This window comes from Seriola dumerili, unplaced genomic scaffold (genome assembly GCF_002260705.1).
Source record: "Seriola dumerili isolate Sdu_G_001 unplaced genomic scaffold, Sdu_1.0 BDQW01000322.1, whole genome shotgun sequence".
NCBI classification, from domain to species: domain Eukaryota; kingdom Metazoa; phylum Chordata; class Actinopteri; order Carangiformes; family Carangidae; genus Seriola; species Seriola dumerili.
Window position 1 is genome coordinate 3222080 of NW_019174577.1, and position 123162 is coordinate 3345241.

General features: G+C 39.0%; 11 protein-coding genes across 20 annotated transcripts; 7 read left to right on the forward strand and 4 right to left on the reverse strand.

Moving 5' to 3' along the window:
* Nucleotides 1-16259: 16259 nt before the first annotated feature.
* Nucleotides 16260-39147, forward strand: tpm4 (tropomyosin 4). 5 transcript variants are annotated; one of them, XM_022759484.1, is made up of 9 exons: nt 16260-16590; nt 18455-18580; nt 34768-34901; nt 35126-35243; nt 35349-35419; nt 35533-35608; nt 36721-36783; nt 37278-37347; nt 38994-39147. In XM_022759484.1, exons 1-9 carry the CDS (start codon nt 16477-16479, stop codon nt 39074-39076), a joined length of 855 nt encoding a protein of 284 aa, XP_022615205.1. In that variant the 5' UTR covers nt 16260-16476; the 3' UTR covers nt 39077-39147. The 5 variants fall into 5 exon arrangements, with proteins under 5 accessions (XP_022615205.1, XP_022615204.1, XP_022615208.1 ...); XM_022759483.1 differs by lacking the exon at nt 38994-39147 and adding an exon at nt 38148-38382; XM_022759487.1 differs by lacking the exons at nt 16260-16590; nt 18455-18580; nt 38994-39147 and adding exons at nt 21009-21152; nt 38148-38382.
* Nucleotides 39148-40172: 1025 nt separating this feature from the next.
* On the reverse strand, nt 40173-41922 carry LOC111232126 (40S ribosomal protein S27-like). 2 transcript variants are annotated; one of them, XM_022759488.1, is made up of 4 exons: nt 41788-41922; nt 41217-41325; nt 41004-41114; nt 40173-40894 (listed from the first exon to the last, which is right to left on the reverse strand). In XM_022759488.1, exons 1-4 carry the CDS (start codon nt 41791-41793, stop codon nt 40866-40868), a joined length of 255 nt encoding a protein of 84 aa, XP_022615209.1. In that variant the 5' UTR covers nt 41794-41922; the 3' UTR covers nt 40173-40865. The 2 variants fall into 2 exon arrangements, with proteins under 2 accessions (XP_022615209.1, XP_022615211.1); XM_022759490.1 differs by lacking the exon at nt 41788-41922 and adding an exon at nt 41456-41555.
* Nucleotides 41923-43028: 1106 nt separating this feature from the next.
* Nucleotides 43029-49342, forward strand: rab8a (RAB8A, member RAS oncogene family). The gene is made up of 8 exons (XM_022759502.1): nt 43029-43209; nt 43740-43800; nt 44992-45052; nt 45500-45577; nt 45792-45881; nt 46013-46078; nt 46580-46630; nt 46775-49342. The coding sequence occupies exons 1-8, from the start codon at nt 43086-43088 to the stop codon at nt 46862-46864; spliced, it is 621 nt and encodes a 206-aa protein (XP_022615223.1). The 5' UTR covers nt 43029-43085; the 3' UTR covers nt 46865-49342.
* Nucleotides 49343-52193: 2851 nt separating this feature from the next.
* LOC111232174 (hematopoietic SH2 domain-containing protein homolog) lies at nt 52194-56569 on the forward strand. 2 transcript variants are annotated; one of them, XM_022759568.1, is made up of 5 exons: nt 52194-52382; nt 53192-53281; nt 53382-53547; nt 53905-54168; nt 54666-56569. In XM_022759568.1, the coding sequence occupies exons 1-5, from the start codon at nt 52255-52257 to the stop codon at nt 55092-55094; spliced, it is 1077 nt and encodes a 358-aa protein (XP_022615289.1). In that variant the 5' UTR covers nt 52194-52254; the 3' UTR covers nt 55095-56569. The 2 variants fall into 2 exon arrangements, with proteins under 2 accessions (XP_022615289.1, XP_022615290.1); XM_022759569.1 differs by having other exon boundaries at nt 52378-52382; nt 53200-53281.
* Nucleotides 56570-57659: 1090 nt separating this feature from the next.
* Nucleotides 57660-65151, forward strand: tax1bp3 (Tax1 binding protein 3). Its single transcript, XM_022759597.1, has 4 exons — nt 57660-57825; nt 60275-60394; nt 62161-62238; nt 62421-65151. The coding sequence occupies exons 1-4, from the start codon at nt 57787-57789 to the stop codon at nt 62592-62594; spliced, it is 411 nt and encodes a 136-aa protein (XP_022615318.1). The 5' UTR covers nt 57660-57786; the 3' UTR covers nt 62595-65151.
* An 8557-nt stretch (nt 65152-73708) lies between these two features.
* On the forward strand, nt 73709-79832 carry LOC111232123 (excitatory amino acid transporter 1-like). The gene is made up of 11 exons (XM_022759482.1): nt 73709-73724; nt 74642-74908; nt 75051-75188; nt 75504-75711; nt 76295-76337; nt 76577-76705; nt 76840-77024; nt 77293-77526; nt 78022-78216; nt 79089-79223; nt 79526-79832. The coding sequence occupies exons 2-11, from the start codon at nt 74686-74688 to the stop codon at nt 79722-79724; spliced, it is 1689 nt and encodes a 562-aa protein (XP_022615203.1). The 5' UTR covers nt 73709-73724; nt 74642-74685; the 3' UTR covers nt 79725-79832.
* Nucleotides 79833-82487: 2655 nt separating this feature from the next.
* LOC111232188 (C-C motif chemokine 17-like) lies at nt 82488-86152 on the reverse strand. The gene is made up of 5 exons (XM_022759587.1): nt 85995-86152; nt 84780-84909; nt 83888-84035; nt 83599-83665; nt 82488-83477 (listed from the first exon to the last, which is right to left on the reverse strand). Exons 1-4 carry the CDS (start codon nt 86056-86058, stop codon nt 83627-83629), a joined length of 381 nt encoding a protein of 126 aa, XP_022615308.1. The 5' UTR covers nt 86059-86152; the 3' UTR covers nt 82488-83477; nt 83599-83626.
* Nucleotides 86153-93020: 6868 nt separating this feature from the next.
* On the reverse strand, nt 93021-95418 carry pole4 (DNA polymerase epsilon 4, accessory subunit). 2 transcript variants are annotated; one of them, XM_022759497.1, is made up of 5 exons: nt 95336-95418; nt 94669-94931; nt 94166-94250; nt 93819-93860; nt 93021-93240 (listed from the first exon to the last, which is right to left on the reverse strand). In XM_022759497.1, the coding sequence occupies exons 2-5, from the start codon at nt 94915-94917 to the stop codon at nt 93227-93229; spliced, it is 390 nt and encodes a 129-aa protein (XP_022615218.1). In that variant the 5' UTR covers nt 94918-94931; nt 95336-95418; the 3' UTR covers nt 93021-93226. The 2 variants fall into 2 exon arrangements, with proteins under 2 accessions (XP_022615218.1, XP_022615217.1); XM_022759496.1 differs by lacking the exon at nt 95336-95418 and having other exon boundaries at nt 94669-95033.
* LOC111232129 (serine/threonine-protein kinase NIM1-like) lies at nt 95398-103520 on the forward strand. 3 transcript variants are annotated; one of them, XM_022759494.1, is made up of 5 exons: nt 95398-95448; nt 96733-96787; nt 98740-99042; nt 99618-99886; nt 100583-103520. In XM_022759494.1, exons 2-5 carry the CDS (start codon nt 96766-96768, stop codon nt 101333-101335), a joined length of 1347 nt encoding a protein of 448 aa, XP_022615215.1. In that variant the 5' UTR covers nt 95398-95448; nt 96733-96765; the 3' UTR covers nt 101336-103520. The 3 variants fall into 3 exon arrangements, with proteins under 3 accessions (XP_022615215.1, XP_022615214.1, XP_022615216.1); XM_022759493.1 differs by lacking the exon at nt 95398-95448 and adding an exon at nt 98346-98561 and having other exon boundaries at nt 96561-96787; XM_022759495.1 differs by lacking the exon at nt 95398-95448 and adding an exon at nt 98346-98421 and having other exon boundaries at nt 96561-96787.
* Nucleotides 103521-107588: 4068 nt separating this feature from the next.
* On the reverse strand, nt 107589-109904 carry LOC111232189 (C-C motif chemokine 25-like). Its single transcript, XM_022759588.1, has 3 exons — nt 109779-109904; nt 107950-108067; nt 107589-107701 (listed from the first exon to the last, which is right to left on the reverse strand). The coding sequence occupies exons 1-3, from the start codon at nt 109840-109842 to the stop codon at nt 107590-107592; spliced, it is 294 nt and encodes a 97-aa protein (XP_022615309.1). The 5' UTR covers nt 109843-109904; the 3' UTR covers nt 107589.
* A 3642-nt stretch (nt 109905-113546) lies between these two features.
* Nucleotides 113547-120789, forward strand: gclm (glutamate-cysteine ligase modifier subunit). The gene is made up of 7 exons (XM_022759552.1): nt 113547-113922; nt 115899-115961; nt 117359-117443; nt 118046-118102; nt 118205-118407; nt 118599-118713; nt 119469-120789. The coding sequence occupies exons 1-7, from the start codon at nt 113785-113787 to the stop codon at nt 119636-119638; spliced, it is 831 nt and encodes a 276-aa protein (XP_022615273.1). The 5' UTR covers nt 113547-113784; the 3' UTR covers nt 119639-120789.
* Nucleotides 120790-123162: the final 2373 nt, after the last annotated feature.

Sequence of the window (123162 nt, forward strand, 5' to 3'; positions counted from 1 at the left end):
AGTGAGAGCTTGATGAGATGATTGACTACAGGTGTGGAGAGGAGCCAGGAGAGTGAAGCCACGCCCACACACACACACACATACACACAGACACAACAGGGGAAACCCAGGGGAAAAGAGGGAAATGCACAGAAACAAGGGAGAGAAAAAAAATCTAGAGTAGATAGAAGATAATGTCAGTGAGAGTCTGTATAAACTTCTGTGCCAGTCCATTCTGTGGATACTGAGATATTTCACTGGCTAAGTGAAACTTTTATGGCAATTAATCCGATAATTGAAACCTTACCGTCTTGACCAAAGTAGTGGACCAACAGGCCGACATCTTGCCTTCTCCTGAGTCAAGCTGCAAGGTTAGTGAAAAAACAAAAAATGCATTAGGATGTCATAGGTAATAAATGTCAAACTGTGAAGTATAATTAACTTTCTCTATACCCTCACAAAGGAAAAGGCCTCCCACGCGTCTTATTATAGACCGTTGTGTGGTCGAGAAAGTTCTAAAATGGTTGGAAATATGAGAAGGAAACAATCATCTGTCCGAGTCACACTGGGTTAGAGGTGTTTCTAAACAAAGGGTGACAGTTTTAGATAATTTTAAGGAACAATAACCTATAAATAGGAAATGTGGCACCATTTGACCTGGAAATGAGATGAATTAAAACAAAGGTTTTGCTACTGAAAATAAAAGCCACTAGATGACTAAAAGCCATCTATGTATGTACTTCTGCATGGATAAAATCAACACGTTAGAGACAGTTTGATGAAAATGAAATTGTACTGAGAATATTACATAAATTCTCTTTATCTCTTTCAGTGTGTTTCCATTTCACTGTTAAACAATCCCTGCTGTATTACATAAGAAATGGACGGCAGTATATATTTCCTTCATGGGATAATGTGTTACAGCAGTTCAGTGGCCCCATGATGTTTTTCAGATAGTTACAGTCATGCTATATGGCAGGGAGAAAGTTGAAGCTGGGCCAACAGTATCGCCAAAGCAAACTGTTGCTGTCACAGGAGCCTCACTATTCACACAACTGCACCAAATCCTTACAGGATCTCCCACAAAATCATAAAAATCATAAATAACTCAGATGAATTGGCTAATAAAAAAAAAAAAAACATTTTCTGGGTAAAAATAAAAATGAAACAGCTGTGCCAAGATCTTAACAGAGTAAGAATCTAGGGCATAATGTGTGTTAACAACCACCAATCTGACTTATTTTACTTGAAAATGCTTTCTTAACACTTAGACAGTGTTTTCTAGAAGCCAGCTGGTGCTGCAAGTTTAGGGGCCAATAGTTTGATTAATGTCTTATTCACCAGAACAACACTGACGTGCAGAGTAGCTCCTAGTCTTCCGTGGGTCCATAGCATGAAACATACTAGTGTGAAGATATACAAAAATCTGCTTTCATTTATGTGGTTAGCTCAGTGACTTCTGTTTTATGTCTTGGGGGTCTCTTGGTTTTTTTTCTTTGAAGTTTTACAACTATGTCCATTCACTCTGATCCTCTCTGGTTTGAAGGGGCCTCACCTATGATGGATATGACCTGACTGTTGTTAAGATGATAACATAACATCTATTACAGCTTTAATCGTGACTTAGCTGGGTCACGTCCAGCTGTATAAAACTAATAGGTGTCACACTTGGCGAGCTGCAGACAGGTCCCTGGCCTGAAACGCTACACCGCTAACTTACTCCCACAGGTCAGAGTTTCACAGCCTGGTCTAGAGCTTAACCTCCCCCATCCTTTCAATCATCCACTGACCGCCTCCTCCAGAAACCTCCTGCTTCACACCGATTGGCCAAGAAGGGATCACCCGGATCCGAACCATGACATCACACACTCAGACACGCCCGTGAGTACAGGCTCGCAAAAATATGCACACACACGTACATTCACACTCTTAATAAAATGAAGTGCAACTTAACACCATTTCCATTTTAAGAGGTTTTGCATGTGATCCCATCTACGAAATGCATAAAAAATAAAATGGAAATTTAAAACGTCAAAGTAGCAATCGTACATTGAACACCTGCACAACTTTTACAATTACAAAAGACCCCTAGCGGAACCTTTACTTTTCCTATAATTACCCTTTTTTTTCAAGTGTGGAGAGGTTACTCTAGGACATTGACTTGAAACAGTGAGGTGACTGAAACATAAGTTGTTTCTCGTGAAATGTGATTTGACCCTAGCATTTAAATTCTGGCTCAAACACTGGATTACTTGTGCACATTTGAAATAGCTATAGTACCAGAATCTGGACACAGAGGAAGCATTTAGAAGTAAAATCTATGCTCATTTCCCATGCATTTACCACATGCTTGGATCTAAGTTCTTGTTACCTTAACTGCAAACTATGTATGTAAAGAAAAAGAAATAATTTTCAGGCTACGATACTGTAACTGATCCTGTCAGCTCTGGGGGAAAAAAATCCACATTTAGACCCTCTGCTCTGCATTCAAGATTAATTTTTGTTTCAGGTTTTACAGGATGAGAAGTTCTCATGAGGTTTTCTCACTGCTCGACAGAAATGTTTTGATGGGGGGGGGTTCTGGTTGCCTTTGAGGCTAATTCAAACCAACACTACACATGACATCCAATCTGACCCTACAAATGTCTGGTATTTAGTGCCAGACAAAGGATCATGGGATAATTAGTGCGACTGCAGACCCTTAGCAGATTTCTTTGGTTCTCTGAGGGTTCATAGGCTATGGGAATTATCAAATCACATCTTTCTGCTGACATAGCCAACTGTGAACCATTTCACAGACCTGACCCACTTCACAAAGAGCCACAGCTTACCCTTTCTTCATGCCTGGGCACAGCACAATATCCAGTCTGTGTCACACTCCATAATGAGTGCATTGTATTCAAGGCGTTGACATAGATCTGAGCCGAGCAAATAGGCAAGCTGCCATCCATCTCTGTTTATTGATGCATCTGATGCCTGATGCCCGATAGCTGAGAATGAGACATTCAGCACTTGGAGGACTAATTGTATCTTTTTTCCATCAAACTAATCAATTTGTTCTAAATACATGACAGTGCTTAATGGTCCCTTGTACAGTTATTGTTATTAACATACAAGAATACAGTTTTTGAAAAGCACGCTGTCTCAATAAATCAACAATCAACATGGCTGCACACTGTAGTTCCATAAATTAAGCTGTTAAATGTAATCATGCTTTGCACATTTAATTTATGGTGACAGTTATGTTATTATAAACAAGGTTCTTGAAAGATACAGCCTTATGTATGTTAAGTCAGTATGATGAATCTCAAAGATTTTTTGTACCAATTAAATGACTGTTTATTGTTTGTTGCAGTTAACATAAGAGACCTGGAAGTAATTTGAAGGCAAGTTTATCATATTGGTAACAGTAAAACTGACTCAGGTGTTGTCTCTCAGTTCAGGAGAAAACTGCAGTTGAGTTAAAGCATCAAAGTTTTACTACAGAAATCAGTCCACTTGCAATGCAATGCCTCCCCCTACAGGAAGATCCTGAAAATGAAGCTTAAATACCATGTAGCTGCATGGAATGTGTTTTTTTTCTTCATGCATAGCTTGTGTTTATTTTTCTGCAGTTTGTTCTTTCTTTTTTAAAGATTTTCATTCATGTAGTTATTTGTGAAATTGTGATGGTTGCATGCTGTTTAGAAAGTCTTCATACCTTGATTTTCGTAATATTATTCAATTACTGTTACATTTTGCAGCAAAAGTAATCCAGTGTCCCAGCATAAGTTAATCATGATGACACAAGTGGAAACAGTGACAAGCAATAAGGACAGAATAATAAGACAGTACACTCTGGTTAACACTGAGTGCAAATATCTGTAGTTATGTTTGTTTACTGATATTCTGTAACACCCACCAATGCTGAATACAGCAGTATATCAAACATCTCACTATCTAGCTAAGCTGTGAGGACTCGCAATAGATTTTAAGGGCCTATCTCACAGCCCAACCTTATATAAATCTGACTCTTTGCCATCTAAGGCCCAAGGTCATGGCGTTAAAGTACCCAAAACAGTCAGACAAGGTCTTTTGGACAGCAGATTACAGAACAACTACAGGGACTATCAGTAAATATGGGAACAGTCTCTGCCCATTAAACTAACATCAGGATAAACTGTATTTAATATGGCTCTGAAGTAAAACAAAATACTGATACAAAAAAAACATCCAATAACCTTGACACATTGGGGATGCAGTAAAGTTGGTGTCATGTTGAAATATTTGACTTTATGAAACAGTTTCAAAAAGGAGAAGATCATGTCTCCAACCAAGAGATTTTTCAAAGCATTTCAGGAAATGTTTCCACATTAAAACATCATGAGTTTTGTGGTACACAAAAAACAGTAAATAGCAGTAGTAGTAATATTGATGTGTGTACTTCAGTTATTTACCAAAGAGAAAACTTAGTTTGCTATTATGCAATAGATCATCTGCCTACATGATCTGGAACAAATGGCTGCTCAGTGTCAATGATACTTTGATCAGTGGACTGCGTCAGTAAAGAGAGTTTTATCTCCACTGATCTGGGCCAGTTGTAGTGAGGATTTATTTACTATACACTGGCACACAGAATGAACCCTAAGTATTGCCTTTGTGATAAAATAATAAATATGTCTGACTCTAACAAATGAATTCTGAAAAGGCAGAAAGCAACACATAGTGCACCAATTTTCACATTGATTGTTTCCTTTCTTCATTTAATTATTTGTTCATTTATTTATTTTTAACACCCAGTTTATGCAATCAGAACTGCTTTAAAGATGCTCTGATCATTAAATGTTCTGCTCTCAGCACTTTTTAAAACTCTGGTCAAAGCAGCAGTGAGTGAAATAGACAAAACAGACCTTGACAAACAACTTGTTGTTTGGAAAGTGTTGTAGTCAAATCTTATAAACACTGAAAGGTAAAATGAAACAAAAGTTTGCTTAAAATTCTGAATGTCGAACATTGTGATCCCAGTTTATGGCGCCACCAAGAGGAGAATATTCCCAAAATGCAACCATACGATGGGAGTAACACACGTCTATTCAGAGAAACATTCGTGCACAGACAACTTTCAGTTCCATTGACCATCTGAGTTTCCATGTCAAAATATCTTAAGTAAAAAAAGTCTGTTAATTGTGTCCAATACTCTATTCAGCATGAGGAAGGTTGGTGGCACTGGGATGTTGCTGTGAATTAATGATTCTCTGAGCAAACATTTTTGTTACTTTCATGTTTGCGGAGTGTGTCAATGATAAATAAATTGCTGATATTTGCAACTAAATTTTTTGAGCTTAACTATGGTAAACGTGATCATCTTAGTCAAATAAAGTATTTCGTTTTTCTCATTAGTGAGTCTTCATTTGCTTTTTTAAAAGGTGTATTCAACAGTGTGTAGGGGTATGAGTTTCGCTTGGGCTGGTGCGGGATTTAAATTCAAGACAAGCCCTCAATTTGTCCTGACTGGCTCAAAGGACCGTGGAAAATATAAGAAGACACTTGAATTAAATGATGTATTTGCATAAATTAAATAGGAAGAAAGAGAATCAGATGTGGATGTCAGGAAACAGGGAAGCAAGGCTCAACTAAACAGGACTGTCACAAACTGAAACACAATAAGGGTTACACCATTTAATGACAGAAATGCCTAACATAAACCAGACGGCTAAAACCCACAGTTTTTAAGTCAACTAAGTTTGAACACACTGTATCATACAAGGCAGCTTTATTCCCACTTGAATTCCAGTTTCAAGAAAAAGATGCAAAACAGTCAGGGCCTTCTTGGTGCACCTCTACTTGATAGTTGTGATGTTCTGCAAGTCCAGAAGAGGGAGCTGCTCACAAACTTAATGAAAGTGATTACACTTTCTTAGCAGTGAAGCAGTGAGGAGAGGAAAGGGACACCCCCACAAATGAAAGCCAGCAGAACTTCCTCCCAGGGACAGAGGGAGAATGGGTGCGACTCAGCAGAGGTAGAAACATAAATGGTTCCTGGCTCTGTTGCTGCTATGAAAAGATTCAGAGCTGATGAAATAAGGTACATGTCGTAAAACAGACTTGACTGAAACAGTTTGGGATGCTCTGAGATGGCGACTGGGAAAATGGATACATCGTGAGAGCCAATACATATGCGGCTCATAAAAGAATGCATGTGCGCATGTGTGTGTATGTGTGTCTCCTCATTTGTTTATACTGCTGATGACAAATGACCTCCTTCCATCAGTCTCTAAATGAAGCCATATGTTCAACAGTTTGTGGGCAAACACACACACACACACACACACACACACACACACACACACACACACAAGGTCTGCAGCGCCACTATCATGTAATTCATATGCAAGCGTAATATGCATTTCATTTAAAATGCTCGGCTGATATTTCAAACTGTTCTAAAGGGTGTAAAAATACAGCGACCAGTGGAGAGACATAAGAATATGTTACACAGGAACTAAATAAGAAAGAAGCAAATAAAAAAATAATTTACGTGAGCATGATAATTATTTGAGGAATATAAAAGAGGGCTTGGTCTCCTCTACAGGAAGGTAATGGTGCAGTAGAAAAGAAGTTTGGGAGTTACTCTTCTGGCCTGACGTGGGTGGGAAGTTCAGTCCCACATTGGGAAAGCCAGAGGGAAGACATTTCAGGCGAGGCTGGGTGGAGTGATGTCCAGGTTGCCGCAGGGCAGGAAGGGGCAGCCAGCAGTTACAAATCGAGCCCATACAGCGCTGGAGAGGAAGGCTGGCTGTAGTCTGCACGTTTGGGGGAGTCCCTTGCGCCAGTATCAGGATTGTAGATTTAAATGTGAGCAGCCAGTGGAGGGAGCACAGGAGGGGGGTGAGAAGAGAGAATTTGGGGAGGTTAAAGTCGAGGTAGGCTGCAGTGTCAAAGGATGAGTTGCTGGGGTTGGTGAGAGTGAAGTTCAGCCAAGAGGGAGTTACAGTAAAGACTAGAGTCTGGATAAGGAGCTTGACTCACAACATGGAAGTGTAACAGCTGTTAGATTTGATCCAGTTCATGTGAGATTTAGCAGCAGCAAATGATTCTCACCCAGTCTTCATGTGCCCTCCCCGCGTTTTTGTCTCGTTTTTGTTTTGTTTCTAATCCAGAAAGGGTGCTCATCATTCATACAGTGACCTTTGACCTCTAATGACTGTTTTGGCAGCGGCAACACATCTTGGTTCACTCAGCTGGGCTATGCTGGCAGCTATCAGCAGCATATCAGCAGAATGGCTGTGGGATAACATCATGCATTCCTCCTGCATGGCTGCTTAAGTGTAGCACCTAGATAACATAAGCAATACAGCTCTGTTTAAAAGGTAACAGCTTTGCCCTTGGATAATTCACCATTTAGAGAGACATGAGGTCTATTTTGATACTGTGTACTTAAACTCAAAAAAGGAAAGTACATTTTCAGAAGCATATGTACATATGTACAATCTTACATTGTTTGCAGCATGTAATTTACTTTTAAAGCTGCACTGATCCGTGTTTTTATATGAACAATGGGTCCCATGTCTATGTGTGATGTGCAAGGAGTCGCTTGCAGTAGCAAACCCACAGAGAATTATTACCCAACTCTGCAGTTCCCCTCAGCTCTATAGCGCTTTATAGCCTGTTTTAGCTAATTGTTTTGGTTTTATGGCGCACAGCTTTACTGCTTTGCTGCGGCCCCATCGACCTTGTTTCCAGCAGTAGCAGGCAGCTGTTTTCAGCAAAAAGCTCTGATAAAATCCCACTCTGTTCTACTTCCCCATTAGCAACCAGCAGACAGATAATGTTAGTGATTAGCGTACAAAGAATGAATTTGGTTAAAGCCAAAACAGAGCTAAAAAAGACCAATACCAGACTAACATTCATCAGGTAACCAGAAACATGACTCCAAATGAATGCTAATATATCTTCTTGTCTGCTGGATGTGTAAATAATATGCAGCCGTTCGCTAACATATTTGCCATATCAACTTTACAACATGTAGTGGCAACATGCAGAAGTTTGTGTTTGATCAAACCAGCTCACTTTCTAAGAGAATATTTTTTGTTCCTCTGAATAAATTCATGGATTCCAGCTTATTTGTTGGCACACTAATGTGTGAAGTAGCCATGAGTTAAATTTTGTCAGATGATGATCCAGTGAGCGTTATCAACTCATATAGAGTCAGTGACCTGATCATTTCTTCATGGTGTGAAACAGGAATTCATCATACATACTGCATTAATTCATGCAGTAAATCATCATGACTCGTTCATTAGTTTTGCATCACTTCAACATGTGTATTGTGTTACCAAATAACGAACTTATTGCAGCTTTAAACCAGCAAAGTGAACAGAAAGTGAAGCTGCAGAGACACATAAAGCTCTGCAAATATTTATGTAATGGAAGTAATTCCTGTTCAGAATAAACTTATCATTTCAAAATTAATAATTTTACTGTCCATCAAAGCCGGCCCCAGGGTCAGAGCTCCCTCTCCTCTGTCACCAGAAAAGGCCTACTGTGTACTTCCCCTCCTCTCTTTCCTCTCACCCTGTCAGCAGCTCTCTCATGAATGACTGTGATGAGGTGATAAACGCTCTGAATAACTGGTAGAAGACATGCTCTCATTACAGCCATTCAACCACAGGGATCTTTATTTATACATCGTCTGTGTGCAATGTTAGAGGAGGCAAATGTTAGGCCAGATAACAGGGCATGATGAGGCAGCGCCAAAGCAGAGACACACACACACACACACACACACACACACACACACACACACACACACACACACACACACACACACACACACACACACACCCAGTATTTGTTGATGGCAGAGAGAATAAAGGGAACCAAGGGTTGAGTTAACATGTTGTCATGGCCTCATTGGGGTAGTGCCAGGAGCTGGAGTCACACAGTATAATATTTGTAAGGGAAAGGCATATGCATGCACGCGCGCACGCACTCACGCACATGCACACACACACACCCACCCACACACACACACCCACCCACACACACACACACACACACACACACACACACACAGCCTCCATCTGGTTTATCAGAAAATGCTTCCTCCATGTACAGGGTTAAAACATCTCTAGCTCTAAAAGATTCAGAGATGTTACTGAAGAGGTCATGAGAGCTATTGCTGTAAACCCTCCTGACGTCACACAGGAATGTCTGTACATTGTTACATCTTTTGGTAACATCTATCAACGACAATTAAATCAACAATGCAATCATTTAATAATAATAATTATATAATAATAATAATTTACAGGGACAACAACCTTCACTGAAGTGAGGAATTTGTGATCCTCTTGACAATACACAAGAATTTCCCATAATGACTTAGTCTGTGGATGCATCTTTTGTTTACAATTGCTTAAGATAATTTTCCCATGAGGAGGAAATGCATGGGGTCTATTTCCCACACTTCTTCTTAATATGACTCTGACAGCAGAGAGACAATGTGAATGTTTTTCATCTCTGTGCAGTGGGTCACTGGCTCTGCCATAAAGATGCAGTCATGACCAGGACTAATGTGTGCCGTCGCTAATGCTCTGATAGTGAAATGTTATGAAAATGTGAGTCATTGCTAACCATGTCGCATTAAAATGGCCGCACTCTTAACGCATAATAGGTCTACAAAAAGAAGGGAATGCTCAAGGAGACTTTCCTCCTTCTAAGCTTTCGTTTCTGATTAAAAGCATTTGAATTTTGCTGTTGTTCACTTTTCATAAAGTCTTTCCACACTCACAGGCTTCCACCCTGCTTTTCCCTGTCTCTCTCTGTAGCTTTAAATGTGACTATATCTTAGTGTATTCCCTAGTGAGAAGAGTTTTGGGGAGTTTTTTACCTTAAAAGGCCATGTGGAGTGGAGAACCGGTTTCCTGTGGGAGGGCTTTCCTCTCTCTGACTCTGGAGCTGGAGGCCGGGCCCATCCTCATCCTCTCTCACCCTGACTGCTTTGGTCACTCCCACTTACACACACATACACGCCTTCCTCTTTCCACTCCCAGAAAAGTGGCGAAATCCAACCTTAGCCAGATGTGTGTGTGTGTGTGTGTGTGTGTGTGTGTGTGTGTACACAAGTGTGTGTTCATGCGTGTTTGTGTGCGATCCACGCTGACCTCCTTACTTAACAGGAGGTGAACACACGGTCGCACAGGAAAACAGGGTAATGGGAGAGACAAAAAATAAAGACAGTAGGCGAGAGAAGGAAGTGGGAAAGAAAGGAAAGGGGTGTCAGGAATTAAAGTGTGGGAGGAGACAGGAAGAAAATGAGAGGCATTAAGAACAGGGAAGAAGTGTTGAGTTGTGATAATGAACACAACTTCATGGGATCATTTGAGGCTGAAGTCACAGAATGCCTCAGGTCCGAGCATCCTGTCTGTCAACATTCAGCGTTGTCAGTTAGCCTCCCAGTCAGTCAGATAGTAACTGAGTCAGAGAGATGTTGTCCTTATAAGGTCTGTGCTGAAGACCAGGCAGCACTGATGAAGTGTGGGCCAGAGCTACAGCTGCTGGTGTGTCACCACGTCGGGGTGAAGTCATAACTATCACATACTGTACCAGTCGGGCTTTCTCTATCTCCTCTCCTTTGTCTATGTAAACCCTGCCTCTCTTTCATAAGTATTAGTGTGCTGTCATTGTGCCCCTGTTTCTGAATTGAATGCAGTTAAGTTCATTTTGGGAAAGCATAAAAGTTTTATTATTGGCTTTTTTATATTTTTTCACCACCTTTCTTTGTCCCTGTATGGCTGCCGTATGTGACATGAGGTTTTTGTTTATTTTTTATGTGAGTGCACGAAACCAAATTCCTGTCAACTTCATTAAAATGGTAGAAAGGTATTGAATCCTAAATGCTGACAACACTGAGGTAATGTCTTCTGTAATATTTGTAGGTTGGATCAATATGAACAGGAGGTCACATTGTACGATTACACACGTTTTAGCCCAGTTGTGTTTTTAAGGCTGATTCTGACTGCCCATGATGTAATGGTCACATAAAGTCAGCAGCAAAGGTTTTTGAGAGGCTGAATCTACATGTTCTTGAAATCCCTCAATCAGGGAAACTTGACTGATCAGCTGAGGATTACTGCTAATAGATGTTTTGATCATTTTATTACTTTATTATTTGTTTTTACCTGGTGAAATAAACAGAGGATAAAGAAAATTAAGCTGATTCGTTTGTATTGTGAGGAACCAATTACCAATGAAAATTACAAATTAATTTGCTCATGCGTCTCTGTGTCATCTGTCTCACTCTCTTTCTCTGTCTCTGTCTTTGTTCTGTTCCACAGGTATTTGATGTGTCATTCATACATTAGTCTGGGAAGTTCTCACTTGTCTTACACAGAGGAAGCTGCTGCTTAATGAGAAATTCACCGATGGTGGGTCATATTTGCAAAAACACATTAATTAATCAACATCGATGAATGAATAGACTCGACATTTCACAAACATGACCGAAATAAAGTTAGACATGTGGCATGGAGCAAAACACGTCACACTCTCTGACCTCACCCCTTTGTATGTGAGTAATCAGATTCCTGTTTGTGCACACTGATTTAATTCTCTCTATCTGAACCCGACCTGCAGGTTTAAGCGTCCAGGAGGCCCGACAACAATTCTTCGACTTATTGTGCTATGATTACAGACTCAATGAGCTGCATAAGTATTTTTGCAAAGGTCATGGAAATAATTGGGACCAGTCAAAAACCTGCTAGACTTGTCCCTTTGACCGAGCTTCATTACACATTTAAGCAACACATTCTCGAGGGCCTCTGGTTCATCGTACATGTACATTTTGATGCACATTTTCCGCTTTTATGAAGACATTGTGAAACAGTCAAATGTGTGACATCACATGATGTAGCTGTGTGTGTGCATGTTCAGGATTTTACCCTCATCAGAATTACCAACAGTGACGTTCTTCACTTTCCCCCGAAGCCAAGTGAAGTTCAGACATGCAAACTCACTGCTGATTGGTTAGCTGTGATACAAACATCTGTGAAATGCCTGTGGAGAAGGTGTGTGTGTGTGTGTGTGTGTTTGTGTGTGTTTGAGGATGTATGAGGGAATGTGGGGTGGGGGGTCATGACGTCACCTCGGGCAGCACAGAAGCTTGTAGTCATACAGGAAACATGTGCTTCTGCTTGTACAGACAAAATGTTACAGCGGAGATGTGCCTCACTGTGTGTATGTGTGTGTGTGTGAGACTGTGTGTATGTGTGTCACCAAAGTCCAGGTGGTGTCCTGTCTAAGTGAGTCATGAGGTATGTTTCCATCCCAAGGCCGCAGGAGTTCGCACATACATGCACACAAAGAAGACTTCATGTTCTACATTCAAGGCACCAGTCCACAGAGTCCTCCCTCTCTGCTCCTTCTTCTTCTTCTCCAGTGTGCCCTGTTCTCCATTATATATCAAAAACATACACTGTCACTGGCAACTCAACTTGCATTTGCAAAATATCTTCATGTTTAGTCTAGGCCCCTCCGCAGCATTTCTGTGGCTGAGCAGCAGTAAGAGAAAGCATACTTGGAACATCGGGGGAGGATATTGAAAACACTCAATTACACTCTTGAATTACTTGCTGAGAGGCTGGGTGGAAGATGGCAACGTTCATACAGTGAGAGTGTCCAGGAAACTTACAGCTGCAGCTCCACAGAGCCAAGCAGAGGGCTGCTGCTGGTGCGGTTCACATTGGAGGGGATGTCTTCAGTGGACTCCATATCTATTGGAGACACCCATGCTGTCAGGTCTCCCCACATCTTTTTGTTACATTAAGTGTGACTGTGTTTATTTAAAATTTCCCAGGAAAGGATTTTACTGTGGAACTTTTCTTCATCCAAATTATGGATTTAATGGCACATGGCATCAAATGTTATGAAGCCCAAATTTGCAATTTGTGCATTTGCTACGCAGGAATAAACTGACTAGAACTGTTTGTGCATAACTCAGGCAGATAGAAGACAGGCAGTAAAGAGTCTAATGTAAAATCCAGCTGGCTTCATCCAAATCCTTAAATCTGGTTCAGTATCCCAATGTCAAGAAACGCTGAATAAACCATCCTACAGTAACCACTGGCTTTTAGTGTCTTGGAAGCTGCACTTCACCAGTCTAACTAATCTGGTAAGTCAAAAATCAGTGTAAGGATCAACACAACAATACGCAGAAACTTTAGCTATCAAATACTGCTGATGTATGCAACAGGGAGTTTCACTGTGTCAAAGACATTTTACAACATTTGTACTCATTCGCCTAAGCTTGACATGAAGTTGAACCAACAACAACAGTTCATCTAGTCCGGATTGTTATCATAAGGGATCACATCACCTTGAAGCCATTGCTCCTGTTTTCATTGTGACACAGGTTGAAGCCACAACAGCTACCAACAGTCAAGCAACAACAATACAAAGCCCTTCCTTCCCACTTAACTACATTGTTGTTCAAGCTGCAGTCACAGTTGAAAAGCTGCCAGGCACCAAGTAACAGTTGATTATGGACCAAGTTTGTTCTGTACAGATCACTTGTCTGACCAAAAAATAGTAGCTGTGACATTTTTGTCTTCATCCTGTGTTTTTTTTTTTGTTTGTTTTTTTCCCCCTGGCTCTCTCTTCCTGTTCCACAGAAGGAGGGGCGTTTCAGTTGTGGATCAGTTTTGCAGCTCCTCCACATCAACACTGTGGACAGCTGTTGCTCACATCAGCAGCCGAAAACAGCAGAACTGTGTAGCTTCAGCAGGGTTACTGCACATTGTACTTATTTAACAGCTTACCCCTGATAAAACCTGATTTGAGAAATTTGTGGAGCCATTAAATTCACCCTGACTTTTTTTTTTTTTTAAGTTTTGAAGGCAAAGGGAGCAGATGCTTTGAATCAAAGCCTTGTATTTTATGATGTATTGACACAAGGAGGTGGATTGGTTAAAACGTCTGGATTCCACTGCTCAGAAATGATCTTTGTAAATAATGCTATGTTATGAAAAACAGCCTTTACATCAACAGTAACTCCAGTAATATTTGCCAGCAATGTGGATTTATGGTCGGTGTTTAGTATCAAACGACACAGTCCTTTTTGTAAATTCCCAATAGCACATTCCTGCCTGAAATCACAGCTCCAGTGGTTATGTAACAGGTAGAAGATGCAGCTGAGTTTGAGCAGTAACACTCTAAGTATTATGGCCTGGATACATCAGTACAAATGCCCCTGAAAAAGCAACAAAGGACTAACTGTTACACAAGAGAAGAGATCAGGTGTAACGGGAGCTGACGTTGTCAAATGTCCCTGACACAGTGAAGCTCCCTGTTGCATACATCAGCAGTATTTGATAGTTGAAGTTGCTGCGTATTGTTGTGTTGATCCTTACACAGACTTTTGATTCACCAGATTAGTAAAACTGGTGAAGTGCAGCTGCTGCAGCTGTTATGGAGCAAATTTAAACTAGCTACTTGTTTACTAAGTGGAGCTTTTCATCACTAAATTAAAAAGGGGTTGCTCTATACAAACAAGTTATTGAGATTATAAGATATAAGGACATTTTTAATTGCTTATTAATGTAAAGTCTTAAAATTAAAACTTTTCCATGACTGAAGCCATAGTTTATATAATCACATCTGTGTTTTACCATTTATCTGCTTATACACCAGCCTCCGCTTATGGGTGCCCACAGGAGGAGTTAATATTTTACACAAATTCATTAATAGACACTTATACCTTCTTACAACTATGTGTGTTATAAACCATTCGTTAAATGTTTATATTTTGCTTATGAATGCTAAATGTGGAGACTTAAAGTAAAGAAAAAAAGAACGTGTGGAATATGGTCGATATATGTGACTAGATACTTGATCAAAATGTAAACTAAGAAGATTTTAAATAACATTTCACAAAAATACACAACATAGCTCAAATTACAAAAGGCTGTGCTAATAATGCAGGTCAGGTGACATGCTAAAGTGAAGCATTGGTGAGGTTAGCATGATAGGACATTTCCCACTCCTTCTAAAAGAAAAACGACTCTGAAACACATCTTTTTCTCCCATGTTTTTATATTTATATACATCAGAGTTTATCATATAGGCCTATAATATGGCAACCTAAAACTGTTATATTTGGAAGTTATGTAACAACTTACGGTGCTAGTGACTGCACAGTTGATTGCTTTTCATTGAACAGAACTACACTCTTTAAAAACTATATCTCTAAGACAGTTTTCAACCTGATTTAGCGAGTCATTCGGAAAGGAAACTAAGACGTCAAAGTCTAATATCAGGCGCACAGAGATCCAATTTGACATGATGCTTCATGATTTCTCGCAAACATCTGTCACATTTATCTTTCTGCTGCCCCTGACAATCATACTTGAAACAACTATGCAGAAACTGTGTCAATTACATCATGTAGCCATATAACCAAAACAGCTTAGTGACGGCATGATAGAGGCAACACATGTACCATCACACTACCTCGTCGAGTGCTACAGCTGAGTGATACAAACAAAGTATTACTTATTTCATGTAATCCCTATGATTATTTTGGTTTGCATGTTTTCCATAGTAGCTAGTTTTGTGTTTGTCTTTGAAACCACAGCATGGCCTCTGTTTGGTTTTCACTTTGCAATAACCAATTAAGTCTCCTTGACGTAACATTGAACTTGGGCAGCGCAATACAATCAGCTTCAATGCTAATATTTTGACAGTGTGATAACAACATGGGAACTCTTTCTCTTTCTTTCTCCACCCTTATTTATCTCTCAGACTCTCCCTCCCTCTACTTTGCTTTTCACTCTCTCTCTCTCTCTCTCTCTCTCTCTCTCTTTCTCGTCATCTAATACACACTCTCTTAATGGTGTGAGGTGCTGCATGCCAGTGGGACCCTTTACCCACAGACAGGAGGTTAAATGTGGAAACAGGTCCTGCGCTCCTCTCTCTCTTGTCTGATCTCCATCTTTCTGTGAAAACACAGCAACCCAAATAAGGAGATTAGTGAGTGAGTGGAGCAGCCAGACCATTCCTCTGAAAGAGCTTGGATGGGTGGTTTGATAGGGTGGAGTGTGTGTTTGAGAGAGTGATAGTCAGGGAGTCAGGATGGAGTGGACGCAGAGTGGTGTGAGTGGAGGGATGAAAGGACAGGGAGGGAGAGGATGGAGGGAAAGGATGGATAGAAGGAGGGAGGGTGAGAATATGGGAGGAGGCGGGGGGGGGGGGGATCAGAGACTGGAGGCAGGTTCTGTTGCAGTTTAAATAACTACCCATATAGGGCTCAACTCTCCATCTCTGTTCACAGCTCTCTCTGTCTCACTCCCTCTGTCTCTCCCTTTCTGTCTCTCTCTATCTTTCTCTGTTTCTCTGCAGCTTCACTGAACTCCGGCTCTCACCAGCACTCTCCTGCATCTCAGTGCAACAAGACACAAGGCTTGGGGCTTTTGAAACTGCCTTTTATCATCTCAGAGAGGAAAATACAACCCAGCAGTCACCATGGAGGCCATCAAGAAGAAGATGCAGATGCTGAAACTGGACAAGGAGAATGCCATCGACCGAGCAGAGCAGGCGGAGACGGACAAGAAGGCAGCAGAGGATAAATGCAAACAGGTGAGAACGAAAGAGCAGGACAGAAAGAGACGGATGAGTCTGTATAGTGTCAGTGCACAACTTCTGCTTGTGATCAGGCATGAATAAGCCTACTGTCAATGTCAAATAATAACTTAAAATGTTTAGGTTAAGATATTGGGCAAACAAACACAACACAAACAACTAAAAAACAGTTTGATACCTCTTGGCGAAAGGGTTCATGATGACTTGGAGGACTAGATCTATTGCAAAATGAAGAATTTTCTATGTAAAAGAAAATATGCAGACCCAGTGTAAGACAAGTCCGTATACTTTCCCTTTAAGGCTTTTCTCCTTATCCATTTCTTACCACAGCGATACCATACCAGACATACCTTCAAGGAAACAGTGTGTAAACACTTTTCACATTTATTTATACTACATTCCTCACAGCTCATTTACTGTTTTACTTGAGTGCTATCACAGATTAGAAGTTCTTTTTTTAAATATAATTGCCATTACCATTTTACCAGACCAGAGTCTGGGTGGTAAATTTAACAAATGTTTGTGACAGTATGTGAAACCCAAACACACACACCCACCTCTCCTTAAAAGGCCAGGCCACACAAGGATAAGCCCTCGAAAAAATTCGCTCCATTTTGCTTTAAATAATCATTCAGTTACAGCTAAAATTCATCATCTAATAGGAAAAACAAATTCAACCATCCCACCAACTTTTCTTCAGTCTAGCTTATTGCTGTACAAAAATGGTGAAGATGCCACCTGAGTCACCACACCACCCACAAAGCGCAAATAACAAATACTGAAAGAGATCAACAGGAGCTGGATCATGGGAACCATAGGTCAGTGGTAAAGCTATTTACAGTGAGCGGAGTAAGAGAAAATGTCACACCCTCATATGGTGATACTGGCCAGTTCAGGTGATGAGACCACCCAGGGTCTGTATTTGGTCTTTGGGGGAAGAAAAAAGCGGTGACATCCCTGCCTCCAGGACAAGTTTAAAGAGAGTTAATGGAGCATCTGTCTGAGCGGACGTCTGTCATAAAGCCTATTTGACTGGTGTGTCCATCACACAGGAGACAACACACACGATAAACATGCAAATGGATACATGTAGCTACACAAATGGGAGATTAAACACACACACACACACACACACACACACACACACAACACACACACACACACACACACACACACATATACACATACACACACATTAGGCCCATGGACCCAGGCGCCTGCGTGTTCGGACTGATAACAGCTGTATTTTTAGACACCAGGAGAGAATGACAGTGTGGAATTCAGTAGGATTATCTGAAGTGCTTCATGGGCTCAGAGGGGAACACTGATTAGGGGGAACACTTAACCCTGTGAGTGTGTATGCGTGAATGTGTGTGTGTGTTCGTGAGAGAGAGAGAGGTTTAGCCTCTGCATACCTGGGTTCTTGTCATGAGAGACTGATAGTAAACCATTAGCATTTAAACGTCCCCAAACATCATAAACAGAATTAGACTCCCAAATCAGCCACAGCTGCTTTATCAGTAGCCTGAATTTAAACACCTTGGCTTCAATGATATCGCATTGGACTGAACCATTGTTTAAGTGCACACTACAAACACACTACAAACACACTGAAAACAGGAAAAATACGAAAGATTTGATTTATAATTTTTTTCATATTCGCAGGAGATTCAGCCTGTTTTAGCTAAAAGAAAATGTAAATTATAATCGTCAAAACAGTGTAAATGAATAGAATAGACTAGATTGGGGGAATAAGTGGGGAAAAGAGCCGGGTAGAGAAGTATAACAGAAAATTTGGATGAGCAGACACTTAGCAGAGGCAGTGTGTAGTGTTGTTGACTAACCGTGTTTCATGTTGTAGCTGGAGGAGGAGCTGATGGACCTCCAGAAGAAGATGAAGCAGACGGAGGATGAACTGGACAAATTCTCTGAGGGCCTGAAAGACGCTCAGGAGAAACTGGAACTGTCTGAGAAGAAAGCTGCAGACGTGAGTGAAGGGTCACGCACTGGTACTGTACATATGCACACACGGGGCTGGGGGGTGTGAGGGGGTGGGGGGGGTGTCACTTCACTTGACTGAAATTGTGACATGAAACTGTCAGTAATATAATAATGTACAGTCATGTAATAATGAGAGTTTGGATACAACAGAGAAGCTGCTGCTCTGGTAGTTAATTACTTACTTTTTCCAACTTTGACACACACACACACACACACACACACACACACACACACACACACACACACACAGCGCGTTAGCCATAGCACTACTGAAAACTAGGGCCCATTATTCCACAGCTGGACAATTTCTAAGCCAGCACCAGCTGTGGGTTTGCTTTGATCCACTGTGAATGGTTTGGAGCACTTCAGAGACTGTTACATTCCTGTGCAGCCACTCCTGAAAGATGAGCACACGGATAAACAGTAACCATCATCATCATCATCATCATTATCATCCCTGTTAATTACACTGTCTTCATGCTTTTAGTCCAAATTCCAGTTCGGGTTTTATCTTTTATATATCAGCATATCAGCTCTAAAGGATCAGTAACGTCTTATATTTATGTAAATGCACAGTATGACGCTTCTAACAGTTTTACATTTTACATCTCGTACAGATGCTGGTGCCTAGTGTTGGAATCTAAGTACATTTACTTTAATATTGTACTTCAGTAGTACAATTTTGAGGTACTTGTACTTTACTTGAGTGTTTTCATTTTATGCTACTATCCTGCTACATTTCAGAAGGAAATTTTGAACTTTTTACTCCACTACATTTATCTGAAAGTAATAGTTGGTAGATTTTTTTTTTACACAAAAAAGATGCACAATGTTATAGAGTAAACTAAGCAGCACCAGTAATGATAATCCAATAATATAATGTATAGTAATGTAACACTCAAAGGGGCCATTCTTCTGGCTAATCAGTGCTTTTACTTTTGATACTTAAAGTATATTTAGTTTACAATACTTTTGTACTTTAACTCTAAGTTCTACACTGATTTCGCATTGCACTCATAATACGTTGTCAGATCCACGATGGACAGTTTGAAAAAAAAGAAAAAAAAGAATCATAATCGGTGCAGCTGAACCAGGGATATCATCTTGCCAAAATTACTCACAATGCAACTCGACTGCTNCCAAACACACACACCCACCTCTCCTTAAAAGGCCAGGCCACACAAGGATAAGCCCTCGAAAAAATTCGCTCCATTTTGCTTTAAATAATCATTCAGTTACAGCTAAAATTCATCATCTAATAGGAAAAACAAATTCAACCATCCCACCAACTTTTCTTCAGTCTAGCTTATTGCTGTACAAAAATGGTGAAGATGCCACCTGAGTCACCACACCACCCACAAAGCGCAAATAACAAATACTGAAAGAGATCAACAGGAGCTGGATCATGGGAACCATAGGTCAGTGGTAAAGCTATTTACAGTGAGCGGAGTAAGAGAAAATGTCACACCCTCATATGGTGATACTGGCCAGTTCAGGTGATGAGACCACCCAGGGTCTGTATTTGGTCTTTGGGGGAAGAAAAAAGCGGTGACATCCCTGCCTCCAGGACAAGTTTAAAGAGAGTTAATGGAGCATCTGTCTGAGCGGACGTCTGTCATAAAGCCTATTTGACTGGTGTGTCCATCACACAGGAGACAACACACACGATAAACATGCAAATGGATACATGTAGCTACACAAATGGGAGATTAAACACACACACACACACACACACACACACACACACATATACACATACACACACATTAGGCCCATGGACCCAGGCGCCTGCGTGTTCGGACTGATAACAGCTGTATTTTTAGACACCAGGAGAGAATGACAGTGTGGAATTCAGTAGGATTATCTGAAGTGCTTCATGGGCTCAGAGGGGAACACTGATTAGGGGGAACACTTAACCCTGTGAGTGTGTATGCGTGAATGTGTGTGTGTGTTCGTGAGAGAGAGAGAGGTTTAGCCTCTGCATACCTGGGTTCTTGTCATGAGAGACTGATAGTAAACCATTAGCATTTAAACGTCCCCAAACATCATAAACAGAATTAGACTCCCAAATCAGCCACAGCTGCTTTATCAGTAGCCTGAATTTAAACACCTTGGCTTCAATGATATCGCATTGGACTGAACCATTGTTTAAGTGCACACTACAAACACACTACAAACACACTGAAAACAGGAAAAATACGAAAGATTTGATTTATAATTTTTTTCATATTCGCAGGAGATTCAGCCTGTTTTAGCTAAAAGAAAATGTAAATTATAATCGTCAAAACAGTGTAAATGAATAGAATAGACTAGATTGGGGGAATAAGTGGGGAAAAGAGCCGGGTAGAGAAGTATAACAGAAAATTTGGATGAGCAGACACTTAGCAGAGGCAGTGTGTAGTGTTGTTGACTAACCGTGTTTCATGTTGTAGCTGGAGGAGGAGCTGATGGACCTCCAGAAGAAGATGAAGCAGACGGAGGATGAACTGGACAAATTCTCTGAGGGCCTGAAAGACGCTCAGGAGAAACTGGAACTGTCTGAGAAGAAAGCTGCAGACGTGAGTGAAGGGTCACGCACTGGTACTGTACATATGCACACACGGGGCTGGGGGGGGTGGGGGTTAGGGGGGGTGGGGGGGGTGTCACTTCACTTGACTAGATTGTGACATGAAACTGTCATAACATATAAATAATGTACAGTCAGTTGTAATAATGAGAGTTTGGATACAACAGAGAAAGCTGCTGCTCTGGTAGTTTAATTACTAATATTTCTTTTTCCAACTTTGACACACACACACATACACACACACATCACACACACACCACACGACCACACACAATCACACACACCACCCAACACACTGGGCGAACACACACACACACACACGTTACCATAGCACTACTGAAAACTAGGGCCCATTATTCCACAGCTGGACAATTTCTAAGCCAGCACCAGCTGTGGGTTTGCTTTGATCCACTGTGAATGGTTTGGAGCACTTCAGAGACTGTTACATTCCTGTGCAGCCACTCCTGAAAGATGAGCACACGGATAAACAGTAACCATCATCATCATCATCATCATTATCATCCCTGTTAATTACACTGTCTTCATGCTTTTAGTCCAAATTCCAGTTCGGGTTTTATCTTTTATATATCAGCATATCAGCTCTAAAGGATCAGTAACGTCTTATATTTATGTAAATGCACAGTATGACGCTTCTAACAGTTTTACATTTTACATCTCGTACAGATGCTGGTGCCTAGTGTTGGAATCTAAGTACATTTACTTTAATATTGTACTTCAGTAGTACAATTTTGAGGTACTTGTACTTTACTTGAGTGTTTTCATTTTATGCTACTATCCTGCTACATTTCAGAAGGAAATTTTGAACTTTTTACTCCACTACATTTATCTGAAAGTAATAGTTGGTAGATTTTTTTTTTACACAAAAAAGATGCACAATGTTATAGAGTAAACTAAGCAGCACCAGTAATGATAATCCAATAATATAATGTATAGTAATGTAACACTCAAAGGGGCCATTCTTCTGGCTAATCAGTGCTTTTACTTTTGATACTTAAAGTATATTTAGTTTACAATACTTTTGTACTTTAACTCTAAGTTCTACACTGATTTCGCATTGCACTCATAATACGTTGTCAGATCCACGATGGACAGTTTGAAAAAAAAGAAAAAAAAGAATCATAATCGGTGCAGCTGAACCAGGGATATCATCTTGCCAAAATTACTCACAATGCAACTCGACTGCTGACAGCTCAGTTGAAGATACACGTGTGTTTAAGTTATGGACTCCTTGTAACTCCTGACCTTGTTGTCCTCAGCCCCAACTCACGCTGACTCAAGTGACATCACTTGAAGCAGGGTATCAGATTTGGCCTGCTCTGTTTGGAGCAGCAAATGGCTTTTTCACACATTCCTGTGAGCCTGAAAACAGACTCTTTAACTTTAAACTCTGTGGAGTTCAGGACCTTTACTTGTATAAGACTATTTTTACACTGCAGCATTACTACTTTTACTTTTCTTCCACCAATCTTCTCTACATCAGACAAAAACTAATCCTCAAGTTTGTGAGAATATTTGTGTGTACACATATAATTAATTTCAGTAAATGTAGCGGAACATTAGAAAAGGCAGTTCTTCTGAGACTAATCAGCTGCAATCTGGGAAGAAAAGATCATATTTTAGATTGCTGGCAACACCGCAAACCACAGCATTGTATATCTGTCAGTGGTGGCTCGTCTAGCATTTGAGCATGTGTGCACAGCCGTGTGTGATTACTCATGTGTGTGTGTATGTGTTTGTGTGCGTGTGGCCGAGAGAGAGAGAAAGAGAGAGTTAATCAGTGAAATTAAGCTTTAATAGCATTAGATAAAATCCAGTAAGTCATTCCAATGAGATTACTAAGAAAGCAGAGAGAGAGAGAGGAATCATAAAAAAAAAAAAGGGTAAAAAAAAACTCTCTCAGCTTCCACCAAGATGTGGTATTGTTTGAGTCTTGTGGAGGATATCCCCGGGAAATGCAGTGTTGTACTACACACAAAGAGAAGGGAAGTGTCTGACATACAGACACAGAGTCGAAGGCTGAGACACGCTGGATTATCCTCACACTGTGATTAAATAAACTCTGAGAATAGTTCTGAGAAACCTCACATGCAAAGTGGGTCAAGTGGGCCCCTGGAAAAAAGCAGTAGTTGAAGTTGTGAGGTTTGGGACTGACTGGGTGCAGCTTCCACTCCTGGGTGTGCTGGACAATGTGAAAAAGTTTAGTTAAGAATAGACGTTCACTACAACCTATTTACAGTCCCTCGCTTTGACACCAACATTTCCAGCCAGTAGACCTGTTCTGATGCACGTCCATGAATTCCCCTCCACATGTCACTTATTAGAGGCAGCAGTCAAGTCATTACACAACTGAATTCACACAGAGAGCAGAGATTGGAAACCTGGAGGGGGCTGGGAAAGCAGAACAGTGAGCCAAAGACCCCAACAAGCAAGTAGTTATGATTCACAAAAAAAACAGCCCCTACATGGACTATTGCTGATATTTAGGTCATCACAGTTCACTGCCAGCTCAAATAGTCAGACAAAGCGTCTGTCTGTGGGTCACAATATTTGCACACAGGATATAAAGGATAAAAGTGGCCCCATGCAGTCTTAATGCAGGTGTTGATAACAACTTTCACCACAGCAACAGTTACTGTTTTCTGGGGAAAGCTGGACTGTGGTGGCTGGCCGGGCAGGGAAAGCAGAGAGCAGGCGGGCCGGGGGGGGCGGGTGGGGGGGGAGGGGGGGGGGGGGGGGGGCGCTCTGGTATGTGAGGAATGCAGCCAAGGCAAACAGAAAGCCCCACACTCCTGTGTCTAATGAAATCAATGCTTCCAGCTTTTCCGGTGCAAGGGGCAAATCACAGACTCAATCAACAGATGAACAGCCGGACTGAATTTGAGTTGAACCTGAGCTGAGCTGAGCTGAGATCTCCTGGCTTTGCTCGCCCATCCACCCAACATGTTTGCTCTCAGGGCCGATCATAGGAAACAATGAGGGTAAACACGGGCAGGGCTGGCAGAGAGACATGAAAGATGGAGCATAAATCTGATTTACACACACACAATGGACATTATCTATGGGCAGGCATAGATGATGTTTATTTGCTTACTCCCCCAAGACAAACTCTGACACAGTTCCTCAAAAAAACTAAGATTTATGATAGATATTGCACACATAAAGATTCATTACAGCAGGTTTCCCAAGAGGTAAATAGACATAGTGTCTCACTCTATGGCCATGTGGTTAGTTTGCTGCATGCTGAGATATGTACAACGTTTCATTCATTCACTGTTCAAATGTCACTCACATCTCACCGCTCAACACAATGGCCTGAAAAAACAAGTTCCATTAAAATATGCATTATTACAATGCTTGAAATAACAATAACAGCAGAAGTAAACTGACCGGGAGAATTTTCAAAAGGATTATTTGTTCTACCCATTAGGAGATAATGAATATAATAATAACAATAATAATAATAAACTTATAAAAGCATCCCTCACAGACAGAAAAACTAACTTTTTATGTGTATAATGATCCATAAGAGAGCTCGATTGGTTTTTAACATTTCACTGAATGTAGGCATCATATCTCGAGTCTCGAGTCCCCATGTGTTTGAATCCAAGTCCAAATCCAAATCCCGAGTCAGTCTGTGTCATCAAAGTTGTGTTTGAGTAAAGTTCCAAGGCAGGCTCCAGTGCTGCACTCTGGCAAAGTCAAAGAGCTGACATACAAATAAAAAAGGTCTACATTAAACACAAATGACATAGCTGTCACCATTTCAAAGGGAGTTTATCGTGAGACAACAGCCAAACACATGCACTTAAAAGCATGCACACAGCAGAAAACAAACAAAAAAAGTCTGAGGCTCCAACTTCCGAGTCAAAATGCAGTCACTGCTCGAGTCTGAGTCCAAGTCTGAGTCATCGGTGCTCAAGTCCAAGTTGAGTCCTAATTTTCAGAACTCGAGTCTCACTCCTGGACTTGAGTAGCCTGACTGATGCTGCATTCTTGTTGCCATAATATTGGTAGTTTAGATTTTAAAAAATCAGATATCACTATATCGTCATTTTGTTTACATAAAAACATGTTTGTCGAGGTTCCCTTAGATATGGTGATTAAAGAAGAGTGACCAATATACTGCATGAGCTGAGAGACACTGTACACTGTACACTTTCTAAATGAGTCTTTGATATTTCTGTACTGCAAATTGACTGAAGTTCTCTGATACCGATATACACTTCTCACTGATTCTCAAACTTTTTAGCCTGTGCCCTTTATAATCATGTCAACTATCATGTTAACCACTGGTTGGTTTAACCAAGAAGTGAAGTTCCCTTATGAGTTTCTTTTATTTTTGACCATTTTGAGTCATAAAGAAATACATATCTCCAGTATTTAGCTTGGAAAAATATTTTTTTTAAAAAAGAACAAATCTTGTCTTACAGCAACACACAACAGGTCAGATTTATTTTGCAACCCCTTGGAAAGTCCTGCCCCCAAGTTTTGGAACATGAAACAGTCTCAGTGAAATGTTGGAGAAAATATAGTCATATTGTCATGCAAGGTGGACACTTAAACTGAAGATGGACACTTTGACACTGCACCTTTCCAATGAATGAGCATAAGTCATCCTGGCCTTCCTTTTTTCCCTGCAAGTCTCGTAGCACTGATCACGTCAGTCACAGGGATCAGCTTTTACACACACACACACACACACACACACACACACACACACACACACACACACACACACACACACAATGGCCCCGCCCCCTCTGACCTCATCGTCCCGATCATCTCTCTCCTCCTCCCTCGCCACAGTCTGGCGCTCTCCGCTCTCCTCACCGCGCAGCTTCACCAAACCTCCTCCTCAAACTCAAAGCGTCCGGACCAAAACTGCCACATTCCTGGGGACAACTTTCCACACTGCTCATGAACTTTACATTCCTACTGACCAGAAGAAACAATTGGAGAACACCTGGACACTCTTACTTCCTGGTTATATAACTTTTGTTGCACTTGAACGAATCCTTTACATTCCAAAGACTTTGGCCCCGGACGGACATCGATTTTACTTTCTTTCTAAATCAACGATCACAGTCGTTTTTCTTACCATAACATTATTCTGAATTGACCAAACAAGCAGGAGGCAGCAGCCTACGTTTTTGTTGCTCAACCCCAAAGTAGTCTTAACTGTGTGTGTATTTTTTCTACGTGTAGTCTTAAATTAAGTTACAAAACAGTCCAGAATGGCAAGTATGAACTCTCTGGATGCTGTGAAGAGGAAGATTCAGTGTTTGCAGCAGCAGGCCGACGACGCAGAGGAACGGGCTCAGGTCCTACAGAGAGACCTGGACATTGAACGGGAGCTCCGAGAGAAAGTGAGACAAATCAAATCCTCTCTTCTTTTTTTTCTCTTGGCTCTTTCCCTCTGTCATAACCGCCTTCTCGTTTTCAGCTTGTTGTTTCTCATTAAATGACATTAACGTCTTCATATCTTCATATTCACCGTGAAAAGTCTATGTAGCTCATGTCATTGATTCATTCGCGGGCGTGATTGTGCCACAATGCAAGGCGTTGGTCTCTAATGAAAAAAAGTTTGGATTCCTGCAGGTCTTTGCGCATGCTCAGTGTTGTCTGAGTTACAGGCCGCTGTAAAACTACTGTGAATAATGTGGACCACGTAGACAGCATTGAACCTATTGTGCAAAATTGAATTTAACTATTAGACTAAATGACCAAATTACTTCTTATGAATACAAATAATGTTATTACATTTTGATGAGGCTATAATTGTAACTATCTATCAGCTTTTAGAATTGCCGACATTTAGATTAATGGATTAATATTTTCTATCATCCAGTCAAATTCACTTTTCACACTCTTAATGGCTTGCTCACAGGCACTTCAGCAGGGTGGATGTGTGCCAGCAGCAGCTGCATGCTTGAAGGTCTAACCACCAGGCCACCGTGCCTCCACAGATGATAGGAAAATAGAGGGCAGAGCTAAAAGTATGCCTACTCTGTTATTAGGGATTCAAAGGACTGTACACTAAAAAAAAGTGCCCTACTCAACTAGAGCTGAAACAATTAGTCACTGAATTGATTAGTGGGTCAACAGAAAATTTATAGGCAACAATTTGCTGAATATCTTCGGGTCTTGGGCTTTTGGTTTGAAAAAACGAGACACATGAAGACGTCACTGTGGGCTCTGGGAACTTGTGATGGGCATTTTTTTTTGCTATATACTGGCATCTTATAAATCAAACTGGTAATCAGTGGATTAATCAATAATGAATGGATGAATAACCATTAGCCGCAGCCCTATTATGTGTTTACATTTCGGCACATAGTATCAGCAGAAGTTGCACAACCGGGGCTGTAATTAGCACAAGTCATTGCTGAAGTTCCACAAATGTGTGGTTTCACAAACTACACGCATGGAAGTGTTGGAAGTGACTCATCTGTTTCTTCTGAGCACTCGCCCAGCTCGGTCACCTGTCTGTCTCTTGACTCTACTACCCACATCCGAGTTTTACAGCCTTACACACAGAAAAGGTTGAGACTGTTGGAAAAAAAATGCTGAGCAGCAGAGATAGGTAACAGTCTTGACTTGTTTCACATGTTGCTTTATGGCATAAGGTGCCATGTCCTTTGCATAGGAGCTGGTTAATGACAGGACAAGTAGGGAGATTCAAGGAGCGTGGGAGGGAAGGTGTGGCTGTAAAGATATGGCAGCTGAGATGATGAAAGGAGCAGGCCTGCTGCAGGACTAACCCCTTTTGTTACAGACTGCCTATTAGGTAACAGGGCACCTTTTTAATTTGACAACTGGGCGTTCGCTCAGCTTGTGGGTAATCATTCTGATGTCAGCTCATACATTGACATCAGTGACATTAGTAATCATTATTTTAAAAGATTTATGCTCTATAACTTTGATGTTATAGTTATCTGTTTGTGACTGAATGACTGGGACATTTGAAGTACAGTGACTCTTAAAGTGGAAACAGTAAATGAGACAGTTAGTTATACACCTCATATTACTTTCAGATGGTAAATGAGATTACTGTGTCATTTCCTGTCACTTATAAGGTGGCAGACATGAGTATAGTAACTGCTGAAGAGTTACAAGTAGTGACACTCACATGAGTTTGTAGTCAAAAATTATTTCAGCAATTGATTTAGCAGACAACACCACTGTTTTTTATATATTAATTCACAAACGGTAACACTTTACTTTGACTCCCCTCATTTATCATTATAAGCTGTATATACCAAATTGTTTGTAATGTAGTTATACAGAGTTATAAGGCCATTGTAAAGGACATTATATGTCTGTATCCTGTATCGAGCACAGGAGGAGTTAAAGTCGTTGACAACTCCATCTATAAGCATTTATAAAGGCCTTATAGCTGTGTACAATTACACTAGTATGTGTTATTAACTTATTAAGTGTGTGTGTGCTGCTTGTTAATGCAAAATATAATGGTTTAAAACTGTCCTTCATCTGCAGAATGGAAATGTTACATTAAGCTCTTCCATTTCATCCCTGTCAGCTTTAACGTGTAAAAGCAGTTTAAGCTGTCACACATCTCACTCCATGTGCACTCAAAGTCAAACAGAGCAGTGCGTTTGTGTGGCAGGGTTGCTGTTTTCCCATATGGGAACAATTTGCCCAACCTGGAGTTATTCCTTGGCACAAAAACTCTTTCATAGGATCATGGGGAGATCAAAACAGGAATCTCGCTGAGTGTGTTAAGGTAATGAATCATTGTTTGAAAATGCGGAAGTAACAGAAAAAAAAAACAGTTGGCCACATCTCTCACTAAAAACTAAAAGTAATTACTTTGTGTTATTTCTAATGTGGTTTAGATGCCTCTTGAGACATTACTCAACCGCTCAATAATGCTTTAAGGCTCTGTCAGATTACACAGACATGACATAGGCTTGAAACACTGGTTTGACCTGCTTAGATGTGTTTTATTTACGGTAATTATTCTCAATGAGCTGTTCAGTTTTCATAGTACTCACAGCAGCCACACACTTATATTGTATGGTGGTTGAAGGTTCAGCGCTGAGTCAGGCCAAAGATCATTTGTACTTCATTCACGGCCCTGAGAGCTGTGTGATGAACCAAATTAGCTGCTTTTTAAATTTGAGATAATACTTTTAATTCTGTGATCAACATGCTTCAATTATTATGATAATTTGAGACTAAATGAAGACTTGATTAATTAAAAAAAAACAGTCAAGTTATTAAAAACAGCAATAAAAGATGAAAAATGGCACAGAATCAGAAGCTTAAACGTTCATGTTGCCATCAGAAAACATAATAGTTTCCATGGTGATATTTAGTGTTACCACATAGAATGCAGAAAAACAGTTTGTGCTGTACCGAGCCATGTCTAAAAGTGGATTAAAAAGGGAAGTGGGACTCTAACCTCCTCCGAGGTATTAGCTTTGGGAAGACTGTCCCTCCCAGGATGTCGTCTGCCAACTCTGGTCCGGCACTTCCTGTGCTTCTACTCCAAACACTTCCTGTCCCTGAGCTCCTGCCCTGATCAACAGGAAGATTAGTGTGTGGCGGACTTTGTGTTTCTACAGTAGTTAATGGTGATTCGAGTAAGTAGTGAAGTGAAAGTCTAAAACTAAAAAAAAAACATAAATCTCCACATCAGCTCCCTATAAGTTAGTCTTCTAATGCAAAACTGAATCTGAAAGGCACAATGAAGTTGTTTTCTACATACTTGAAAACTGTTGCAGTTGCAGTTAGTAATTTATAAGTAGCGCTTACCAAGTTGTCAAAATCAACTGAAGTTATCATCTGTTTGCTGATTTGTGTCCTTAGTGGGCCTGAAAGTTTTCTGCGCTAACAGTCGAACAGTTGGGTGGAAAGAATTACTTCCTGGTGTCACTGTTTTCTTTGGACTGTCTCCCTGAGAATAGCTCAACTTTCCAGATATAACTGCCACATGTGGATACTTTTTGGCAGTCGTTGGCATTCTGGGGAACACTTCCATGTTACTGGCTTGTGGCTTAGCTGATTATGCAGGCCAAGGTTGCGGGTTGTAGCTCAAGCGAGGAGTAGAATATATTTGTACAGTCTGTGCTAGCACAGCTAAATTAGCTATAACGTCATTAAGGAGCATTTAGAGAGTGGAAATGAGCAGCTTTCATATAGCATGGAGCAGTGTGTAAACCATTTCAAATCCAATACATTTGTTTATGGATGCATACAAGCTTCAGTGAGACACTTTTAGGATCTCTGCATCTGTTAGCAAGTCAGTGCTAGTACCGGATAGTGGAAATGGAATTCGTTTAGCCTGAAAGAACCGTATAAACTTTTATTGAGAGGATGTTTACTTGACCTGTGGGTAGTTAAATCTCCTGCCCTCTATTTGTCCAGAGACCACACAATTTAACACTTTTTCTGTTTTCCAAAAATATCATTAAGATTCATGTTTATTCCAACAAAACCAAGAACTGTCTGAATCCTGAAAATTTTAGTTCCTGACATAATTTGTGGATTGCTATCATTTGTCATTTGACAAATCGGTTTCAATCAACTCCTTGTCAGGGTTAGACACTTCAGTATTACTACGGCAGTGCTCGAACTAAAGCCTCAAACAAGATCAAGATCGATGTGAAAGTCAGAATACTGTAGAAAAATGCAGACGAACTACATTGTGCACAGAGAGAACTCATTGTGATGCTTGTCTGGAAGTTTAATGACCTTCTTTTACATATCATACCTCATGACAGGCTAGCTTATACTGTATGCAGGCGTCTTTGCATGCCAGATCTATATGGGAAAAGATTATACACTCTCACAGACACACATTCACATTGAGAGTAGCGAGCAGCAGTGTCAGGAATAACTTCCCCTGAACCCCAACAGCATTGTGCAGCTCATTAGCCCACTGCCCTGGAATCAGCCAGTAATTAGATTCCTCTTTCACTTGTCCTTGATCTTGTCTCTAATACATGTAATACACTCAGGTATTTCTTAAGTCAGTCCCAGTAGAGCTGTGCTGTATCTTCAAGTCACATTGTAGACTGTTTACTGTGTGGAGGCAAATGAACATTAGATAGTCCAGCAGTGACAGAGAGGTCAGTTAAAAAGCATGCTAGAGTGAGTCCTGTATTCCACCATATTGTAGTGTCACCTATTGATGCAGCTGAGAATGGCCCATGTTAAAGGAAAAGCTCGACATTTTTGGGAATACACTTACTTGCTTTCCTGCTGAGAGTTAGATGAGAAGACTGATATACACCCTCTTGTCTGTACAGTAAATATGAAGCTACAGCCAGCAGCCAGTTAGCTTATCTTAGCATAAAGCCAGGAAACACAGGGGAAACAGCTAGCATGTATCTGTCCAAAGTGACCTCTAAAGCTCCCTAATTAGATCTAACAATCTAGATTGTTTAATGCATACAAAATGTGTGGTTTCTACAAGTGACAATAAAAATTTTATATTAGGTTATACCACACCTTTTCCATTTTACACTTTTACACACACTGATTTTTGCACATATTAAACAAGCAAGACATCATATGTTAATCAGTGAGCCTTAGAGGTGCTGCTGTTTCACCATGTTTCCAGCCTTTTTGCTAAGATAAGCTAACAAGCTGCTGGCTGTAGCTTCATATTTACGGCACAGCCATGAGAGCGGTCTGAGTCTCATCTAACTATCCCTTTAGCAATCTTATTGCCATTGTGGCTAAATGCCCTTTAGCAAGGCACTAACTGGTCTAGGGGAACTGTTAAGTAGCCATCAATTATTGGAATACCATTCACCTCTTAGAAAGCTCTGGTGTTACATATTAAACCAGCTTGATAACAGAGCAGCTCCAGTATCTTTTACTCATATGTGTCTGTGTGGATGTGTGCTCGCTGCCACAATCTCACTGATACTCCAACACAAACCTTCTCCATAGTTTGTTTTACCATATAAGGCGGTGCACGTCCCTGGCAGCTGGGGAATGCAAAGTGGGTGCTAAAGGAAGGGGCATGGCCAGAGAGACAGAGAGAGAATACCGACTCTGAAAGAAAGAACAATCAAAGGGAGGAAATGAAAGGATGTTAGGCTGCTGACTTCCTGTCACCTTTTTCAAGATCCTCATTTCTAAAGTCACGCTATTATCTATTCTTGTTGTAAAGTCACTCGACTTAGTAATTCTCATTCCTTGTGGCTTTTACCTTAACATTACAGTTCTGTTAATTATTTTCTGGTGCAAGAGCTCAGAATACTTTTCAAACAGCATTTCTATCCTTTTAGCATTGGTGAAATGATTTTCTGAAGCTGCTGAGGGGGAAGTATTTTCAGCAGTATCTTCAGGATTTACAGGAAAAGTTCTAGTCTTCTTCAGTCATGGCTCAGTGAATTAGAGGCATGAGAGTATGTACTGTACACACCCAAGTTTTTTTTTTAACTTGACACAAGGCTGTCTCTGTCGATAAGGGAATTCCCCCCCCCGTGATTGTGAAAATCTGATGCCAGATAAAGCACCAGGTTGCACACATTTGATTATGAGCGTAGATATACTACCACCATAGTGGTATATAAGCTCAGTCTTTAGCTTTTGTGTTTGCGCGTTGCTTAACAACAAACATTTTACTGGGCAGGAAACTAGCTGGTTGCTAACTGGTAATTATGTGAGTGTGTGTGTGTGGCAGAGATTGACAGAATGAGAGTGTCTGTTTGCATGTTTGCAGAGTTTGTGTGTCTGCGTCTGGAAGTGCATTACAGCATCTGATGTGCCAGTGTAGCTGACCTAAAGCTCATGAATGGCATGTTTGTTTGTGCGCGGACGGTATTCTTCACAGCACATTGCTTCACTCAGGCCTCAGGAAGTAACTATATCTGTTATTTCAGGCTCCAGTTTAATTCTGTCCAACATTTCTCACCAGCCAGATGTGGTGTTGACTGATGCAGACCTGTGTAGAGGACATCACTGATGAGATTTCAAGCTGTTTCGACCGATTTATGACATTTTATTCATTCCGTGTTGGGCCAGGTTTTCCTCTGTCAAGCGCTGGTTGTTTTAAGACAGACACGTCAATGCTAGCTCAACAGACATTTCCTGTCTCATATCAGCGGTCTCCCCTGGCAGCTCTGGGTGCAGCGGGGCAGGACCTGGGAGAGGGCGAAAAAGAACCGAGGGAGGGGGGAGGGGGGGGAGAGGTGGAAACACTGACTGGCTAGTCAGCAGTCTAAGATGACATGGGGGATGACATAGAGAAAATGTTGAAAATTAAAACGAGGCCAGTGCCAGCTACCAACAAGCAGGAAACCATGCCTTCATTTCCTGAAATATTGAGTTTATGACAGAATGGAAGAGTGGACTGGATGGAGGTCTATTTATTCTCAGCACCAACAGACTAAATAACTATTTTCCAACGAGCTTTCTGAGCTCTCTGCTTCTCTGTTACATTTCCTCCTCGATGCCAGTCCTTTCTGTTTTTTTGACTTTGTAATATTTAGCAAATTGACTCATCTACCTGTAAATTTACTGTTGATCTGACTTCTGGACCGAATGGCTAGCTAATGAGTCACTGACCTACTAACGGCTGCCTCGCAACTGTGCACAGAATAATGTCTGTTTGAAGAAATCCTCAGCCACTTCATTTTAGGAATAGGGAGTAAACTTGCGTGAGTACTCTGGGTTTGAATGAATGGTTCAGTAATGCAACACTTTGTTCAAACGTGCAGTTATGTAGTGCTCTCTGGTTGTAAACTTAAGTCTCTTTGTTGTAACCTTTGTATGAAAACAGAGTTGGGCTGGTTTTCAGTTTGAATGCGGCTCCCTAGGAGGTGGTGGTTGGATGAACTCCCCGGCCAGCGGGGAGGAAATGCCTGTATAGTTGTCTGTTTGCTTTCTTTTTCCTCTCTCTGCCTTTGTTTACCAAGGGCAGACGAGAAGAACCCCATTTGTCCTCCCTACTTGCCCCAGTTCTGCATTCACAGCCCCCGGAAATTGAGTTTTTGCAAGCATTTCATTGAAATCTGAAGTCCTGCGATCTTCAGACATTAAGAAGGATTACACTCTGCAGCCAGACTCGGCAGTTAGTCCTTGAGTTTCATCAGGGACTGTTTATTACAGGTAGGCTCTGCCTCTATAGAAGATCCTCCAAGGACCTCCAGCTGTCTCTGTTTCAGCTATTGATTTGTGAAACATGAGCAACCCCAGAGAGAGCATGGAATTGAATATATTTTAGTTCACTTGCAGTCAGGCTTCCTGTAGAGTCCTGTAGAGGGATCGCATTGAATGTTTTTTAGCTGCCTCTTTTCCAAAAAGGCCGTTTATATCTTCTGGTAACTGTTTGCAGATATTTAAAACAAGTCTACAGGTTGTTGTTCATCTTCTCTATCCAGCTGTCCGTACCTCAGTTCATATTTTCTGTCTGGCTTTGGACTCCCCCCACTACCCTCTTTGTGCCTTTTCCTCCTCTTCCTATTTTAAGGAGGGCAACAAGGAGATGAGAAGATAAGTTTGGATGATTTAAAGTTGAATGAATGAATGACTAAAATTCTCTCTCCTCCCCCTTTCTCTCTCTCTCTCTCTCTCTCTCTCTCTCTCTCTCTCTCTCTCTCGCCCAGGCGGAGGGTGATGTAGCAGCTCTGAACCGTAGGATCCAGCTGGTGGAGGAGGAGTTGGACCGAGCCCAGGAGAGGCTGGCTACGGCACTGCAAAAACTGGAGGAGGCTGAGAAGGCTGCAGATGAGAGCGAGAGGTCAGTATAAATCATATTAGACCATTATCCACCTTGATATACTTTGCACGTTTCATGTAGGGTGGATTGGAATTTTGATTATTGCAATTTTCTATGTGTGAGATCATGTTTTACCTAATTTATTGCAATCGCCTGTCTCTGACAAAATACATAATCTGAAAGCTTATTTGTATATATGTTTGGAATCATTGATCTCTGACCTTCTCTGCGTCTTTTTCATTCAGAGGGATGAAAGTGATCGAGAACCGAGCGATGAAGGACGAGGAGAAGATGGAGATTCAGGAGATGCAGCTGAAGGAGGCCAAACACATCGCAGAGGAGGCTGACCGTAAATATGAGGAGGTGAGCAAGAAAAAACTCACATCCCTAAATTAGGATGAACTCCACATTTTTAGTCCAAAAAGTCCAAAAATGTTTCCCCTAAAGATTTAATGTTTTTCGCCCCAGGTGGCTCGTAAGCTGGTGATCCTGGAGGGAGAGCTGGAGAGAGCTGAGGAGAGGGCCGAGCTCTCAGAATGGTAAAACTAATGAACACCCGAATACATAAATACATATACGCACAGATATACACATGTCCTCACCCGTTTCTCTTCCATTAAAACCAAGCATATGTCTATGTTCATCTCCGCAGTAAAGCCAGTGACCTTGAGGAGGAGCTGAAAAATGTGACCAACAATCTTAAGTCCTTAGAAGCCCAGTCTGAGAAGGTGAGAGTGTCATGTGAATGATGTGAATTTCCTAACCCAAATACATTGTCAGATATAACATTTCTTTTATGGCCTCCCTCCTGGAGTTTTCCTACACAGGAAAATGCAGCGGACTTTAGCAAACTTTCATTTTCTATCCAGTAATGTGCAAGATAAACGTTATTTCAGGTCCATGTGGAAGGCTAGCCGCATATTATGAGGAAAAACCTTTTGTTTACCAAGTTAGGATGCATTCACGACTCCGACAATATTTCAGCCTGCCAAAAGCCAATGCATCAGTGGTAAAACTGTACTGTTGAGACAAAGCTTACTAACACTGGGGCTGCTTTCATTCTTCCTCACAAACACACACAAACAACCTAAATATATACAACAGTATATTCTGAACACCAGGTCTGGCACCCAACATGTACTCATTTCCGCTTCCCTGTAGCCTATCATTTGGGCTGTTCTCATGGCTCAGTGGACAGTAATTTGAGTGACTGTGGAGGGATACCACATCACCAAAGTATTGTTTCAATCTACCTTCATCACAGTTGTGTATCATCAGGCCGTACTTACAAACCTAACCTTTTATTTTCTCCTCAGGTTGTTTAGATGAAAACTTGAATGTATCGAGAGTGCAAGATTGGACCTCCGTCACTGTTTAAATACATGTTTGCAAAGTACATGACAAATTAGCCACTGAGGCTGTTTTTTTTAATATATATTTGGAGTTAATTGCCACATAATGTGTTTTAGCATATGTGAAGCAGCAGCCGGCAGAGACCTGCAGTACATTCCTCCCCGGGCACAGAGAGGCAACATGACAGCATGCCAGGCTTCACCACATGACTGCTCCCCTTTAGCGAGTCTGCCTTCGCTTTGTTCAGTCAGGCCTGCCATGGCTGGCATCACTGCTCAACTTGTTCCCCGGCCAGGCCAACACCTCACCGCTTTTGTGCACCAGCCTCCCTTTTTACATATCATTCCTGAAAGGGAGTGGCTCTGCAGCTCACTTATAATTATAATTATTGGATGATAGTATGTGATAGGTGGAAGCATGTGTGGGTGTGTATTTATATTTCTGCCACTAATTAGATAACATTATTTATCTGTGTTTCTGTCAACAGTACTCAGAAAAAGAGGACAAGTACGAGGAGGAGATCAAAGTTCTGACTGACAAACTGAAGGAGGTGAGATCCTGGTTCTAGTGATCCCAGGAAAGATTTCATAAAGAAAGCTTGTACTGCATGTATTGTATGTTTTTAGAGTGAAACAAATAAGCAATACCACACATAACTGAAGCCAAACCTCGCCATGGTCCTTTGTTGCATGTCATCTCCCATCTCATCCTCTATCCTTACATTTCCTGTCTTTGTTTACTGTATACATTTTTACAGCAGAAATGCCAGAAAATAATCAACTTCTGTCAAGTCCACTTTTTGTAACACACATCAGATTGTTCATTTTCGTCATTAAACGGATGATTTTAGCTGCTTATTATTCATTTTATCAGCTTAATATGTCCATGAATTCAAAACCTAAATGTAAAATGTCATTTTTTTGATTACTTTGGAAAGTACGGAGAGCCTCTGGAAAACCTACGCTGTATCAGTCGCACATGTTGCATTCATTGGTTGGAGCTTGTTATGTACCGTGTTACATCCTGTGTCTGTTTTCCTGTCAGGCTGAAACCCGTGCAGAGTTTGCAGAGAGGACAGTGGCCAAACTGGAAAAATCCATTGATGACCTGGAAGGTACGAGACTAACACTATTCACATTAAAAAATGTTGGGGATTTGCTCCACTTTGCATCAAAATGTACAACTTGACATTGAGACAGATATTAAGGCAGTCAGCAGCATCGCTTGTCTTTGAGAACAGTTTAAAGCCAGTCATCTGGGCCCAAGGTTACATTCAGTGTCAATAAATTAGGAGGATTCATTGTTGATGAACCAGAAGCAGAGAGTTTAGCATAGTTTCCTGTAGGCCACAGCCTAACTAATCATAATAGGGCCAACATCTTATTGCACAAATGCACAATGATATGGTTCAGCTTGACATAGATCCCAGAAGGAGTGTCCTATTTCAGCATCACTGGAAATATTGTCTGTAGAAAGGAAAGGGTTCCCTGCCAAACCTATGGAAAGTCCTTACCTAAGACAAGCTAATAAAAGACCCTTGTTTCTGAAGGACAACTACTCCATGTCAGCCATGTTGAAGAGAGGACAGAATGCGCTCAGAAGTTTTTAGGTCTGCATTATTTAGTTGTTGGCCCACAAGCAGCTGAGTTTATGGAATTATTGGAGCAGTTTTATGAGACATTTAGAGTTCACCCAGCAAAAGAACCGCAAGCATAATTAGATGTGCATCATTCTTTCTTCCAAGCAATTTCTGCATCTTTAAAAAGCCTGACCTATTTTTTTTTTTTTGTCTTCTGCTTCCTCCCTCTGCTCTTTGCCTCCATCTGTCTCTCATTCTCGTGCTGCTTTTGGCTTGTTTGTGTCGCTGCTGTCCTTGACACCTGCCTGTACTTCCTGTCGACCTCTGACCTCCAGATGAATTATATGCTCAGAAGCTGAAGTACAAGGCCATTAGTGAGGAGCTGGACCATGCCCTCAATGACATGACATCTCTGTAGATGCTTTGACGTCTCTGTTTCTCTCTGCCTCTCATTTCCCTTTTCCTGTCCTCTGAATGTTTGGACTCATCGTCTTCTCTCTGTGAATTACATGTGCCTTCTGTCCAGCTTACTATGCAAAGAAATTAATTAAAAAATCTTTTTCTTTCTTACTTTGCAGCTTATGTCTCTGTTCTTGATAATCTATACTAGCATATATCTTGGTGTAAATTAGAACAGTGAAACATTTAATCCATATTTGTACAATGTTATACAATTGGTTGTTACTGTACATTGTCCATCTGATTATCAGTTGCACAAGGTGAGCTCTTCTGGTGAGATTTACTCTGGTTTTGGTGTGAATTAATTCAGTTTCCAATCCTCTTAGACCCCTCAAAAAATCTAACGTCTTTTTGATATTTTCTGATATCATATAGCCACGTGTGTCCATAAAGTACGTACTGATATCAACATCATTTACACATGGTAGCATCTAATATAATGGATGTCTCGACGGTCATCCAAGAAGTCCATACACGGTATTTTACTAACAGTCCCTTAGTCAGCAGTTCATGCATGGAAGGCACTGTGGTGTGGTTGAATTTTTTGCATGTGGCACAACTTAACCAAAGTAGTTATGCAAAACATCTGTCCAGTATAAGAGTGCTCTGTACAGTTTTTCAAGGGATGCTGTTTGACAAACCTACGAAGCAGAATGAATTAGCATGACAGTACGTTTGTGATGGTCAAGGGTTCACCATGTCACTTTTCTTCCTGTCTCCAGAGAAATTATCACATGCCAAAGAGGAGAATTTGGGCATGCACCAAGTCCTGGACCAGACCCTGCAGGAACTGAACAGCTTATAAACACACAGAGAGGAAACTGGAGAGGATGAGATCGTCATGTAACATTCCATTAAATGTTCGACTCCATTCCACATTTCGAGCTGTAAAATCTTTATTCCCCCACATAAAAGGGGGATTAACTTAATGCTTGTCCCTTGATGTTTTTTTTTTTTTTTTTTTTCTAAGGCACACTTTTTTTTTTTTTTTTTTTTTTTTTTTAAGATGCGAGGTCGTTCTGAAACCATCCCCTTTTTTTTTTTTTTAAATCTCGGGCTGTGATTGCAGAAATAATTTTTGACCACTCATTTAGAAAGAACTGGCAATTAATACACCCAAAGAAACAGATTTGGTCACTCAACCACTTACACCGGCTCAATTTTACATTTTTTGTGCACATACATTAAGCCTCAGTCCGATTATATTAATACATAGGCTACAGATGGTATTGGGTTTCTCTCAGTCTACGTTAGTAGTGGCTCTCAAGTGCCACCCAGTGGTGATATGAAGTCAGTCAAAGGTTGTTTTTCTGATCATGCTGTAACACCTGAAGCGGCTACAAGTTAATGGACATTCGGCTCTTGTGTCTCAGCAGTGTCCTAAATATGTCTTTATACAGCAAGATGGTCAAATGGACAGGTGACCTTATGGAAAGGTTTCATTCATAAATAAACAGGTCAAGGCACATGCTGCTCAGTCACAGTAGGCTTCTTTACATTTAATTTAAAAGTAATGCCTCCTCTGCCTGATCATCCTGAAGCTGACATGTTGAAGATGCACAGAATATTTACAGTGCATCATTCTTCTTCTTCTTCTCCCTTTGTGGTGTGGGAGTGTCTGTGCAGAAACTTAGAGCTGCGCATGTACAGTATCTAGGCCATGAGGTAAATATCTAATCTGTAGTACCTTTCCTTAAGCATAACCTGATCATCAACACCATCTGCATCATTGCCAACAATATGCCATAATGTAGCCAATATTTACTAGATTTACAATATATTGTATTACATGAGTGAGCTAAACCCCAAACCACTGGAGGCTCAGTTAAATTTTGTCAACCATGGATACTTATTGTATATAATAGAATAATGTTAGGTATGTGAGAAGTTGTATTGTTTGATTTTTTTTTTTTCTTTTTTGGGGAGGGGGGGTTTGTTTCATTTACACCACTTCTTTTTTTGCCAGGGGAACTCTCAAGACCAAAGAACACACATAAGACAGACAATAAATTCTTAAAATGTTTTATTTTTGTTTGTGATGGTCATCATGGTTTCATCTGGTGCCAGGGCCATGAAAAGTGCCTCACATTTGATCGAGGCTGTTTTGAAATATTTCATTCACCAACCCCCTCTATGCCAATCTAATAAATGTTTTACAGAAATCATGACTCCTTTGACTTTTTGTGCATTTTGATGACTAAAACATGTTTCACTTAGTCAATGGTAGTACATCAAGTTCAATTCAATTCATTTGTATAGTGCCAAATCACAACAAACATTATCTAAAGGCACTTTACAAGATAACGTCAAGATCTTACAAGTGCTTCATCATATCTTTCTGACATACATACAATTAAATCTGAGCATATGTTTATACTCACATAGCTCCTTTTCTCTGCTCTTTCCCATTTAACCCCACAGGGGGAATTCAATCTCACTCCACATTATCAAGTTACAGATGGAAACGATCTCTCTGCTAAGAATATGTTTTGGAGGGTGCAAACAGCCACACTTAATCATGGAGTGTGAGACCCAGACTCATTTATCCATGGTTCATATTACTGTCTCTCATGGGTGTTCAGGTTGATTTCTGCTCAGGAATATTTCCGTCTGAAGGCGCAGCCTAGATTGAAAAAAAAGGAAAAATTTTAGTATCTCATCAGACAAAAAAGTGAGCTAAACTCACTGATTTATATAGGTGGGAAAATTAACAATATATACACTTTTCTCACCAGCAGTTAGTTTGCATTTCCCCCCTTGTGGTTGGCAGAGGATTAAAGAGCAGCCCCCACAAGGTATCACAGTCTGGGCATGGCTGAAGATGGTGGTGACCCTGTAGCAGCCTGGAGAGTATTTAAAGATGAATGTGAATAAACCACTTTAAAGTGCATCATTGATCCAAAAGTACATTAGAAAATCAAGGAGGAAACAAGATGTGTCCTTACCAATGCATTTAACGTCCATGAAGTAAGAGTTGGGACTCTGCACCAGCCTCTTCTTCTTGTGTCTTCTCCTCTCCTCTGTGAAGCTGGGCTGCATCAGATCCTTAGCCAACTGCATTGGAGAGCACAGCACAATTTCAACATTTGTCGTTGAAAGGGTTCAATTAACTTTATTTTTTTTTACCTATTCATTAAATGACAACAATTGAAACAATTATATATTTTAATTGTTTTGCTTATACCCTAATGCCCCCTACAGTCTGTTGAATGAATTGCAATTCAGAGCAGGTACACAGACATGTTCAGGCAAGCCCGGGCATCTTCCCTGACAGACAGCTATACCTGTGTACTGAATGCAGGCAATGATTTATTAACACATATAAATACAGTAATGCTATACACCCCACTTATCAACCGACTAATAAATCTTTCCCATTCTGTTTACATAATGTTATGTTTAGCAATTAATAACACACTATCCCAGCAGCTTTCTGTCAACTTGACCTGATGTACAAGTTCTAACGTTTCTAACCGAAGAAAAAAAATATATAGCAAAATGACAGTTTTTACTTACAGGCATTTTGCTCAGATCTCTCAGCGTTTTTGTCCAAGGCAAGAACAATTTAGTACAGTTCAATATGAAGAAGTGCGCCTCTCTTAACAAAGTCACAAGTTCGTTGTCGGTCTGATAATGAACGTTGATTATCAAGTACCGAGTACAGAGTTGACCGAGAAGGCGGGGTCTTTCTCGTTAGGGGAGGCGCAACAGATGGCAGTAGCTGCACTGCTCATGATGAGAACATAATTATATCACTTTAATAATTACTTTTATAAATACTTCCATAAAAGAGTCAAAAACAAACATAAATAGATAAGTAGCTAATTGTTCAACTAAAGCTGTTTTTTAAGTAGACTATGGGGTCTGGCCCATCCTCAGTCTCTAGACCATCACCTGTGATGACAGATCCACCTTTCTCCATCTCATGACCCTGGTCTCTGTGTATACATTTTGTTTTAGGATCTCAACTGCTTACATTTATATTGAACTCAATTGTGGATGAGCTATGTTTTTTATGAAATTGCTTAATTTCTTCTGTGTTTCAAGTAGGCATCACAGAAAATGAGCTCACAGAAAACCTACAAGGTGGTTTTGTTCCATCATAGGATAGAATTTTTTTCACGATCAAAACATCTGACAATTAGTATGTCATTTCTCTCAAGGCCAAGTGAAAATATCTCAGATTTTTTTTTCCAGACCAACAGTCTAAAACGATCACATGATAGTTTATAAAACTATGTAACTACCAAATATTGACATTTGAGAAGCTGGAACCCCTGATTTTCTTTCCCCCACTATACTATTGTGGGGGAATGAAACTAATGAATCTGTTTTAGTCAGTGAAACCCAACAACAATTTTCTGCCTGGTGTTCCCCAGGAAGTTAATGGCTTAATGCGACCATGGGTCTATATATCTGTGATAAATGTTTTTTAATACACACTTTTATACTTTTCAGTAAATGAAACTAACTTTAGCCTGAGTGCAACGACAAGTGTCACTGATAATAAATAATAGAAATATTTCGTCCCATTTCGGTTGACTTCATAACACCGCACGTAAAATTACTTGATATCTAGAGAGAACACCTATCTCTTGTTAAAAACGTATTCGTTTTGCCATTAATTAACAATAATCATAGTCCGGGTGACCATAGACGTCAAAACGAGCACGCCCAGCGGGGACGCATCAGACTTCCGGAGCCACGACGACAGAGAAGAGTGGCAGTTGATTTGACCACACGGCAGCTCACCGCAGTGACGTCTCTGTCTTCACACCGGGCGGGATATCCGCAGTAGTAAGCTAGCTAATAACATGGCGAAGACTTACGATTACTTGTTTAAACTACTTTTAATCGGCGATTCAGGCGTCGGAAAGACCTGCGTGCTATTCAGATTTTCAGAAGATGCCTTCAACTCAACGTTTATCTCTACTATAGGTAAGAAAAGTTGTATTTAGTGGAATTGTATTGGCCGAGAAGTGGCATAGGAGCAGCCCATCCCGTCGTGCTAATTTGTTGCTAACTTTTCTGGCTAGCGTTCATGTTGTGCTAGTGGCTAGTCAGGAAGCAGCCCAGCCGGCTTGTCAGAGGGGCTTTTCCATAACCGTCAGTGATATTGTAACTGGCAGAGATGCTTGGAAAGCATCTGGATGTATGGTGTTCCCCAAACAAGCTTTTACGTGAACATTATATTCACATTGATTATGACAAGCTGAGCTAAGAAGCTACTAAGTCTGTCAGTGAGCTAGCGTTAACGGGCAGTGTCATTTTTTCTCATATGACTAGCTGCCTGTACTTTGCACTCTCCCAGCCAACGTAACAGAAAGTATTAATGAACTCGACAACCACTCTGTTCCTCAAAAGACGTGCATTACCCTAACTATCAGTGTAATGCCGAGTAAAACTTGGCACCACACTATCCTCAGCGTTTGTTGTTCTTAATGTGGGTGAATAATGTGTTTTTGCAGGAATTGACTTCAAGATCAGAACAATAGAATTAGATGGGAAAAAGATCAAACTACAGATATGGTAAGAAAGTCCAGAAATACTTTCCTTTTTACAGCTTGACTGAAAGATTCAGATATGGAGGATAATTAACACTCAGTTGCCAGTTTATTAAATCGAAAACTATTGCTGTCTAATGCAACAGGCCTGCTGTAATTCCTAGAAAAAGATTGACATTTTACATTGCTTTACATTGGGAGGTGCTTTTAATATTTAGTCTGCCCTGTTTGTAAACTTGGTGGACAATATATTGGAAACACATCCCAGTATACAGTAGCTGCCAAAATGACCTCTCTAAAGCAGTATAAACAAAAACTGAACATTATAGGAGTATTGCATCATTGGATTGTTGTATTAGACTGCATGCGTTTTAGTTGGATTTACCTAATAAACTGGCAACTGAATGTGAACTGTCTGACCATTGTACAGCATGACAAAAACTGCATGTTCTAATAAGTTATGTCGATGTGATATCACCAAAATCAAATATCATGCCATTATTTATTGGACACTTATTATGATAATAGGGGCAATGAGTAAATATATTGTATGTTGGATTAAAAACTATAACCAGTGTTGCTGTCTGGTTTTATAATATACAAAATTATAATCTGTGTCACCTTTACTATTAAACAAGGCACTAAATTTTGTACCACTTTTGTGTCCTCTGACAAAACCTACGACTTCATGGTTTTCCCTGTATTTGGTATAGTTTTCTCTAATTATAAAATTTTAACTGATGTGACACCAGTCTATCCTCAGCAAACACTGGTATAGTAAAGGAATGATGTGATGAATATTCTTACTTGTTGCCTTACCAAAAATGAAATGAAAAGATCAATATTTGGTTTATTTCTGTGATTTAATACAGCTGTAGCTCGTGATATGTTCACTTGTGCACAAAGACTGGAACCAGGGGCAAAAAAGCCTAATGCTGTCAAAGGTGTATTCTGGCACTCTAGAGCTGACATATCTAAGCCATGTGTGTGTCCTTAATACTTGTAGAAGAAATAAATGAGATGTGGTTTAAGGAGCAGCTAGCATTAGAGCAATGACTTGGACAACAAAATCTGTGAAAGTCTTGTCCTTATTGGCTTCAAAGTTGCTGGTTTCGCAATTTTCAACAAAAAACTATTTCATTTGAATGTAGCTTGCTGACTTACATACACAACTTTAAAACAGTTTGTGATGTTCAAAAATGTGTTTTCTGTGTAGGGATACAGCAGGACAGGAGAGGTTCAGGACCATCACAACAGCCTACTACAGAGGAGCCATGGTAAGTTGCTTTGTCATCCTTGCAACTCATGCAATAGTACAGATCATCTCTGGGACCTGAGTCTGTGGTGGCCATCTCACATCTGAGCACTTCTGCTTAAACCTTTACCAAAACCACACCCATGTAGGAAATCAGTGGTGTGCTCGGTGTATTATGGTATTTTTGTTAGCCTCTCCTTTAGTTCAAGTTTAACTAGATGCCTGTGTGTTTCTTACCTCAGAAACCTGATTGATCCTTGTTGCCTTTGGTATTTAATTGCCTTGCTTTCACTTGAGGCTGCACAATCATAAAATCCATCACTAATAAATGTTGACATTAACAGCAGAAAAGACACAGACGGTTAATTTCCAAGTCTGTCTCAAAGAACTAGTGAGAGTTAGTAAGGGGTGATTTCACTGTGTCTGGCTGCTCAGTCATCTGAAGTCTTCTCCTCTATGAACTCACCAGGGCATCATGTTAGTGTATGACATTACCAACGAGAAATCCTTTGACAACATCAAGAACTGGATACGGAATATAGAAGAGGTAAATATTTCACATTAGTTAAATGTGTGTGGTTGTGTGTTTGTGTGTATGCTTGCCTTTGAACAAAGACTGCTATTCACCTCTTCTGTGTACACATGTGAGTGTGTTTTATTTTGAAATTGTTATTTGCAGAGAGCTAAAGAGCATTCATGAATCTTACACATTTTATTTTCAATTTTCCTGTATGTTCACCACATCAATGTATCATCCACAGCATGCCTCAGCAGATGTGGAGAGGATGGTCCTTGGGAACAAATGTGATGTCAATGACAAGCGACAGGTGTCCAAAGAAAGAGGAGAAAAGGTGTGGTGATAAATTTGAGAAATAAGTGCACTGAGAACTTGATTAAAAAGAACACCAGAACCTTGCTCTCTTACCGTACATATTTATTATCTTTACTGACATTGATTCTGTCTCTTTTCTCCTGCTGTCAGCTGGCGCTGGAATATGGTATCAAGTTCATGGAGACCAGTGCAAAGGCGAACATCAATGTCGAGAATGTAAGTTCACACCTTTTCTGCTATTGTTCATTCACAGTTGAAAGTATTGTTACTAAGATTTGTTCATTTGGTCTGCATGTTTAGCAAGAACAGACTTTGAGTAATCCACTGCACAGAAGGGATTAGATGAAGTTGTTACCTATTTATATATAACAGTTCAAGGATAGACTACACAATGGCTGCAGACCATAAAGCAAAATAAAATACATGACCTCAATACAGTATATTCCTCTATGATGCTTCTTATTTATTTAGGTTCTTTGGTAGCTGAAAACTACAATCAGCTAATCAGCTAGTTACCTGGGCTCCACATATCACACAAAACACAATAATCATGCCTTTGCAATACAATTATTGATGATTAAGAATCAATCAAGTTTCTTTTTGTGTGGTTTTGTTGCTTATATTTAAACCCACAACTTTCCTTGTTGAAAACCACAGGTCCACCTCGAGTTACTACCATTATTATAGTTTAATTTGTTTACCTGTTTTCGTCTGCAGGCCTTCTTAACCCTCGCCAGAGACATCAAAGCAAAAATGGACAAGAAGCTGGTAAGAATGTAGACAAGTGGAAACTTAACTGCTAGAAACCTGGCAGTATTGTATGCAGTGGTATGGTGTGGTATGTGTATTATGTCAGGTAATGGTGTTTTTGCTGTTCTCATATCTGTGGTTTCTCATGTGTGTGTATTTTAGGAGGGCAACAACCCGCAGGGCAGCAGTCAAGGAGTAAAGATTACTGAGCAGCCCAAGAAAAGCAGTTTCTTCCGCTGCACACTCCTGTGAGGAGACGGGAGTGTCGGCATCCACCATCGCCTTAACTGTGTCCCCCACTGGACATAACTGGACAGAGCACACTCTGATCTCTCTCTCTTTTATCCTCCTCCACTCGTCTTCCTCCCTCTCTTTCTGGTTTGTCCTGTGCTTATCTACTAGGAACAACATAAGTTTATTGCTACCTTGGTTTACCAGTCTTCCTTTGGCACCTGTGGATGTAACTATTGTGGCCTCTGTTACATGCTAAATATCTTCTTTCTTTTTTTTCTTTTTTTTTATTAACAGTTGGTCCTTAGTTCCGTTGTTTCAACTTAATTCCTTAAATCTTACTGACTTTTAAAGACTCCGTGTGAGACAATAAGAGTGATCAAACTGTTTTTGTAACTAATTGTTACTTGCCTTTCGGTTATTATCCTACAATAATGTCTGATGCCTAGGTGTTTTTTTCACTTGTCACATGGTGAAGTCTTATTTATTCAATCTTTATCTCCAAAAATAGCCCAAAATATACTTCCAGAATATGCTTATTAGTCCAATGGGCTTCCTAATTTTTATATACTTAATCTGTCGAATAATGCAACCTACTGTATGTCTCCAAGGTGTTCAGAGTACAATCCCAGTTGAGTGCAGTTTTTTTTTTTTAAACTATTGTACTACATGTATACGGACTGGGTGGCCAAGAATTCTATATATCCACATTAGGTAAAAGAAACGTGTAAATATGTATTATTGATTATGATTAACCATATGAAACAGTAGTGCCAGTGCATTTTACTCATCATATCAGCATTGGAGTTTACATGTCCTCTGTCCACCTTTTCCACTCATGTCTTTCTATTGATTTCTTAGGCTGAAACATTCCATTATTTCATCTTGTGAACACTTTAATGTGCAATGTAGTGTATTTAGAGTCCAGATTTTGTCTATCTTAAGTATTCACATGGTTGCAGTAAGGCTGGGTTCTTGACAACATATGCTTGTTTTAAGGGCACGTGGATTCCTTGTGTAGTTGCTTTCCTCATTCTAGGTGTTGCAATGTATTCTTAGGAAAATAAGATGTGTTTAGGATTGAGGAAGACAATTGTTTCATGCACTTCTACAGTTGGACTAGCAATACCTAACTCTTAACACCTGGAGGCAATGCAGTTACACAGCAGTGGCACAGAAGGAATCACGGCGATAAAATCATTGTTTTATGCATTCATACTTCTTCTAGTTGTCAGTTCCAATGGGGGAACATGTATACAGCTGTTTTTTTCTGGGCCTTGGATAGGGGCTGTGCTGTAGCAGTATTTATGGAGTGAAACAAAACATAGCACCAAATGACAAAGTGCCCTTTTATGTTCTTATTGATTATGCACTTTTCCTTTGTACTTTCTGTAAAGAAAAGTTCTTAACATTTGTTGACTGTGTTTGTTGCAAGTCTTAACTGAAAGCAAAGAATATTCATGCACAACTTCTCCCTGTACCTTATCTGGGATTCCTGAAAACATTTGAGCACTGACATGGCCTTTGATTTAAAGACGTTTTTCCTCATAATAACATTCCCATGCCCCCCGCCCCCCCCCCCCCCCCCCCCCCCAGCTTTTTATATATTTGCACCCCTATTGATGCTTTTGGGAACCCCAGATGCCCCCTACCCCACATTCTCCCAGTCTTTGTCTCTTATGCCCTCCCCTCTTCCACCTCTTTCCAGATATCCTATGTCCTCTTTTGGCCCAGTATCATGGCCGTCTGAACTATGCATACTGAATGCGTAGAAAACCTCAAAAAGCTTTGCACATTTGACTTGGTGAGCTTTATTTGACATTAGAAATGTGCATAGGATTCTCACTGTTATTTTCTGCTGTCACTCCAAATTCTATTGTATTTGGTTACGTTGATTTGTTTAGGTGTAAGAATTTGAAATTAATTGAAAGGAGGTTCTTCTCAGATATTTTCCGGTGAGAGCAAATTATTTCTGGTTCTGCTGAAATGAGTCTGCAACTGCATAAATATTAACCTGTGGATTGGAATTATCATTGTTAAACTTTGAATGACTTAACTCTAAAGTTTCAGCACTATTTTTGGTTAAACTGGCTCTCCCAGATATAAAAAAAATGCAGTTTTTGGACTTGAGTTTTGCCTAAATTTAGTGTGTAAAATGACCTGTTTTTCTGTTGATTGGAGCCATTTGTAATTCTCTCCCATTTTAAATCTGCCAGTTCTCAGTCAGCGCATCTTCAGCAGTCCTTAACTAAATTTGGATTTCATTGCTCATTATTGATAGATTTCATGGGGAATAAATAAAATAATTCAGCAATTGTAAATAAGATCTACAATGATTGTACTGTAGTTTCATAAATCTTATTGATCTACACCTTTTGTAGATAAGTGTACTTTGATGATTTATTAAAAATGAGATTCTTAAAAATGTTTACTCACTTTATTATATTTGCACCATTTATCATTGGAGATTTGTGTATATTAAATATGTAATATGATATCAGGGGGTTAATTGTTTTGCTAATGTTTGATATTTTTAATTTGAGTTATAATCAGAAAATGTAACCAAACAGAGTTTTGTTGTAAATTATTGAATGCAAACAAAATTAAATTGTAATTCTAATCTAAATTAACATTTTTAATTCAGTTTTACTTCAGAATTTATTTTCCTTTACTTGGATTACCTATATATATATATATATATATATAATTTTTTTTTTTTTTTTTTTTTTTACAAAGAAAGTAATAAAAAAGATTCTGGTCTTTTGACTGGATTCATACCATCCATTCCAAAATGCCTAATCCTTCCACCAAGTTTGATGCAAATTGCCTCAGTACTTTTTGCATAATCCTGCTGACAAACACGGGTGAAAACACAATCTCCTCAGCAGAGGTAACAATGGTGGCATTAAGTAAACCCTCATGATCCATGAATAGACATCAAGGCACTCTAAAAGTCTCCTAAACTGGGATTAAGATGCAATTCATTCACAAACATTTGCATACAATTTTTTCAATTAAAAATGTATTTTGTATTACATATCTAAATTTTTTGTGTATTGTCTCGATTTAGATTTCATTTTATGTGACCATTCTGTGCAAATTAATTATTTCATTATCCAAGTAGTCATTTCTGGTCGACTATAGCCTGTAGTTTTGTGTTGTTTTGTTGAATCTGCTACTTTGTACAGCGCTACATCTTTCTATTTGGCCTGAGATATGCAAATGTTTTGTATTTGGCTCAAAAGCGTTGGCAGGATGATCAAGCACTGCCAGGTAAAACATAGGTAGTAGCCATATCCTCGTACTAGAGGGCATCTTGAGAGAAGTAAGCATTTCTGGTGGAGAGTGACGCCGACTCCTCAGGGGCAATAATGTCATCTCATTAACACCTCCTCTAACTCTATCTCTCTACACACTCCCCTTGCTGTAAAGGTGTCCACTGAGTGCCAGCTGTGTACCTTAACTATTCAAATCCTGACTAGACACAACACTGCACACTTCTGTCGGTATACCCACCCTCTGGGACTGCTTGGGCCTGCACCTGTTGCTGCCTGCTCTATACTACATTGTAACTTTGCACGGCACCCAGAGCTCCACGGGGCAGAGATGTGCAACTGATAGCATGATGCATAAAACTGACTCTAGTCACCTACAGTACAGTTTAAAAATTGTTTTCAGGTGGTGGCGTGTCTATGTTGGTTTGTTTGTATATACTGTAAATGGAGAAGGGCCCCACAAAAACATTTGCACTGGAGATCATTACTTCCTCTTCACACAGCAATGTGGAAAGAAACAATGCTAGAAAGACTTTGACATTTTATTTAGTTATTTTTCATTTATACTATAAGTGGGAGGGAAACTTCCCAGCTTTGTTCTTTACTTTCCCAAAAGTGGTCTTCAAGTATTACCAGGAATTTTCAGTGACTCACTTCATCAAACAGTTAATATGTCAGCAACAAAAAAAACACCAAAGACCATGAACCTTATTGTCAAGGTACTTCCTGTTTGTGAAGTTATCTGACTAGAACAGCGGATGGGAGTCAGAGCTGCCTTTGGACATGCAAAGATTTGTCAGTATTAGCATAGTATCAAATAACCAGACAACCAGAAGCATTTCTACTTTCCCTAAAGAAAAAATCCACACATCATAGATCCATCATAAAACAGAAATATGTTTTATGATGATATAGTTTGTGGTGTTGTTGTATTGCATTGCATTGCATTAGATTGTAATGGAATCCTGTTGAACAACACAACGTCATTAAAAAGCAGTTCCTGCCACTTACTAAGAAGACTGTAGTTGTGTTCAGTAACTTCCATGTATTTATGTGTGAGTGTGACAAGTAGAGAGCCAAGAGTGAAACTTCCCTGATTAAACTTAAGTTTAAAGTGTACTGTCTGCATTATAATACAGACCTACCAGTGGAATAAAGCTGGACAGCTGGCAAACAAAGAAAGATAATTGTTCTTGTTAAATTAAAACCACCCTCCTCTGTACAATGGACTGATAGTAATGTAATGTTGTTCAATGGCTGAAGAGGTCAGGATTGAAGACTCTCATTTCACCTGAGTAGGCTCCACCACCATAGATATTCATATAGGACCATATAAAGGACAGCTGGATAATTGTTTACCTGCCTTATATACATTCTTTCTAAATGCGTGGACTTGTATAATAGCTACTACTTACTTTTGACTCCGCCCCCAGACAGGTGTTGTCAGGTGTGTGAGCGCTCTGCTGTGTCATTTTATCACGTAGGTGCCTGACAAGGTGAGTAATCTTTTCTGTGAGCTGTGCTTAATTTAGAAATTCATTTTTACTGATTGAAGTGTGAGTGTTGATGTGATGTAAGATTATTGAACAAAATGCATTAAAGGAGGTCTGGCTTATTAAGTATTAGGTTATTTGCTGCAAATAATGTGGTTTAGAGTCAACATGCTGTCTAGGTCTTTGTGATGTTTAAATTTGGAGAAAATGAGTAACATGTTTATTATGTTATCATGGGGTTTCTCTTTAAGGAAAAGTAGAAATGAGGAACAATGTTCACAGTACATCACAGAGCAGACTTCTCCTGGCAATGGTTCAGTGACATGTGTGACTGAGAGAGGAATTATGAATATGAAAATTGTATAAAGAAGCAGATTAATGGAGCCTTGTTCTGAGATTTGAAATAATTGGTAGTTAAATGCGTAATCTACTAGTTATTGATTCCACATCAGCTTAGAAGTAGGAACTGGTTTACTGACAGCTCATATTTTGTATTTGTACGTGTAATATTTGCAGTGTGTACTGTATGTACAAGTAGCTTATGTATGGACAGTGAACTGTGACTGATGCATTTGCAGGTCTTTGCGCTCGGTGATTTTTTTCCAAAAGACATAGCAGAAGATTAAATGAGCTGTTTCCCAGGATGATGGAGTGGAATCAGTCATTACAAGGACAACATGATGCTTTCACCTGGTTCACAGAGTCCCAGCTCCGGTCTGTGATCAGGAACGGTATAGTCCCAGAGTGGTTTCATGGGATCATTTCCAGGAAGTAAGAGTAACGTAACATCATTTTATGTTTTTGTTTATTTTTATATCAGCATTATATATCTATAAGATGTGTTGATGTTTTTTCTCCACAGAATATTTTCTCTCAAAGTCATATTAAAAAAGTGTTAAAACTTCATATGTGTATAGTAAAAGACAATGGGAAGCCATAAAATTCAGACACAATGTAAGAGTAAAAATAGTAAGTAAGAAGAACTTTTCAGGAAGTTCTTTGTCAACCACACAACCACAAGGGTCAAAATTTTTCTCAATCCCCAACCCCACATGTAGCATGTAGCGTGCCCCTTTAAGCAATGGTAAAAAAAATCAAAATGACAGAAAGGGAGACATGACTCATTTCATGTAACAACAGAGATATCCTACTTTTCCTTCATTTTTTAGAGGAAACAAACAAGCAAACTGGACCGTGGCATTCATTTAAATTATTAACTACAAGGACAAATATTTCTTTTTAGTCATGTGTCATTGAAGTAACCTCTTAAATGTTGGACTTTACCCATGTAATACTTTATAGCAGCATATTTATAGCTTTAATGAATCCATGCTTCCTCCACATCAGTTTACTTTTTGACTTTAAGACTATAATGCACAGTGTTTATCCGATCATTTCTCTGCTTCTTATAAATATTAAAATGACAAATTTTCACAGTCATTATTACAGAGAACTGATTCCAGCTGTAGTTTAAACACAATACCACCCCTGTAAAATTGCCAGATCATTTACAGATGAAAGTGCATGTGTGAAAGGGGCCTTTGTCTGTGGCAATTTGAGCATGTTAATGATCCATGCAGGACGGCAGAGGAACTGCTCATGTCCAAGCCTTCTGGCTATTTCCTCATCAGAGTCAGTGAGACCAGGATTGGCTACTCTCTCTCATATCGGTGAGTGTTTGCAGGATTAAAGTAGCTTTATGTATTCATTTTTTACATACTCAGGCTAACAGTCCCAAGTCCTTTTCACTCTTGTGCACTGACTCCTCAGTGCTGACGACCGCTGCAGACATTTCATGATTGATGCATTGGAGGATGGCCATTACATCATAGTGGGGGAAAACAGGCGTCACCGATTTCTGCAGGATCTTGTGGACTTTCATCGTAGAAATCCCATCATGCCTTTCACTGAGGTGCTGACTGTTGCTTGTGGACAGGTGAGGGAATGTCTTTATTACCCTACCTGCATACAAATGCCTGAACTGAACGGTTATTCAATACATCATAGGTTTGTGTGGTTTGTAGGTTCTTGTTTTATTTCTTGCACTCACCATTGGCTTTATTTTTAAGTTAATAATCTGAAGTTAACTCAGTTCAACTGCACCAATTATAATATACCATCTGTACTACATATTTGCTTTGAGGCATTTACTGTGCATGCATTTAGAGCTGAAACGTTTCCCTAACTTTCTGATACCACAATATTTGCTTATTTGCTTGGCACCTGCACACCAAAACAATCACAAAATGGATCGTGTTCTGTCTCTTTCTCTCTCTGTCTGATCTTATGTAAGTCCTCAAATGACAAGACAGACTACGCAGAACTTCTGTTTCCCCAAAGACATCCAAAACCTAACGCCAGTTTGCCACAAAACAACTTCCTGCAACTCAACAGGAGCCACCCAGAATCACAAGAGGAGAGTACCCCACCTGCCCTTCCTTATCGACCAACCAACCTGATCAACTCCACAGTCCAGTTTCCTAGCAGCCAGCCAAACAGACTTTACCCAAGTTTAAATGAAGAATTTCCACATGTCGCCTCCCCACTTCCAGCCAAGGTAATAATGACTTTAGTAAACTGTTAAAATTCAAAGATAAACAAACATGACATGATTTTTTCATTGAATCCAGATTCCTGTTAGTAATTAACAAGATGATGGATCCAGTTTTTTTGAAGAATACATCTTAGTGTGAAGAGATTTTTATTCATGATGACTAGGTTTGACTTCTCTTTTGAAATCACAGAAATGTCCTGTATAAATTTTCAAAGGGAAGATTTAAAGACCCTGAAAACATTTCATCAGTGTTTTGCTATGAGAGATTTCTATATTTCGGTTATTGTCTCATTGTCTTGGTTATTGTTATCATCTATTGTTATTGTCTTATTGTTATATACAGTAACTTTATCTTGAGTGTTGCTTATTTAGTTGTGATTATTCAATATTTAAGAGAGATTTGAAACCACATTTTCAGTGGCTTTAGCATTCAAATGCAAGGAGTCCTTTTATTTTCTAACAAATTTCTACTCTATATGCTTCTTGTTTATGACCTCAAGCCTATGCCAGTGACCAGGAAGAGATATACAGCAGACAACCCTCCACCCAACCAGCCTCCTGAAGTCCCCGCTCGGAGTTGTCTGCCTCCACTGAAGCAGAACCAAGCTTGTGTCAGAACAGTCTCTGCACCTCAGAGTCCCTCCACAGCCATGGCCACTGAAGTGAAGCCATCGGTTGTCACCAACCTAAAGAACCTTAAGAAGAAATTCCAAAAGAAGAGAAGCACATCGCAGGAGCATATGTACACGGAGATCGATACGGAGGCGACTGACAGGGGTGGAAATGCAGATAATGAGTACCAGGAGATCACACAGGAGGAGACCTTCAACAGTGCGCCATTTTCCTACATTCACAATAATGTGCCGCTGACTGATGGAGCGTTACCTCAAGAGTACCTACCACCTCCTCCTTTTGCACCAGGCTACTGATACACAACTGCTGCCTCAGAAGAAAATAACCTGTAGATTGACAGATAGCTGGACTGAAATCTCCTGAAACAATGTTACATAACTGAGTCAAACCAAAGACGGTGTATAATGTGCACACCCAACCCCAAGTGGGTACAAATACAGGGCAGAAAAGCAGCATACAATTAAAGGAGAGGTGGTCTGCACACTGAATATTGAAACCTCAGAAAAGATAAATAATGCATGGTTTCACCCTTCAAAATGTGTGTTCACATGGATGATAATGTGCCGGACTACTGTATATCTTGGCAGGAAGCAGTGAAGTGTACGCTGGATGCTTGCTAACCTCACGGTAACAACAAGGCTACGGGAAGTGACTGGTCCCATGTAGCCAAGAGACAGTCTGGCTTCGGACAGAGCCTGTCACCCTGTTGCCAGTATTTGTGCTAAGCTAAGCTAACTGCCTGCTGGCTATAGCTTCATAAAATAAAAATGAAAGTGATATCTTTTCAAGGCAAGAAAGCAAATAGGTGTTTCTCCAAAATATCAAACTATTCCATTAAACTTCGGGGAGCTGCAATGTACGGTGTGCAAACTACTTCACCTTTTCCTGTACATACCTTAAGCAAAGCTGCTGACAGTTGAACGTTGTTGAACATGTACAATTTAATGCAGTTACTTTTCCCCCCACAAAGTTAAGGCTATAAAATTATATATAAAATAGATTAAACTGCTTTCCATATGTGACAGTAATTAGTGCCAGTGACTTGTGGATGCTTTATTTTTTTCTTTAATGTTCATTATTTCAACAAGGAGAGTAGTAATAAACATTGTCACATAAGAAAAAGCAGTGCACTAAATGTAATCTATATAGGCATCTAGCTGAAGCTCATTTGCGGCCCGCTTTTCTGGTTAGGCTTTTAAATCCAGCTTAAAAATTGGTGCATGTGTCCTTTGTTATGTAATAAAGCACGAGAAGACTGCAAGAGGAAGTTTTATCGAGCCCTTATTGGTCTTTATCTTTTATAACGTCACTAGTTTCATGCAGCGTATGTAAATCAGAAATGTTACAGTTAATGTCAACTGCTTTGAATACAGTGCATGCACATTGTAGCATCAGATGCAGATCTGTTATCAGCAATGTGACAGGGAAGCTGGAGCAGAGAGAAAAGGCAGATACTGGCCAAACTTGTTTGACAAGCAGAACCTAACAGGCCTGTCAAATTCACTTTCACAGTCCTTCTGGACACGGAGTGGGTATTTCCCCAAACACATCATTTCAATGTTACTGAAAATGGCCATGTCATGCCTTTGTCATGTACTTTCAATAACTAGAGAGACCTAGAATTACCTAGACTCTAGGTAATTCATAATCCTCTCTAGGTCCTAGACAATGTGGTGGCTACAATATTTGACATTTTTGTCATGACTTCATAATGCAAAGCATGTAATATTGTTATACGACTGAGTTAATAAAGCACTTTAAAAATGTTCAATCGGTATTGGTTTCTAATGTTGTTATGACTGTTTTGCAGTCCTTTGTTTCACAGCACATTATTATCACGCATTGTACAGTAGACAAACCAGCAGGACAAAACATTTTATTCACCCATACTGGGCATTTACATGCTTCCTGTTTCTGCTTTACCTCTGTGCAGTTCCTCCTTTTTCCTTCACATGACTTCTCACACTGAAATTTGCATGTTACGGCTTTGGTAAAAATGTAACAAAATGGCTTCAGTGATGTCCTGATAGCTCAAAGGTCTGGCATGCATGATGTTGTAGCCTGTGATGACGTGGATTTGAATCATGCCATGGGCCTTTATCATATGGAAATCTCTCTCAGTCTTTTCTGCGTCAGTTTACTGTAAATGTTCTCAATAAGGTGTCAATAACAATTCAAGAGCCATATGAACCCTTTCCTTCTTTTATTAGCAAATGGTATGTTGTTTATGTTTTAATTCAAACATTAACCTCAAGAAATTTCAGCCTAATGAGTCAATAGTTCAGATCATGGTTGTCAAATCAGTCCATATCAAAATAGAGTACTTGTCTCATTACAGACTGCCATCTAGTGGCAGGAAACAACATCAGCTACTCTTATAAAAGTAGCAGTTCTAAGTCTGCTTTTACATTTTTACTAAAACCAATGCATCACATTAAGTCTGTATTTTAACAATTGAAGTGGCGTTGAAAACTCCAATATTTACAACATTACAGAATGGATTTTTCCAGTGTCTCTTTTTCAATGAGGAAGATGTCATTTCAAGAATTTACAACTAGTTAACAGCACTTTTTTGTGGAAAATCCACTTAAAACTGTATATTCTGTCAATGAGACTTTATGAACTATGCAGGATCACAAAACAGGTCACTAGAGGCCATTCCCTTTTAAGGAAAACGCCAAGCCTTGCCCCTGGACCCTTGGGCAGTTTGATTTGTAACGCGTGTCCTTACAGAGTGAGTGGGGCAAGCGCCAACAATTAAACACCGCCCTCCCTCGCTACCCCGGTGCAACAAAACGCGCATGGCTGATCCGCTGGGAGGCGAAGTGACGTCATATTGGAAGCCTTTGGTTGGTTTCCAGCCAGGTATCATCCCGCTGTTACACACTAGAGATATAGGAAGTTGTCCCAACGCTGAAAACCTTAAATTTGATATTCATAGCAGTGAGCTTCTACGTTTTATTTTAGCCCAAATATCTTAGTAACACCATGGCTTTCGTCCCAGGACAGCCAGTGACTGCTGTTGTGGTAAGTTTGGGAGTGGGACTGTTTCCATTCGACGGGAATCTATTGTTCAGCTCCTGCGAAGGGCGTTAACGTTAAACGTTGCTACACACTGAACTAACTCGTGTTAGCTTTAGCTATGTAACAGGCTCACTAGTTATCTACATTAAAATTACTGTAACATTACTGTCTTTGTTTAGCCGAAGTTACCCACCAGTAGTCACATAGTAGCATAATAAAACGTCAGTTTTCAACCAGATAACTTGTTAAACGATTGCATCAGGAAATAGACCCTGGAAATGTGATATAAAACATAGCTAACGTTTTGTTGCTGTCTATTAATAAGTTTTCAACCAGATAACTTCTTAAACGATTGCATCAGGCAATAGACCCTGGAAATGTGATATAAAACATAGCTAATGTTTTGTTGCTGACTGTTAATAAGCAGACCTGTAGATGTATCTACAGCCATTTACTTCTACAGATGGACGTCGTCCATGCAGAGTTACAAAATATATAAAACACAATTCTTGCGCTGCCTTCAAATGCTGCAGGAGTTTTAACAGTTGGAATTAGACCTTTATGATCTATCTAAAGAAGTGGTAGATGATGACTGGGATTTTGCAAGGGAGATGAGAGCGAGCAGTGTGGACCAGTTAAGTGTTAGTCTGGTTCAGTTCGGTCCAGTTCCACTCTATAGCTGCAAAGAATTATTTTGTTTATTAATTAACTTGTTGTCGGAGTAGTTGATTAATGGGTTTATCTATAAAATGTCAAAAAATAATGCCTGTCACAGTTTTCCAGAGCCCAAGATGAAGTGATCAAATTGATTTATTTTTTCACCAGCAGTCTAAAACCCCAATATATTAAATTCACCATAATGTAGAGCTGCAAATTCTCAGTATTAAGATGTTGGAAACAGAGATTTGCCATTTTGCTTGGTAATTAATAATGAATCAATCAGAGATTGTTTCTAGTCTATTTTCTGTCATTTAATTAATCAATTTATGTCCAATTGGTTTGGCTCTAGTCCACTCTTCATAGCAAGAGCTCTAGATACTTAAACTGAAGTACCACTGTGTCAGTTGATCTCTGACGTAAACTATGCTCAAGCATGGTCTACATTTGTCACAGATTTCTTTTTTCATTATTCTTCTGGCCAGAGACACTTGAATGTTAAATAGGTGATATCTAGCTCTACCTATTAAAACTCAAAATGTTTGCACTTCATTGCAGGCTTTAGTTGTCATGTCAGATGCTTATTTCGCTATGTTGTTTCCTCAACATCATAGAGTGAGGTCAAACCATAGACAGACAAGCAGGATTTAATCTCCATCAGCTGTTTAATCAGTGTCCCCCCTTCACTCCACATTTAGAAATAGACTTAAATATTGATATATAAGTGATATCCTATTTATAGTTTGTCTAGTTATTAGGGTAACAGAGTTATGGAAGGTCTACAGTTCAGGTTTTTAATCCTTTTTTTGACAGGGAGACAGAAATATGTTGTAATACCAGCAAGTACTGACTGACTGACTCTCACTCAGTAATAACAGAGCTCCAGACATCCTCAGACTTCACTGTATCAGCCACACCACTGAGAAACTGTCTGGTTATTCATCATCAGACACACAGGCAGTCATTGTTTGGAGGAGTGTTGTGATGAGTCCTACTGTCAGAGTCCATCTGGTTTCATGAGCCTGCAGCTGCTTGTCAGTGTCAAGGGCAGGGCCGTACTATTAAAGTCTCTGTGTCCCAGTGTGGACTTCAATTACTAGGGAACAGACTCTGAAATCCACCATTTGTCATGCACTGAAATCGGGTAAAATATGTCTGTGGTGTATAAATCAGTGCCTCATTGCCTCACAGGATTGTAACTTGGCTGTATGCCGAGTTATTTTCCTGTTTCCTGTCAAAGCATCATGCCAATGAGAATTAAGATCAAAATATAAAACATTTTATTTTGTCCTTGAACTGTGTTTTCAGTACTGCTGTACTTCATGATGATTTTACAAACGGGATCTTTTATATAGGTCAGTGTGCATACATTGTGTAAATGAACAGTTACAGTTATAGTTAATTACAGATAAGCCACGAGAACATCCAGAATGATGCTTGGTTTTTGAAAAACCTAACAAATTTTTTTACTTTTATTGTTTGAGACTGAGATTTTAAAAGTGTCATAGTGGACTATGACATCTAACTGATACAAACTGGAGGGTTTTCAATCTACAAGAACAGTAATGTACAGGAACTTGTCTTGGCGACAGGATAGAGACAATATTGATTCAGTTATGCCACGCTGATAGACCAGCAGTTCAGATTTCTGACATATGTGAACACTATCAGTAAACCAGAATCTAGTACCGATAGTGTCCCTGAGCAGGAACTTGTCACTGTTATGTGTGCTTTTAAACTTGCTGGTTAGTCCCTGTGAGGAAGGATCTGATTTTGTTTTTTTTTTGTCGAACAGCAACGTGTTGAGATCAAGAAGTTGCGGCATGGAGATAATCTGATCCTTGGCTTCAGCATCGGTGGAGGGATAGACCAGGACCCTGGGCAGAACCCTTTCTCTGAGGACAAGTGTGACAAAGTGTGTGTGTGTGTGTGTGTGTGTGTGTGTGTGTGTGTGTGTGTGTGTGTGTGTGTGTGTGTATACACATCAGCTGTGTACTGTAATTTTATGCAGCACATGGTGCATTATTATTATTTTTATTATTATTAGTAGTAGTGGTTGTTTTAGTAATACAACAAAGAGAAAACAAAGTTCATATTTATACATTTATCAAGATATTACTGATATGTGACAAATTTGGTGCAAAATCACACAGTAAAAAGTTAAACTCATGTTACCCACAAACAAAATCCTGTAATTAAAAAAATATCATCATATTTAAAGCTACAATATGCAAGCTCTGGAGTTCAAACTAACCCTAGCACTAGCATGAAACTTGTAAGCAAAGACCGTTGTGTTTGCTGTCTCAGATAATACAATACACAATACAGTACATGCAGCACAGAAAACTAATTTTTTAGTTCACGTTGGTCAGAGGCAGCAGTAAAGTTGATTCTGGGATGTGACTTTTCCCTGGATCTCTGTTGAAGCACAGTGGTACTGGAGCAGTATTTTGATGAGATATACCAGAGGGACAGGCCTGAACACATTACCTGTAGCCTGAGGTGGGAACAAACCAGACCCACCTAACTCAGGAAGGAAGGAATACTGCAGGTTTACACAAAGTCACATCTCACTTACTAACTGTATCTTCGCTGTGAGCTGAGAGTGAGATGGAAATGTGCCAACACATACCAGGCACTACCACTTACCTTGTTACAGAGGAAAAGTAACTGGCTTCTACCTTTTGACCTCTCCCCATTTCCTTTTAGGTGTTCTTGATATATTTAAAAACATGTAGTAACTTTCCCTTGGGTGTCATTTTTCTCCTCGATACCACAGATCAACACTTATCCTCAAAAGAACTAAGTGTCTGTTTCCTACAGTGCTGAAATGATTAGTTGGTTGTTCAATGAGTTGATTTTATTAAAAAAAGTAATTTATCAAGAAGAAGGCCATTGGTGTTAGTTCCAGCTTATCAAATGTGAGACTTTGCTGCTTTTCTCTGTTGTATATTTTAGTAAATTTAATATATTTTGACTCTTGGACAGTGAGTTGATCAAACTAAGCAATTTTATGTCATTAACTTCTGGTCTAAAAAAATATGATGGGCATTTTCCACTATTTTGTGACTTTTTATAGACTGAAAAATGAATACATATAATTGTTAGTTGCAGTCCTAGTTCCACAGCTATTATTGGTTTATGTATGGATACTATAAGCCACTTGTATTAGTATAATCATGAATATTGATCACTATCAGGCTACCAAAATACAGCTTGAATGAACTGTCAACATTACAACCATTAACTGCTGAATTTCCACTCAGCAAAGTTGTGAATCTAAGCATGTTTTCATGCCACCATCTTGTCATCATCATGACTTTCTTCTTTGTAAAAGTCAGAGTTTATAGAGGGGATTTAAATAAAGATAGTTAAATAAACAATTTGTTACTCTCCGAATGTTGATAACACAGAGGATGTTGCCAGACATATTCTCTGTAGCATATTCTCATGGCTTTGGCAATTTACTAACTATAACAGTGAAAGAGGCAGAGAGACTTTATTTGACTACAGTGTGTGCTATTTATTTTGTATTTACTTTGCATCTGTTAATTGATATTTTTTCATATTTGTGAGGTGCCGCCTTCTATATGTTTTTTGTTTGTTTGAGGTTTTTTTTGTTGTCTATTAGATATACTGTACAACTGTATATGAAACAGTGAATTTCTGTGTTGTCCAAAGGGTATCTATGTGACCAGGATAACACCAGGAGGACCAGCAGATATAGCAGGATTGATGATGGGAGACAAAATAATGCAGGTGTGTAGTGAAATGCACAAATCCACAAGATGGCACTATGTGTACACTAGAGTGTCAGGTTGGAGCTCTGCATTAGGAACAGTGCTCACTTTGTCCTACTGTTAATCAACATGGTCCTAACTTAAGTTTGAGAAAATAGCATTTCCAGCATTTCTCAGAGACAATTCTTTTCTTCCTCCCAGGTGAATGGCTGGGATATGACTGTGGTGACCCATGACCAGGCGCGGAAAACACTAACAAAGAAGAAGGAAGATGTGGTGCGACTACTGGTAACCAGAAAGTCCTTGGAGGACGCTGTCAAGCAGGCCTGTTATCCCAGAAAGCAACCTAGTGGCACGACAGTACTAATGCAATAACCTAGGAGTGAACAAGCTCATGTACTGAGTTCCCACAAATTCAGATGATGGTTGCACCGTGGCCTTTATACCCATGTTAATGCAAAAACACCACATAGACTGTATCAGTTAATTCTTACTCATTCTGATCAGTCATCAGTCTTCCTTTCCATAAACACTCAAATTCATCTCAAAGTTATGTGCTTACTTTTTTATATCTTTATATATCTTTGAAGTACATCCATATGTAACTGACAGGAGAAGTATGTTATGGGAATAAGTGAGGCACCATCTGAAATGTGCAACACTCCAAAATGTTTTTAGCCCAACAGGGCTCAAATACATTTCATCTGTTATCAAATTAAAATAATTCACAGTGAGAATATTCTTTAAACACACTCTTGGTGTCCAGTTAATATCACCATAACAATTGTAAGCAGAAAAACAACAAGACTTACCAACATTTTCACATAAAGACAAGTGTTCCAAAAAAAATCACATGATCCATTTTGAGTAATTTTGAGAAACATCAACATTTTTTGCTCCTTTAAAATGTTTCCGTGTATTGTTTAGGGTTACAAAAGATGAATAGCTTTGGTAGCAGATATTTATGATAATTACTGTAATTCCAGTTTGTTTGAACAACAGTAGACTGAAATGACTTTTTGGAAGACATTTCATAAAATAGTGTTTGTTTATCTCTCTACTTAACATCAGTTTTTAAATAGTGTAGTAGAACATTCTTGATTTATTCCAAATTAGTAAATATTTGCTAAATGTCTTCAATTCATTCTTTATAGGAGCTTTTTAGTTGCAGTCGTAGTCTTTCATAAGGCATGGGGTAGGATATCTTTGTCAAATACGTCTATTATCCTTTTTGCCTTCAACTGACCAAAGATAGATTTGATGGACTGGAATAATCAAGGAAGTTTGTTGCTATTTTATTGTATCCTTAATGATCATCTCATTTAAATCAAAAAAGTATATTTTTCTGTAATTCCTGTCAAGATTACAGCACCAATTGCCAAAGTAAAAACCAGGACACTATTACACGATCAAAAGTCTTTTTACCAGTCTTTTTTTATTGTATACTAATGTGTGTCACACTAGTTATTCTTTTACTGATACATATTTCAGTTCTATTTGTCTTGATTGTTGTTGATGTCTATTACATGTGTGGTAAACTAACATTTTCTCTCTCTGTGTCTGCTAAAGTAACAAGAAAATGTTCTTCCAAGTTATTTCCAAGTCCCGTATAAACAATATCCCACAAGCTGGGCTTACTTTCAGATGACACCTGTCAAAGCATTTTCAGTGTATTCACTGTTAATCACCTTTTATCAGGTTTAACAAAAGAAAGTTGGTAACTCGCTGTTTAACCAGCAACCCCACTAGTTTCACACTGGAATCAGCTACATTCAGATTGTGTCAAGCTGTGAAATGTTTTGAACTTGTTTATTGTCAGTGACCAAAGGTCCAAGTTGAAACTGTAAACCTGAAGCCAGCAGGAGTGAGTTTGATAACTCGGGAGTGTGCACAGCAACTTTAAAACCACTAAGTTTAATAATAACTATTTGTTTCTATTTTCCATTTAACCATTCCTCTGTGGCTTCTGCAACACAGCATTGATTTATTGCCTCTAATGCAGTATGTACTACATAACATTGCAGAAGACTGATAACAATATTATGGCTTGGAAATATTACAGGACAGTGCATTGGTATTACAATACTAATCTTATATCTGGGAGATCTTATTGGCTCTTTTCTAATGCTAGTGGTATAAAAATACTTTGTGTTTAATAGAACAATATGGTCTGTATATTATATATATTAACACCTTAGTCTAACAATCAAGATTGTGAGCTAAGTTAAATTTTCATTCCAAAATGAAATATCCTTTGTTATAAATTATTTCTGGTAAAGGAGTAGAGCAATAGAGAGGCAGTATTATGCTGATATAACAATAAATGAATGTTAAAGGTACAGTCCACCTAAAGAATGTCTCATAATGTATTTTAAGGAGTCAAAATAGTAAAGCATTGGAGTCAGTTTAAAACTTCACAGTATATAATTTTGAAATGAAACCTTTCGATACTCAACACACTGGTTCACAAACGTTTTGGCTTGTGAGTCTTTAAGATAAGGCCATACCCCCTCCGCAGAGATTATGGCTTTTGGAGGCCTAAAAGATAATTTTGCAGAAAAACAATTTTAGGGCTGGACATCATTTTGTTTAACAATATATAAGGTATAATTTTTACGTATGCCTTTCATCATTTTAGGACCCCTAAGAGTTATCCATTGGGTGTTCAACAATAACTACAGTGGTACAGTGGTTTCACCACAGTGATACATTTAGAAATGAGTGTAATGTATGACAAATCACTTGCGGTATTTTCTATTTGAATTATGTCTGTCTGTCTCCAGATTTTGTATATGTAAACTGCCAGCAGAGCACAAACGTTCAGCATTTGACTGTCTTCAGTTTACTCTACGAATGTTTCTCAGATATAAAAAGACTGAAAATGAAATCTGCCTGTCTACCTTTTTATTGATAAAGCACCAATTTAATATGATTCGAAGTACCAGTCTATTTTTTACCTCTCTCCCCTTCGCACTGCAAAGCCTTTTTTTATCTTACAGGCCCTTCAAATAGCTTCATGTTGCCAGTTATAAAGTAATCAGCTGACATTTCAAAGCAAAGAATCTATTCCCTGACCTTTCTGTGTTTACCAAGGCATTTTGATACAGAGAGCTTTCTCTACTTTCATCTCTTAAATATGTGTGCCTGGAACCAATCACTGGCCTTTGAACTGAGGATCTGGGGAATAAAAGTCCATGATGCATCAGAATGAGAAACTGGTCGCAGAAGGCAACTGTTAAAAAATAGGCTCATGAGAAAGTTTGATTTTAATGTGCTATGCTTGTTCATGTTGATTTTGTTTTTTTGGGAACATTGTGCCACAATTCTTTAATTGAACATTTTTTCAACTGTTCACCACGTTACCATCTTTATTGTATTTAGCTGTAGAGATCATGGTTTTTATTAGTAACAAGATGGCAGATGGTATGTAGTGTAGAGTAATGTACTACCAGCGTGTTTTCTATTTTCTGAGGGACAAAGCCAGTTGAGATGAATTTGCTGTGTAATGCTTTTTCAAGTCTTAAAATAACACCTGGTCCATGTCACATCATGGGAGAGGGTCGATTTAGGGCAACACTGAGCTAAAATCCCCCCTTTGAGAAATAATTGATGAGGAAACTGTGCGTGCATGTGTGTGTGTGTGCGTGCGTGCGTGTGTGTGTTATTTTTATTCCTGGGACAAAGGGAAGCAGGCTCCATTCCACTTGCCTGGGCATCATCATACTATTATACAATGTTACGAGACAAAGTGGTTGCACCAACACAATCTCAGCCAGCGCTCAGACTCACAATGTGAGTTTACTCTCACCGATACCACAGCATTAATACATTGCATGTTGCTAGGTAACTAATGGACAGCCATAAGTAGGAGCAATGAGCAGTTAAGTTAAAATTTAATCAGAATTTACAAAGTTGTAACTCATCAAAATTTTGTTGCCATTGCCCTTAATTTGTTTGACTTAATTTGTTTGTTTGATAACAAGGTAATCCAAATCTGTTTAAATATATTTAATGTATTTAAATTTACACTTTTTAAACCATTTTGTAAACTCATAAAAACACAGCTGGTCTCTAAATTCACACTAGATTGAATTAACTAGTTGTAATGTACCAAAAGAATGCAAAGAGATAACAGAGATAAATATTCCCTCCTGCAGGCGGGTGAATAATTATACTATCTAAACATGGATCATACATGATCCATGCCTCCCACGTTATGGCAGGATAATGTGTTGCCATGGCAATGCAATCTGTTCCTATCACTTTGGTCCTACACCAGATTGGAACCAGAGGGAAGTCCACAGCATCAGATTCATCCTCATGTTAGGAGTAATAAATGGCTCTAGAAGATGTATGGGCATGCAGAGGTTGTCTGTTTGTATTCTTTCTATAGTTAACAGAAAAAGTAGTTTTTAACAATTTTTACAATTTTGTTATAGGGAGATTATTGATCACTAAGGTCATTAACCTCAGACTCTGTAGTTCAACCGTCTTTAAGACGCCACATATGAATCTAACCTTACAGATGAGCATTATCATTTCAAGTAAAGATCTCAGAGTTTCCAAAAGTACCAGATAAAATTGAATAACATGATGTCAAGACATTTTAAGATATTTTCATGTGCAGTTGTAAAAGTCTTTTATTCTGGGATTGAAACAGCTGCAACAAAGTTGACAGAACTATACAAACTAAAGCAATGCTGTTGAGGGGTTTATGGGATACTTTGGAAAAGATGTTCTGCAGACTTTCTCAAGCATTTTAAGAATTTGGCTTTTGGAAATAAAAGTTACTGAATGAACCTACCAAAGCTTGAATTTTTATTTTTTCAGAGTACATTTTGTACATTGAACAGAGTCAAAATACTGTAGATATTTACTTTTACTTTTAATTTATATTTATTTTAGCAGCTGTTCTGGGGCTTTCAGTCACATCAGAGGATCCCTCCTCAGTTGATGGTGTTTGCCCAATTGTCACTTTATTGACTTCGTATCCATATTGGCTTAAAAGACAACTGGGCCAACCCTACCTGCTGAGGAAGATTGTTTGATATGACATGAGAGAATGATGTTTACAAAGACAACAATGAACGTTCAGTCTAAACTTTTAAGCCAACATGGATGAGAAGTCCCTAAAATCCTTAGAGAAACTATTCCATGACAAGTTGGAAAATCCCATCTGCTGAGGAAGTCACTGTGTGTGTGTGTGTGTGTGTGTGTGTGTGTGTGTGTGTGTGTGTGTGTGTGTGTGTGTGTGTGTGTGTGTGTGTGTGTGTGTGTTTGTGTTTGTGTTTGTGTGAGATCAAAATCAAAAGATCCAGAACAGAAAAGAGAGAAATTAAGCAGTATCTTGACTCTGTTCTGTGTATATAATTGTATTCCAAAAATTAAAAATTCATGCCTTCTTATATTTATTCACTTTGATTTCTAATTTGATAATAATTGAGGAAGTCTGCTTAACTTCCTTTTACAAGGAAATCCCCCAAAACCAACAAGAACATTACTTTAGACTTTATATAATGATGTTAAACTACAATTCAGTGTTGAAATGTTGCCTATTGAACAGTTTTACTTCTTTTTGTGTGTTTGGTGCAAACCCACTGATAGGTACCTGGAAACTGTAGTTGTAGAATCATTTCCTGCTCATGATGGGCATCTTGAATAATCTATATCTGTGTGTTAAAAAAAAAAAAAAAAAGCACAATTATGGTGTTTTTTCATTTGGTGGTAGGCTACATGCATATCAATGTATCTTTTGTGAACGTGATCATGATGAGTGGGTGTGAGAGTGGAAAGCTGGGTAGCTGAGTGCCAAGGGTTAGGAGTTCCCCAGAGTGGCTCACAGCAGACCCCGGGCGATGAGCAGATGCGTGTTGTCATAGCAATGACTGCTGTGTGTAAATACTGTTAGCGCCTTCAGGACCCAAATTCAGTGTTTAATAAGCAAAATGAACGTTGTAGCCTCATCATTAATCAGGGAATTAATCACGTTGTCATAATAATGGCCCTTTCTTTCAACATGTGACATTTATCTAATAGTGAAATCTACTAAGAGACAAGTGTATTAACCTGAGAGTATTGCACTCAGGCTTCATTGTTGTGGACAGGCAGCAGGTGGTTTATCTTTATTATTTTTCCCTCTCTCTCTTGAAGGGTCCTTAACCTCTCCTCCTCCTCCCACGCAGACCTCCCAGGCGCTCCTCTCCGCCGGAGGCTTCATGGACAAGCGCGAACCGCTTGATAGTAAAAAAAAAAAAAAACGGGAGATAACAGTGAAGATGATGAGGGTAGATACTGTGTGTGGGCAACATTAGTTCATTATCGGCTGCTTGGTGGAGAGGAAGACATCCACATGACGGTGTGAGGAGCACCCTGGACGGACTGAGGCAGGTACAAGATTTTCTTTGTGATTAACTTTTTGTTGCCGGCCAACCTGCTAACTAATCAGAGTAACTGCGTTGTTTTTACATGAGTCTGACACGGTTTGAGCGAAAGTTGTGTTGAAAATTGTGAAGTTTTAATCCTTGTTTTGCAGCTTCTTCTGAAACAACCGCCAGTAGAAGAGGAGAGGATCTGTCTCTTCATGACAGCTTGACACATTCAAAGGCACAAACAGGGTATCAGACTTTATCTTTTGTACTTTTGCACTCAAATTCATGTACATTTTCAAAAAAAAAAAAATGCAAGAAAGAATATAATAATGTATGTAAGGAAATCCATCTATCTATCTATCTATCTATCTATCTATCTATCTATCTATCTATCTATCTATCTATCTATCTATCTATCTATCCGTCTGTCTGTCTGTCTGCCTGTCTGTCTGTCTGTCTGTTTGTCTGTCTGTCATGACATTATCATAATGATATTATGATTTTGATGCAGGGTTGTGATAGTTTTAAATTAAAGGTGTCCTTTTTTGTATGCATAGTTTTTCATAGTGAAGTCCCACAAGCCCACTAAAGTTTATTCATAGACAACTGGGAAGCCGTTGACTGTGATAATAAGCTTTTCCTCGGTTTTCTTCTAAATACTTTCATGTAGGTGAATGGAATAGAAATTCTTCCGTGCTTCTGTTTCCTCGATGGAAAAGAAACAAGTGCGATTGGTTGTTGCCAGGCCGTCACTCCCATCAACCCAGAAGACATTTGCATAAAATTGAATCTTTCTTAACATGATGCCCACATTGCATCACTGTGCAACTTTTGAATGCCTGTGAAATGGTGAGTGGTGCCAGCATATTTCTCCAGGTTTAATTCACAATCTTTCACATCTCCACTGTTGAAGTCTGTATGAATTGGACGGTCAAACCAAGGGGTTAACAGGAGAACCACCACCGATGCCTCTGCTATAGGTTTTGATTTTTTTTAGTTCAAACCCTGCTTATGTAGTACTTACACAGCTGTACATCCTGGCAACTTACATTTCTCATTTTTTCACCTCTGAAAAGGAGACTATTCCCATGCAGTTGCTGTGCTTGTTTCATTCGCTGTGAAAGGGAGTGGCGATTGTGATGACCAGAGGGTCTGTAGTGGTCGTGCTAGGTGTGTGTTACTGAAAAGGGAAATACTGTTAAATCTTTCTTCAACTTCTTTAATGTTCACCTTAAAATCTCCACTTGCAATAGAAACTTGTAGAAGATGAATCACAGTTTTTGCGGTCACTACTTGGTATCTCCGTAGCCACTGTACTGGATGTAGGCTGTCGGTATGAGCCTGCCATTTGGCGCCTATTTCAGGTGGCATTCTGCTCCCTCTCCGCTTCCCCTGCCTGTTATCATTTTAGATCTACATATGTCTTTGCTGTTTTTTGTGGTTGTTTTCTTTGTACGAAATTAGCCATTTTAATGATTGTTCACCTCCCCAAAACAACCAACAATGGTGTGACCCAACGCAATTGTGATTGGTGTAAAGAAATGCAAAAAAGAAAGGTGGAGATAAGGCATAGCCTTCGGTGTAGTTATATTGGCCTATGCACGTAGCTTAAACCCTTCAACACACACCCATAAATCAACCTTTAGTCTTTAGTATGGATCAGACTCTTAAAACCATTGGATCCTACAATGTCTGTAATGCAACTCGATAGTAGCTTTCATTAGACCTTCTCTGACTGATTCTGCCCATGTCTTTCAAACTCAACACCGCTGGTAAAAATCGGAAGTCTGAAGTGGAGATAAACCTGATGACATCCTCAAGGGTTATTTTCTTTATTATTTTCTATTCATAAAACAAAAAATATCTACCTATATATTATTTTCACAAGCTGAGTATTCTCCGTGATGATTTTCATTTGTAAAATTGTGCCACTTAAATTCCAAAGATTTTGGTCTGAGGTTTTGTTGTGTACATTATCATGTCATGTTGTTTCGTGTACGATCACATGAACTGGTTTCTATGCAAAGTGTTCAGGGAAGTGGATCTGTAGTGTAAAGCAATTTAGTTGAGGGTGGAGAGTTGGATTAAAGGATAGATGGATGGATCTGAATTGTCACGGAGTATGAAAGGTTGGCTGGAGGGTGTGCATGTGCGCATGTTTGTTTGTGTGTTTGTATGTGTGTGTGTGTGTGTGTGTAAGTGTGAGAAGGTCAGACCATATGAGAGGCCTTTTCATGTCTGTCTGCTTATGAGAGCCGAGCAGTGAGACGTCCTGTCATTGTACCACTCAGCTCCAGACACTCTCTCACACTCTGAATCTCTTGTCTACTCTTGTGAAGCTGAGAGTGTCACCTGACTTTGATCGGACTGTTTGAGACACACTGTAAACCATGAGTGGTGAGTAACCAGTGAGCAGCTTGTTGAACTTTGCAAAGCTTTCTCTGCAAAGTTGACTTTTGTGTGATTAGAAGAATAGATAATTGCATTCTTTGATTTTGAGGGAACAAGTCTTGATTTATTGGATTGAAATGTACAGTTGGTCTGAGCAAGTGATTTTATTGTGGTGTAAAAAAATATTTAAAGAAATATAAAGCAGTATTAACAAGGAATATGCAGTAGCTTGAAACAGGATCCATGTGTCCCAGGATGTTTTAACATGTTAGTCTGAAGTGGTTTTCCACTGAGATGTAAATTGTGCTCTGCCTTACACGCTGCATGCTCCTCCGCCAGCTGTATAGCCAATGCTAATGACACTGAGTTAATTTTAGAATATTTACTAGTGTTCGGTGCTAAAATAGTTTTTGATATAATTAAGAATTCTTCTTGTTACCCTGTTAGCCATTATCTGTACAAAAATACCTGTTGACCGTTGAGGGTCAATGATGCTCTCCATTACTATAATAGACCCTAATCTCTTTGCTTTTAGCTTAATGTTTAAATGTTTATCACTAGTTTGCTGCTTATCTAATTGAGGATGTTTGGGTTGTCAGACAGCGCTGATTGTAGCCTGACCAGCACTGAGCAGTTTTAGCCAGAGTTGGCTGCTTTAGGCTGGAAGGTCGCTGAAACTCAGTGACAAACATAATAAAACAATAAATAAGCCTAATGGTTACATGACTCAGGCACATGGCTACAAGGGTGCTGTATTCCCACTGTATGTAGGTGTTTTGGGAATGGCATTCTTTAAGCATTTGTACAATTGGAAACAGACTTGAAAAACATTTAAAGACATGTATCTCAAAGTTGTTTGCCCGGTTGGTTCCACATGGTAAGCAATAAATAACAAAGATGGGAGCAGGTACAAGAGCATTGGTAGGCTACTGAACATGATCTGAAACACCACCAATAACAGAAGGTGAGTGGCCAGTCCTTGAAAAATAACATCATTAACAATTCACTATTTACGTAGCCTCGCACTGAAAAACAGACGGGCAAGTGCTTTGGACTTGGCACGAGGATTATCTGTGGACACTGGTGTTTCAGTGACTGATTAGACAGAGCGAGGGACACTGTATGAAGTCAACCACAGACAGCGTCCAAGATAAAAACCATTGCTCATAAAATGGCACAAAACTGCCAGATTACACTGCCAAAGAACATGAAAAGAAGCCTGATGAATATTGGCAGCACATTCTTTGGTCAGATGAAACCAAAATAAAATAGTTTGGATCAGCTGGGCTCCAGCATGTTTGACGTGGACCTGGCCAGGACCACCCCAGTGACCGCACAGTGCTGAGTGGGAGTGGGCTGAGAGATGACCTTTATAGATGGCACTATGAATTCAGGTTTTTCTACCCAAATACTGAATAAAAAGATGACTCCACAGTCTCAAGAAGCTTGGCAGGAGGGGATATTTTCCAACATGACAATGACCCTAAACACACTGCAAAAATCATGCAAGTTTTTAAAGAAAAAAAAAAAAAACTGAAAACCATGACCTGGCCTTGTATGTCCCTCGATTTGAATCCAGTATACGCCGTTGGAAGATTTTAAAGCAGAAAGAGCAACAAAACCCGTCCAGCAAAGAGCAGCTGAAAAGAATCATTTGTGAATGTGTAAATCTCTCCACAGACTGATGCAAGCTTAGTATCATCCATGCCCAGGGGGATTGATTTCACTGTAGTCGCTTCTTAAGCATAATACTTTCATTATGGTTTAATTAGTCAAAAAAAATATGTTTTTTCACATTAATTGGCTTCATTCTTCTTGGGCTTTGACCAAAAACAAATAAAACTATTAAATGGACAAACTTTGTAATCTCTTAACATTTTAGTGATATTAACGTATGCCGTATAAGCACAGCAGTGTACTGTCTTTATGTTTAGCAGCTGATGTTTTTCACTGTTTCATTCCTTCACTAAAGCTTTGCTGTCTCTTCATTGATTGTGTGACGCTGAGTTCCACTTAACACGCACAGAACATGACATAAACAGTGTGTTGTCATAAGTGGTAGTCCATTTCACTGCTAATGTAGATCTGTAGTCACTGGTAGTGCCTCTTCACCCACTCTTATCCATTCAGCACTCAGAAATGAATGGTGAAACAGGATCAGTAGCACTCTGACTCCTCCAGGCTTGTTGTAAAACATCATGACTGCATGGCATATTTGATCAGATGTTTTCTCTTGTGCTTAAGTTGCATACCCACACACACACACACACGCACTTATAGGCAATAAGTGTGAACAGTGCTGTGTGAGAGCTGATTATTCTGCATCTGACACCAAGCTAAATAATGGCCTTGATTATCCAGGGTCATCCCACAACCTGCTCAACAATGGGTCTTTTACACTGTATGTAATAGATAGATGTGAACCTCAGAACAATAGACAAAAGAAAATCAATAGACAAGAGGGATGTAAACAGAATAGATGAAGTCTTTGGAGATTATATGCTAAAGTGTTAATCCCCCAGGGAAAAGTAAAAATATAAAGGTGTCGGAGCTCAGAGTGATTACATTGGATGTGAGGGAGAAGTGGGGAAAGAGGTTGGCCTTATTGTTCTTTATGTGTGGGGCTTCAAGTCTGTTTGCATAGGGTAATTCTGAGGAAACACTAACCTAGATAGATAAGGAGAAGTGAGATCAACTGCCACGTGCTACACACAGACTACTTTTGTTTTCAGCAGAAGAAAACACGGTAAGACTACAGATGCTAATATTTTGAAGTTTTGGTGTTGTTACAGCTGTTCTCTATTAAAAGATATCAAGAAAAATGATCACAGTAAAGATTTAGATAAACAGCTGAGATTTATTTACTCACTATAGTAGAAAAAAGTCTGTTGTATAATTAGAGAACCAGAACTACACTACATATATTCGTCATCTGTCTGTGAATGTTCTCATTCGTCCAGGTCATTGTTATTGATATATTCGTCATGCATTGTAATTTAAAGTTTAACAGGTCAGTTTACATTAGCCTGAGCAGCTGGAGAATCACCTCTTTATATATTCTGTTTAGATCTGCACTGTGTACTGTCTTTACAAAAATGAGTAAGTGTTGATTCATTCTCTCCATTTCTGGCTCATGATCCTGATTGATTATTGACTTATTCAAAAATTGGTTCAGGTGATTTCAGATTGGAGCAGAGCTGCAACTACTAAAAATAATAATAAAATAATGATAATTTAATCATTTTCATTATTGATTATTCATTTTTTTGTTAATCGATAAATCATTTAGTCAATAAAATATCAGAATAAGTGCAAAATGTCCATTGCAGTTTCCCAGAGCCAAAAGTGATGTCTTCAAATTGCTTGTTATTGAAAGCTTGTTGCTGTCAATTAATGTTTTCTCCATCTAAGCCCAGCATGTATCAGTCACCATGTATTAAGTACCCTCCTGGGTTAAATTATCTACACCTTCAGTTTCATGTTATCTCTAGTTATTGTGTCACTGTTTAAATCTTTCAAACGCAGCGGCCGTGGTCTACGTGATTAGACTTTCCCATGCCATTATCTGATGTTTTCTGCCCGTTGGACAACATCATTGTATTTGAATATTCTTCATGTCCGTTCAGGAGACACTCTCTCTATGTCATCCTCTCCCTTGCCTAGTTTCCCACGAGACCTGCCTCCTGGACCAGGTGCTGGAGCTGATTATGAACGAGAAGCCCCCCACCAGTGCGAGTCTTTTCCTAAACGAGGACGCAGACAAACCCCCCGTGCCAGAGAGAGTAGACTTAAGGAGGCGTTTACGCAGGGCAATGGAGAGGAAAGCCAGCAGCATGAAGGAGAGGATAGGCTCCATCAGCAGGGACAGCGTCAAAGGTTTCCTCAAGAGGAACCTGTTTGTTCTGTTCACTGTCGCCGCCGTGGCTCTGGGTGAGTACAGAGGGGAGCCTGCAGTTCAACATTGTCTTCTCTGCAGACAGTTGACTCTATATGACTTTGTGTAAATTTGTGCTTTTGTGTGTGTGTGTATGTATGTAACCCTAACCCTGCGTGCGCGTGCAAATTTATTCAGGTGTAATCCTGGGCTTTGCTCTACGCCCCCACAACCTGTCCCTGAGGGAGATCAAGTACTTTGCCTTTCCAGGGGAGCTCCTAATGAGAATGCTACAGATGCTGGTGCTGCCTCTCATCGTCTCCAGTCTGGTCACAGGTTGGCTTTGAACAAACGCACTTAAGGCTCGCAGAATGTAGATTACAGTAGATTACGGGCCAGACCCTAAAATGACACCTGACTTTCATTTGGGCAATTTCCCTGGCAGGCAAGATCTTTGCTCTATTTCAGCCTTATTTTGTGATTCAAGTTGATAACAAGTATAGTTTTACACAAATATTGCTTATCTGGTTTAATTTGAACCTCTTTCAATATTTAATGTCCAGTTTTATCTCAAATTAAATTAATGTTGATAACAAAATCTAAATTTGCAGCAAACTGATTAAATTCTGAATTGAATTTTCTCTGTCCCAGGTATTTCCTCTTTGGACAGCAAAGCGTCAGGTAAAATGGGTGTTCGTGCAGTGATCTACTACATGGTGACCACTCTCATTGCTGTGTTCATCGGCATTGTCATTGTGATAATAATCCGGCCGGGGAAAGGCAGCAGAGATAGTCCTGTGACCAACAGTGGAAACATTGAACCTGTTCAGGCTGCTGATGCTTTTCTGGATCTTATCAGGTGACGACTTTACCGATTTGTGAAATTGATACTGTATCTGGCTGTTGAAGCATTTCCCACATACAGTCACGATTTAATTCATTTATTTCATCAATTTTTAAGGTGATAGTTTGACATTTTCGGAAATGCTGAGAATTAGATGAGAAGATTGATACCACTCTCATATCCACGTTAAATATGAAGCTTAGCTTAGCAGCAACCAGGAAGCAATCTGGCACATAACGCCACAAACCAAACATAATCATTTTTACATTTACAGATATAAAAGTGGTACCAATCTTCTCATCTAAGTCTTGGCAAGAAAGGAAATAAACATACTTCCCAAAATGATGAGCAACTCCTTTTAAAGGATTTGTATAATTACGAGGACATTCAGACATCACAAAATAGTAGAAACAATGGATTGTGTGTGAATGAAAATGCATTCACTCACTCTGATATCTGATAGAAGAAATGACTATCTCTGAGTGATTACTCTTTAAGATTATGAAATGGTTATTGTTTAACATAGTGTAGTATTGCAGTACAAAATTTACAACCTGTTGTGACTCATTTGTAAACTCATGTTTAATTTTTATCTCAGGAATATGTTTCCTCCCAATCTGGTAGAAGCTTGTTTCAAGCAGGTGAGGCCATATTTTTTCAATTTTCATTTATTTAAGTCACAAAAAACCCTCAAATTTCATACCATATCACCACTTCCATAATCTAGTTCAACCAACCACAAAGAGACAACATCAAAGACAGAAAAGCATGTAAAAACACACATTATCTTCATCTCATAGACACTGTGAGATCACATTTTTTGCACATGACTTTCAGACCCAAACAGAATCAATGTCAAACTGCATGCTCTCTGTTACAGTATAAAACTGTGTACAAGAAGACTGTTCATACAAGGAACGTGACAGTGACCCTGAACCTCACCAACTCTCTCAACGTGACAGAGTCTAATCTGAGCGTGAACCTCAGCAGGGTGCTGCACACCATACAGGTGGGTGGCTCCTCTGGGGAAAAAAAGGACATGATCAGTTATAGATTGAAGTAAAAGTGTGCAGAAGTGGGATGAGAAGTAGTTAAAATCCTGTAATGTGTGTCCTGCAAACTGTACAATCTGTTCTACGACAGGAGACAGTGGAGGAGACGGTCCCTGTGTCCGGCTCTTCTGCTGGAGTGAACGCGCTGGGTCTGGTGGTGTTCTCCATGTGTTTCGGTCTTGTCATTGGCAACATGAAGCAGCAGGGCCAGGCCCTCAGGGACTTCTTCGACTGCCTGAATGAAGCCATCATGAGGCTTGTGGCCATCATCATCTGGTCAGTAAAGAGTCACCTCCAACTCAGCAAGTAAAACACATTTCTTTATAGATTTTCTTTTTCTGTGATGTTTCACGTGGCATGTTTATGTAGTTTACATTTCTTGCCTGTGAAACATACTGTAATTCTTTTGAGTATCAAATTCAAAAAGCAGTTGTATACCCTCTTAAGTATTAAGCTGGTTACTAACTTAAGATGCTCAGCAGATCTGTATGTTTATATCCATCTTCCTCCATACTCATTCATCTCCTCTGAATCACTTTACTAGGTATGCTCCCCTGGGCATCCTGTTCCTCATTGCAGGGAAGATTGTGGAGATGAAGGATCTGGCAGAGGTGGGCAGTCAGCTGGGGATGTACACTGTGTCAGTCATTGTGGGTCTCCTCATTCATGGCCTCTTTGTCCTGCCGCTGCTTTACTTCCTGGTGACCAGGAGAAATCCCTATACCTTCATTGGTGGTCTGCTGCAGGCACTCATCACAGCTCTGGGAACCTCATCCAGGTGAGTCTCATACTCTGTCCTGCTCCGACACTGATGTTTAGGACACTTGCCTGTACTGTATGTTGTATGTGTCACTGATTGCAAGAATACATGTTAAAAGAGCAGGCAAGGAGTTTAGTGTCAATAATACAGCAATACCATGATATCATGATAGGATACGATACATGATAAGATACTATAAGATACAATACATTACGATGCAACACGACACGATATGGTATGACACAGTAAGATACAATAAGATACGATACGACATAATATGGTACAATACGATACGATATGACACAACACGATACAACGCGATAATATAATATGTAACTACATAAAATAGAATACCATGAATTGCATTTTGAAATTGTTATTTAAAATATAATACTAAACATTTCAATGAAAAAATTATCTTACATATATTCGATAAACTTCATGTATTGCATTTTGTGTCTGACTGGTGTCAAATTATGATGCTTCATGTCTCTCTCTCCCTGCTTCCTCCAGCTCTGCCACCCTGCCCATCACCTTCCGCTGTCTGGAGGAGAACAACCATGTGGATAAAAGAGTGACACGCTTCGTCCTGCCTGTGGGCGCCACCATTAACATGGATGGCACTGCCCTCTATGAGGCTGTGGCAGCCATCTTTATAGCTCAAGTCAATGATATGGACCTAAACTTTGGCCAGATTCTCACCATCAGGTATCACTAGTTTTACATTTGTTAGTTTTTGTTTTTGATGAAAAATAGATTTTCAAGAGTGTTTTTCAGTTGGTACATTTGTTTAACACAGATGAAGATTATACTGACAGTGCTCAACTGCTGTCAGGGAGTATAGGGGTCAGGAACGCTCGTCAACAGGCACTGAACACTCCCGAAGTCCAGGCTAAAATCCAGCAGTGATGGTGCCTCTGTTTACTTTGTTTTGTTATTAAATACTAAATACTTTGAAATTTTCTTTTTTTTATTGCTTGGCCTGCTTTTAAACTATTTCAATAACTGTTTTAATTCCAATTTCCTTTCTTCTGATCATCTGCCCAGGGACTACAGATGAAAATTAGTTTGCACTTAAATTGCACTTTGGTGCATTTAAAGCACAGCATATCACTATATTACTGTATCATTACACTTTTCAATTTGATTTTATATTGCACAGGTTGTGTCCAAAATTGTTCTTGGACCCACATCTCTCTGCTGCATCTTTATTATCACTTCATTCCAGAGAAAATCACAGTTTATTTACTCCATGACTCACCTGATTGAGCTTTTCATAAAGAGAGAGTTTCTATGTGTAAATTAATGGGTCATACATATTGTACTTCATGTAAGCATATCCTACTAGAATATGTTGTTACATTACTCTTGACAACATGTGTAAAACTTCCTACAGTTTATAGAACATATCCTGAAGTTGTGTGACCACCTCAGCCTGGCATAAATTTACATGATTTTATAATTCCTAACGTGCCTTTATCACTCTACTACTCCCACCAGGAGTGCACATGTGCTGTTTGTTTGTTTCCCTTTATTAAATGTCTTCACTCTCCTCTCCATCCCTCCCACCACCCACTCAGTATCACGGCAACTGCTGCCAGCATTGGAGCAGCAGGCATCCCTCAGGCTGGCCTGGTTACCATGGTGATTGTATTGACATCGGTGGGACTGCCCACAGAGGACATAACACTGATCATCGCTGTGGATTGGTTCTTGTGAGTTCCCACTAAATGTCAGCGTGATGGGGATTGGTCTGTGTACTGTTCTGTGGCTCTGCCAGCCTAAATGTCATAGTAAAGCTTCAGAGAGCCCAGAGGTCCCACCACTACAAAGGTTACTGATGCATAATGCAGAGTGACAGCTTAGAAAGCCTGTGTTTAGAGGCACGTTTTCAAATTTTGAGTCGCGAGTGTTTTCATAGCAGATATACAATCATTTTTTGTTCCTGTTTTATCTCAACTTTCTGCCTCTTTTTTCTGTTTTTATCTGATTCTTTCTCTCTCTCTCGCTCCCCCAGGGACCGCTTGCGTACCACCACCAATGTGCTGGGTGACTCGCTCGGGGCTGGCATTGTGGAGCACCTTTCCCGTGGAGAGCTACAGAATCAGGATGCTGAGGGGCACAACTCTGTTATTGAGGAGAATGAGAAGCCCTACCAGCTTATCTGCCAGGAAAACGACTCCATCAACCACCACAACAGTGAGACCACAATGTGAAAAAATAAACCACAGTTAAAGGGGAATTGTGTACCGAAAGCATTTTAGCTAGAAGGTTGGCTTGTAATGGTGCAGGGGCGGTTTTAGAGAAAAAAAATAGTTTTGGGTTGACTCAGCCAGTGCTAGGGGTTTCCAGAGTGTCTTTAACTCTCATCTTACCCTCAAATAGAAAATGTTGTCCGGGAAAAAGGCAATAGAAAGCCTGGCCCGGGGCTGCTTGGTGACAGGAAATAAGTCCACATGCTGTTTAGGAACAGTTACATATCCAACTGCTAACAATCTGATTCAGTGCCAGTTATTTGGGACCGATTTGAAAAACTCAATATATAAAATAAAGCTGAAAGTCATTTTTCAAAACATTTTCAGGTTCGTTGAGTTTTCAAAGATTTGTGTGATTTATGATCCATACAGTCAGAGAGTCATAACACTTCCTACTTCCTACCAGCGTCAGTGTTACAATACACAGTATTATTAGGGAGAAAGACCATCATATTTCCAATTTTGTGAATATGTAAATTTTCATCACTCTGCTATTTCTGTTGCATGACCTAACACCTCATTGAAAATACTTATTTTTTGTCACTCAAATCATCATGACTACCTCTAACAGGACTTTTAGATATAGACCTTCTACAGCTCTACACACAAATACATATCAGCAGGATGTAAATACATCAATCTCTCAGTTACTTTAAATCCCATATTTAAGTTTGAAATATTTTTTTAAGTTTGCTTGCACAAAACACTGGACTGTGGTGGGAGGGAGAATGTATACAGTATTTATCTATTTCAAGTGACTTGGTAGAATGTTTTTCACTCAGTGCTTTCTTGTATTTCTTTGGTGCTATTTCTTTTAAACTATGGGCACGGGACTGTACCGCTATACACTAAGGGTCATACCTACACTATTACTTGTTCTGAAACTGTTAATTTTTCTCTTTTTTTACACAACCAGTCAACGGAAATTATTTTTGTTCCTTTTTTCTCAGTTAAAAGTTCTTGTTTTTTCACTTTAAGGTTGTTTTTTTCTTACTTTGAATAATTCTTTAATCATTGACAAGATAAGTTTCAAGACCATTACAAAGCATTTGCTGTTGGTAACAACAGTGTGCTTTAACATCAGTACACCATTACACCTGCCTGTCTGTGTTTTCTGCATTATACTATCAACTAAAACTGGATTTTGTTATATTTTGACTGTCATAATGATCACAATTTATTTTTATTGTTTTGTGAAAAGGTACTGTAAAGAAAGTTTGTGAATGCCTTGAGGAATTGAATGTACAGTTGCTTTATGCTTTTTAGTGTTGATTGTTTTAGAGGAAAGTCTTGTGAATAATTATGAAAGTGAAAAGGTATAAACTGTTTAATTGAAAGCTTTGAGACTTTGTGCCACTTATATGCTCATTAAGATGTTTGACTTTAGTTTTGATGCTTGATGTTATTTCAGTAAAAATGTTATTTTTCAAGGAAGAGCAGCTCAACATTTTTGATGGACAGCTTACGAGAAATGTGACAAATAAATGGCTCAGGAATTAAACTGTGATTCTCATTATTGTGTTTGTGGCTACCCCTGGTGGAGGATATTCTCCTGGCCAGAAACTGAGCTCTCAGAGACAAACATAGGTCAAATGATATATGTGAGCAGTTTGTAATAATAATTGTGTGGTTTCTGTCTTAAAACCATTTTACTGGAATGTGACTAGTTGATCACTATAAAGGCCAAACCTGACCTTTTGTGCTTCTGGTTAAATTTTAAAAGTTTCTGTTGTCATTGTAATGCCTTAGATTACAAATTCTTTTAAAACAGACCTTCTTCATTCACACAGGTAATAAATGTATTTACTTTAAGAAAACAAAGTTTAGAGCCCTTTGTTAACCTAAAAATATAAAGTCTACGGCATCATGGTGCCTAACAACAGTTAAAGAATTACCTAGAATTACCACCTCGTGGTTGTATGCCTCCGCCCACCACCCAAGTTCCAGGAAATGTGGTCACAATCTCCTTTTCCTGTGTTGCATTTTATAATGGCAGAATAATGCACTAATGCAGATGGATGTCACCTTTGATCATTTGGATATAAAAAATCATCACTCCATCATTTTATCCTTTTCGGCATTTGTGTTGAATTGTGCCATAGTTAACAAATTCTTTTGTGAGTTATGGCCAAGGAGTGACCTTGTCCTTTACCCTATAACCACCAAAATCTAATCAGTTCATCCTTGCATCCAAAAGGGTATTTGTGCCAAATTTGAGGGAATTCCCTTGTTCCCAAGACATTGCGTTCACAAAGCTAAAACCGTGTTATCTGCGATCACGTGACCTTGACCTTTGACCTTTGACCACCAAACTCTAACCATTTCTTCCTCGATGGCCAGTGAATTTTGTGCCAAATATGAAGAAATTCCATCGAGACGTTACTGAGGTGTCGTGTTCACGAGAATGAGACGGACGTAAGTATGGACATATGGACAGACAACTCGAAAAAGAGTCTACGGCCATGCTAGCAGCTCTGTGAGACTGCACTGCACAGCAGCCAGTGTTTTGAGTTAAATGCTAATGCTAATGTCAACTTGCTCATAGTGCCAATGCTCATAATTTATATTAGTATATTATTCATATAATTGTATGTATAATGTTTACTATGATCATTGTTTTAGTTTAGCTTGTTAGCATGCTAACATTTACTGTTTACTGTACTGTGTAGTAAATAGGACATGCAGAGAAACACAAGATACAAAAAGAGAGTGACACAGTTTGAGTTATTATTTCAGATTAATTTATAAAATTGAGATACTGTGTTTTAACATACAGTGCACTCTTCTACAATACTTGTGTGTTTCACACACAATTGAGCCCTCAAAGTTTTAACAGCCTTGCCATGTGGTGAATTGAGTCATGAATACTTTGGCATAGTTTAGTGACAGACTATTGGTGAAAAAAGACAAATGTAAACTGCAAATAGATATGGAAATGACTGGTCGATGTCTGAGGGCCTAATTTTAAAAGATTGACTCAGGTTTCATACTGAATTTATAAACAGTCAACATACAAAGTGGATAAATATCAGGAACATTTGCTCTTTTATGTAACAGAGAGTTGAATTCAGGTGGAATCTTCTCTCTGATCCCACTGATTTCACCTGTCTAACAGTCAGATACAGAAGGTCAAAGCCTGAACAAGGATTTTTAAACTTTAAGACAACTGAGACCTGGATTGTACAAAACGAGGTGCAAATCAATATTAGTTCCCCAGTATTCGGCACAGTCAGTGCGACAAAACCCCATCTACTTTACTGTGTGCAGTGTCATTACACATTACTGAAGGTATACAAGTCACAAATAAGCATAGAGTATTTTGCTGATATACAATATTAATATCACTGCTCATTTATCCTCTGTTTAATTACAACTTTTTCACTGATTTTACATCAGCCATGAGTAGGTTTGTTTTTGTAGAGGGAGACACTTCCAGGCAGACTCCGGCAAATAACAGTATGAGCCATTAAAAAAAAAATCAATTCAACTTATCTTACAAGTAAATACTCCTCTGTTGAGACTGTTCCAGCCACGTGTTTGGGAATATTTCAAGCACAGTTCATATTTAAATATCTAAAGCCATTTAAATATGTATTGCTGCCCAGGTCTGGTCCCAGGGAGACGGATAGTGTAGACAGAGAGAGACACGAGACGACTGGAGAAATCAGCAAGCTTCGCCATGTTAAGAAGGCGAGCTGCTGAAAGTTACTTGGCCTGTAGAAAAGTGGGAAGAATGTAAAAATAAATGAAACATTTGAAAGAGGAAGTTTTTCAGATTTCATACATATTATATGCAATGCACTGAACTTGCATGACTAAAGTTTTAAAGACCTACTTATGACTATGAGTTTTCCTCCGCTCCATCACTCCACATTGAGAACCGCCCAGTTATCTTTCTTGTCCTGATGATCAGAGAAGAAGCTCTATTAATGTCTCATGTAACAAGGACATAACATGAAGAGGTACTCTTCTAAACTAATTTAATTCAGAATGATACAAACAGATACAGTAGATCAAAGTGTTAGACTTATTACATTTTATTTTATTACATTTGATACACAGTGTATTGCGGGATTACTGGAGGGTGTAACAGTCATGGAGCTGTAAAGTAGCTTGTGTCTGACCTCTGACATGACAGGCAGGTTGTCATGAGGAAGGAGCCACATGGTTCGGTGGGCCTTGGTTCTCTGTCTCTGCAGGAGTTTTCTCAGCAACCTCTTCACCTTACGGTCTCTGGGGTCTGCACATTTCACCGCTTTCTTTGTGTAAAGACTACAAAAAGAACACAATACTTATTACACAATACAGTATTGAAGTACAAGGTTCTGTTGAACTTTGTGGGAAAAAGGAAGAAACCCAGAATCTGAATCTGTTGTATGCGGAAGCAAGAGAATAGCAAAACCAGTGATTCAGTAATAATGTGGAGGACTACTCCATTACTAAGATGTCTGTCAGGTGTAGCAAAGCATCGGAGAATCACAGAGTTGCTATTAAATGACTGGAATTAGTCAAATACATTTTTTTAATTTTTTGCTGTGGTAGAAAGAAGTCCAACTGTGACCAAAAGTTGAAGAAAAGAGGCTGTTAACCAATGAAATAGAGAAGACCAAAAGAAACTCTTGTATCTATAAGAATTCCATGTTTTTGTTAACTGGACCACATGAAAAAGCAAGCTCTTCATTCCCCAGCTACATCGGATTTCTCTGACCCGCTGGAAACAATAGGTATCACAATGCAGAATGGTTTACTTAACTAAACCCTGCTGTTCTGACTGACTGGCTGCGGCAGGGCTCAGCTGGCTTGGAAGGTATTTTCAGATGGCTTGTTATTCCCACATATTTCCTTTCTTACTTCCCTGGCAATTACAGCTCCGAGCCCTGCCATAACAACATGACCTGGAAAGATGACAATGCCTCTCAGCCCGGCTCTGCCCTCCTCTAACGAGAGGCATATTTTCCATGCCTGCAGATTGCTGTGTTCTCTTTAGCTCCAGGAGTGGATAGTTGAAATACTTGCATGATGGCTTGTATACTGCAGTCGGGCCCCTCCGTCTGCACCTCAAACCGCAACACATCTTTGGTACGCACCTTGCCCTGGGAGTACAACATGCAGCACTGGACATCTCTCTGCATCTGCACACCTTTACCTGGGAAACAAAAGAGGCAAACACAGAGAAACAAGAATGAGAAAGCATTAGGAAAAAAAGAAACTGACAAAGTGACCCTGAAGTTCTTTGGTGTCAATCTCACTTCATCATGCTGGCTTATTGCCTTCTATTTCAGACCTTTTATATTAGCTAACAAGGTCATATCAGAGCGAAATTCTCAAACAGGACACTGAAGCAACAACATGGCAGCCACAAAAGTTTTAAACACTATACATTATTCTACATTATCATTAATTGCATTCAAATCAGATACAGACACATTTTAAAGCCATATTTACTTCATGGGATCATGATTTTTAAGCTCTCTGAAGTCAGTATTCTGGTGTCAGCAAAGACTTAAACACTGTGTTTTGGAAGCTTTTGTAGACAGAAAAAAAATGTTATCTGTTCTGCAGAATGTGCACATGCCATCTGGTTACATATACACACTCACATATGGACACACATATACACACACAAGAATGCCAGAGGAATTACAATGGCATCCCATTGTGCAGCAAAACATACTACCATGCCAGTGAAACGAAAGAGAGAGGGAAAGTGAGAGAAGGAGAGGAGGGAGTGTGTGTTTGTGTGGAGGGTGTGCCATGATGCCTTTTCATCCAAAGCAATTGGGTAAACAAATTAAAGTGTGATGTGAGGCAGCAGGAGCAATAAGAGCTGTAAAATAGGACAGTGCTGCTTTGTTATGCCACAGATGATCTAGAATCCATCCTCAGGCACATCACCGCACTTCCAGCGCTTTCACAACATTTCAAAAAACAGACGAGGTGACACCATCACACAGACTGAGCCCTGACACAGTTGCTGTCTTTCTGTGTGTGTGTTGTGGGATTTCAGATGCTCGTCCTCCTGCCTTCTGCCCCTCTGTTTACATCCATGCCTCCCTCCCTGCTGCTCCTGCTGCTGCTATCCCTCTTTCCCTCTTCTCTCCTTTTTCTGTCTTCGCCATCGCTCTCTTGCTACACTGTCCACCTGCAGGGTGCATGCAAGCCATGCAACACACACACACACACACATACGCACACACACACCCATACAAAGTAAGTATGGCTATGTCCTACCTTCCACAGATGCCAGGAGGATAACAGTCAGAGAGATAACAGTCAACATCTGCAGCATGACCATGATGAGGCTGGCAGAGAGGAGGAGAGGAGAGGAGGATAATCTACTCTGTCACCTCTCCCTCTATGGCTGCCTCTCTTATATTACTCCCTCCCTCTCTTTATACCTCCCTGCCCATCTCTCACTCACTCACTTCCACCACCTCTCTTTTTCTGTCTTACCGTCTTTCCCTCCCACCCTCTGTTTTTCCATTTTCAGTCATTCTCACGCTCAACTAAACTCCCTCCCTCATTCCCTTTCTCTTTCACACTCATCTCACCTCTCACTCATTTCTCCCTTCTTGTTGCCTCACTCAAAATGCCAAGCCTCATTTGTCTCATTTGTGGCTTTAAATTCCTCTTACATCCCACCTCCTCTCTTGTCCTCAGTGCATTTTCTCTGGCAGGACTGAAACAGATTTAGTGGGTGAAACCAACAAGGAATCACCCTGTAGCTTTCGCATCAGCCCTGATTTGGCATTAAAATAGCAATTCATCTCCAAATAATATTCAATTAACCCTGGTATGCAGCTGTATAGTGTAGTTGCGGAAACTCTTAGACTGAAGAGTGGGCGTGTCTCACTTGTGCATCTGGATCAGTCTTGCAGCAGAGTTATGTTCTGTGACGGATTCCAGACAAAATGCCAAAAACACCTAGAAACTGTGATAAAGTGCATTCATTAACTTAGAAAGGAAAACATGTATACATTTATCATGGAAAAAAAATGCAAGTTGTAGATTTGTGATGTTAAATATATCATTAACTTATACCATTAAAACTGAACTCTACCTGTAATTGTGCTTTTGTCATTTGGATTAGCCTCCTGCAAAATCTCAGGGAAGATAAATCAATGCGCTTCTTAAAAAAATCTTCTTAAGACCCATTTGTTTTCTTCAGTTTTCTCTTGATTTTATACATTGTATTCTGTGGGGTTTACACTTAATGGGGCTGTTGTTTGCCTGTTTGTAATGGGAAATGTCCCCTCTTTGCTCATTTTTAAAATGGTGTTCCACAAGATTCTGTCCTTGGCGTCTTGCTGCTTTCAGTTTTTATGCCCCCATCATTCAAGTTATTGTCAAAACAATATTTCCTTCCTAGGCTGATGACACACCACTGTATGTTGAATTTAAACTCACACTGTAGCTTATTTTAAGTGACTCCAGTGATAAATGTCAAATTTTTTTTTTCAACCAAATAAAGACAAATCTTACATGCTTTTGTTTGGCCCTTCCAATCAGACATTTCATTTACATAACAAACTTGGAAGTCTGGCAGCCTATATGAAACCGTTTTCTCGCTTTTATTTCTTTTTTTATGGCTTTGCTCATGCCAATGCATCATTGTCACAGAGTACATGTAATGTATTAGGTCAATAAAGTGATTCTGAAGTTTGAAAAATAAGCCCATAATATGTCTTTGTGAACTCTCCCTGCCAGCCCATAAATCATAATAAAATTGTTACTTAGTTTCATAACTGAACTCAACACTCAAATAAACTTTATCTGAGAGTCAAGCATCTACATCCATTACAGACAGGCTTCAACAGAAAACAGCATCAGGGCCAGAGAAAAACCAGAGAAACTGCCGCAATCAGATAATGCCAACAACAACAACAACAGTGAATGAAATGATCGATCAAAGGCCTGATTATGTACACAAATGTTGTGACATTGCATTGTTGACACAGTGATAGTTGACAAAGTGTTAAATTCTCTTTGGAAATTAATAATTATAACTGATTATAATTCTTATCAATAAGGAAATACATGATTGTGTTGCTATCTACTCTAGCAGGCCTGATTGTCATTATATGGTAATACATAGATAACACCATCCAGAGAGTTATCACAGTAGTGTTGCTCCCTTCACACTTACTATGGCCAGGAAATATTTGAATGTCTTTGACTGTGTTGCCTTTTGCTTGGAGAACTGCTTATTCCCATGTCCTTAAAGGGTCTAGTCACCTAAACTTATGGCAATAGTACAAACTAGCCATGCAGGTAATGTTGGTTTTTCACTTGATGTTGTTTAGAGATATTCACCAGAGGTTCATTATCACCCAAACACAATGGAAGTGAATCATTTGCAGTTTTCAAAGCATCAAAAGAAACATTAGAAAAGCTCAGCAGCAATGTTCAGAAACAATCTCCTTGGTAATTGTAATAATACACAGAATTCACCATCAGCTCGGGGAAAATATGTTTATTTTCCTAATTTGGCTGTACTGTACTCAAATGGACCATGACATCACTGTTAGGTGTGGTTGCAGGTGCAGTTGAGCACATTTCCACCACCCTCCTCATCTGGGGTGGTAAAAAACTTTCATATCAGGAAAACCCTGCTCAAAGCAAAGTATTAAGTGACAAATCCATTATTTTCTATAGTATTTTTAGGACCTTTTATGCCTGTATTATAGGGACACAGTAGAGAAATTACAAAAAAATTAAAATTTACAAATGTGTATTCTTTAATATCATAAATCATAATCATTTCTCTTACTTGGTGTGTACCTAGTGTTATTTTGTTACAGCTTCAGGGACACATTACCAGTTTGTTCAAAAGCTTTTTTATTTCATCGTTTCATCATTCCTGTAAGTTTTCTCGGAATTACTACTAATTAGCCAACACTTGGGATTGTGGGACTGCATCCTTAAATGTCAATACAAGTGTATCGTGTCTTGTGGCTGAATTTAATTCTGATCTACTAAGACTGCTGTTGCATGGTGGAGAAACTTGTATCTCCCCTCAAGTTATTCCTGTTGGATTGACACCAAAGCCTGACATTTATAGTTGCTGGGTTAGATAACTGAAAATGTTTCTGCTCTCATATTCCATTGTAGATATGCTGGAACTTCTGATACAGTGCCATGTTTTTTTTTATGTTTGGCTGGTTATCTGCAAGAAGAACCAAGATACATACATCAACAACCAAAAAAAAAAAAAAAAAAATTCACAGGAATTCAATATTCATTGCTTACAGTCGTTCTTTTACATGACTTACAAAACTCTCTCATTAAAACTACTCAGGTGGTGCCACTAAATAATCTTGCAGAATGAGGTGAAAACTCTTATAAAAGTGTTCCCAAAGTTACATAAAAATATTGAAATTAATTAACCAGGAGTCACCTGTCATACAGGGAAATATTGCTTTGGACTCTAATGTGCAGCATGTAATGAACACATTTTGTACAGTTAGATCAATATTGGACTGCCTGAGTTCCTGTGGTTCAACAGGTCTTAACATAGAACAAATCATTCTCTGGCTCCTGAAACACTTGGTGGAAAAATTAGATTTATTCAGACAACACAGAATCAATATGTTCCTTATGGGCATACATATCAGAACCCTGGGTGTGAAAATATGCAGTATGCACACAGAGGGGTGAGGTTAGGGTAAAAATGTGTATATACATGTGTGTGTATGCGTTGGGGGTGGGGTTAACTGTTGAAGAATTTGACCCAAGAAATCAGGTTGGAATCTCAGCTGCAAAAACATACCTTCCACATGACTACAGGTCTGCTTGTGAGCCAGATGCATTTTCTGCATATCTTTGCAGCGATTAAAATATCTCCTGTCAAGGTGTGCAGACTCACAAACATTTGGAAATCAAATAAATAAATAAATAAAAGCAGCAGCAGCGAACAGTGGAGCTGACAGGCTAATGTCTTCCTCTTTGAGGGGGTGAAGAGCCTGAGATGTACAGTATATAAGGATGGTATGGCCTCCCGGAGATGTTGGAGGGCTTAGTGAACTGCTCTGGACATGCAGCCAGAGATTTTACTGTACCTGAGAGGGATTTCCAAGAGATAAATTGCAGGGGGTAAATACTTTGTATAATCTTTGAAAGTAAGAAAGCTGTATGAAATGCTCCCAATTAAAGGAATAGTTCCAAGTTCTAAACTATTGGATGGGTGGCCATGAAATCTGGTACAGACATTCGTGGTGCCCAGACAATGTGCGTTGATGACTGTGGTGATTCCCTGACTTTTCCTCTAGCGCCACCATGAGGTTCACATTTGTAGTTTTAAATGACACGTCTCAACAGCTATTGGATGGATTGTCATAATATCCCTCATGATGAACAGTACTAACTATCATGATCCCTTACCTTTTCCCATCAGCCTCAGCTGTACATTGTGTTAAACGCTGATTAGCAAATGTTAGCATGCTGACATGCTACAAGTTGGGTAAACATCACGTTCCCATTGTTATTGTGAGCATGTTAGCATTTAGCTCACACCACTACAATGCCTAAGTAAGAGATGCTAGTATGGCTGTACACTTGTTTAAGCTTTGGACAAAGTTTGGCTAGCAGTTTCCACTTGTTTCCAGTTGTTAAGCTAAGCTCATTTCCCCATGGCTTTTTGCTTCCTATTTAGAATACAGATATGAGTATGCTATTGATCTTCTCATCTAACTCACCACTATGTTAAACCATGCCTTTAACTTGAAACTCAAAATCAGCATATTCACATTGTGTAGAAAGACTTGGTTGTATTTTATCTACAGGTGAAATAATTTTACTCTAATCTATTCCTGTGATTGTATTATAAATGTTACTGTAATTTGTTTTACTGGTTTATGTGAAATAACTAAACAGTAAAATAAATGATTTAGCCTAATTTTCACTAACAAAGCCACACAATCAAAGTTTATTCTCTCAGCATGCCATTTATCAGTATGAAGGAGGACCATCAGGCCAGCCAGTCCCAGGGTCATTGTTCATGTTCTGCTCTGGACAGTGGGAGGCTCTACATTTTCTTTTCACATGAGATTTCCTTAATGGAATGTCTTTATTGACTGTGGAAATAAAATGATGTCCAATCCTTCAATATGTGATTATATTTTATTAGAAAAGAGCAATCCATGTTCCCTCTTGCCAGTCAGGCATTCCTCTGCAGGGAGTTGACTGGTGCTCTTCTGAAACCAAACATCTGTGCTTCTCACAGCTCTGTTTCATTACTCCTCGAAACACTAAACCCAGAAAATCAGCTTAAACACACTCAGGCATTTATTTTGAAAATCCCCACTGCAAAAACGAAAGGAGTCTTGACTGTGCCTAGAGTGTGAAACTGAACACTTTGGAAGTGTTTAACAAATGCTGCCAGGAAGAACAACACACATCTCAGGTCTAGAGAGATTCAGATAAATTCCTAATGCAAACTTGAAGCTCTGTGTGATTTTCTCAGTGTCACCGTGTTGAGCAAGATATTTAACCTTCGCCATTTCACCACTGGCTTGTATTGTACTGTGTACATGTCCAAAATGTACTGATGCAGCAGCCAAATGGGGGAGTTCAAATAAATGCTAATTACAGGATATTTATAACTTGATCACTTTTCCAAGAAATTTACTGTTTGTGAAATTGAGAAAAAAAGGGATATAACATACAATGATGTCAGGTTATTGCTCATTATGGAAACCATCTTTGCTCATGTGTAACCTAAAGTTTCTGTGCTCCCAAATAGAGTCTTACTTAAATTGTCCAGGTCAATATTAGCTTATCACATAAGCAAATATGACAGCAGATAACCACCACGAAACAGCAGTAGAAATAGATACGTCTGCGGTCACTTGGTGTCACAACATGTTTGTCCACCAATGAGCATTTAGTTTTATTTTCCAGCTGTATGTACCACTCAGTATATATCATGGTCATAGCTCTTTTATCACCAAATTTCAGGGATCTATCAGCCAATATATTATTAGCCAAAGTGGCCTCACTGTTCATCAATGCACAATATTTGAAACTACCAGAAACCTTGTACAAAAGACATAGAAAATTAAATAGGGCACTGATATTAAAATCCTGAATATTTTCCCTTGCATGCATGTCAGTGTCTTTTGGTCCAATTAACATATCAGACAGGAAGTTCAAATCAGTGCATTTGGCGATATTCCCATAGCCTGATATCACCACTGAGACATCCAAGATGAAAAAACACTAGGCTAGGCTAATACTTGGCCAGAAATGGTGTATATACATTAAAAGAAAAAGAAAGAAGAATTGTTGTCAAGTTTCCTAACATGAAATCAGTTAAACCAAGAAACTCCAATCAGTTAAGATGACATACCATCAACTTTAATACTAGGCAGAAATCCTTGAAACATGTCGACAGGTCAGTACCCTGGACAGTTCCTGCGACAGTTCCCACATCCCTGGAGGTCCCAGCATCAGCACCATGGACAGTGGTCTTAATACACTGCAGAAGGTTAAGAATGATTCACCTGAATTGTACAGTAATTCAAGAAGGAGCTACAGTAAACAATGTAGTTTCCCTAACTGTGAGTGTTAGCGTTCCTTGCACCTGCATTTTTTCACATTTGCAAGATGTTTGATTGAGCAGACTGGTTACCACTGCTGCTAGTTTTCCCAGATTAAAATCAGATTGAGGAAATTACTGTCTGCTACATAATCCTAGTCATTAACACTTGATAATAAGGAAAGCATGTGACATTAAGTAAGAGAAACAACTCCTCAGTCGATGGAGCTCTGTGATTGTGTCTTTCCTGAGAAAAATTGGGTAATTTTACATGTTTTTCTGTTCCAATTATTTATTTTGTGGGTGTGGAAAAGCTGAGGCATTTAAGCCAACAAAAATTGTGACACAGAAAGATAGATCATGTTGCCAGTGCTTGAGGGGTGCTGACCGCAAGGAAAAAGTCAAAAATGATGAAAGAATACATCTTACAGTCTAAATCCCAACAATAAAATAACTGCATTTGTCCTACAATCCATCACGGCACCTTGTGGATAAATATCCTATTTGATAAAGTAATTTTTACATTGGCGCTAAGAGTGTGAAATGCTTTTTTTTTGTTTTCAATGTAATAGTGCATACATAATCAATCACCCTTAAGCCCTTGTGAACTTGTATCTGATCACATAATACAAACATTTGTCTTGCAAATCTCAAATTTACCATAAATTCAGATAGTACTGAACTGTGTTGATGAAGATAGAATGTTTAATTCTGACAGAAACTGCATGTTTAAAACTTAAATTTATTCCATTGTACAATAGTATTTCACAAATATTTACAAATAATGTACACATCCCCAATGATGTCTTAAGTATGAAAAATCTTACTGCCACATTGTAGAAAAGCATTTATAAACATCAAATATGATGGAAATTTTCTTGGATGGTTGCGGATATTCAATGTTCTTATTGGTCTCCTGAAGCAGCCTTTAATCTAGAGTGCCTAGAGAGAAAATAAAGAATTAGTAGAGTGTGTACTGGTACCACTTGAAGTCGATCCAGTCAGTTACATGTGTACACATCTGTATGAGCATGCTAAATAGGGGTTGGAATCACAGAGTAACACAAAATACGATACTATCACAATACGTTGCCCATGATAACGATTTATTTACATTCAGTCTGATTTGCAGCAGACTGCTGACAGCCTGTGTGTGTTTATGCCCAGGTGTGTGTTGGTATGTGAGAGTGAAAATTCTGCTCTCTCTGTTACAGGAAATACAGCCTTGCTGTTGAGACAGCGCTGAGTAGTTAAAGTGTATGAGTGTGTGTGTTTGTGTGCATAACAGCATCTCTGATCTGCTTGGTCTGGCAATGTGTGTGTGTGTGTATGTGTGTGGGGCGTTCATGTTGCGTTGTCCTTATCAATTTTATTTGTGCCATGAGTGTTGTAAAAGCTGAAGTCGGTACAGACTATCAATTTGAAAGAATACGGTACCTCAGATTCAGATTTACATGTAATAACTCTGAACATGGGTGTATTCATGCAATGATGCCAAGCATCTTGAGGATAAGGCTTACCTTCAAGAAATGCAAATTCATCTATGGCCTCTATTGCGTTGTCTGTGGAGGCAAAAGAGAAGAGACATGATTTGATTGAGACGAACAACAACAGAAGATACGAGAATCAAAACTGATTTATAGGTCTTAATTTCCAGCTGATCATACAGATCTAATAAATATCTTAGGTTTGTTAACATACAAGTTAAACATGTTTACCAGTGCAGCAAAACAATCTAATCCCCTCAGCACAACTTTAGTGTGAAATGATTAATGTCCAAGTCCATCAGCTAAACATTAACATCATAAACCCATTTTAAAGCACAGTGATCTTGTATGTAAGAAATTCTTTAGTTTACAGTGCTTACCCAAGTCTTTTCTTTGCAAGGTTTTCCTCTTCCCTTGCTGGGCGTACACCAGGGCATCTTTGGCAATCATCTCAACAAACAACTCCTGGAGGACAAAAAAACCTTTATTATATATTAAAACTAAAACAAACTGAATTGCTTTTTCTATGAAATGTCAGAAAATAGTTAAAGGTGCCCACCATAATTTCCCAAAGCCACTCTTTCCTTACAAAATGTATTATTGTGTAGAGATTTTATTTCATCAATATCTTTAAAAAAGCAAAAAAAAGATGGAGATGGAGTGCATCTTTGATGTCTTTTGTTTGAGACAAACTGCTGCTGTATTTGATAGTAACATTTTGTATATTTTTACAGCCATAGGTTAAATAATTAGATGGCATCTCTACTTCAGTGGTTGTAGGTGGTGTGCAGACCTTGAGAGGTTTGAGGAGTTTATATTAAAAGCTTTACTGAAACAGTATCACACAGACAGAAAGCAGTATGTGTTGCTGGAAGACTTTTACCGTGGCTTTAGCGATGATGAATACAGACTCCTGGCTGGCAAGGGACACGTCTGGGTCGGTCTTCATGAGCGCCTTGATGCGGGCCAGCGGGAGTTTGGACAGTCGGCTGTGGCTCACGGCGGCAGCGGGGCCTGTCTGCTGCTGGCTGCTCTCCTCCTCCGCCTCGGCCCCGCGGCTCTCTTCCTCGCTCCCACAGCGGTCAGGGTCGAGCTCCGTGGGGGTGACAGGCGTTACCACTGTTGCAGCCATTTCCTGGTTATATTCTTTACACAAGAGTTAGATTAAAAAGACACACACACACAAATCACCACCGTTATCGAGCTACATGTCGCACATGACAACATCAGTAGCAGCGCGCCAGCATGTGTTTCCGGCCTCTCGGTGAGGGGCCTGTGTTGATTCGTCAGTCACAATGGAGCCCGGCCTTTTCCTCTCCCGCCAACTAATCCTCATCAGTGATTGGACAGATTGTGAATCAGGACTTGGCGATTGGCTAGAGCCGCACGCCACTCAAAGTACGTTTGGTGGTTCAAGTGTTGGTGACAAATACAAGATATATTTTTTTACTTATTTTGAAAACAATACAATGGATAAGAATATTATCTCCATAATTCAACGATGTATGAGTTTTGGCAACTTCTACATACAGGAAATTAAATGGACGAACCCCAAATTCACTCGCTCTTTTGTCCACTTTGTGTCAGGACAAATCCAGCAGACAAGGACCAACGTCATCCTTCATTTGGAGTCGTGTCAAGTCGTTCTGGCCAACCAACAAAGGTAAATCCAATTTTCACTCCACCTTTTAACTCTGGGCACCAACCCCTGACCGAAATGCTAAAGCTAATGCTAATACTAAATGCTACACTATGTCCACCGGCTTATCATAAACTGTGTCCGTCTACAATGTTGTACTGGTCTAGTGTCTACTGGGTTTAAGAGCTTTCTCGCTGCTTGCTGGACCTGGAAAAGGTGCTGGCGAGGGAGATGGGAGTGAACCAGAAAGTTGAAGGAAATAAAAACAAAACAAGTGAGCTGAAAGATGCTAAAGATGCTCCATAAGGCCAAGAGGAACTTCTGTGTGACTTTGAGCGACTCCTGTCACACGCATGTAGTAATTTGATTCATTGTAATAATGAAATATTCACTATGGAATAAAAATATATTGCAATTCTGAAGGTTAAACTGCAAAATAAAGAAGCAGCTAAGACCTGAACTATTTATAAAACCCACTGACTATATATTAAGATGAACCACTCATCTCTTCCTTCCACTGTACAAAAATGAAACCAAAATATCCTGCATATGGGTGCTGCCACCTTGCACTAGTGAGGTCATTTGGAGCTGGAGTCTGTGCAGTATTGGGTGTTTAGGCAGCCGCTGGGGTGATGGAGATGTTTTAGCTTTACTTTTGAGGAGCTGTTCTTCCATCTTTATGTACAGTCATTAGTAAAATCTAAGGTTATTGAGTAAAATTATCTCTTAACCTCTTAATTTCTTTTTTCCCTCTCCTCCAACATATTAATTTTTTTCTGTTGAATTTAAACAGCTCCCTGTATCCATTAAATATGTAATGTTTATATGTGATATGGCCATGTAATGTTTCAATAATTTACTTTAGACTGTTATGAATTATACAATGTGTATAATTTCCTGGCAACTCATGCTGCTGTGTTTTGAGTTAATGATTGTTTTCAACAAGGATTTACTGGGAAAAGAAAAAAACATGACGTCAAAAAGATCCCAAACATTTAAGAATATCAAATGTAATCTTTATTAAAGGTTGATGATATTAAAGTTTCATGTAATAAAAACTGCAAGAAATTTGCTATAATCAGTAAAAAAGAATGTCTATATTCATGCATTATTTATCATGAGCTTTATCATCAGTATGAAAACTAATAGGCCTATGGGGTGTGATTAGTTCATTCCTTAAAGTGTGTATGCAGCGGTTCCGTTATTTCAGTCTATGTCAGAGAACCTAATGAGTAGTCCACTAATACACTGTGTTAATAGGATTATGAAGAGTGATTTAGTTCTCTGTTGCTCCATTCACATGTTCAGTCACAGTCAGGTGTTACAGCCTGAGGGACAGAAATGAAGGACCCGCAGTTTCCAGGTAAAATTATATATACTTTTTCTTTTGTCTCTGCAGTGTTGTAGTTTGCAGAAAGTTAGAAAGAAAGAAATTAAAACTTTGATTACTTTCTGAGGAGGCATCCTTTATAGTGGGTTTATAAATTGTAAATAATGGCTTCATTAATGGTTAATAAATCATGTTGTATAGATCAGTTATAGACCATCAATAAGATAAATTCTAAACATTTATAAATGCAGACTTGGTGGCTTATTAGAGAGTGAGTATGTACCTTTTTTAATGGATTACCAACCTTTTATAACAGCACTATTCCTATTGACAGCTTCTAACCTAAATCTGTCTTATTAGAAGTCTTTTTTACAATATTTTTTTAGGTTATTTAATATTGAAAATGGCTGATTGGCTGCTAAACATACATCTTCTCTCATTTTTGAATTTACTAGTATACATGGAAAAGCAACAGCACTTTATAAAATCAATCATGCAGAAATTTTGAATGGTAGCTGATTAAACAATGGAGTAAACAATAAGTAAGTGTTTGCAAGATGATTACATTATTATTAAAATCAATGTGATTTACATTAAAATGCCCACATCAACAAATAACATGTATAGAAGAGTATAATGAATAGAGTAAAAGAAAGTGAAACAAGAAAAGAGAGAAAAAAGTTTAGTTTGTTTTGCTAATGTCAAACTGACCCAAGTGTTGAGGTTAATCATCTTCTCTTTAGTGCAGTATAAAGCCTTCTACACTCAGAAGTGGCCCACTAATACTGAATCTAAAAGAAGCAAGTAATCCTGCACTTTGAGAACTGAGCTTACCGTCCTCTAAATTTAACCCACAATGACCAGGAGGAGCCACAGCTTCATTACACTTTAAATTTACAGTTTAATCATTCAGTTTATGTTTAAATAATTATTGCTCTTGTTGATTATTGTCTGCTTTGTTTATTTCTTTAACCCCCTTTTTCATGTGTGCGTAGACGTTACACCTGCTCTGTAAGACGCCCACACAGCAAACGTTTGATATCTGACCTTATCATCCGTTGCTCTTTGTGTAATGCTGGAACCATAAAATAAATGTTTCCCATAAAACCAAAGAAACAGGGTGTAATGTTTACATAAAAAGAGTGGCAAAGTACTCTCCTGCTTGGGAGGAAAATGAATAGTTTGGCCAGTCTTTAAAAGAAATGTGCTGAGTCTCGAGAACTGTGTCCAAAGAGCAGGAACAGATAAAAACAGGAAAGGTCGACACATCCGGCTTTTGTTAGTCATAAAAAGTGAAAACATTGGCTACATGTTGAAAATGATTTAACACAGTCCAAAAATATATCAGCTTCTGTGCAGACCAGCAAGACTAATAAAACTCTAGTCACAACATTGACACCACAACAGTGTAGGAGTTGTAAGTCCTTGTCAAATAAAATACAAAAGCAGAGCTACCCCTGCATTCTGCGAACAGAAGAGAGTGCTGCATGTCTGAAACAAAATATAACATTAGTAAATATTCATATATGTAAATCAACTTAAAATTTACATAATCAGTTATTGTTTACTTCCATCTCATTTTCACCAACAGACACCGACTTACAAATTAAGATGCAGGCCAAGGCTGATGTAAAAGAGGCCAGACGTTTTACCTCATTCAGGACAAAGTGAGTTAACATGGAGGTTAATCTCATTACCAATGTCCTATACACGGAACGGTTACACTACCTGTCTGCACGATGACTTTTGTAAGAGTTAAGCAGTCTAATGCTGGTGACAGAGCAAGGGAAAAAAATAGAAGATAAAGGTTTGTGTTTAAGACTTCCTCAATAAAAGTGATGACTATTATTAGAAAAGTACATTTATCCGAACATGTTTTCTGCTGTTTCACACAACATTATTACCACCTTATTCCTGCAGGCCTCTGAAAAGAAAGTCAAATCTCTCCACTGATGTCAAACTCTTTCTTGAATTTTGTTCCCAAGCCATCAAAACGAGGCTATGGCCGAAGCAGAAGGCAAGCAAAAAATCCAAAGATGAGGCTCAGAAGGTGGAAAAGACAACCGAGCCGTTGGCCTCTACTGCCGTCTGTGCCTTCCCACAGCTGACCGAAGCAGAGAGAATGAGGCAGTCACCGTTTGAGAGTGTGGTATATGACATGGCCCACAACGAGAAGATCATCAACGACCTGATACTTGGTCGAAGGGTTGGCTTCTATGAGCTGCGTGGAGAGATTGGGCAGGGTAACTTCTCTACAGTCAGGCTGGGCATCCATGCCTTGACGAAAGGTCAGAAACCATGAGTTGTTTAAGTCTCTGTTAATATTCATGTTTTCTGGTTTATGTCTAACTTATATATAATAATAATATAAAGCATTCCCTTCTGTCCAGTCTGGGCGATCCACACCTTTTACCGTTATGAACAAGTCTGGCCTTGAGGGAATAGTAGTTGTAGATAAATAATATTACAGGTTTGTGAATAATGTTCATGTCAGTAGACAACAACTGATCCCCTGAATAAGACTTTCGGATCAACCTAGATCTTCCCTGACCCCTGCAGTGAATTTATTTTCTGTTGAAATTAAACCCATATATGCACTCTGACTTGTTCAAGGAGGGTTCTTGATTCTTAGCCACATTTTTGTCATACCTTAGAATAATGCTGCAACAATCTTCCAATTAAATTAGTTGCTGAGTAAATTCTTTCAGTCTTCTCATATGTAGCAGTGGCAAACACATCCCTATTTTCTTGTGTGTTTAAATCTCCTAAGCATGTCTCTGCCCTTATTTTGACCTTTCACTTCATCAGACCCTCTCTAAATCCACCACTGACATCTAAGCCTCCCCCTCCTCTTCTGTCTCAGAGAGAGTAGCTGTTAAAGTCATGGACAAGCTGCGTCTGGAGAAGAAGAGCCGGCCTATGACTTCCTCAGAAATCAGCTGCATGGAGAAGCTGTGCCACCCCAACATAGTGCGCCTTTACGAGGTGATCGAGACCAGCCGGAAACTGTATCTGGTGATGGAGTATGGCAGCGGTGGAGACCTGTTCTCCCGGATCACCACCAGGGGGAAGCTTAACGATCTGGAAGCCAAGCTGGTCTTTGCACAAGTCATCTCTGCTGTTAAACACATGGTGAGCTTCACTGTCTCTGCAACCCGTCGTCTGTTGTACAGCATGAATCTGCACAACACAGAGACACACAGAGATAGTTTTAGTTACTTTACATACAGTTAGGCAGTTTAGCCCAATGGTTTCCAACCTAGGGCTTGGCTTCTCTCTAAGTTTAGCTTTTATTGTGAAATATTGGATAATTTTACCTTACCTATAATTTGACCTGAAACCATCTGAGAAGTTTAGAGGGAAAAATCACCCTTAGATTGAACTCACAGTTACACACATAAACAGTGCTTTGTATTTTATAAGCTTACAGTATCCTTTTTTGATATAAAGTCTTAGTTTGAAAAGCAACTAGTAACTATAACTTGCAGATATATAGTGGTGAAAAAGTTTAATATTTGTCTCTGAAGGTAGAAGAAAATGGAAATAGAAGTAAAAGTATCTCCAACTTGTACTGAAGTACATAGTTTGAGTAAATATACTTAGTTATTTTCCACTACTGATAATAATAATGTTAATAATTGAATGCTTTAAAGTTTCAATGTGTTGCTAATCCAAATAGAACAATTACAAAAAATAACAGGAAAGTGTCACTCATTATTGTTGTTCAGTTCTTTTCAGATTGTCAACCCTTTCTTTCCCTGAAAGGAAATATAAAATGCCAAAACAGAACCCTTACTGACTTTTTAAAATCTGTTTGTGCTGTTTCAGCATGACCACAACATCATCCACAGAGACCTTAAGGCAGAAAACATCTTCTACACCACCAGCTACTGCATCAAGGTAGGAGATTTCGGCTTCAGCACAGAGAGCAGCCCTAATGAGCTCCTCACCAACTTCTGTGGCTCTCCACCTTATGCTGCTCCTGAACTGTTCAAGGAAAAAGGCTACATTGGACTCTATTCTGATATTTGGGCTTTAGGTATTCTCTTGTACTTCATCGTGACGGCCACTATGCCCTTTTATGGGGACAACCTGGGGAGGCTGAAGCGCTGCATCCTCCAGGGGGCTTACAGTATCCCTGCTTTTGTGCTCGAGCCATGCCAGCTGGTCATTAAGGGCATGCTGCGGCCTGTGCCTTCTGATCGCTCCTCTCTCACACAGGTTACAAACAGTGCTTGGCTGAGGGGGATTGAGTACCCTCCTCCGTATGTCTTGTTGCCCATGTCTCCGGCCCACTTTGCCCAGGCCGGCCAGGCTCTGTGTATGGAGGAGCAGGAGGTGAAGAGTTTGCTGTCAGATCTAGGCATCGTGACAGTTCATTTCCAAAACAATCCCTGTTTAGATTATAAGAGCCCGTTGACGGGGACCTACCGGATCCTCCTCCATCGGGTCCAGAAGAGGAGGTCAGTGGAGGCTGTAGGTTATTCAGCGCTTCAACCTGATGAGTATAGGAGCCTGAAGAAGTGGTCTGCAGCACCTGTGGACAAACACAATCCATCTGCTGTCTGTGTTGTACTGTAATGAAAAATAACTGGACTGCTTTAGTTGTGGCAACACAGGCACTTTATCACATGCACATGTGTTCATTAGTAGTCTTCAACTTGTATTGTGCAATACTGGACTGAAATGCTACGCACACATGGAGGTTGAGGTCTTCTGTCCCACATAAAGTTCACAGACGAGGGCACCTCTCTTAAGTAATTAGCTATAGCTTTCTGTTCTGATTATGTCACCACCAACAAGCTTACTGACGCAAAACGTTCATCAGTCATTGTATGGCTATCAGCATCTTCCAATCCCTCTTAGTCAGAGCATAAATCTACTGAGCTAATCCAAGGCCACAGCTAATCCTAACAAGGGAGACACTGAGAACATGCTTGGTCCAACAGAAATGAAACATGAGACTATGAGTGTGAAAAAAACATGTCCTGGGAAAAACAATGACATTAGGCATAAAACAAAATTATGACCACATAAGGCCAGAGCTATAAACAAAATGTAACCAGTCTTAAATGTTTGTCTGATGCCTAAAATGCCTTCATTTAGTCTAGATGTTTATTTAAAAACTTTCTAAATAAGATACACATTTTATGACTGTGACAAAAAAAAAAGTCTGGAGCACACAGATTGTTTTAAATTTCGCACAATTTAATCTAATTTTGTTAATATCTATTTTGAGTATTGTGCTTATGTTTTAAGGCAAGACTTTCATAAATGCTTCATGGACACAGGTCTAAATTTACTGCCACTCTGTATTAACAGTTATAGTAATCAATAAGGCCAAATTCACTCATCATAATAAAAGTATTTTCAAACAATTATTTTAAATTGTTTCCTTTCAGATCTTCTCATCTGGATACTATCCTCTGGCTCTATCTGTCCAGCAGGAGGCATGTTGTTACAGGATAATGATAATATTATTTTTCTGCTGCATGGACCATTTACAAAGAGATTTCTACTGGGATGTTGTATGATTCCTTGCTTTCTTGTGAGCCCTGATGTTTGGCTCTTGAGCCAGTGTGCAGAGATTTTGGAGCCATCTCAAGCACACATAAAAGCTGATAGTAAAATATGATGCTTTTCTATATCTGTGAATTCTACAGAATTATGAGTGAGTTCCTCTGAGACAGACAATTTTATTCCATTCCAATCTGGGAAGTCAAACTTGGAAAGCTCTTTCTCCACGTAATGGCCCTTCAGTTCCAATTCACCCCACATGTGAATTTCCCCTTAGGGTACAACAGTCTCTAAGACCGGCATCACACTTTGCCTGTTACCGTCACCTTGCAATTCTGCCAGAGTCTGCATGCCCCTGCTGAGATTCTGATAAGCTTTATATTTTCCAATAAATTTTTGAACTCCCATCCAACAGCCTGTTCACACAGGAATGCTTACACGTTGTGTGGGCAGGAGCAGAAATTGAAAGGGATTAACAAGGTCCCTATGAGTGCCAAGGAGGAGTCTTGACTTGTTGTTTATTTAGGAATCCTGCTCTTGCTCAATATCCATGGTGTGAAACTCCCTCTTATCATTTTCACTTGTGCAAAATAATGCTCATCGTTACATTAAAAATGAAAGTCAAACAACACACTGACAGGGAATTCAATAACAAAATCTCTCTCCTTGGAAAAACACATTTCGAAAGGGTGATGCTGATGCATCAAAGAAAGAAAGTAAGTTGTTTAGACCAGAGTATATCATTTAACTTTAGGTGATCAGGTGGTGTAAGGTGGATTACCATGATATGTCAACATACACAGAAGCTTACCCTTAGCTAAACATTAAAGCCTGAAACTAAAACAGCATATCTTCAGTCTGTTCAGATAATGACAGGGCTGAGTTTTCACTGACTGGGAGAGAATAACGTCTTAATCTGTGCAGAATCTGCTGTTAATACTGCAACACATAAATAAGAAAAACAAAAGATATTAAAATTTGTATCTTCGATTTACTCACAAACCCCTGCTTGAACGAAAAAGTGCTTAGTAAAATAATGTTTAAACCATTACTCATCTACAAACATTTTCATATGAAATATATTCTTTCTTTATCTGTACCTTTCCATACCCTCTGGAATTATCATGACCAGCCAAAAGATCAACTGTAAAAGCAAGTCAGCATTTGTGGGTAATTGCATTTGGCAGTGAAAGAGCAGCCTTGAGCTCTGGATGTAGCACAAATCAGTTCATAAAAACAGGGTCAAGATGGTTGCGAAAGAGTAACCACCCTGCCATATAAAGACTATCCTTTTTTATGATATACTGATGGGTTTTTAATAAAAACCAACATAAAGTGTCTCAATAAAGTGTTGGGTCACCAGGTGCTGCCAAAACAGCTTCAGTACTCCCTGACGATAATTCTACGAGTCTCTGACCTCTATTGGAGGAATGAGCACCACTCTTCCAAAAGATATTCCCTCACTTGGTGTTTTGATGATGGTGATGAAGAGCGCTGTCTAACACGCCGGTCTAAAATCTCCCATAGGTGTTCAACTGTGTTTAGATCTGGTGACTGGTCTGATGAGACCTCCCATTCATCCGACCATTCAGTGACCCCTCGTGCCCTATGGATGGGGGCATTATCATCCTGCATTACCATCAGGATAGAAATGTTTTATCATAGGATAAAGGTGATCACTCAGTACAACTTTGTATTGATTTGCAGTGATCCAAACCATGCCAGCATGCCAGCAAAATGCCCCCCACATCATAACAAAGCCACCTCTGACATTCTGGCCTGTACTGATCTCTTACACAACATGGGTAAGTACTGACTTGTCAAGGACATGATGAAGGAAAACTCACCTAACCATATCACTTTTTTCCACATCTCTGTAGACCATTGTCTATGGCTTTTGCACCACTCAACTCTCACATGTGCATTCATCTTTGTAACGAGGGGTTTATGCACTGCAACCCTACTATAATGTCCCTCTCTATGTAATTGTCGATGGACTCTTCTTGCTGACACAGTCAGATCACATCCTGCATTGACATTTTCAGTCACCTAAATGCAGATGAAACTTTATTCACTGTTCCAATTGAAATTGCTAGAGAGAGTTTCACTTTTATCAGAAATCAGTTTGATAGCATCAGGAACTGAGTCACTAATACTGGGCCTTTATTTACATTTGTCAGTGCATGACCAGTTTTCCTGTATTCTGTAGTCTTGTTTCTAATCAGTAGCTGCTGAAGCTAGAAGCCACTGCATATGTGTAATGTTCCGTAGACAGACAAGAAATTACGAGATGCACAGCTGGCGTGAGATCTAACACATCTCTGTTATTCTCGCATAACGAATGATAAATGCTCATGTGTTTTCGGGAAGGCAGCCCAGAATCTGCAGGTGAAGTCATATTTCCAGACAGCTTATTATCTTTGCCACATTAACTGGGTCTTTAGCATACACTGAACCAAAAAGAGGGTCAACTGTGCCACTGCTTTGTTAATGCTTTATGGTGTGAAAAACAAAGATCACTGTAGCTCTGCTCTTGGCAATACTTGCATTTTTTGTTTTCTATCATGGCCTGGTGTCTTCCTCTCACGATTGTCCAATTCAGTAACTCAGTTTCTAAATGATCAGATTGGCACAGTGCACAATCTGGAGACTCGCTCTACTTCCCCTTAATATCTCTTACATAGTGTTTATTGAATAAATGTATGTGTAAAGTTAAATCAGTTTTGACCAATGTGTGAAAGTTGAGAATTTTGAAATCCTGAATTCACTTCCTAATTGTGGTATGCTGGTATAGGTTTGGTAACATGCTAACACGGCAGATTGATTCTCTTGCTGTTTTCTAAATCCATCCTGGATACTAACAATTCTAAGCAGGTTTTGAGTGTTTTCACATGGAAAAGTTACAAAAAAAAGTACACTCAAAAAGGCTGGGCTGCACACTAGAAATTCTGCTGGGTTTTTGAGTGTGCTGCTGATGTACCCCATTGTCTCAAAATGCAATCCACAAAGGAAATAGAGTTCTTACTCACAACTGGAAGACATTAAAACTAAAAGTGAAGTAAATTGCGACACAGTTTCCGTAAAAAGCATCTGAGGTTTGGTTTCTTTGGGTTTTTTAAAGATTATTTTTCTTGCATTTTTGCCTTTTATTGATATTATTTAGCTGAGTGTCAAACAGGCAATGTGAAGAGCAAGATAAGGGGATAACAAGCAAGAAAAACTGACAGTTGGCTTCGAACCAGGGACAGTGTGGTTCAGATTGTACATGTCTTTACCCCTAGGCCACCATAAAGCCCTGTACTTGTTGGTTATGTTTGAAGACATTTCACAATCCATCCATTCACTTCTACTAAATGTGTGACATCTTGCATGACATCTTTGATGAGTGATTTGAAGACATTCTCAACTACAATCCCACCAGCTGCAAGGTTGGATTCACTTTGTGTCAATATGTTTAATATCTCAACTGGGACCTGCAGTATTATGTAATGTTGACGTCTTTTCTGTATGATGAAGGGACCAGTGCTCATTTTTCAAAATAAAGGTATGTTTGATGAACAGAAAACCTATGGAGTGCATGTGCAAAATATACTGAGGCTGCCATCTATAATATGCTGTCCTGTGTGTACTGAACTGAACTTCAACAGCAACAGATGCTACAGCAATTTTTTTCCCAGACATTTTAAAGGATTGCTTCACAAGTGCACACTGGAAAAATTTTGTTTGTTGTAGTTGTTGTAATCATTCCTCCTGTTTATGGTTTTGGACAAAATCCACAGTCCTCATACAGTGAAAACCTATTTCGAAAAGTTTCGACTTGAGCAGATTGAGTTTATCAAATCAAGTGGGTATCTTCCAAAGTCCAAGTTTCTTTTTTACAACAAAGTTCCCTGTAATTCAGCAAGGAAACACTGTACAGTAAAACACAAAGACGGAACTTTATACTAAACAAACAAACAAACTTTATACAGTTATTTGATGAACTAATGCTGCTGAAGCCTTGTAATTTCTTCATATAAACTTTAATATTTCGCAACAGAATGAGGGCTGCTGATTTTGTCCACTACACTGAAATCGTGTTAGGAAGGGAAGGAAGGGATCTCTTCCCGAACAGGAGGAATGATTACAGCAAATACAAATTGTTCCAGTGTACATATGGGCCCTTGTGAAGCAACCCTTTAAATGTTTGGGCAAAAAATTAGCTGTTTGATCTGTTGCCATTGAAGTTCAGTTCAGTACACACACACAAGCACATAATGAAGGGATCAGTTTACAGCCAGTATGAACAGGAGGACTAAACCTGCTTCAAGGTACATTTGAAAATCTGACAGATATTTTAAGACAGATTTGTGAATGGTGAACTGTTAATCCATCCATGTTGGACTGGATGGTTGAGAATCTGTCAGATTTCCAACTGTCACATCAATCCTTTACCATCATCCTTATCAACCAGCCATTGACAACAAGCTTTGGGTTAGTGAGTTGTTGACCAACTGGTGTGAGAGCCAGGTTTTAAAGGCTTGAAATCTTTATCATGTTGTCAGTTATTGGCTCAAGTTGATGCCAAATATAAACTAATTGAGAGATTACTGGAATACAGGAAGTTTCCCCCCCCTTAAAACACACACACGCACACACACACACACACACACACACACACACACACACACAGCCCAAAATCAACGTTGGGATGACCAAATTCGAAAGAAATTATTCAAAGCAGCTTGATGTTGAATGTTTTTCTGATGAACTATTACAAAACCCAGAGTCTTTGTTTTGCTTTTTCTTTATTTGATAGAGAAAGACACAAAATGCAATAATACAAAAATATGGGAATCTGTTCTATATAAAAAAAACTCTCAGCTTAATCCCATATGTATGTGTAACATATACATCACACACACACTTACACATACACACACAAACATTTCAAAGCTGCCAAATAGTGGCTCATTCCTAGCTGGCTCTAAATATCACAAAACTGAACAGTAACATAGGGATGGCTCATATAAATGAATTTCGCAATAGTGGCTATAGCATATGGTAAGTAGTTACATGTTTTAGTGAACCGTGTACATGATTTAAATCCTCTGTCAGCAACAGGAAATTCCTAATCTATTGAAACATAATCCATCTGTGCACAGGTGATATATGATGCATGAGAGGTAACAGCTGCTCTCCTCTTTCCCATTCTTCTCTTCTTTCTCTCCTTTGAGTAGTTTACAAAGACAAAAGTTTTATGATGAAGAATTTGCATGGTCAGTGGGTCAGTAAAGTATTAAATTGTCATTGTGTAAGTATGTTGTGTAACTTTTTACCTATTGAATAGCCACAGTCTTAAGCATGTCCTGGACCCAACCATCATGTGGATTGGCACAGACAGTCCGTTGTTTTTTATCTTTTTGTGAACGCCTCCTCTTCACCAGAAACCTGCACATATTACAAATTATGTAATGTTGTCAGGCTCACTGCACAATTTTCAAGAGCAACCAAAGACACGAGTGTGCACATTAAAAAGTGCTGCTGCAACTTTGGATCAGTCACTTCAGTCACAGTAAGCAGGCTGTTTCTTTTTCCCTTGGTCTTTGCCAAATTATTATAGTAGGAAGTTTTATCAATGTATAAACAAAATGCTCAGTAAGAGCCAAAATTGAGGAGGCATAACCTTTGTTACTTACACAACAGCTCTGATGTTGCAATCACCATCTGTTTCCTGCATCCTGTAACTTTCGATGTTTTTCTTTACATTTGCTTTAATTCGCCGAACATAGCCAAGGCAGCAGTTACCATATGAGCCTGGGAAAGACACGAAGTTAGTGAAAGTTAGAGAGATAAACCCCCCCTCTTAAAACTGTCACTGTCAAGGAAATATGTGTGCACTCTTATTAGTGTCTCAAGAGAAAACAGTGCAGCTCAATTTGAACTTGTCCTTTTTATGTCTGTGTTTACTGGAATGACTGTAACCTTATGAATAAAAAGTGTCAAAGTGAACACTCTTCAGTCCTGATGTTGTCAAATGTTTGTAATTTGTAAACTACTGACTCAAAGTTACCAGGAAAATCATAATCATGGGTCTCACAAATCAAAAATTCAATAATCTATCATGAAATTTTTATTCTGAGGTGAAGCCAACATCTCCCATCTTCACCATCCCTGCCTCATTAACACAGTTGGTTGTGGTTTTTTCAGGACATCATTAGTTTATGTAGACATTGAGATACCATGTATATTTTAGTCATTATATCTATTTCTCCTGTCAGTTTTGTTTACAACAAACTTGGCAGCAGATTTTGCAACATGAAGAGATAAAAGGTGAACAAAACCTGATTTTATCAGAAAGTTATCTCCCCATCAGGGCTGTAGCTGTGATTGAAGATACTGATGTTATGTCTTTGGTACTTTATTTCTGAGACTTTTGAGGTTTTAGCAACTTGAGGGGTGTCTACATCTGACACAAAACATGGAGGATATTTTATAGGCTGATAGATAAAGGATTCATTATTTTTTGAAAAGACATTTAATCCTGGCAATATGGAGAGGGCTTTGAAACAGATTTAGACCCTTATGTTGGGAAATGATAATTTGAGAAAATGAAGAAACACATAAAATGTCCAGATAATTGCATTGGCTTAGTGTTTTTTGTTGTCAAAATTTACTGAGGTGGGGAGTGCATTGGGGGGACACAGACTCAGTTTTTGTGAGGATACAGTCCCGCTTGATCAGTTCATCTCAGTGGTCATTGGGTTATTAGGTATTTAATTTATTTATCATCCGTTACATGAGGAGATGGAACCTGTTTCTGTAGGAATGACTAATTGTTTCTTGGAACATAATTTCTTAAATAGTTTAACAGGCACATTTTCTTTTAACTTAACTTTTACAATGTTTTTTTTATTTTTACTTTTATTTTTATTTTTTTTTTTATAGCATGTTCTCTTCCATCTGGTCATTTATCTTTGACCTTGTAGTCTGCATGTGAAGTTCCAAATAACGTTACCTCTGCTACATTAAAATGCCAGCTTTCTGAAGACTGAAAATATTTGGGGCTAGAATGAAGCCCCAATTAATTGGCTGCCATATATCAGCATCTCAGTGGTGAGGTACTGATGTTGTTTGATAAAGAAATTGTCAGTTTTACTCAGGTGTCAACGCAATGTGTCCATGATCAAAAATTCCCCATTTGTGCTGTGATTTGCTGATTGCGAGATGTTTATCTTTACTTAATTGAAATAATGTATGCTCTTTTGTATTTTTAAAACACATCACGAGATCACCACATCAAAGTGGTCTCTAAGAGCAAGCCAAGACAGATTACACTTTGGTATGAAGTGTTGTGGTTAATGGTTTTCAGCAGAATAATTCACCTCATTGAAAGACAGGATTTAGTAATAACATAAAAAGGAATCTGGATTTTGAAATACAGCTGAAACCAAATCCATGCCATCTACATTTTGCAGTTATAATATCATAGTTGGGGTGTGAATCACATCCAACCTGTTCCTCTTACCTTGTGCCAGACTCAGGTACATGCTGGTGAGGAGCAGAAGGAAGAAAAGAGCTTGAAACTTCATGGCTGCTGTTGCTGCTGCTGCTGTTCTTGTTGTGTGGCTTGCTGCACAGAGACAAACAGATTAAATAAAAAACCAGACCAAAACAGAAAATTGGAAGCAGAGACTTCCACCCCCTCTGCCTTGTGAACTTTGGCTGTTGATGTTCTCCATCACAAACATCCCATCTGTGCTCTTGTGAAAGAAAAAGGTTTTTTCTTTGACCCCTGATTAAAAATATTTAAGTCCTGGTTTCCTGCTGTGTGCAGCTGTTTCATCTCCAGCGTTCTGAGTGTTGTTTTACTGAAACCAGGCGAGTTTGTGATGAATTATGGCTGGATTCCCCTCCCTGCACCTATCTCTGACACCTTATTAAACTCAGTACTCGGAGTGCACAACAACATGTCTGTAAAGTCCAGATTTCAAAAGCACCAAGAATAACATGAGGGAGCAGTTTCCTAAGCATGCAGAGAAACATACCTGTTCACATTCACTTTTTCACAAGATGTCCTGGGAGGAAAAACCTTTATCCAGTGCAGCTTGTGGTGGCTCTCTTATAGCGGACACGGAAAAACTGCCCTCCCCCAACACTCTGTCCTTGACACACCTCCTCAACAATCAACAGTTTTACAGTTGCTCAGTTGAAGCACAAATTCACTGAATCCCACAAAGCAAATTAAACTTTTTACAACTCTCATGATATTTGTAAGGAAGGTAATCTATACAGTCTATTTTATTGAAAATAAAATTAAGCTGGGTTTTTTCATTGCTCTGGTCTAAGACTGACACATTGATTACCAGTGGTGTGTTAGTTATTATCATGTTCTCATTTCTGATGAGGGACATGAGAATAATCCTGCAACTGAGACAAAGTAAAATGACATAAAACAATAACATAATACTTAACTGAAAAGTATATTCTTGTCCTGCTCAGCAATGGTGTAGCATATCTGGACCTGGTAGAGATGTGCATTCCACAGCCACCGGAAAACTACCTCTTCACACAAAGACTGATCTAAACTCATGGTACTAAAGCTGTCCAGATATGGCACCCTTTCAGAGTTGGTTTATTGTCTGTCTGTTAAGTAGAAATTACATCTAATGAACTGGATTAGTACACTTTTGGTTCCCTCTACAGCTGCAACCATCTTGCATGCAAGAAAAGAAAAGAGAAGAAAAGAAAAGAGAAGAAAAGAAAAGAAAAGAAAAGAAAAGAAGTTCATTTAACTAAGTAACAACATACTGAATGTGCGTAATGAGTATATTACTTATTACTATTTATTGTATTTTGGTTAGCAGCAGTGGGGGTGATGGGGGCTATTCATGTAAAGACAATACTTAAAACAAGGTCCAAGTAGAGACAGCCTGAGGAATGTTAAAGGAACTACAGAGAATAATATTCTCATAAAGACACTTGGCTTACTGGACTGATTCCTCTTCTCCAAATATGGCTGGGTTTGATATGTCTTAGGAGTAATTCCTTCGATGTTTTTGGGTCTTGAGATAGCACTTTTGCCGTTAACTGGGGGGTTTCCGAGTCTACAGAAATATGGACTTAGCGATGACTGATCCTACACATGGGGCCATATCCAGAATTTCAGGAATACTGAAGTCATGAATGCAATTCACTGCAGTGTAACAATTCCCTGTGTCTCCTACAGAAAAGGCAAGTCACAAAAAGTGAAGTTTTTAAAATGATGTGAATGATTTGTATTTTTAATGTTTTATTTATTATGAACTTTTGATCTATATATTCTGTAAATTTTATTGTTCAACATAAACATCTTAACATATCTTATCTATATCTAAACTGGCGCCCATGTGTAGAGGCTACAGTCCTCGCTGCAGTTGGCCCCGGTTCGAGTCCCGCATCGGACGGCCCTTTGCTGCATGTCATTCCCCCTCTCTCTGCCTCCCCATTTCCTGTCTCTCTACTGTACTATCAAATAAAGGAATAAAAAAGCCCCCCAAAAAAAAAATATATATATTGGAATCAGACTATAAAATCCATTGTAGAACCTCAGTGTCCTCAGTGTTTTCTGAGGAATTAGTTAACAATCAATGTTTGGGTATATACATACTTTTGGCCATATAATGTATTAAACATTAATCTGTATAACATTAATAAATCATTCATTCAATCTTTCATTATTTTACACATACACCTAAACAACATTTGGCACTGCTCAGGGTCATGATTCAGACAACATCCCATTAACACTAACATTTGAAAGCAATCAAATCACTGCAGGTATGAGTGGAATAGGAACTAAACATAAAGCCTTGGTTCTTTCTTTAGAACATATTTTCTACTACTAAATGCTATAACCATCACTTCTCTTCCAGTAAGACTTTCTCCTAGATTTGGAAACCTAAAAACTGGGATTTCCTGCCATTCAGCCACAAGAACATTAGTGAGGTCAGGCACTAATTGGAGGTGACAAGGTCAGGGTTTGCAGTCGGAGTTCCAGTTTCTCCCAAAGGTGTTGAATGGAACTGAGGTCCAGACTCTGTGCAGCCTGGTCAAATTCTTCCACTCTAATCTGGGAAAAACATTTCTTTAATGACCTGCTTTGTGCACAAGGTCATGTCATTTTGAAACAGGAAGAAGACACCCCCCCCCCCATTATACACACACAAGAAAACAGAAGAGGGCAATGTGATTTCACTAGGAGTGGTTCCACAATAACAAGACAAGTGTCTATTTTCTTCTCATGGTAAGATTTTTTGGAGGTGTGTGTGCCTCTTGATGATTGCCTTATCCATACAGTTGGAAATACACTATTGATAATGATAATAACAAACTTTATCTATAGAGCACTTTTCATAAAAGAGATGTAGCTCAAAGTGCTTCACATTAAAAAAATCAAATAGCACAATAATAAGAGTGAATTAGAGGACAATGAAAATGGAAAATCGAAAGAGAGTAGATGATAAAATATGTAAATGAAAATAAAAAATAAAAACAGTAAGAATAGTGAAATAAGAGAGAATTAATTGAAAGCCAACCTGTTGTTAAAAAATGTTCACTGAGCCTGCATCTCTTTTAGCTCTTGGCGGAGAGAGCCTGGCACGCTGTTGTCTTTAATGTAACTGTAACTGCAACATCAAACTCCATTCAACACAGGTAATAACACTAACAATGGCTCTGTTGTGTAGTAGTGTAGTAAATTAAATTAAGTAAATTAAGTGACAGTGTGTCAGTGGGACAGCATGCACAATACTAGGACCCTGAACCTGAAGTAGCTAAGTGGTACTCAGCCATCATTCATGTTTCCCTGTAATGTAGCTAGTGGAGTAGAAATATAAACACAAAAAAAAGTACACAAAATCAGTACTTAACCTCTCAAACCTCCCCAGTCATAGTCATAGTGTATTATTCAGTGTACACATCATATAGCTTGATACAGACCATATAATATTGTTCGTCTACTTAACTGAAAACATGGGAAGACTGTATGCTGAGGGTTTATTTACAATACTTGAGTAAATGTAGTTTGGTTCACAGATTGACAAAATAATAATAAATGAATGAATGAATGAATTAATTAATTAGAAGCACTACGGTGTCATCTAGCGGTCAGAATAGGAACTGCCTTAGCGCAAAAAAAAAAATCCCTTCCACTGATCCAGTCCTGTTGTATGGATGCAGTCCATTACTCCATGTTACCCTGACCAGGATTTCCAGAACAATCAGCGACACCTCCGTGTGGGCGTTACCGCCCGGCTTGCCTTCATAACAGCCACTAAGCAACCCACCAAACCTGCAAGTCAAGCAAGACTGAGTGCAAGTCATCCTGACTAAATCATTTTTTTTAATAGTTGCGGGGAGTGTATTATTGTCTGCTATATTAGATTGCAGTTGCAGCAGTAGTCAGTGAAAGAGTGAAAGCACCTGCTTACGGGCACATCTTTCATCGCATCAAACACTGTGTAGCAACTTGTGAGCTAGCTGCCGAAAACCACATGGATCCCCAAAACACCGACACGAACACTGAGGCGAAGATGTTGTTGAACCACGCCAAGACGCTCAGGCTCCACACCGGGAATTTAGTCAACCGGAGTCGCCTGAAAAAGAAATGTCCAGGCTCTCCCAGCGAGGAGGTAAGACAGCCTAAAACTGCGTAAACTAAACGTCTAATTTGAAACGACGGCAGTTTACTGACCATGGTAGCTTATTAGCTTAGCCTGCAAGTTAATGTTAGGCTACCTGGCTAAATATTTAACTGGCTAGCGATATCGGTGTGTGTTAACCGATAGTAAGGTATGTGTAACGTTGTATGAGTCGTCTATAAAGATAAAAAAGACAGGAATCATTTTAAAAAGAATTATTTTTGATTGTACTTGTCGAGGTCCGTAGTTGGAGACTTATATCTAAGCTAAAGTGGACTAGCTGAGCTGTTAAAGTGTGTCCTGTTTATGTCAGACATGTAAGTAACTTTATGATCCAGCCCGAGGCGAATAGTTCAGATAGTGGCTGGAGATGAATGATTGTTGAAGGCTATTGACATAAAACTAGACCCAGAAAGCTAAAACAGGTGATCTACATCACCTGCTGGCAGATCCTCCACTTACACTGTGTTTTCTATCAGTTTTGCCATGACAGCACTGCCAGCACTTAAAATGCAGTCAAAATCTATTGAGAGGAACAAGTTTAAGATTGGAACTGAAACTTTTTTTTATGAGTCCGTGTTGTTTTTTTCCTCTGACCCTAAGTTGACACATTGCTAGTTTTGTCCAGCTGTCAGTCTAAACCCCAAAGATATTAATTTATTAATAATATTAATACAGTGATATGAAACAGAAAAATAGCACATATCTTACATTTAAGGAGCTGGGACTAGTGGATGTAATATATAAAATATTTGACAATTTTTCTTTTATTTTTAGGAGTGCATATATGTTAACGGTAATATAAATGTGAAGCAGTTTTTTCCTGAGAGGATCTGGTTAGACTTGTCACATTTTTTATGATTGCTTTAGAGAACATACCATTCATTACTTTAAAGTTTAAAACATTTCAGTTTCCCTCTGACATGGTTGTAGTTTGGGTACAGTGCGGTATGCTGTACCTGCCAAACCTTAATCCAAAATTGAGTTTGTAGTTTTTAATAGTTGTATTGAAGTGAAGGTCATGATTAATTAAATGTCTTTGCCACAGGTTGATTTAAAAAATAATCAGAACACAGAAATTGAGCTTTATACTTAAGAGTAGATGTTGGGGTCATCACAGATATATATCTCTATTGGCATGTAGTATGTGATTATGTATGTGGCTGACATACAACAGCTGCATATAACTCAGAAAAATGCTATAGAGAGTGATTTAGAAACATGGTTACAACATTCATTCATCTCCTCTTGCAGCATTACCTTCCTCTGTTTCAGGAATTTGCAGTCATGATACATACATGTCATACAGGATTCTGTAAATACTGTTCACATAAATATCATAGTCATAGTTATGACTGACAAGCTTAGATTTTTCTAAAGGTTCAGATATGATATATATATATATATATATATATGTGATTCTTCACTTAAAAACAAACTTATATCGTCCAAAGCTCACAGTTCAAGTTAATTAAACCCAGATTTAATGGAAATAGTGCTTCACTGTCCCTCTTCTTTCTTTCTGCTGAGCTCCACATCTACAGGTTTTGGTGTGTTTGCCATTTTCTGCTGGTGCCAACACTCACATCAACATTTCTGACTCATTGATACACTTCTTAAACTACTGATGCAGCTGGCTCTCATGCCCCATTCTTATCCCTTTGTAAATAGTTAGGCTATCACAGGAGCATTCACTGGTGCTTAAACTTGTCTTAATTTCTCTTCTTGTTCCACACTTGGAATCGGTTTGTGAAATTGTGACATTATGAAGTTGGTCCAACTGATTCCATTGTTTATAATACACCAAGGCATATGACTTGGCAGAGCAGCTTTCCAGATGCTAATGTGGCATCTGCTGAGAATAAAAAGCTTTTCAGCTTCAGCTGAGTTTTAGGGATCTTTCTTGAAAACTTTGCATGTTTTATGAATTTTAATTCAATGTCATGTTTTTCTATTTGATATTCCAGCTTCAAGACTGCATTCAAGCCACACTGAGTGACTGGTTTTCCATGACAAAGGCGCCGCCCAAGGTGGGGAAACATATATAGTTTTCTAAATGTTTTCATGTAGAGCTGCTCATTGTGGGAGTGTAGTAGTTCACCTAATTCAGTTCACCTAATTCAGTTTCTCTAGGTGTAGTAGTTCACCTAATTCAGTCTCTCCTATATTCTGAAACCATGGCGTGTATGTAGTGATTACAGTGACAAATGAGCACAATAGTATTTGCATTGACAGTTATGGCCAGACCTGCAGTTACACAACAACGTGTTACTATGCTGTCGAGCAGTAGGATTCCAGTGCTTAGGAAAGTAAAATAACTATAGTGATAGACATCAAAGGATGCCTCTAGGCTTACTGAAAAGAAGCTGTCATGATGAATGTTCATGCAGTGCTGGCTGCCAAAGGCGCCATTCCAAATGTGTGTCTGTCCGTTGGGCTGGGTGGTGGGTGAAGGTGGGGGTACAAAAACTTTGCTCTGGGGTTTTTGTCCATTAACTGTGGTACGATTTCTAGAATGTGAAAGCCATGAGATAATTTGCTTTCGTCAAACTAAAATGTTCTGAAAATCTTGAACTCATGATTAAATAGGCTGCAGGATCCAACGTAGTTAACGACCATTTCTGCTGAACACTCCCCTGCTCTGGCTGTTTTTGCTAGGCTCAGCTAATCTGCTTCAGCTTTTATCACCACGCCCACTGGACTCAGGGGGATGGGGGAGGTTTGAAAGAGTTGAACTCAGGGGTTTTAAATACTTGAAAATACAAAGCTTATAAGACACATCCCCTGCAGGAAAATGGGAAGAATGGGATATTGGAATCATGGGCTCTGAGTCCTCCTCAGGTTGTGTTCTTTAATGCTGTGTAACATGTCCATATCATAAAGCTCAGCACTTTCCAGTGTTTGTGTCCTGCTGTACTAAGCCTCTCTTAGACATACACCAAGTTATGTAAATGTGATGGAGATTAACACATTGGTCTCATGTCTAAATAAGCAGTCTCAACATCTCAGTGACAATTTTACCAGCTTGTAGTTACATGTCTATATTATTTGCAACATGGTACAAGTCTGAATTGAATGTCATCAGAAAAACAGACCACAACAGCACCAAAGGGGGGTGTTTCTTAATGGTAATTTATTAAGACTTTGATTGCAAAATAATGCAGCCTGTGAGGGGAAAAAAACATTCTTCTCTCTTCATAACTTTTAAAATCAGAGCTAGTTTTCTGTGGCGCTCATGCTCCCTCTGGCGCAGCAGATGCCAAATATCATGCAAGCATTGTGGCTCTCACCTGTCTAAATAAAGCCCTAAGCAACATTTATGTAACAAAATCACGTTTGAATAACAAAGTTCCCAATTTTAAAGATGGGTATTAGGAGGAGTGTTATATATTTCATATAACACTAAAGTGCTTTTTTTGTCCCATAGGACTTTCCAGATACACTGGACTGCTCCATTCCCCAGGAAACAGATGCTATCACACCCGAGGAGAGGGAGGAGGTGAAGGTTTCAGGTCAGTGCCTTTTTTTTTTTTTTTTTTTTTTTTTTTTTTTTGTTGTTGTTGTTGTTGTTTTTCCACGTAGCCTACAAAAAGAGCATTAAATGTACAGTATAAAGTAGTACTTTGAATTAGTTTAATGCATTTTACTTGTCCCGATCAAAGAAGAATTTAATATATACTTAATAAACCTGTTTATTTAACATCTAGAATTATTAAAAAATTCTCTATTAACCTAAGTGTCACCAAGAAATGTGACTGACGAGGCGTTGCACATCAGTGTCTGTTTTTGCACTCTCCACATCCCTGCTTCAACCTGATTTATTTTCCTGTTTTTGTAACCTGTCTGTAGTGCAGTGTAGTGATTTACTGTGTGTTCAACAAGAGTATAGCTGTCAGGGTTTCCATTTATTTTCCTCACCTATTCAAAGGACCTCTGATCAAATCATTTGTAAAGAAAATTCAGTGGGTGACTGATTGATCAGAGCATCCCTACTTAATGACTGGCTGAATAAGGAATGAATAAATTAGGAAATAAGTAATAAGTGGTGCCAATGATTTAAATACAACTAAAGTATGTGGTGGACGACATGGTTATGGTTGTCTTGTTCTTGCAGTCAAGCTCTTCCTGTGTGAGTCGGTTCAGTCCTCAATCAGAGATGCAGTGGAAATGGGTGAGTTAAAAGTTAAATGTGCCTCAAAAATTACACAGTTGTGAAGCTTCTTTTCATTTGATCTCTATGCATGCTACAGCCTTGTTTGTCTCTCTTCACCAGCCTGCCAGACACTGACAGTGTCCCAGCTCGACTCTGTTATAATAGCGCCACCTGGGCTCCTGGAGGGTGACAGCCAAACTTTGGCTCACCTTCAGCCAGCCTGGGAGGAGCTGGAGACCCTGGTCAGGAGCCAGCGGATTGCCGCCATTGGCACCTCTGACCTGGACAAAGATCTGCTGGAACAGCTCTACAACTGGGCTCAGGTCAGTGGGAATCTTGTGTCTGTGATGCTTAGTTTGTGTCATCTTCAGAGGCAGCAGTGATAATAGGGCTGGATGGTACCTTTTCTGTTGAGTTTTGGCCAGTGTACCACTGGCAGAGCTGATCCATGGGTCATTTTCTGTATTGAATCAATTGAGGCAGGTCATTGACCATGCTCCCTCTCTTGGACCAGGTGAAGCCCAGCAGTAATCAGGTGAACCTGGCCTCCTGCTGTGTGATGCCTCCTGACCTGACAGCCTTCGCTAAGGAGTTTGACATCCAGCTGCTCACACACAACGATCCCAAAGGTGAAAGAAACTTTTTTCCGCCAGTCAGATGGGTTTGATGAATTTTTGGTATCAATCCAGACATGCACCTTATGATAATTAACGTATTGATAGTGTGTCCAAGATCAAGTGCTCTTAATCCTTGGTAAAGCATAAGAATAAGTTTGATATTCTGTTCTTTTTATTGACAAAAGACCAAAACCAACAATGAATTGTTCCAACTAACAAGTTGTGACATGTCCCTTCAGTAACATGAGCATGGGAACTGTAGATTATTTTAAGTCAGTCTCACTATCTAATACTGATAATCCTTAGTAGCACTCAAATGTGTATTAATCCATGGTTACTCCTGTTACCAGTAAGTAGTAATATAGTATATATATAGTAGTAACATTCGCTAAAAACTACACTTCCCAGCTGTACTAGGAAATTACTGAGACTTTTAAAAAGGTAAAAGTATATATCTGTGATCCATATTTAAAGATTTACTTTCTGCACATGAATTTTGGGGCTGAGAGCAGCAGACAGGGTAGAGAAGTCAGAAAATACTGAGAAATGGTTTTAGTAGTTTTATTGCTTTTGTTGACAATAAGAATATTATAGAAAAACACCAGCTTTATCCTTTTTAAGCTTTTTCTGTTAATAAATAAATGAATAAAAAATAATTAATGCATTGTAGTCAGGGTCAGCTGCAGCATCAGTGGTTCTTATTTTAAGGGTTTTGCATAGTGTAAGCTGCATAGTTTACAGTTTTTCCCCTCTCTTCCTGCCCTCAGAGCTGATGTCAGCAGCCACCTTCCAGGAGGCAATGCAGGAGGGAACACAGGACCTAAAAATGGCTGACTGGAGGCTGGAGTGGGTCCTGCGCTACTCCATTATTGTCAAGAGCAGGGGCATCATCAAGTCTAAGGGCTACCTTGTCAGCGCAAGGAAGGCGACCCCCTAGCACACCTCATTAGAGAAGAAGACACAGGGATGAAGCCATTTTCCTCCTTTTTCATTCACCTACACACACAACATGCAAAGTAACAGCTTTGAATACTGGACGTTGCCAATCAAAATGAGTCTTGAAGTAATTGTTTTATCTTACAGATAAGAGTTCACCCTCATTGTGTATAATTTGTTTAGTTTATCAAATGCAAGTATTCATTGCCATCATCTCAGTGAGATCAAAAGTAGGAAATGAACATGCAAGATCAACCCCAGTGTCAGTTTTGAGAGAAAAGACTGTGAAATAGAGAGTTTCACAGATGGTGGCTCTCTCCATGACCAGTATGCTGACAGATCAGCCATTTATCAACACAGTAGAGGCTGCTCTTAACTTGGATCCAATGTGAAGGTTCCTTAACCTTGCTCTGATGTGAAGTGCCTCTCATCTTTCACTCCTTCTATCCTCATACCTGCTTTGTCTCCACTGTGTTTGTGTGAATCAAGCTTTAAATATGTAGGTCTGACTGAAAAGATTGTGATAGGTAAAGCAGAAGAAAACGGTAGAAATCTCTTGTTTTTAATACATTATTATTCCAAACATTTTGAAAGGTGAAATGGAAATCTATCTACTATGAAAAAAGTCTGATATTACTCAGTTTCGATTTGTTGCTGCTGTATATAACGCCATTTGCATTCCACAATTAAGAAAAATTATGCACTAATTCAAACCCAACTACATACAAGATGTGTATTTTATGATGCAGATTGAATTAGATTTCGACTGGCAGAACTATGTGAGTATGTATAACTCTATTTTATCATGTTTTTTTCTAACCATGAGCTCTTTTTAATGATGCATTGAAATGCCCCCCCCCCCATGCTCATGAGATTAATTTGAAAGTAGAGCAATATTTTGAGGTTGGCATAAACACAAGGCTGATGTCATCTATATGTTGTTATTATAACACTGAAAACTCTGTGGCAAGGAAATGAGAAAAATAGTTAACTCTGAGGAAGCTGTTTTTATTTATGAATCATGCTTGTTTTTCCATACAGGGTCCAGTAAATCTCATGTAGAATTTTCTGTTCTACTGTAAACATATTTAATGTTGTCATATATCTGTATATCATGAATTGGCTTTATTAAAATGACAAAATACACGTTTATACTTTGTACTGTCAACACTGGTGTAAATCATTTGAAATATGTGTATTTAATAATACAATCAACATTTTGGTGTCACAAAGGAACTTGACCAAAAAAATCTTAAATGGTAAAAATGACAACATTTCACAAAGATCCTGTATTTGCTGATGAGCTGAAGACTAACTCCAGCTTTGTTGAACTGTTTCACATTCTTCCTGAGGCAGCAGGCTTTTGAACCAGTTACACTGAACTCACCAGGCCCTGATTTACGTAAACTAAATAATTTCGTCCTGCAGAATATGTGATGAAATCTAAATCAGAAGTTATTAAAAAATAGTTTGGTTTAGTGCCACCGAAGCTCTCAGCTGAGTCATAAGCATGCTGTGAAATTGTTTAATCTATACTTTGGTTATTTTTGATTGTTCAGAAATTATTTATTTTTATTGTTATCTGAAAGGTTGTGCTTCACAACTGAGTGTATTCATGGACGGATTTCATTTTGTAGTTTCTTCTTTAGTGTCTCTGTGAACATTTTGCGTCTCTTTGCAGACACTGTCCACTGTGAGTTTTAGACAGAGCTGCAGCAATTTTTTTTGGGTCATTATTTCATAATTATTTTCTATCAATATTCCTTTTTAAATTATCCAGCTTGGTCTAGGGTTATTTCTAATACACCTTTACTGCACTTCAGAGGGAAATATTTTACCCTACTAAGTTTATTTGATGGGTATAAGGGCTGCTTAGGGCCCCAAGAACACTTGAAATGCCCCAAGAGATCTTTTTACATATTTTTAACACTTGGACCGCCAGCTTTCTAGCACCTCTGCCAGAAAATCATATATAATTACATCGTTTGGGCTTTAAAGCAGTTCTGCTCAAGCAGTGGAAAAAATGGATAAGTGCTACTTTACTTGACTTGGAAACTGTTCGTTAGTTTTAATATTTATTAGTTTATTTGAAGGCTACAACTGTAATGTACTATCCACTTACCAATTAACTTTTTTCCATGTTATATTACGCATTGATTAATTTAGTGCTGCTGCAAGTTTTCTATCCAAATGGACAATTTTCTCTGTTTTACAGTGCTGAAATACAAAACTATAGATATGTATACTATGGTGTTTGATGCCTTACTATACTATGACGTTTTCATGACATTTTATGCCATAGTATACTATGGTGTTTTTATGACATTTAATGCCTTACTATACTGTGATGTTTTCATGACATTTTATGCCTTATTATACTATGATGTTTTTATTACATTTTTTGCAATTCTATACTGTGAGGTTTTTGCCTAACCATACTATGACGTTTTTATGACATTTTATGCCTTACTATACTATGACGTTTTTTTGACATTTTTTGACTTACTATACTATGATGTTTCTATAAAAAAAAAATTCCTTACTATACTATGGCGTATTCATGACATTTTATGCCTTACTATACTATGACTTTTTATGCCTTACTATACTATGACTTTTTATGCCTTACTATACTATGACGTTTTTATGACTTTTTATGCCTTACTATATACTGACTTTTTATGCCCTACTATACTATGACATTTTCATGACTTTTTATTCCTTACTGAACTATGTCGTTTTTATGACTTTTTATGCCTTAATATACTATGTCGTTTTTATGACTTTTTATGCCTTACTATACTATGACATTTTCATGACTTTTTATTCCTTACTATACTATGTCATGTTTATGACTTTTTATGCCTTACTATACTATGACTTTTTTTGCCCTACTATACTATGACGTTTTTATGACATTTTATGCCTTACTATACTATGACTTTTTATGCCTTACTATACTATGTCCTTTTTATGACTTTTTATACCTTACTATACTATGACTTTTTATGCCTTACTATATTTTTGTCGTTTTTATGACATTTTATGCCTTACTAGACTATGATGTTTTTATAAAATTTTTTGCCTTACTATACTATGACATTTTCATGACTTTTTATTCCTTACTATACTATGTCATGTTTATGACTTTTTATGCCTTACTATACTATGACTTTTTTTGCCCTACTATACTATGACGTTTTTATGACTTTTTATGCCTTACTATACTATGACTTTTTATACCTTACTATACTATGTTGTTTTTATGACTTTTTATGCCTTACTATACAATGTCATTTTTATGACTTTTTATGCCCTACTATACTATGACGTTTTTATGACTTTTTATGCCTTACTATACTATGTTGTTTTTATGACTTTTTATGCCTTACTATACTATGACTTTTTATACCTTACTATACTATGTCGTTTTTATGACTTTTTATGCCTTACTATACAATGTCATTTTGATGACTTTTTATGCCCTACTATAGTATGACGTTTTTATGACTTTTTATGCCTTAC

What these genes read in the sequence shown, in the direction of transcription:
- LOC111232174 (XM_022759568.1), top strand. Translation starts at nt 52,255, where the DNA reads ATGATGGAGTGGAATCAGTCATTACAAGGACAACATGATGCTTTCACC. An exon ending in CATGGGATCATTTCCAGGAA is followed by an intron (nt 52,383 to 53,191) that starts GTAAGAGTAACG and finishes TGATCCATGCAG; the next exon opens with GACGGCAGAGGAACTGCTCA. An exon ending in GGCTACTCTCTCTCATATCG is followed by an intron (nt 53,282 to 53,381) that starts GTGAGTGTTTGC and finishes CTGACTCCTCAG; the next exon opens with TGCTGACGACCGCTGCAGAC.
- LOC111232126 (XM_022759488.1), bottom strand. An exon ending in CATGGACGTTAAATGCATTG is followed by an intron (nt 41,115 to 41,216) that starts GTAAGGACACAT and finishes AATACTCTCCAG; the next exon opens with GCTGCTACAGGGTCACCACC. An exon ending in GAAATGCAAACTAACTGCTG is followed by an intron (nt 40,895 to 41,003) that starts GTGAGAAAAGTG and finishes TTTTCAATCTAG; the next exon opens with GCTGCGCCTTCAGACGGAAA.
- tax1bp3 (XM_022759597.1), top strand. Translation starts at nt 57,787, where the DNA reads ATGGCTTTCGTCCCAGGACAGCCAGTGACTGCTGTTGTG. An exon ending in AGCCAGTGACTGCTGTTGTG is followed by an intron (nt 57,826 to 60,274) that starts GTAAGTTTGGGA and finishes TTTGTCGAACAG; the next exon opens with CAACGTGTTGAGATCAAGAA. An exon ending in CTGAGGACAAGTGTGACAAA is followed by an intron (nt 60,395 to 62,160) that starts GTGTGTGTGTGT and finishes TGTTGTCCAAAG; the next exon opens with GGTATCTATGTGACCAGGAT.
- LOC111232188 (XM_022759587.1), bottom strand. Translation starts at nt 86,058, where the DNA reads ATGGTCATGCTGCAGATGTTGACTGTTATCTCTCTGACTGTTATCCTC. An exon ending in CCTCCTGGCATCTGTGGAAG is followed by an intron (nt 84,910 to 85,994) that starts GTAGGACATAGC and finishes TTTGTTTCCCAG; the next exon opens with GTAAAGGTGTGCAGATGCAG. An exon ending in TGCAGTATACAAGCCATCAT is followed by an intron (nt 84,036 to 84,779) that starts GCAAGTATTTCA and finishes TTCTTTTTGTAG; the next exon opens with TCTTTACACAAAGAAAGCGG.
- pole4 (XM_022759497.1), bottom strand. Translation starts at nt 94,917, where the DNA reads ATGGCTGCAACAGTGGTAACGCCTGTCACCCCCACGGAGCTCGACCCT. An exon ending in TCATCATCGCTAAAGCCACG is followed by an intron (nt 94,251 to 94,668) that starts GTAAAAGTCTTC and finishes TTTGTCCTCCAG; the next exon opens with GAGTTGTTTGTTGAGATGAT. An exon ending in CTTGCAAAGAAAAGACTTGG is followed by an intron (nt 93,861 to 94,165) that starts GTAAGCACTGTA and finishes TTGCCTCCACAG; the next exon opens with ACAACGCAATAGAGGCCATA.
- gclm (XM_022759552.1), top strand. Translation starts at nt 113,785, where the DNA reads ATGGATCCCCAAAACACCGACACGAACACTGAGGCGAAGATGTTGTTG. An exon ending in TGACAAAGGCGCCGCCCAAG is followed by an intron (nt 115,962 to 117,358) that starts GTGGGGAAACAT and finishes TTTGTCCCATAG; the next exon opens with GACTTTCCAGATACACTGGA. An exon ending in CACACACAACGATCCCAAAG is followed by an intron (nt 118,714 to 119,468) that starts GTGAAAGAAACT and finishes TCCTGCCCTCAG; the next exon opens with AGCTGATGTCAGCAGCCACC.
- LOC111232129 (XM_022759493.1), top strand. Translation starts at nt 98,522, where the DNA reads ATGCTGGTGACAGAGCAAGGGAAAAAAATAGAAGATAAAG. An exon ending in GAAAAAAATAGAAGATAAAG is followed by an intron (nt 98,562 to 98,739) that starts GTTTGTGTTTAA and finishes TTTGTTCCCAAG; the next exon opens with CCATCAAAACGAGGCTATGG. An exon ending in CATCCATGCCTTGACGAAAG is followed by an intron (nt 99,043 to 99,617) that starts GTCAGAAACCAT and finishes CTTCTGTCTCAG; the next exon opens with AGAGAGTAGCTGTTAAAGTC.
- tpm4 (XM_022759484.1), top strand. Translation starts at nt 16,477, where the DNA reads ATGGAGGCCATCAAGAAGAAGATGCAGATGCTGAAACTGGACAAGGAG. An exon ending in CAGAGGATAAATGCAAACAG is followed by an intron (nt 16,591 to 18,454) that starts GTGAGAACGAAA and finishes TTCATGTTGTAG; the next exon opens with CTGGAGGAGGAGCTGATGGA. An exon ending in CTGAGAAGAAAGCTGCAGAC is followed by an intron (nt 18,581 to 34,767) that starts GTGAGTGAAGGG and finishes TCTCTCGCCCAG; the next exon opens with GCGGAGGGTGATGTAGCAGC.
- LOC111232189 (XM_022759588.1), bottom strand. Translation starts at nt 109,842, where the DNA reads ATGAAGTTTCAAGCTCTTTTCTTCCTTCTGCTCCTCACCAGCATGTAC. An exon ending in GTACCTGAGTCTGGCACAAG is followed by an intron (nt 108,068 to 109,778) that starts GTAAGAGGAACA and finishes TGTCTTTCCCAG; the next exon opens with GCTCATATGGTAACTGCTGC. An exon ending in TGCAACATCAGAGCTGTTGT is followed by an intron (nt 107,702 to 107,949) that starts GTAAGTAACAAA and finishes TAATATGTGCAG; the next exon opens with GTTTCTGGTGAAGAGGAGGC.
- rab8a (XM_022759502.1), top strand. Translation starts at nt 43,086, where the DNA reads ATGGCGAAGACTTACGATTACTTGTTTAAACTACTTTTAATCGGCGAT. An exon ending in AAGATCAAACTACAGATATG is followed by an intron (nt 43,801 to 44,991) that starts GTAAGAAAGTCC and finishes TTTTCTGTGTAG; the next exon opens with GGATACAGCAGGACAGGAGA. An exon ending in CCAAAGAAAGAGGAGAAAAG is followed by an intron (nt 45,882 to 46,012) that starts GTGTGGTGATAA and finishes TCCTGCTGTCAG; the next exon opens with CTGGCGCTGGAATATGGTAT.
- LOC111232123 (XM_022759482.1), top strand. Translation starts at nt 74,686, where the DNA reads ATGAACGAGAAGCCCCCCACCAGTGCGAGTCTTTTCCTAAACGAGGAC. An exon ending in TAGAAGCTTGTTTCAAGCAG is followed by an intron (nt 76,338 to 76,576) that starts GTGAGGCCATAT and finishes TCTCTGTTACAG; the next exon opens with TATAAAACTGTGTACAAGAA. An exon ending in GGGTGCTGCACACCATACAG is followed by an intron (nt 76,706 to 76,839) that starts GTGGGTGGCTCC and finishes GTTCTACGACAG; the next exon opens with GAGACAGTGGAGGAGACGGT.